General features: G+C 32.6%; 4 protein-coding genes and 1 pseudogene across 7 annotated transcripts; 1 reads left to right on the top strand and 4 right to left on the bottom strand.

Annotated features, from left to right (window-relative positions):
* Positions 1-19,275: 19,275 nt before the first annotated feature.
* On the bottom strand, positions 19,276-28,094 carry LOC123690891 (cytochrome P450 18a1-like). Its single transcript, XM_045635011.1, has 7 exons — positions 27,688-28,094; positions 22,632-22,859; positions 22,240-22,355; positions 21,779-22,003; positions 21,292-21,511; positions 20,836-21,100; positions 19,276-20,710 (listed from the first exon to the last, which is right to left on the bottom strand). The coding sequence occupies exons 1-7, from the start codon at positions 27,836-27,838 to the stop codon at positions 20,353-20,355; spliced, it is 1,563 nt and encodes a 520-aa protein (XP_045490967.1). The 5' UTR covers positions 27,839-28,094; the 3' UTR covers positions 19,276-20,352.
* A 16,150-nt stretch (positions 28,095-44,244) lies between these two features.
* Positions 44,245-54,532, bottom strand: LOC123690885 (serine/threonine-protein kinase fused). Of its 2 annotated transcripts, none has more exons than XM_045635003.1 (11): positions 54,214-54,532; positions 53,774-54,033; positions 50,542-50,710; positions 50,115-50,270; positions 49,715-49,902; positions 48,221-49,038; positions 47,933-48,039; positions 46,768-46,908; positions 46,220-46,314; positions 45,989-46,122; positions 44,245-45,385 (listed from the first exon to the last, which is right to left on the bottom strand). In XM_045635003.1, exons 1-11 carry the CDS (start codon positions 54,322-54,324, stop codon positions 45,021-45,023), a joined length of 2,544 nt encoding a protein of 847 aa, XP_045490959.1. In that variant the 5' UTR covers positions 54,325-54,532; the 3' UTR covers positions 44,245-45,020. The 2 variants fall into 2 exon arrangements, with proteins under 2 accessions (XP_045490959.1, XP_045490960.1); XM_045635004.1 differs by having other exon boundaries at positions 44,245-45,373.
* A 9,855-nt stretch (positions 54,533-64,387) lies between these two features.
* On the top strand, positions 64,388-72,778 carry LOC123690897 (troponin C-like). Of its 2 annotated transcripts, XM_045635017.1 has the most exons (6): positions 64,388-64,518; positions 66,793-66,823; positions 71,794-71,937; positions 72,062-72,181; positions 72,255-72,386; positions 72,485-72,778. In XM_045635017.1, the coding sequence occupies exons 1-6, from the start codon at positions 64,495-64,497 to the stop codon at positions 72,511-72,513; spliced, it is 480 nt and encodes a 159-aa protein (XP_045490973.1). In that variant the 5' UTR covers positions 64,388-64,494; the 3' UTR covers positions 72,514-72,778. The 2 variants fall into 2 exon arrangements, with proteins under 2 accessions (XP_045490973.1, XP_045490974.1); XM_045635018.1 differs by lacking the exons at positions 64,388-64,518; positions 66,793-66,823 and adding an exon at positions 71,581-71,715.
* Positions 72,779-73,188: 410 nt separating this feature from the next.
* On the bottom strand, positions 73,189-115,873 carry LOC123690887 (BMP-binding endothelial regulator protein-like). 2 transcript variants are annotated; one of them, XM_045635006.1, is made up of 8 exons: positions 115,458-115,873; positions 96,587-96,758; positions 92,993-93,093; positions 83,058-83,328; positions 78,039-78,248; positions 76,890-77,134; positions 75,578-76,722; positions 73,189-75,305 (listed from the first exon to the last, which is right to left on the bottom strand). In XM_045635006.1, exons 2-7 carry the CDS (start codon positions 96,675-96,677, stop codon positions 75,631-75,633), a joined length of 2,010 nt encoding a protein of 669 aa, XP_045490962.1. In that variant the 5' UTR covers positions 96,678-96,758; positions 115,458-115,873; the 3' UTR covers positions 73,189-75,305; positions 75,578-75,630. The 2 variants fall into 2 exon arrangements, with proteins under 2 accessions (XP_045490962.1, XP_045490961.1); XM_045635005.1 differs by having other exon boundaries at positions 73,189-75,315; positions 115,458-115,872.
* Positions 97,337-97,478, bottom strand: LOC123691523 (annotated as a pseudogene).
* Positions 115,874-119,186: the final 3,313 nt, after the last annotated feature.

The following is a 119,186-nucleotide window of genomic DNA, read 5'->3' as shown; positions in this document are numbered from 1 at the left end:
TAATGAATTATGACTAATTGCATTGTTGAGGCATTTTAATCTGTTGTACTTTTTAGTTTTTATATTTCATTTATATTGTACATTTTATTATAAAATACTATTCAAAAACTATTACCGACGAATAATTTTAAATGGACATTAACATTTAATATTATGCAATAAATATTGTTTTTGTTGCCATAACTAATCTTATCTATTACTTACATTACGTAAATATTTATAAATAGCGTGTATAATAAATATTTAAATTAACATGTACTATGTAACATTACAAACTATGTTACAAAACTGTTAATAGCTTTTAAGATTTTATTCTTTTAATATGTTTTGAATTTCACTGCCAAAAATGCTGCAGTCAGATTTTAGCACCTAAGATTAGCAATGTAATCACTCAAATTGCCGTTTTATAGGGAAAAAATGAGTATTATACCATACAACAACTGTTTAATTTTGCAAATATATTTTTGCCAATATAAATAAAACTTAATAGTAAAATTATCACTTATAGGTACCTACTTCCATACACCAAATCAAACACAGATAGTTAATGTATAAACAATACCTATCTTTAATTAAGCCAGATATGAATGTTTTGTAGTATTTTCATTTAATACAATTTATACTATAAGATAATGGCACTGTTAATGTTATGTTTCATAAGAGTAAATTACTAAAGTGCAGATAAAAATGTGACCACTAAACTTTTTGTTTAATTTTTTTATTTATGTCGCGGCGATATCAACTTGTCCGTGACACACGTATCAAATAGTTCATTTTGATTCTTATAAAATGATTTGTAAAAGTATCGGTATCTGCGACCTTCAAAGTGTAAAAAGTAGGTGACACATTTTTCCATCCTACCAACCAGTGTGTTCAGATAACTTCGTATTGATAACCGAAGCCCTATAAATAATTCTTTTGCGTAAATGTATGTATCCAATACTCATTAAATTGTAGCCCTAATATACAGTACCGATCTCTTTCATATTAATTTATTATAAAATATTTGCTTGTTCGCTAGATAACTCGATAATCCCCTATTAATATAAAAGAAAACAACATTATGTAAATTAGATAAATAACAGTAAACAAAATGTATAAAAATGTGGTTAAATAAATTTAATAAATATATCGTAATTGTATTACTAAATAAAATTTGTTATAGTAAGACATGATAGATTCAGAGGCGGTGATAACAACGTCCATGCAAGTAATATTGGTGTAAATCTGTTTGTTACGAACACTCGACTAAAACGCTGTACCGCCTTAATTGTCATAGAGATAGTTGCATAAGTGGTCAAATATGGGCAAATGTTCAAATATTAAAAGGCAGTCAATTGTATCGCTATAACTTTCGCGTCATAATAATATGTAGGTAATATCCCAGCGAACCCGCGGGCATAAAGTTAGCGCTAGCCATTTCAATAATCGTAGAGCGAAGAGACTTACCAGAAGCCGCGCATAATACAGCAGGCGATTTCTTCGAAGTGGCATTTATTTACTACATCTGTCTTTCGTTTTATATTACGAGTGGCTTGTTGAGTTTCAGTTGTCACAGCTTCGAATGACCGTACGAAGAATTGCAAAGTTCGATCAGGGTGTCGAAACTTTATTGTTTTCCCGGGAATGCGATAATAACGAAACCCGAAACAATGATCACATTACATAAGATGTGCATTATACGAATGTAAAGGTTAATGACAAAGTATTGGCTATATCCATTGATTTTATGTTGCGATATATTTATTTTGCAAAAAAAATACGAACGTTTATATTTTTATTTTAACGCGACATTGTTGTATTGCAATTACAAATAATAATAAACTTAATATAACTCAATAACCTCTTATTTAATAGACCTTAGAAATAAGTATATTAATAAGAGAATAAAAACGCTCTTTGATAAGTATTTAGGTTGACCATTTTGGTATTATTGAAATATCGGAATTTTATCTTCAGTGTTGTGTACGTTTAATGAAATACAATAAATTATTAACTGATCATATAACCGAAATATAAATGTTTCAAAGATACATTAAGAAATAAACTTACATAAATACCTACATATACATATAGAGCTTAAATGTAGAACTTGATTCAAAATCAAACTCACGGGTCGATGTAGTCACAAGTCACAACTACGTCAAAGATATTAATCGTTGAATAAACAACTAATATTGACGCACAACGTCTTAATTGATAAACATCAAACTTTTGGATGCAGCCTTTAATGGGCCCTCTACACAATGAGCAGCGCTGGCCCAACAAATGATCGTCGATGTTTACCGCCATTACGGATTATGAATAAAAAACAAAGACGGCCGACATTGAGGCCCTCTACATTATCGTAATTGCCTCTACTCGCCCAACGCTGCCTATTGTGAAGAGGGCCCATTATGTATTTAGGAAACTTATAATGAAATCTATACCAATTTATGCAATGTCAGCCGACTGCCGACTTATTATATCTTGTAGCTTAAAGGTAGATTTACTTTTTTCTTAAAAAATAATGTGTAAGTACGGGAAAATAAAATTATGATTCTAAATATATCCATGATAGATAATATGCAATATAATATTAATAAAACTACGACCCGTGACGCCATTGACGAATCCGCCAACGTCACAGGTCAGAAGATAACCTACTTAAATTCTGAATTGCGTTATATTTTATTCGATTAATCAGATACACTTCTTATAGGTTCAAAAATATTATAATATCTTCAGCTACGGAGGTTGGATTTTAGAGGAGATTGGGAGATTGAAAAAGGCAGTGTCAAAGTATATATGTAGTAGGTATTTTTTGCAAAATATAGATTACAAATATTAAATATTATCGATAGGTAAGTCAAGCACGCACACGCATTATATCAAATTACATAATAAATCACACAGACGGACAAAAATCCAGCTTTAAATATGTACGTATGAGATAAAAATATTTAAATGCAAGTGTGAAGTGAAGTTTCTAAAGTTCTTATTTCTTTAATATACAAATACAAAATACCTACATATTTTTAATTAAAAAAAAAGTTAAGATCTATTCTTCGACTACTATGTGCATTATAAATAAATATTAAATCCTCTTTCCATTCATAAATTTTTAAGATAAGTTCCTCTGGAAAGAATTATTATTTTATCAAAATGTGAAATGATCTTTACTTTTTGATAAAATTAATTCAAGCGTTATCTTCAGCTTTATTAATGATTATTTTTATATCTATCGATATACTAAACTAGGTAATACCCATGACGTGGTCCGTGGTTACACTTTACATAATAACTTTAACGTCCTCTTTTGATAGCTTATAGTTCATTGGTATTTCGGGGGGAAAAAGGTCGTTAAGCTGAAACAAAAACTTTTGAATAAATTAATAAAGTTTAACAACATGTTGACTACAAAAGCACGATGAATTCAACCACACACATTTAAATACAACACTACATTTATCGACCTTGTTTATATTATTTAAGTAGAAAAAATTCCACGTCTTTAAAAAAAAAACAAAAACAAATATATGAAACAACACATGAGTAAGTAGGACGCAGCAAAAAAAAATTCTAATATTACGTTCGAATGGTCCGGGGTAATAAGAAGCTATGAGAGTATTTTTTTATAAATTCATAAATATATGACTAAATTATATTTCATAACTTTTATATTATCTAATTTTTATGCTAGGGTGACGTAGATGTTTGTAGATATAAAATATCAAAAGAAAAAGCGCTGCGAAATTGTAAACATATCAAATAACAACGCAATATGTCTTTATTTAAATGGTTTCGGATTCTTCAAATTATCTACATGAATCGAATTATTTCAATAAATTATTATCTATACTATAGAGTAAAAATGATCAGTGTGAGTGGAAGGTTATCTAAAAGAACGCACGAACACGTGTCAGGTCGGTCAATAAATGGGGGGCACCTTATAGATAATTTCGGTTATTTTACATCAGGTCACCTTGTGGATATAGCTGATAAATTGATTGGATTCACTCAAACGGCACTTATGCAAATTATTTTAAATGTCATTCCAATATTAATTATGACATATTCGGTTTCATTTTATTATGCGTCAATGCATTTATATGCAGGTGGATAATCCATCTTCATTTTTCTATTTTTATTCGGCTCTAGTTCTAAAGTTAATTACTTAAAAAAATACCGTGAAAATGAGGAAAATAAATAAATAAACTTCTTAGTCACAGCAACAATTATAACATGGTGAGTTAAGCAGTATGCTGTATATTTAGAGACTCCCAACTGCCAAGGGAAACTCATTCGTTATATGTAGGTATTCGGAAACTCCTAATGTGCCGGATTTTTCCTGCACAAAATATTTTTAACATATTTGTGATATTAATATCAACCTAAAATGCAAATGTATTAAACCGACTTTATCTACACAGGTTTGCATTGATGTTATCTTAAGTGCTATCAATAAATATCTTTATTATTATAAAACAAACATTGTAGAAATGATATGTAGTAATTTCTCATTTACATTATTAAATTACACACTAATGTAGGTACGGAATTTAAACTGTGGAAATTTTAGAAACACTCTAAAAGCCAGCCATCATCCAAAGCGCTGCATTAATAGTCTATACAAAGTTCATATACATTTTATTATGAAATTTACAATAATTCAAGTTATATAATAGTAGCCAGTTTTATTCAACATAATATAATTCACGCTTTAATACTATACTGTATACATATAGGAACGGTGGCAATTAAACTAAGATAGATAGAGAGATAATTATTTTGTGCATACAACTTGTTCGTTATTATGAAGGAAGCTGTGAAGCGCGCAAAAGCTATTTTTTTCCAGGATTTTATTATTATTACTGTTAACTGTTTAACCATACAAATAAAATATCAAAAGAATTTGTAATTTTTTCTAAAATTTGTACTGATTCGCTCACCGCTCACTTGTTCTCGAACAACAATTATTATCAACTTGAAGTCTGAGTTGCTCACCACTGAACCATCACTGCGCCATAAGCTACTTAGTGTTCTGTATAGAGCTGCTGATTATTGATTTTATACGATTATCAAAACAACATTAAAACGTAGTGAACTAAAGTTTTCCAAGACATTGAAGGTCTTGATACCTAACATAATTTGTTGACGCACAAAGCTATTTATAAATTACTAGGTTTCCGCCCGAGCCCCGAGGCTTCGCCCGCGCAGTCAAAGAAAAACCCGCATATTTCCCTTTCCTGTGGGATTTCTGGGATTGCGTCATTTTTCCGGGATAAAAAATAGCCTATGTCCTTTCTCGGCTATCAAAATATCCCCATACCAAATTTCATGAAAATTGGTTCAGTAGTTTAGGCGTGATTGAGTAACAGACAGACAGACAGAGTTATTTCGCATTTATAATATTAGTATGGATTTAGTAAATTTATATTCGTTCCATTCGCAAGCTATACCTACTTTGAACTTTTTACCTAAGTTCACGATATGACCCGAAACGTTTATATTAGGTACCTAATATTATAATATTGTAATTTCAGAGAATTCGACTCATAAATTAAAATGAAATCATCGATTGTCGGATACCAATCCAGATTTTTATGTGCGTATTTTTTTTCGGACGGACTCAGAACTGTCAACATAATTTATATATTTTCCTCTACTTTTAAGTTGTAAGCTTCTTTCTTACATATTGAGATTCAAGTTTATAGCTATTTTTTTGAGAAATGATCTCATTAGTTTTGTTGTTTAATTAAAAATTTATAGTTTTTACAAAACATGTGAATGTAACTAGATACTACTGGATTGGAACTTTGTTTTTATCGATTCGAAAAGATAAATCAAGTCAATTTTTACGTTTTCTGTTGTTAATTCTCTGAGGCTACACCTCAGAGAATTCGCATACAATACAAGGCGTTTCGCATACAATCATAAAGCTAAGCTAACATTGGCTAGAGCGTTGGTTCTAGACACTTTTTATCGATTTCCACCCTTATATTGCCGGCACTGCGGCGCCAAATGATTGCTTTCAGGAAATACCTGAACTTCTATTGATCTCAATAACGTTTGTGTTTGGGACGAAGACTACCTAATTAGCTGGATGAAATGTTGTATAGAATAAGCAATAATACTTAATAATAAGATCCATTGTCGTACTGAAAATGGATCTTCTAGAACTTTTTACGCTATAGTAAGCTTTTTACACATGCATTTGAGTTTAATACACTTTAGTAAGATAGATTGTAACGCCAAGAAAATAACTGAATCGCTCAACGAGATAATTGGACAATCGATAGCAATTAAAGCGTATCAATTAGTGACTTTAAAACAAATTTATTAAAAGGATCTGAAATAATAAAGTAAACTGAGCTGATGAAACAATAACGAAAAATGAAGCATCTGTCGGACCACAAAACAGGTAATTTTTTCCTGCTTAGGTAGTGTAAATATAATGCATACATGGGCGTAGCTAGCCATGGGCTCAAGGTGGGGCAACAATAAAAAAATAATATCGGCACGGCCGGCGGCTGTGCCGCCGGCATTTGCGAAGGCATTTGCGAAGGCATTTGCGAAGGCATTTGCGAAGGCATTTGCGAAGGCATTTGCGAAGGCATTTGCGAAGGCATTTGCGAAGGCATTTGCGAAGGCATTTGTGAAGGCATTTGCGAAGGCATTTGCGAAGGCATTTGCGAGGGCATTTGCGAGGGCATTTGCGAGGACATTTGCGAAGGCATTTGCGAAGGCATTTGCGAACGCGCTTGCGAACGTGCTTGCGAACGTGCTTGCGAACGCGCTTGCGAACGCATTTGCGATGGCATCTTCTTTACCTTGAAAACTTGTTTATAACACTCACTTTTTTCTGTGTAATATTTTCTGAAAGTTTTTTTTTCTAAGGCCCATATTTTTTTGAGTTGTATCCCACGTGACACGTTCTTTAGAACGTGAAACGTAAAACAAAAGTGAAATTGGATAAAATAGTGGGGTAACTAACTGTACTACACTCATTTTCTTACAGTTTATGTAACATAGAAGCCTCAGCTATTTTCTTTTTTCGTGTGTAATTCGTTATTCGAATTATTCTTATTCAAAACACCTTATTGTTCACCTACCACATCACGAAATAGATCCAAAATGTGTCTCTATCTTCAGCCGTTTGGTCGCTGGGCGTATGACAATTATTTGTTAATCAGTCATTGTAGAGGTAAATAATACTAATGTTTTGGTCTCATTTTCTGTGTCGACTGTCGACTTTCGAGAATCGAGTGTGAATTTTCTTACGGATTAGTAGTTAGTACCTGGATAATTCAATTTTTAGATTTGGTTGGGTACCTTCCAGGTCAAAGCCTGGGTGGAGCAAGCGCCCCACCCTGCCCCACCGTGGCTACGCCCATGTAACTCTATCGTATGAAGTTATTCTTTACATTTAAATGAATTATAAATACACTCAATTGAAACAAATTAAGGCCGTAATTAGCTGTTCTGCATTTCTTAACATTTTTCATCGTTTAATTTGATCTGATGGATAAGAAGTTTTTGGCAACATATAATTATTAATTAGTAAGATTGTATCGACCATCCGAATAAAGAAAAAATTAAACCATATTTTCTTCTATTTTTTCCACAGGATGTGATTCAATAATGGCCGTTTCGTTTTACGCAACCAATGGGTTTTACGCAAACAAAAGTGATTCATGGAATCATCGGCCATAATACAAAAAATGAATCAAGACACAATACGATCAAAGTTTATTGACATAAAAGGGTGTCTGGTTACATAACGTCATCGCTATTTACGATACGATAAATTCCTGTGAATGAATTATAGTTCGACAACCTTTAATTACATAATTTTTTACAAGTCTGCAAACTATTGAATTTCATTCATCGTAGTAAATAACCCTTATATTGTTGCGTGTAAATGGACGTAAAATGATATTCTAATGTACTACTCCAACTTTTTAAATTATATTGTTTTTATCCTTGATTAAGACAAGTAGGTATTTCTATAAAGATATATAATAAGCGAATCGAAATCTCTTCTCTCTCGAATCCTTACATTGGTTCCCTTTGTCTCAACGTATTTAAGCAGCACTTCATTCCAGACATACCTACATAAAATACATCCTTTGTTCAGTTCATGGAACAAAACTAACGACAATGTTTTGTTATTCGCAATACATAATATTAAGTTTGTTATGAGATTTGCTTGTGAGCTACACAATATTTTAGAACTTATGAAACACATACACAAAAATAGCTTTTATGATGTAAGTGTTCAAAAATAAAAATCATAAGACATGAACTTACGCATTATCAAATCAAATTTAACAAAAATCATTTGTTCTGTTTAATTTCATTCCTAAAGTACATATCGCGCACAAAGACTAAACTATTTACAAATACATGATACACGTTGATTTTATCAATTGTCTATTTGTGAAAACAAATAACAAATAGGAAATGCATACAACAAAGTTGGCTTATTGATATGAAATCTATAACTAGTCGTAGTCACGTTGATTAGTAATTTATTACAATGAACGCCAGTTACCGAGTTCATGGTCAAGAAATCAATAGAATTCTTATTATAATTATCGCAACATTTAAAATTTATTTAAACATTTCCAAGATTTTTCTCGTGTTAACGTTATGGTAATTTATATTTTTGAAGGAACACTTTTCATGGCCGCGTCACTAACGACCATTATTAATTATTATTGAATGTTTTAAATGTGTATTTATTCACGTTATTATTGCGTGATATATCAGCTTCCTCCCAATTCTCAGGAAGTTTTGTTTAATAGGTTTTATTAAAGTAGATATTATATAGATCGGAATATATGTACATAACTGTTACGTAATAATCGTAACTTTCTTATTGACAATAAAAATATAGTAATATTTTATTTCGTATTTAACTACGCTGGCTAGGTCAAGGGTTACAAAGATTAAAAGTAATAATTAACAATTATAACGGCGACATCGTAAATACAATGATGTTCGACGTGCATTATCATATTATTTTTATTTTTATTATAGGCTATAGCGTGTTTTGTATTAAATGAGTAAAAAAGTCTATGCACGTAAATAAGAAAAAAGACATTTATTTTTTCTTATATATTTTATTAAATTGTTTGAAATGTAGTTCGAGAAAATAAAACAATATTAACTATTCTAATGTTTAAATGACTACAATGTCTGCTTAATCATTATCATTTAAAATATTTAATGCGTAGGTGTTAGCTAATAGATGTTCTAAACATTCACACGGTTATTCTGTTGCACTGTCCTCAGCAAGTCTTGCCAGTTATTAAATATGTACTACCAAACGATTGATGGTTTCTAAGAACCTCATATTATTCTCGTTAATAAATAATTATTGTTATTCGTTTTCCAACGTCGGACTCTTTTTTTAATATTTTGTGTAGCAGAAAAAATATCAGAATTATGTATTATTTGTATACGTAGTATATTATTATTAGTCTGTGGTATTATGCTTATCCAACTAATATTATAAAGCTGTGAGTAAGTTTGTTTGAACGAGCTAATATCAAAAATGATTAGTTTAAATTGAGAACTTTTCTTAAGTCCACGAGAATCCACGTAACAAAGCTCTATAGGTATGTGTTATGTACATATTATGTACCTACTATGCATTACGCTACGAGTTACGGAATACGGAAATATAAGAGCGTTTTTATGAAAATGTTAAAGAGAAAACTTTTTGTAAACGGACCTAATTGCTTCAGTCACTATCATACAACAAAAAGTCATCTTAATTTTTAATACGTGCTATTTAACGTTAATTTTAAAAGGAAGAAAACTGAAAAGGATACTCAAATAATAGTAAGTCTCCATGTTCATGTTACTTATCGAAACGTCATTTCTTGTTCTTATCGAAGTCAATCAGTTCAGGTAAGCACTTTAAATAAGTGATGTACGTATATATAAATTATATTTGTAATACAAGGGCAAATTGTAGAATGATTATCGAGTAGCATACACATGTTTTTAACGTTCATGGTCGGTGTTTGAACCCGGTATTGTAAACAAATAAAAAATGCGGAAGAAGATACTGTTACGCAACTGTTTACATTTGGCCAATTTCAAATAGAATTGTATTGTATTATATCTACTGCCCTGTTCTAAAAATAACCTCGGGTATTAAACATAATAAAAAATAATCTGCTCTACAATTGTTGCCTGAATGAATTTTATGATAAAATTTTAACCTGCTGAAATTGCTTATAAGCCTCTTTTTATGGCCTTTTACCAAGTTACTTTTTTACAGGTATCGGATCGATAAATATTTTTTTAAATTTAATTGAACTAGGTGAATTGGACAATTCTATCAACTGTTATCTGTTTTCGAACTATTGTACCTACCTTCTCCTATTTTTTGGTCTCATTCGACCCTATATGAAAACTGAATTAATTTTCCGATTTGTGTTTTTGAAACACAACCGAAGAATTATTACGAATTATCTTTGCCTCGTATATTTTATCATAGGTATTTAATCATTCAATATTCATTGAGCGTTTCCTATCGAGATAAATAGATAAAAAGTTTTAGACGTCGTTATTTTAAAGGATATTTACAAAAAATATTTTTTACTTAAATGGCAGAAAAGGTAACTTTGAACAAAATAAACAGTAATTCGACACGTAGAAATATATTTATTTTGGCAAGGATTCGGCACGAGTTTGCGGACCTTGGCAAACTGCACACCTTCAGAGTTCGGGAGCCACATTGCGCAACACCAGGTCAAGGGTGGGAAGGTGCCCTCAATTTTGGCAATAACAATTTTATCAGCACATATTCAATGCAAATTTTATTCAACTTGAACGTGATTTGAATTCGTCTATGAAGAATTTTCTAGCGTGTCACATGGATGGATGGCTGGAAGGATGACTACTGAAAATAAATATTAAAATTTTTTCTTTGTTTGTATATCCCTAAATATTCACCAATATCTAACATATTTCAAGAATTATCATTAGGTATGGACTTTATTATATGACTAGAATATAAACAAAAAGCAAAAATTTTGTTAGTTGGTCGGATACAATACTATAGGTAAAGACTGACGTCACACGAATCGCGTTTACGTTACAAAATTATGTAAAACTTCGGCTACTAAAACGATTAAATCTTCCTAGAACTTCTGAAGTCTGGCGTCCATGTGTATATGAAGGCGTTGTACCGAAAATCGATTTATTAATATAATTAAATTAATGTCTCTAATATACTTAAATTAATGTATGCAGACAATTTATTGATATCGGCTGACAGTGAGAATGTGCTCGGGGCGCCAAACCGCTTTTTGTGGCGACTCATACGCCGACCTTGACCTGCCTGATCACTGCCAAACTTGTTACAGGCTAAAAGAAAAAAAAAACTTTCGCCATTCATTTTTATCGTTATCATAGTTATTCGAAGCTTTTACAATACTAGTACATAGTGGTACCTATATATTCGAAACGGGATTCACATTTCGAGCCAAGGGATTTTAGGTTGCTCGTATTGAAACATTTTTTAGAAGCTTCCGAACAAATTTTGATAGTTTTTCGGATGCATCTAAAGTTTGTGTAATATTTTGAACATTTTTTTTTAAAAATGACATAGGTAGGTACATACAAAAAATATATCAACATAAATTGATATCAATTTCATAACATTAGTCGCCATGACTTTTAATCCATTTCATTAAGAATACTTACATGATAATAAATTGGTAAGACCAAACCAGTGTAGATAATATTATAATATTTTGAAATATAATCTGAACCTAGTAAGTTTTAAATAATATTAAATTGTTTACGATATACCTAACATTTTTTTTTATTATTGTGTAATGAGGTCGGTAATAAAACTCTATTACAATTTATAATAATCATATAAATCATATTGGCGTTATAGCAATTAATTTAATTACTTATGTAGTAAAATTAAAAGTAATATACCTTTTGCCACCAAAAGACCACGATAATATTATGATGATATAATATTATGTACTGCTAATACTATAAGATAAATATTAAATACATGTGTACATCAGCTTCAGTATGTGACTACAAGTCTAAGCAAGTTTCGATATACATTGGGTAAGCTCGCACCGGGGAAGTACCCACACCACAAGATCGGTGTGATATAGTAGATAGCGTGCGTAAACTATAACTTTGCTATAACTGTGTTACGAAACACACTGAAAACATGAGTGGGGGAGCCGGAGTCCCGTAGCCTGTTCCTTACCTTACCCAGTACTTTCCTTTATACCCCTCAATAATCTTTTCTTTATCCCATATTTTTAAAGTCGTATATTCATTTGCAGAGGCGTACAAATAGTTTTACGACTCTCCAAATGTACATGTGCTGTAGCGTTTATCATCAGGTGACGAACCAGCTTCTTTGCCCACGAAGATAAAAAAAAAATGTTATTAATATAATTTTTTTAAACTAAAATTGTATTTGGAAACTAGATATTTTTGGCATTGAAACTCAACTGCAATTTATAGTTGTCACCATTAATAAAAGATACATGAGCTAGACGCTTCCTTGTTGAGATGCAAGGCCATCCTCATCACTTTTATGAGACTACATTGTGTTAAATAAAGTGCAAATAGATTCTTACATAAATATGTATCTATTCTTTTCAATTTAGCATCGAATTCACAAACACTTGCAATAAGCTAAAACATAATTGAAACTCTATGCAGCTAAAAATTCAGGGTTAACGACATCACAACTTACGAATGCACTTATTACAGTAGTCAGTATGTTTATTTCTTCCCGTGATTCATCATACATTATTATTTGTCTTTCACGTAGGTAGTGTTCTACTCTGTTGGGAATTCCAAACATTGTATTACTTACCACTTAAATAAAGATCTCAGATTCATATGGGGAATGCAATACGAAAGCAGCTGCAGTTGCAATATATATTACTTCCAATACAGTAATGCATAAAAATATTCCATGAAAACGATAACAAAATGGTTTACACGTGGATCTCATATGTCTCTATGTAGGTACATCTTTTTCGAAGAAATGTTATCTCTCGATTATCTTTGCCTTCAGAAAGATAACATTTTATTGAGACCGGCTTACATTTATATATAATATTGTTAATAATTCCCAATTTCCTCTGAATGTTATATTTACGTTAATAAAACAAAAAAAAACTTCATATTCGAAAAAAACTAAGAATGTTATGGAATAACTTTTTTCAAATTACAAAATAATTTCAAAGACGTTTCCCCTTTCCATGAATCCTTACACACAAAAATCGACAGCATAAAGAAACCTTATTGTCTCGACGATATTTTCACATAAAGCATAATATTTTGTTTACGGAAGTAATGATAATATTATAAAACTTAAGGAAATATAATGCGATTATGTGCTTAGTTTTATCTTATAAAAATATGTAATTATAATCTTTTGTATACACGTACAGTAGTATATTTACATCAACATACCTACCTAGAATTTAATCTCGTATAACAGTTGTGTTATTGTTTACAAAACATTGTCTGTACAAATTCTGTGGAAAAAATATAACAGGAACGATTGTTTTCAATGCCAAAAGATTCTAAAATCTAAGCTAATGCATAACAATAACTGAAGATAATCCCATTAATTAGCTTTACGAAAAATATAAACATGATCGATTAGGAAAGAATCAAATAAATTGTTTTTATCTTTACACCTTCTCGGTGTAACGGTCATTTGCATCCAACGCATTTTACATACAAATACGACGAAAATAAATAACTAGCATATGGCAATGAAAATCTAATGCTACAATGCTATCGCAATATTCCTTGATGTAGCCTCATTTGTGTCAAGATATCAATTACTCAATCGCAAGGTTAGAAAACGTGTTGTGCAGGTAAAGCATTTCCTGTGAGAGCATATGATTAGCGAATGTGTTACATAAGCGTGCGCGAGACGTCGAGCGGCGCCGACATTACCCTAAGGTCAAGGCAAGAACTATTATCCTTGTAACGTCATGCAGTTGCATAAGCCAGTGCATGTAGCGTTTTATACTCGGCTTTAATTCTAGTTTTGTGTTAAATCGCTATCTTTTTTGCTGTAAATTGTAGACAGAAAGTTTTACAATTCTACAATTCCCTCGGTTTATTCGAGCACGCGAACGTTCCTTCATTGTTTCTATGAAACAATGAAACAGGGCATTGGCAATTTTCAAAAAGAAACGGGCAATTTATGTCAAGATAAAAAGTCAGTCTTTATGGAAAAGATCGCGAAAGGGCGTTTACAAATTATAGCTTGTATAAATACAAAAAACGTCTAGACTCTATACTTTTCTCCATCAGTCAAATGTCATTGTATCTTAAATTGTAGGTACGACTGCAGATAAACAATGAAAATAATTTAAAAATAACTTTTTGAAAGTTCAAAGGCACATGAATATGAATATATGATATATTTTATAGCACTATTGAACTCATATAAAGTTATTTTGGTGTATTTAATTAAAGTGACTTTAATGAACAATGTAGTCTGGTGCTTTTTTAATTAAAGATAGATTAAAAATATTAGATATGCTTTATTAGATCTAAATTTAAGCTTTTTCTTTATAAGTCTAAAATGTAATAATTAATTAAGTTATATTTTCATAAAACTGCTGTCCTGTCTGTTTTATGTGTTTAAGAATGAAAAATTAAAAAAGAATTCTGGAGACCCTTTGGACCTATAAATATTGAACGTGCAAATGAGAACAATATTTGTTTTTTACCTGGTTCTTAACAATGATTAGATAATTAATTTGTGATCTAATTATAAGCTTATTCTTGCTCTCTGTTGTAAACAGTCGTTACACGTGGCATAATTACATAATTATTATCTATTCCAACCACGATTCCAACGCTACTAATAAAAAAAAACTATTTATAATTCGCCCATTTGCTTCATTATTCTTGTTCTTGCTAATGGCCATATTTTAAAAAAAATTTATGATAAAATATTTCAAGAATGAGTATTAAACTAAGTTTATGTCCGTCATTTTCTGTATTCTATAAATATTAACAAAGTGGTAATCGTAAAATAAAATTTTCAAATTGAAATTTTGAAAAATTTTAAACATTACATTTGTTTTTTAATTCAACACGGATAATGCAACCAAAATATTATTGATAAATAATATTTTATTTATAATACTTCCGCCTAATTAACGTTCCAATATATGTGCCATCACGCTGCCTAATCGTGTAGAAGTAGGACAATCGCATCGCCAGCATATATTCTGGGTCAAATGTAATGCTGACAAGAGGCGGTGCATTTTATGCGATATCACATGGACTGTCACGTGCGTTAGATTAGTACATGGTTAGTGCAAAGATGAGACCTTGAAATTGGCCAGAGAGCATCTGCGACATGATAATACGCGATATTGACCCGATTGTGAGCTGGGTACGTAAACAATGGTGTTATTAGTTTCCCAGTTTTATTTATAGTTAAATCAGTATAGAAAGCGTATTAAGATGTGTTTTTAGATGAGGATAATTTTTTTTTGCAATAAAGTTGCATAAATATAGAGTTTTCCTTGTTTTTTTTTCGGCTTTTGGTAGATAAAGTAAGGCAAGCGTAGCCTATAAATCAATATTTCGAAATGAACCAGTATAAACTGTAAATAATATTTTAATTCGATTTAGTTTTAATGTTTTAGTTTAAATAATTTCTGACAATTATAGAGATTTGATAATATTTAGATACTAGGTTTCCGCCCGCGGCTTCGCCCGCGCAGCCAAAGAAAAACCCGCATAGTTCCCGTTCCCTTGGGATTTCCGGAATTGCGTCGTTTTACCGGGTTAAAAAGTAGCCTATGTCCTTTCTCGGGTATCAAAATATCTCCATACAAAATTTCATGAAAATTGGTTCAGTAGTTTAGGCGTGATTAAGTAACAGACAGACAGACAGAGTTACTTTCGCATTTATAATATTATATTAGATATTAGATATTTAGATAGGGAAAACATTTATTTGAAGTTCAAAGAAGGTGTGATGGATCGATACAAATGACGACAACTGCTTCATTTTCTCGAACAAATCAGAAAATCTATCCACTTAAATTATAAATGGAGATATAATTCAATTGCCTTTTAAGTTCAATTGTATTATTATGTAACATTGTATTCATCGTTGTTTGTATAGAAATATCTGGTTATCCTTATACATGTATCAATGCCGAGGCTGGTCTATAAAAAGATCTATTAAAATAACTTTGTAGGTAACAGAATCGTTTTTAAATATTGTTTAGGAATAAAATAATATAATAAAACGGTAATTATACATATATGTATTGATTGAAGATTAATTCAAACAGGGACGTTTACTTATCTCTAAAAGCAATATCTATTTTATAGATTTATAAAAGATCACACATGGAGACGATTAACAATTACGTATTGATTAACATATCAATGTGACTTTAGTAAACATTCATATTCATTATAGATAGAATATCATAAATACTAATTAAATGAATCTATTTAGCGTGGTAGTAGACTCGTATCATATCGATCATAGGAATCTAAATAATAAGATAAATGTCTTGTTATTTCGATTTCTATGGTTTCGATACTGTGGGAATCAATATTATTGTATTGTGCAAAATTAATAAAAGTTTTTATTACTATATCTATACAATAAAGCTGATGATGAAAAAGCCTGAAACTTAGTTTGTGAGCTGCGCCATATGTTAGAAAACTTTATCTGGATAGATCGAGAAATTTAAGGAAAGATACCTTAACTTGGGCGATTTATCTTGCCAGTAAGTTGTATACCTAAAAGTAAAATAAAATGAAGTTATAAGAAATCATTTGCACTCAGAAATTGCTAATAATTTCAACGATTCTAATATTTAGCAATGTGTATACAATTTTAATATCAGTGACCGTGACTTTAATACTAAGAGAGGACGATCAGTTTGGCAACGTTTGGAATTACGCCATGTCGGATAGCAACACGCATACGTTATGCGGCGGGCCCTAAGCGCTAGTCTCCAAAAACGAAACAAAAAATTACGAAGGGTCCCATACATTACCACACAAACACCGACTGAATGCGAATGCCCGAATTTAAACTGCCGAAATACAATAGACTAAGAACGTTGTCCGTTGTGTAATACCGAGCTTGGCCCTTGCGAAACTGTCTGTGCGTAAGGTCACTAACGTCATTTAATTTTGCACGCTTTCATAACATTTGACTTAAACGACCTCTGAAGATATTAATACGAGTTCGCTAATAATATGTTAAATAGGGATAAACTTAGACCGGCACCTATTGACGACATTAGAAATCAATAAATTACCATAATATTTAAATTCTGCAATCTTCCGCACATGTAAGAACACCGCTTTTTTAAATTATACTCTACCAAATAGACAAATACTAACTAGGTCTGGCCAATGAATTGTAGGCTTTATATTAAAACACTAGGCGCGCCCCGCGGTATCACCCGCGTGGCTCCGTTCCTGTTGGTGTTAGCGTGATGATATATAGCCTTAGCCTTCCTCGATAAATGAGCTATCTATCACCGAAAGAATTTTTCAAATCGGACCAGTTTTTTAATCTCAGTAAATTGAGATTAGCGCGTTCAAACAAACAAACAAACATACAAACAAACAAACTCTTCAGCTTTATAATACTAGTATAGATGTGTGTTAGATATTTTTTGTTATTGTACCTATCATATAAGTTATTTGTATAATATTATAAGCAAGCTATAGGAAAATACATTACATGTGTTTCAGATTATTATGATAGTTGTACGTTTTACGAGTTTCTTAAGATTTTATGTTGTCTAGACTCAGCGCCTAAGTTTATTTTTAGAATCCTACGTTACGTGTCTGTTATTTTTCTAGAAGATTCTTAAGATTTATTTTTTTACAAAAACATTCAGATTTATCGCCTTGATGTTAAAATTACATGTGACAATGCCTCTTGTAAGGCTTGCTCTCCAAAGAAATAATTCTTAAATTATGACGTTTTTGAATTTATTCAAAAATTTATACAACATTCATAAATTAATACGGCATTGACCCAGCAAGTTTTATTTATTTTGATATAGGTAATAATAGTAATACATATACAAACCAGAAGCACATAATATTTTCCCGCAAGGCATAAACAGTAAATTTGTCAGTAATGAATTTCAGTAAATATCCGTACTAAATGACCTTCCTACACTTCTACTACACAAACTTATTTATAAATCCTTATTTTCCTTGCAATTGCGTAATCCGACATCATATAGAAATAGGTATTATGTAATTTGAATAACAATCTTGTCAATGACATTGTAACGATTCTAAATGAAAACCTTGTTAATGGTTGAATGGATAATTTAATCAAAAGAAAAATGCGGAGGTCATTGTGACGTCATGCGCAGGCGCAGGGCCAGGGATACAATTCATCCCTTACGACCTTGGCGTTCAGTTCGACGCTGATTTACACGTGGCAACTTAAAGGGCGGCTCGTTTTAATATTTATGGCTTATATTATACGTATGGGAATGTGTAAATGGTTTGCTTTATTAACTACGGCATGTTAGAAACCTTGTATGACTCATTAGCAACAGCAAGGATGTAGACCAAACACAGAATCTGTTATTCCAAGCATAGATACAATTCTCCATAAATTGACTTATCCATAAATAGTTAAAATATTACTGGATCAGAGGGACACTAGGAATAGCACGTTAAAATTTACAGGCAATGCTCACTAGTTACATTTTGACAAATAAATTGTTATAACTAGGTAGTTATATATTATGTAATCGTAAGACATCATTAAATAATATGTATGTGCGAATTGATCTTGAAAATCATTTCCATATAAGAAAATTCTAAAAGCTTTTGCACAAATTTAGAAAAAAAAATCTTATTTAAATATATTTTCTAATCAACTCAACTGCCCCTTAAATCCTTGAACTTGTCATAAAAGGTCAGATCGATTAAATAACGTTGAATGCCTCCCTTCTGCCCTTTGAATTCCAAATCTCAAGGTCAACAGCATTAATTCATTCTCGGGCTTATATAACATCAATGCCTTTATACTATTTATTAATAAAAAAAAAACCGGTGTATCAGTTCAATACACCCTTTATGTGGCCGAAGTTTTTTAACGGCATACAAAAGTATAATAATAATTTAAGGGGAAGATTAACAATAACGACTGAAATGTATTTATTAAAAAATTTATTGAAAAATTACATATTAGGACACGAATTACAATTTTTTCGTTAGAGAAAAATGGAATTGAAACATTATATAATAATGATTACAATTAATAAGTAGAATAATTGGAATAATATCAAAACATTATTTCATTTTAATGTCACATTACTTAAACTAAAATATAATCAAGAATAATCAAAATAAGTCATGAAATGATCCGATCAACGTAGACCAAAACAGCTGTGGTTGCATAAATTCCTTAGAGATAGTCTTTATGTCCCAAGTTCGAATGGTTCTTTTCACATCACGTTTATAAACTGAAGGTGTTCCCAGATTACATAAAAATTTCCAGCTCTATGGGAATTTACGCAACGATGAAAGTTTACATTGACCGGAATTAAAATAAAAGAAAATCTTAATATCTAAGAGTGCGCCTTGCATGCAACGGACGGCATTACGATATTCGGCAAAAATTCATCATCTTGTAAACAATCGAGTATATAAAAAGTAAATTTAATAAGGTTCTATAAAGCATTTTATTGAATATTTATTACATATCATAACACTGAAAATTATTGAAAAAATTCATGACAAGTCATTAATGCACGCACTCACCATCTTTATTTTGAGACGGTCATACTTATTCTAAATTAAACGAAAATAAAAAGACACAATCAAAAATTATTGAAATTTTGTGCACAGTGCACTAACTTATTAAGTGAAATAAAAAAATGTCACGTTCTTTAAAACTATCCTTAATCTAATACATCAAAATAAGAAAAAAAAATGTCATAAAATTGGTAAAAAAGTTGCCTCGTTGGCACATAAAACTAATTCTAATAATAAAATGAAATAGAAAAATGGAAGATTTCACATTGCTGCTTAATGCATTTGTCAACACACATATCACTGGGACACTCAATAAAACAGTAGATATTTTATTAAAATTATTGGTCACTGGGAACTTATTATATGTAACTTATTCACTGAGTATTTGAAAACTGCAAACGTATTTTGTGCACGAAAATACATTTCCGTTTGTATGGTTATATAATCCGATGCTAAAACTAAACCAACAGGGAATTTGCTACATACAATGGAAAATACCATATTGAGTACAGATTAAGTACAATTGCCTGAGACTAATGCATTAAGCACCACCATGGTTTAAGTAACCAACTTCTTAAACACAAGCTTGTACGGTAGCGGGGCATGGGTAGTGCCGAACGTTCCCTCAAGATCAGGAATAGCTTCCCCTTCCGGCATCGCAATCTCGTAATGGTTCATCAAATTAGCGAAGAACAAAAACAGTTCCATTCTAGCAAGTTGCTCTCCAAGACAAACTCGACGACCAACTCCAAAAGGCATAAAGTAATCCGGAATAAAAACCTTTCCATTCTTGAGGAATCGCTCCGGTATAAATTTTTCCGGTTCAGGAAACAGCTCCGGGTCCATGTTCATTTTATTAATCAGAGGTACGATGATGGTGCCAGCTGGAATCGTGTAACCGTTGATATCCCATTTCCTATGAAAATACAAAATACTTGTCAATTTAAATTATTTTGAAATATTTTTTGTACCTTCCAAAATCTCTTTTTGTATGAAATAGCAATGACAACCCAATGAATTTGATTAAAGCTTGCAAATTACCTGAGGTTCACGTGAGATGTTCCGAGGGGTACAACAGACACTCTACGAAGCGTTTCAAAAATGACAGCTTCCACGTACGGCAACGCCAAACGATCTTCCAAGGTCACCAGATTCCCAACTCCCACAACCTCTGCTAGATCAGACCGCACTTTCGCTGCAACTTCGGGTTCCTTCAGCATGATAATGAGGATCCACACGATAGCAGTTCTCGATGTCTCCATTCCCGCGGAAAAAAGGTCGTTCATTACTTGCACCACTTGCTGCACTGGTGGAACATAAATATTCAAATAAAATTTCGTCCTGACTCGTATATTATTAATATTAATTTTATTTTAATTTTGAGCCTTTTATTATTAACCAAATGATGATTTAAGAGAAGATAATCCTTTTTTTAAGCATTTTTATCGATGGACCATGAGCTTTGTGAAGTCTATCCTTGCAGTATTTAAGACTTACCTTTGCAATTATCCTTGAAGATTGACGGCAGTAAATCATTGTCCTTCTCTTTTTGGATTTGAACAACGTAATAGTCCAAAAGATCTTCGGGTTCATAATGTCCGATTCTTTTATTCAAGTATTTCTCTTCTCTTTTCTTAAGGTGATGCTCGTGAAAATTGCAGATATCGTTCAAGTTTGCTTGTATTTCTTTTAAAACAGCCATTTTCCCCGGCAATTTCTGTAATTGAAACAATTAGGAACTTAGATTGAATGCGTAACTAAAAACTTATATTATTTTATTAATTTTATTCGAAGAATTTTTTCTGTGTTTATTTGTTAGTAAAATAATATTTTTTTAATCCTCATTCCAAAAAAATAATAATTTTAACATGTTGCCCATAAAGTAAAACATAGAAGACACAAAAAGTGATTTGAGAACGTGTAATTAATTATCACATAAAATTTTCAGTTTTAAAATTTCAGTTCGTTTTTTGACAAAACTTACCATATAATGAGACAAATGCTCTCCAATATGCACTGATCCATACAGCTTCATTCCTCTCGAAATACGCTCATTAAATAACTCGAAGTTAGGGTCATTTTCCTCAAAGCGGAAGCTCATCATCAATTGACAAATAATATTGTGCATGTGTCTACCGAAAACAAGAACGGGGTCTAATGCTTGGCCTTTTCGGTTTTCCAGTTGAGTCAAAAATTCTTCTATTTCAGCCTGAAATTAAAAAAGCAACGTATCATACATATTTTAAAATATACATTACTTGAATATTTATGCAATGGCGTGAGCTGAAAAGTAATAAAATGTGCTAAGTGTTCCTTATCACAAATAACTGTAACTATAGATTCCATAGTAATACTTTTGTAGTTTATCGTTCAAATATCCTGAATATTATTATTACATTATTTACAGGTAATTGTGGTTGAATATATTTGTAAAAAATTACTAACAATTATAAACTTTTCGAAGCGCTGGTTTGTCCACAATTTGACTCCGAGGGCTCGGAATTTTTCATGAAGAAATTGACGTTGACGCTTCCAAAGTTCACCCTCGCTAAGAATAATTCCTGCAATTGTTTAAGTATCTTAATGAACCAATTTGCTAAATATTATTTTAAAAATTAAATCGTCGATTAATGAAATTCCATTTGTTTCAAAAGGAATATATTTTTTGTGTTAGCAATTTGTTTTCTTAGCTGAAGGGTAAAATTATTACAATTACAAAATGGATCGAAGCAAGTAAGTCTTATATTCTACATAATAATACATATTTATATTTCGAAAATGTGATCCGAAATATATATCTACTATCAAAATATGTATGTTCTAATATATCTACGTACCAAAACCTCCGAGCAAATTGTTAAGCGGGGTGTGGGGACGGCCAGTTGAGTCAAGTCTATTAAAAACATCCCGTAATATCTTCGGCGACCCGATGCAAACTACCAGATTAGAGCCAAGTTTCAAGGAGAATAGATCACCATAACGAGCCGCAAGAGAGAGATACCAGGAATGTGGAGCGCCTTGGCTCATCCAGGGGAGACAACCCAATATAGGCAATCCCCATGGTCCTGAAATTTATTGAAAGCGTTTGTTTATTTTCTGAATATTTATTGATTATGGTATTATTTTATGCAAAACATATTATGTATATATTTAGTAAAGCCTTCAGTAGAAATATTTCGAATATTCAGGTTCATGGTTCATATTTCATGTGAAGTATTTTGACTATTTTGATAAACTGCGGTTAAATATAGACGTTTTATTATTCTTGAAAAACATAAGCATGACCATAAGATCGTGTAAACAAGAATATTAGAAAACTAGCTTCCGCCCGCGACTCCGTCCGCGCGGATGTCGGTCTTCGCGTGGATGGTTATTTCTCCATTTTGAGTACCTCTGTCAATAACATCTTATAAATATCTATTGGACCCAATTCCCAAATACGGCTAGGCCTATAATAATACGCAACGTGTGTTCGCGGTTCTACGGAACAACGTCTATGGATAAAACTGAAAAATTAAGATTAATTTTTTTCTACGTATTTTTTCAGGATAAAAAGTATCCTATTTTACGCCCAGGATAATAAAGTATAATTATACCAAGTTTCATCGAAATCGAACCGCTAGTTTTCACGTGATGCCTTCACATACAGACAGACAGACAGACAGACAGACAGACAGACAGACAAAAAATTTTTTAATCACATATTTGGGTTTGGTATCGATCCAGTAACAACAGTACAGAATTGACCCTTCTACAGATTTATTATATGTATAGATTATAAATATATATTTAGATTTTAATTATTTAACAGACTTATTCGTTATAAGAAGAGGCTATCTTTTTAAGTAAATGGAAGAAAGTATTATATGTAAATGCACTAATTTGGATTTTTAAATCAAATTAATAAAACTCAAACTCAAACTCAAACTCAAACATTTATTTATTCAATTAGACTACTATTTAGTAGCACTTTCGAATCGTCATTACATAAGTATTTTTAACATTTACCACCGATTCGGAAAGCAGTATCTATGGAGAAGAATCGGCAAGAAACTCCATAGTTGCTCTTTTAAAATCATGTCAATATTACATAATATGTAACTTATATCTAACTTATACATAATATATCATAATATGCCAAAGAACTGTCCTGTGGTTTTTACGCGACAACCCTCCATGGGTCTTTATCGTCCATATATTCCTGAATACTGTAGTACGCTCTCTGAACTAGTACATTTTTTATATAAGTTTTAAATTTAGAATTACTAAACTCTTTAATATTGAGAGGAATTCTATTGTATAAGCGTATACCTTGACCCATAAATGAATTTTTAACTTTAGCTAATCGGAAAAATGGCATTTCAATTCTATTCCTGTTCCTTGTGCCATAATCGTGTCTATCTCCTACTCTTGTGTGTAAGTCGGCGTTTTTGTGAACATGCAAAATATTATTAAATATATACTGTGATGGTACAGTAAGGATACCAGTATTCTTAAAATGATCTCTTAGTGAGTCCCGAGCACGTAAATTATATATAGAGCGAATGGCTCTTTTCTGTAAGATAAATATAGTTTCTATATCTGCAGCCTTGCCCCACAGTAGAATTCCATAGGACATAATGCTATGAAAGTAGCTGAAATAAACCAATCTAGCCGTATCTTCATCGGTGAGATGCCTTATTTTTCGGACTGCATATGCAGCTGAACTGAGCTTACCTGCAGCGGTGTTGACATGGGCTCCCCACTGTAGTTTCTCATCCAATGTTAACCCTAGAAATACAGTAGACTCAGTAGGATGCAATACCTCCCCGTTCAAGGTAATATCTCTGTTCAACTTTTTTACATTAGGAAGTAAAAATTCAACACAAGTGGTTTTTTTGGCATTTAATAATAAATTATTGGCAGTAAACCATTCAGATATGTGTAAAAGAGCACTGTTCACTTCGTCAACATTTGGGTCATGCCTATCCACATTAAAAATTAATGAGGTATCATCTGCAAACAGAACTATTTCACACCTATCCTGCAAATAATAGGGAAGATCATTGATATATACCAAGAACAAGAAGGGACCTAAAATGGACCCCTGTGGAACACCAATGTTAATTGACGCACCGCTAGAACGTTCTCCATTAACAACTACAGTCTGTATCCTATCATGCAGGTATGACGCTATGAGGTTCTGGGCTTTTCCTGTAATTCCATAGTGATTAAGTTTACGTAACAAAGTACAATGTTCAACGCAGTCAAATGCCTTGGAGAGGTCACAAAATATCCCCAGAGCATTTTTTGAGTTTTCCCATGCTTTATAAATATGTGTTAGAAGTGCAACTCCAGCATCTGTGGTTGAGCGCCCCTTTGTGAAACCAAACTGTTTGGTGTGCAGTAAATCATTAGATGCAAAATGACTACTCAATTGGTTTAATATCAACCTCTCGAATACCTTACTTAATGTTGGTAAAATAGAGATAGGTCTATAATTGTTACAGTCTTCTTGATCGCCCTTCTTAAATAGAGGTATAACTTTACTAAGCTTTAGTAAATTAGGAAATGTACCATAGTCACAACACTTATTAAATATGAAAGCTAAATTTTTCGCAATATTTTCTATTATATTATTAACTAAATTTACGGACATTCCCCAAAGATCACAAGTATTTTTTAGATTAAGCGTCTTAAAGGCAGTAACAATATCACTAGCAGTTACGTGTCGTAATTCAAATAATGTACTGCACCCCGCAACATGGTCCCTCAAAAAGGTTTCTGCAAGTGCTGAAGACGAATTTAAACTATTAGTAATAGTAGCAGGGACACTACTGAAGAATTCTTCAAAAGCAAGCGCAACATCAGCACTTTTGTCAATAACCCTGTCATTATATACAAGTTTTATGGTATTACTTGATTTGCTTTTACCCATTTCACCATTAATAATAGACCAGACTGTTTTAACTTTATTATCAGAGTCGCGTATTTTTTCTTTGATATACAAACGCTTTGCAGTAAAACAAACTTTTTTAAAAATTTTTGAGTAATTTCTAACATAACTAAGAAAAGATGGGTCTTTATTATATTGCTTCATACCATATAACTCATAAAGAACGATCCTACACCTATGTATGCTAGGTGTCGCCCATTTACTAAATGGTAAATCCTTGGTAATATTTAAAGATTTAACTTTAAATATTTTTTCAAATTCATTGTGAACTAAATTGAAAAGATTTTTAAACATTTCACAAGGATTATTATTACAGGATTGATCATTCAGTACGGGCAGGTTTTTATTAATATTATCTCTAAATTTATTAATGCCTTTTTTACTTATAGGCCTAACATTAATCCTTTTAAATGTAGGTATGCAATCCCATTCAAAAACTACTTTCTGGCCACAGTGATCCGAAGTCAATGTATTGAGAATATTTTTCTCTAAACAGATGCAGTCACAGTATATATTATCAATACAGGTTGCAGAAGTAGGTGTAATTCGTGTGGGTTCGTTAAAAAGTTTATATAGATTAAATGACTGAAATAAATTAACAATTCGTGTAGCCGTTTGTGTTTGTAAAAGTAAATCAATATTAAAATCACCACATACTATAACTTTTTTTTTACTCCTGCTTAGACGCTTTAATATTTCTTCCATGACTTTCTCAAACATATTATAGTCACTGGAAGGGGGTCTATAAACGCAAACAATAATATATCGCTCCAGCTCCACACAGGACAGTTCAATGGTCCGTTCTACAGAAAGACCAACAATGTCAGTTCGTTCTTTACATTTTACACTATCATGTACAAAAATAACAGAACCTCCGTGAATAGCCTGCGTCCTAAGGTATATACTTTTTAATTTGTAATTTTCAATATTTACTAACGACTGACATTGTTTAAGCCAATGTTCTGTTACACAAAATATTTTAATATTGTTATCATTCAGAAACAATTCTATTTCTAACAATTTGCTAGCCAAGCCTTGAATATTTTGATGCACAATGGAAAAAGACTGCTTAGCTGTTGTCTTATATACTAGTTTAAATCTAGCTTAGGGCTAGATTGTCTGTCAACACTTAACCTAGGTTGATGTATAATATAATTACTACTACATAAAATTATAGTAGATTGATGGTCTGATACCGAACATGTACCAGACTGGTTAATATTATATGCTATTAACATAGCAAGTTCACGCTTATATCTAGATGGCAGATACACTGTATTCCTTGTCAGAGTAAAAGATTTAATACATAAGTTAATGTCAAAGTAAATAAATGCATCACAATGATGATTTGTTAGGTTATACAATTTTAAATTCATATTATGAATTAATCTATTTTGTTCCTGTGTTAAACCAGGTAGGTATGGCAATGTACACAACATAAATTTACATTTAGTCTTACTACTAATATCTAACATTTTTTTAAATCCTACATCAATATCCTTATTATTTATATTTAAACTGTCCCCATATAATATAATTACAATATTATTCTTATTAAAGCTGAAATGATCCAGTGATTTGATTATATATTTAAATGAACTGTTAGGCGTACAAACATTAGTAACTTTAAGCCCTAAATTGTTAAGCATAGCGCCAAATCCCTGACCAATATTATCCGACAACACAATAATTTCCTGCTTTGAAAGGTATTTAGTATTACTGGTTTGAATTGTGGTAGTGGGTTTAACACTATGTATGTCTGTGTAGTCAGACTTATGGGGCGACGGTTGCTCATTGTTACTGTTTGAAAAGGGATATAGTTTCAATGTGCTGTTTAAATAGATAGTTAGATATTATGTGGTAAACAATGTTAGACAAGACATCACTTGTGTAATAGAAAAATCACGACTATCGAACATATTTTTACATGTTAAAAAAAATAAAAGAAATAAACTTACCAGGAGGGAGCTTTTTCAAATACTTGACTTTCTGTATTACATGACAGGAAATTAAAGCCGTAACGAGCACCACCAATGTACAACGTATTATAGTTTGCAAACTTATACTAGAAATATACGCCCACGTATATTCTAGTATGAATAAAATCATTTTGAATTAAAAATCGTCAATTTAAGGAAGGATTAAAATGGATACATTTTATTAAATTATTTTCGCGACCGTAATGGCCGCAGTCAATTATGTAAAAACAATCAGAACACCCGCAATTAGCTCAAATATTTATGATAAGTTAATTCAAGATACCCTCTTTTAATTCATAAATCTGCACGATAAGTAATTACTGTACTACTAAAGTAGTTTATGCGTAATAGATGAATATGAAGGTTTGTATGCGATTTATGTTCTACGATGACAATGAAACGTGCCTAACAATGAATTTATATAAAACCGCGGAAGGCGTGTCATCTTATCGATCTCTGCATATAATGTTGATCACTGATAAACTTCCTTGAACCAATCGCGAATAGGATATTCTCATTAATTACAATTTACAATGTTTTCTAAGTAAATAGGACTATGTACAACACGTAATTATAAGTAGATACCTACCAGTTTTCTAAGTAAATAGGACTATGTACAACACGTAATAATAAGTACCTACCACAGCATCACTCAGCGGCGTTGATATCTCACTAATAGGACATTCACATCTGTTTTTATTGATTTAGCACCTACTGTAAGTACTTTGAAAATACTATAGCTTTTCATTTCATCTTATTGTTTACATCATCATCATCATCATCATCATCATCATCATCAATCATCATCATCAATCAATCAATCATCATCATCAATCAATCAATCATCAATCATCATCATCATCATCATCATCATCAATCAATACATATAATAAAATTCTAGAAAAGTCGTGTCTGTACAATCAAAATATATAAAAAAAAATTAGCAGGTGCTATTATTAAATCGATCCCAATCCCAAAACTGTAGTTAAAAAAATTTTTGTCTGTTTGTCTGTTTGTCGGTTTGTCTGTTTGTCTGTTTGTCTGTATGTTCGTGCACGCTAATCTCAGAAACGGCTTATCCGATTAAGATGCGGTTTTCACTAATATATTGTGGTAATCTTAATTTAACATTTAGTGTTTATTTCATGTCAATCGGTTCGTAAATAAAAATGTTATGACCATTTAAGTATTCACGGCGAACATTTGCTAAGGCATTCTATACACTGTACGATAAAACGTAAGTTATCTGTTACAATCTCATTGCTCTTAGGTTACAATTATTATTCCTGTAAATGTCCAAGTGATCATATCGAAAGTGCCCAAGGGGGGGGGGGGGGTTGGTCAAATTAGAATTATACTTACTTCTAGGTAAGTTTTATACATAAAATGTCCTTTAAATTATGTCGTATTATATTTTTAACCCCCGACGCAAAAAGATGGGTGATAAGTGTTTGACCGCTATGTGTGTCTGTGTGTGTGTGTCTGTTTGTGCCACCGTAGCTCGCTAACAGGTAATCCGAATTAGATGCGGTTTTTTTAGTTAGGCAGCATATTTTCCGACGCTGGTTCTTAGATAAAGTGTATCAAAATCGGTTCATCCATTTATTATACCTAGGTATATTATATTATATAGGGGTAAATGTGGGAATGAAAAAAACGAAAGTTGTCAAATATAAGTAACTAAGTGATATATTAAATGAAAGTGAACGACCTATCAGTAACAAATCGGTTCATCCATTTATTTGATATAGGTATAAAAGTGGTAATAAAAAAATGAATTTGTCAAATATACTCAAGTGACAAATCAAATGAAAGGGCATGACGTGTAAAGTATAATTAGACATACTTTATCAAAATCGGTTCATCCAATTATTATACCTTTATATGGGTAAAAGTGGGAATGAAAAAAAACGAATGTTGTCAAATATACCCAAGTGACATATCAAATAAAAGTGCATAACGGGTGAAGTACACTTAGTTATATTTTTATCCAATTCGGTTTATCCATTTATTAGATTACAGCGGTAAAAGTGGGAATGAATAATGTGGTCAAATAATATACTCAAGCGGCATATCAAAATATGAAAGGGCAACGTGTGAATTACAATTAGTCATATTTTATCGAAATCGGTTCATCCGTTTATTACATTTAGGCCTTTTTGGGGGTGACAGTGGGGATAAATAAACCAAATGGAGCATCAAACTACAGGATATGACGTGTACATATAGGTACAATATTAGATATGGTTTACATCAAAATCGGTTCTGCCATTTACTAGGGATGGAAAGGGAAGGGTTAAAAGTCTGTGAAAGAAGAGGGGATACGGGAACGAGAGGATAGCCACACCCTGGAAATTTTGAACTCTACTCAAAGCTACATAGGCCTGGCCCTTGGCAATATTTTTTCCTAAGTATACCACTTCTTTTGCCACTGTGGTCCATTACAATTTGTGCACGGTTACGGCCCAATTTAAAAGATGTCAAGGAGCAACAAACTTATAGCTATCAATATGATGTAGGAATGTAATATGGAGGTAGAGGTAGGTCTCGCTCACTTGAAAATATTACATGAAAATAAGAAACCGAAAGGAATAAATAATTATTTTACAAACTTCCCGACGATCTTTAAAATTAAGTACCATATATTTTGATAATGAGGTATATTATGATGACGTTGGCATGGCAGCCCCGACGACTTTGTTTTTTTTTTATAAATATTTAAAATGGTATTTATTTTTAAAAATCTTCGGGAAGTTTGTGAAATTATTTATTCCTTTTTCTATGCACTTTTCTTCGTAGCGCTGTTTTTTTTTAATTTAATTTTTATTGCACGGTCTAAACGGTTTAGTTACTACATGTGTGAGACAGGATTCAGGAAAGATCTGATTTGGATTTTGTGCTGGATTTGATAAAAACTGAGTATCGATTAAGCTGATCAGTTGCTGCACGATACATAGTTAAAAACATCCATACAAGGAAGGAAGGAAAAGAAATTTGCTCCCCTCCCCCCTGGTGCCTAAAAATAATATGACATAATTTAAAAGAAATTTTACCTAGAAAATTAATAAGGCATTTTTTTTGTATTGTTTAGCTCAGTTTAGTAATTAATTTTACTTACAGTTCTTTTAATTATTACTCAATAATTTAAGATAAGAAGTAACTACTATGCAGTTACTATTCCACGCGGACGAAGTCGCGGGCACAGCTAGTTTATAAATAAAATTGTTGGTATTGGCAAACCAAGATGGATTGTTGATGTTATTCTAAGATGAAATATTTCGTTAGACAAATATAAACATTCCATTACATCAACTTAAATCTTAAAAAATAAACAAACATGGTATTTCGCCGAGATCGCTTCTCCGAATACAACTCGCTGCATTTTAAGATACGAGAAGAATCCATGTAACAATTTATAAATAGACAATAGTTATACAATTAATCATTGTGCAAAATATTACAACATACTAAATATTGTATTGTTATTTGTACCTTTTATAGCTAAGGATATTTCTATTCCGTTAGCTAAGGAAAAGTTCGAATGGTGCTTATTTTTACGATTTTCTGTTACAAATTGTTCGGACATACATGATATTTTCCGGTCGACTAATGGCGGCACGCCCTGAAAGTAATAATGCGATATATTATGTATTTCGGGAATGTGAGTGTACTGTGTAAGGGAAAGCTACGCCATATTATTATATGATTTATTATAACCAAAATATTGCACATTACATTGCAATATAGTCTGTACAGTTAACTTAACGAAAAGCTCCTTATTACATGCAATACGACACTCAAAGCAGCAATGTAATACAAATTAAATTTAAATAATTAGTAGCAATAAATTGTTACAAAATTTATATTAAATAGGTTATACAGTTCAATATTGATATTATATGAGCGGGTGGCACTATCTCAGACCCCTACCGACATTACTATGCTGTCTGCGCTTCTAATATCAGATCTAACCAGAATAAACTAACTCTACTAAGGCCAATTTGTATTGGAAGAAAATTCCATTAAAGTATATTAATTTGATTTGTTATTTAGTTAGTTCGATTTGTCTATCTTATAACAGAATAATTTATTGTGTATGATAATTTATTTCAGGTTGTGTTATGGACAGTCATGATAAAAGGATTCTACTGTATATTATTTTGATATATATTACAGTTCAGTCATATTCAAAAAATGTAACCATACATTACAGATTGTTCAATCAATAAAACAAATGAATAAAACAATGTGAGTAAAGTTTGATTGAAACAATTACTGAGTGAGTAAGTTTCAGTGTACGGATTCAGTAGAAAATATTTTTCACCTTAACTAAAAACGTTTGTGAAAAAAAAATGGAGTGAGAGTTGTTTATTTGTTTGCTTGTTTAAATTTTTCACAAATGGTATCTACGTTGCAATTTTTTTAATTATTTCAAAAGAATGAGTAATATCTTTAACACTTACTTACGAGTTAGTTTATTAATTAAGTTGCACGTGTGTGTTAAATAAGTACCTACTCCTAGTAAGTTTTTCAGATAAATGTATTTATTTCAATGAATGATTAAAATAGGAATTATTATCTACCATAATCAATATTGATATGCATAGGTAGCCTTTCGGGGAATTTTGTTAAACTAGAATGAACGTAAACATGTCGTAAATTGTTTATAAAATAGATTTCAAACGCACGTAAAGGCATTGACATTTAAAGTTACATAATATTCGCGCCGCTCTGATCACACACCTGTAAATAGATGTGATGTTAATTAGCAGTGTACCCAAGTTGTCACATAAAATTAAAATTATTATGGGTTCATTGCATTTCAACAATGTTCATATCTATTGATGTCAATAGATGCACAACTACGTCATTAACTCCATTTTAATAGGGCATTGACCGCGAAGGTCAAATCATTATCGAGTAGGTATCAGAGGCTTACATAAGCAGCAATCGTGATTGGATAATATCTCGTACTATTATCGCCAAGATAGTTATGTATTCCGGGGTTATTGCTCTCGCAAGGACGTGTAGGGTAAGAGACGGTGAACTATTTATTCTAATGGATTTATTTTCAAGCTTCCGAAGCACAATACCTTAAGACCTACTTCCTGTACTACTTAAATTATGTGGATTCATCAATGGTGTTTACCTAGATTAATTTATTCAACAACTATATTTTATTCATAAAAATCCCATAAGTACGTATGTTTTTTGATTTCCACACACTATTTCAGGAATGTATCTACAGTTTGCAGCCGAGATTTTTATAAGAGTAATTGTTTCATTTTGAAGCTAATTAGTGAAAAAGTGGTCGTAATTATTAAGTTAAAAATTTTAACCACAAAAGAAAAAACATTACATTTAACGTAAAACTTGCTAAATTGTAATATAAGTAATCAAAATGTGACATAATATTATAACAATAATTGAAGTACGTACATTATACGTCGATAATAACCTTCTATTCAAACGTACTATTGATTGATTTAAAATTAAAATGTATACAAGCTTTAATATCAAATAGCGTTTCGCCTGCGGATCAATGCGATTAGTCAAAGGAAATTCCCTCGGAAATAAGATTTTACCGCGGTAATATGCACACAAAAATCACATCTTATGTTCGTTGCAATTCGAAAGCCCAAAGAACACACATTCACATTTTTTTTAACAATAGTATGTAGTGATAAGGTTAAGGGATAATAAGGAAATGAACTTAAATTTTCTGAGTAATAGCATGTAATAGTAATATTCACTAAGTTATTTTTACACGACATCGAATTTCGCGGATTTTAATTACATATTTTTACAACGAATGAAGAAAATAAGAGTACAACATTATATGTACTTATTTATTTATTTATCTTAGTATGGGTACTTTCAACTTATTTGTAAGTCTCATAAATTTTTCCTATTTCTATGTATATAAACACTAAAATATATTACCACGGATAATATAATACTTACTATACATATTAATTACGTTCAAATCTCACTCGCAAAATAGCACTGGCTCTTGGACTTATTGTAACGTATTTACTGGAAATAGTAATTTGTTTTGATCAGCAAAATAAGCACGTGACTTATTATTTTATAAATTTGTTCCACTATGAGCCCCATGGCCTTGACATATGACGTATAATCCCATATACACGTTTTACAAGAATCACTGGAAGTAGTAAATATGTAGTAGTAGAGTTCAATGTCCTCGCACCTGTGATAAATAGAACTATTTATTTAAAATAATAAACACCTGACGTCAAGTTCATTAAAATATTATTATTTATTAGGTACCTTTAACACTTGATATTATTCATAACATTTTAATTTCTGAGTGCATCTAATAATGATGTATGAAGGAAGGATTTTAAATATCTATTAGAAAAAAAATCTATTATTTGTTGAAATAATAACTTATCCATGTCAATGTAGTAATTTCTACGATCAACGATGTTTCTTTGACCCATTTTAAGTAGGAGTAATATTTTCAACTTTTCCATGTATCGGTGATAAGTACCTAAATAAATATCTTCAGCTAAGCAAAGTTGTTTTAAAAATATAAAACAAGACATATTATAGTCTATTTGCATACCTCAGCCAAATCCGTACATCAGGTTTTTGTTTTTTCAGGTTGAAAATGTTCATGTAACTATCAATGCAAATTAAAGACTAAAATGCTAGGAGTATTTACTGAAAAATAATAAATTTACGTCTATATTTTTGGATCGTATGTTAACTTAACCTTTTGGTAGATAATATTGATTTCCTATTGGTACAGTAATAAAAATACCAAATAAAATAATTTTGATAATAATCTTTGAAATGAGCACAAAATGTCACGCTTGTTTTAACATATTTTTATTGATAATAATAAATGGTTATCAAGCGAGTTGTTATACATACATGTACATGTACATGTAGTTGTTTCGTTTCCTAATAATTACAAGCAGTTACATAAGTACAACAATTGTAATGGAAAATATCATGTATAAGACAGTAAGGAATAAACATTTTGCCACATACGTAAAATAATAGAATAGAAGTTGTTTTCTTTTTATTAACCGACTTCAAAAAAAGGAGGAGGTTATCAATTATTCGGCCGGTATATATTTTTTTTATGTATACCGATTACTCCGAGGTTTCAGAACCGATTTACGTGATTCTTTTTTTGTTCGATGCGGGATGGTCCCATAATTTTTTTATGCTATGATGCTACATTATACATAATATGCTACGGATAGGCCCAGTAGTTTTTATTTTATGAGCATTTTTGTCTGTACTCGATGACTAAATTGAAATGTAGCAAGTAACTTTGATTCACTTCCCGGTAACCGATTGAGCTGAAATTTTGTATACTTACGTATGTAAATTGGATAGCGATGAAACATGATCATGACATAGAGCTGATTTGATGATGGAATCTCCCACAAATATAAATAGAAATATATAAATAATATTATGTTTGATTTAATAACATCAAATCTTTTTTATTTTTTAGTTTTTACTTTTCCATTTTTGAAGTCGGTTGTTTTGAACGCAGTTATTTTTTTTCTCTGTTTTAAATTGCATGCACATTCCAAATGGCAAAAAGGTTCCTACTTTTTGCACAGCTCTTTGAAGGTGCATACATTTTACTTCATTTTTATAGGCCTATTGGTTACATAGGTTGTCTGGAAGAGATCGCTGTCTTAGATATAAGAACGCCTGTTGTGCTCAGCTTTTGTTTTATTTTTATTTATTTTTTTCATTTTACTTTTAAGTTTAACAGTTTTTGTTTGTTTGTTTGCCTAATAGAAATAAATAAATAGAACAAAGCAAGTAGGCACTAGGCAACATAGATTAGGTCGAATAAACCTACAGTAGGTAGATAGTTAGTCTACCAACGGAACGAACAAGTAGCAGGAAGAAAAGCGGTCACTTTAATTTAAAAATTTGTTACACAAATCTAATCACGTTATTTGGGTTACGAACTATTTGATGCCAATATGATATGCAATCTGTGTAGAATATTGAGCGGTCGTTGACCCGCAAACAAATCGGTTCAATGACACGTCAGTATTCGCTACATTAAAATATTTTTAAAAACTTATTGTGGTAGGACAGGCACGTAAATGCGGTATTTACCTCCATTATCTCTTCCTTATCGGAATATAAAAATGGACGACCGTTGTACATTTAAATACTGACATAGGTATGTAAAGAAGGAATGAATATGATGCTTATAGTTGACAAAGTTTTAGGTATTAGGAAATCTATTTTAGCAATAGACTACAAATGACAAATCTATATTGCTACCCTTACGAAAGAGAGTTGCATTCATTAATATTGCAAAGTAAACTTATCCCAAAGATAAATTTTGAATCGGGAAATTTAGCAGTCCGCTAGCACGCAACCTACCGACCACACCCACCAACAAATTCAACAAACTTATAGGTATATGTCGTTACGGTTATCGGTTGCCATATACATTTCGAATTTCACTTTCGTTAAGGTGGTGTAAGACCAGAGACCAGTAAACGGTCCTGGTGTCGTCGACCCCGCGTCCTCGCGGCCGCGTGCCGATTAGATAATTTCCGCGCTGCGTTGTCAAAATACTCATGACCCAATGGTACAGTGAATGCGGTGGGTCAATGAACTGACTTCGGTCGTATATATACACATACAGCGTATATTCCAATTGCGATATAAAATTTGTTATCGATAAAAAAACGTAGTGGAAGGATTACGATCCGAGCCTGATGATAAACGGAATCTTACAAGGACACGGTATTTCAGCGCGCAGCGATTATAACGCTTATCGTTTCGATAATGTTCGTGCATTTTCAGATTACTCGGGGTCATTTACCTTTTCAAGGAAAAGTCACTTTATGTAAATCCTATATGTACTTACTGCGACTTTAAAATAAATTCCAATATCTTTATGTACTAGTTTGCACTTTAAGTGGGCTTGTTAAGAGTTAATAATTGTAGATAAATAAATATAATTACATATTTTAGTGCTTGTGTTAATATTAATACTTACGGTGAAGTACCTTGTATAATATTTACTAAGCTATTTAAAATTAATTAGAATGAATCTGTATTATGAAACTTAATCAGATCTTCTCATAATTATAATAATATTCACAAATAATTTAACAAAACCTGAGCGTGATATTATCACATATAGTGGGCAGGGCAGGTGTAGGTAGGTATTCTTCTTGGCATGTGTTTCACCTACATAGTCATGTTTATTTACTTCCGGTAAGTACATGCCTAGTTTTACTTCCGCTAAGTACCTACTCCGGAACATTTTAGGTAGGTAGTTAGATAAATATTGTATCTATAATCTGTACATATATAAAATTGTGTTCAATTTATTACAAACTTGAAAAGTTGTAAGTTTTTTTAATATTTTGTGGAGTTTGCTGTGAAATAAAATATTAACGATTTGATATTATCTGTATCACGTAACAATAAATAATAAAATATCGGTTAGGTTTTTCTAACAATCAATTCCTGTCTTTACCGATACTTGAGTGTATAAGTATAAAGTACTATGCGTAGGTACTCCTTAATTAATAAATATATATACTCCGTATATCCAGGAAACTATTTTCAAAACCTACATAGTCATTCTGGATAATTGTAAACTGGGAAAACTTTATTGGGAGTTGCATTCAATCACCCCTTTCCCAATTACCCTCATTGACCCTACTTAACATTCTTTACGTGCAATGACTTCAGTATGACTTCAGCATTAACTAGCTAAAGTATTAGATCATAGAACAGGGTTCAACAACACCATACCGCGATTCAAATGCACTTTATCTGCATAAATATCACTTCATTATCGACACTCAATGGTTTAGTTACCTTTAGAATTATAATAATTTATATACAAGTACCTACTTGTGTACTTAAGTGCGTCATCAATACAAATTTTCCTACATTAACCTAAATATTTTATAATCAATAACACTGCGTGCCGATAAGAAAATATAGCTGGTGATGACAGTAATCTTAAGAAGCTAATTATGTTTCAAGGAATGATAATTAAACATAATACAAATAGAATAATAATCGTAAGACAGTTCACAGTGTGCAGTAGTTTGCAAGTTGCAAGTCATTCAATTGTCAATCTATTCAAACCTATGGATACAATTTTCGTAAAAATATATCTATTAGGTTCGCATTTGTTACAATACATTTCAGATTAGTATGCGGATTTGCCATTTCACCTACATTGCAACCGTGCCTTATTAAGGCGTGGCGATACGAAACGCATATGAGAATTTGAATATGCATATTCTAATAGGCGGTGAATGCACGCGGCGACCGGCGCGAGGCCGGCCGCTCACCTTCCTTATGTAACCGAGGTACGAACCAACCACGAAGTACACCGCCCACATTTGAAGAAATGATATATGAGCCAAAGAGGGAGGTACCTGTATATATGAAATTTTAGATCTACTGTAAAGCACCGCGAACACAATAATTCAGCGATCAGCTATGAATGTAGTGTACTTATGTGTATGTTTTGAAAACACGTTTGAGAAAAGCACCAATTTCTCATCGTATCTTCAGTTCAGTTGAATGCCAATAGTTTTATTGTAAAATATGATGATCTTCATTTCCAACATTGAAATTACCTATAAATTTATAAAGAATAGAAAAAATTCGATCACGAGGCGGGACTTGAACCCGCATCCTTCGCGCCATTCCGGGGCGGATGCCTAACCAACTCAGCCACTCGTGACCCGCCTGAGCAATCGAATTTATTCTATCCTTTCAGTTTTATGTATCTTAAGGGACACACCGCGCGCCATCTATTGAGATGATTTAACAACCATTTCAACCAATATGAAGCACTTTTCAGTGAATACAATATTGTAACGATGGAACACGACCTTTTCTTGAATTTATATTTTTTGGTTTTTATGGCATTCAAATGCTTTATAAATATAAATTTATAAAGAATAGAAAAAATTCGATCACGAGGCGGGACTTGAACCCGCATCCTTCGCGCCATTCCGGGGCGGATGCCTAACCAACTCAGCCACTCGTGACCCGCCTGAGCAATCGAATTTATTCTATCCTTTCAGTTTTATGTATCTTAAGGGACACACCGCGCGCCATCTATTGAGATGATTTAACAACCATTTCAACCAATATGAAGCACTTTTCAGTGAATACAATATTGTAACGATGGAACACGACCTTTTCTTGAATTTATATTTTTTGGTTTTTATGGCATTCAAATGCTTTATAAATATAAATTTATAAAGAATAGAAAAAATTCGATCACGAGGCGGGACTTGAACCCGCATCCTTCGCGCCATTCCGGGGCGGATGCCTAACCAACTCAGCCACTCGTGACCCGCCTGAGCAATCGAATTTATTCTATCCTTTCAGTTTTATGTATCTTAAGGGACACACCGCGCGCCATCTATTGAGATGATTTAACAACCATTTCAACCAATATGAAGCACTTTTCAGTGAATACAATATTGTAACGATGGAACACGACCTTTTCTTGAATTTATATTTTTTGGTTTTTATGGCATTCAAATGCTTTATAAATATAAATTTATAAAGAATAGAAAAAATTCGATCACGAGGCGGGACTTGAACCCGCATCCTTCGCGCCATTCCGGGGCGGATGCCTAACCAACGATTGCTCAGGCGGGTCACGAGTGGCTGAGTTGGTTAGGCATCCGCCCCGGAATGGCGCGAAGGATGCGGGTTCAAGTCCCGCCTCGTGATCGAATTTTTTCTATTCTTTATAAATTTATATTTATAAAGCATTTGAATGCCATAAAAACCAAAAAATATAAATTCAAGAAAAGGTCGTGTTCCATCGTTACAATATTGTATTCACTGAAAAGTGCTTCATATTGGTTGAAATGGTTGTTAAATCATCTCAATAGATGGCGCGCGGTGTGTCCCTTAAGATACATAAAACTGAAAGGATAGAATAAATTCGATTGCTCAGGCGGGTCACGAGTGGCTGAGTTGGTTAGGCATCCGCCCCGGAATGGCGCGAAGGATGCGGGTTCAAGTCCCGCCTCGTGATCGAATTTTTTCTATTCTTTATAAATTTATATTTATAAAGCATTTGAATGCCATAAAAACCAAAAAATATAAATTCAAGAAAAGGTCGTGTTCCATCGTTACAATATTGTATTCACTGAAAAGTGCTTCATATTGGTTGAAATGGTTGTTAAATCATCTCAATAGATGGCGCGCGGTGTGTCCCTTAAGATACATAAAACTGAAAGGATAGAATAAATTCGATTGCTCAGGCGGGTCACGAGTGGCTGAGTTGGTTAGGCATCCGCCCCGGAATGGCGCGAAGGATGCGGGTTCAAGTCCCGCCTCGTGATCGAATTTTTTCTATTCTTTATAAATTTATATTTATAAAGCATTTGAATGCCATAAAAACCAAAAAATATAAATTCAAGAAAAGGTCGTGTTCCATCGTTACAATATTGTATTCACTGAAAAGTGCTTCATATTGGTTGAAATGGTTGTTAAATCATCTCAATAGATGGCGCGCGGTGTGTCCCTTAAGATACATAAAACTGAAAGGATAGAATAAATTCGATTGCTCAGGCGGGTCACGAGTGGCTGAGTTGGTTAGGCATCCGCCCCGGAATGGCGCGAAGGATGCGGGTTCAAGTCCCGCCTCGTGATCGAATTTTTTCTATTCTTTATAAATTTATATTTATAAAGCATTTGAATGCCATAAAAACCAAAAAATATAAATTCAAGAAAAGGTCGTGTTCCATCGTTACAATATTGTATTCACTGAAAAGTGCTTCATATTGGTTGAAATGGTTGTTAAATCATCTCAATAGATGGCGCGCGGTGTGTCCCTTAAGATACATAAAACTGAAAGGATAGAATAAATTCGATTGCTCAGGCGGGTCACGAGTGGCTGAGTTGGTTAGGCATCCGCCCCGGAATGGCGCGAAGGATGCGGGTTCAAGTCCCGCCTCGTGATCGAATTTTTTCTATTCTTTATAAATTTATATTTATAAAGCATTTGAATGCCATAAAAACCAAAAAATATAAATTCATTGAAATTACCTCTTAATTGACTGATTAACAAATTGTCATACTTAGGTACGCCCAGCGACCAAACCGCTGAAGATAGGGACACATTTTTGGATCTTTTTCGTGGTGTGGTAGGTGAAGAACAAGGTGTTTTCAATAAGAATAATTTGAACAACGAATATAGCTGTGGCATTATAATATGTAATATGTTACATGAACTGTAAGAAAAAGGAATGTAATACAGTCACCCCTCTTAATGAAAATTAAATTGAAAAATCTGATGCAATTTCACTAGTTAGATATTATTTTACATTACCTACACGTTCTACAACTCAAAAAAATAATATGGGCAGTAAAAAAAATAGACAGAATAAAGTGATATCAAAGCAATGATTAATCGATGCGATTAATAGATTAATCCAATATTTATGTAAGTGTTATTAGCCAAAAATGATAATCTGTATCAATAAATAGTAAACTAAGATGCGCAATTTTACTTTCTAAAAAAATCGCATTAACTTTTGCCCAAAAGCGGATTGTTTCCTAAATAATGCCATTGCAAATGCCATTACGAATGCCATCGCGAATGCCATCGCAAATGCAATCGCAAATATCATCGCGAATGCCATCGCAATTGCCATCACGAATGTCATCACGAATGCCATCGCGCATGCCAACGCTAATGCCATCGCGAATGCAATCGCGAATGCAATCGCGAATGCCATAAAAGAAGATGCGAAATTTTACTTTCTAAAAAAATCGCATTAACTTTTGCCCTAAAGCGGATAGTTTCCTAAATAATGCCATTGCAAATGACTTATTTAGTTTTGATTTAATCCTCACTGACACTTGGATTGCACAAAACGCATAAAAACCCTAGTAGTTTAATTTTATCACTGCTTCAAGGGACCACAGTCGATACGAATGAAATTAAGCGTGATAGTTACCAGCTTACAAGCTAACAGCACGTATACCATAAAGGGTCTTGACAGACGGACAACAAGTTGATCCGAATGAAATTCGCGATGCCATTCGCGATGAACTTCGCGATGCCATCGCAAATGCCATCGCGCATGCCATTGCGAATGCCATCACGAATGCTATCGCGAATGCCATCGTTGCAAGTTTCACTTCAAAAAAACTGTGTACACTTTTGTTTTTATATGTTTTATCAATGATAATAATATGCAGTTACGCATCGTAGTCTAGTAAATTCAAGTAGGTAGCAATATGAATCTCATCATGGGTAAACAAATGTATTGACTTATGTTATAACAGACAATATAAATATTATGCCGCGCGTGTTTACGACCCATTGAGGAAAATCACACGCTCGTGTCAAAGAAAATTATATTGGCACTTGCGGCGGGCCACAGTTCAATTACGCCGTACTAAGACAATGCAGTTGTTAGCAGATAATAATCATAAGGAATGTGTCATCATAAAAATACTTATAAACCTATAGGCATATTCATAATCTTCCGTGTGAAGGTTTAATTTCATACGTAGATTAAATGTTAAGAAATACAAATGGGTCCTTAAAAGAAGAAATAAAACCACAACAATCTTTTGTATATTTTTTTTATTTCATAACAATATGGCACTAAATAAGGTTATAAAAGTACAAAATTAAATTCAATTATTGCTTCTTTATCAATTATTACAATTCGCGACACTTGATAAATTCGAATAACTGAAAATTTTAATATCGCTTTGACACCTCTAATCTCGTTTAAAATATTTATACGCTATCGATTCGTTGTTCTTCTATAAACAATTAAAATATTTTATTATAAACGGTGTTTCATTTTGTTAAATTGGCGCATAGTTAAACCACGTTTAACTAGACGCAGAGAATATTAAACAAAACTCATTTGTTCGACGTCAAGCGGATATTTGAAATACATTTAAGGCGATGATTGAAAGGTGCCATTTAAGATGCCAAGATCTTAAAAGGCAACATTTCTGAATGGACGATTAAACTGAATAGCTAAACGCACCATATGCATAGCAAGTTTTATTTTATAAGTACATAATATAAGTATGAAACTACTTATAAAAAGTATAGGAGCAAAGTCTATCATTAATCTTATTGTTATTGCTAAATTATTGCTTTAAGTCAGTGAAACGTTTTTCGTCTTATAAAGATCTTTCGAGAATACATCATTTGCAGAACGCGAATACATGAAACACAATTTCATTCATACAGAAATTATTCTTAAATCGCCTGCTCATCAGGAATAGCAATTTATCCAATGGATAATTTCCAAAACGAAATCTACAGGCGTGTCAGATTTATACGCATTAATCACATACACGTAAATACATAATATACGAGAATGCCTCACACACATAGAGACGAGATATTATTTAAATGAATAACTAACACTCTTAGATTACAAAATAAAAGACAGATGGAGCGTTGCCGAACTAAACCGAATAATTATTTATCGTCATTTCCATAAAGCTATGTGTGCTGTCATTTCGCCGCTGCACTGTACGTACACGGTGCTTCTGTGTGCGTGTAATGTTACCAGATATTGAAAAATTTCCCAAATTTTTCCCCGACTACGGAAAAAAGAGGGTTATGTTTTTCGAGTTTATGTATGTATTTTCAGGGCGTGTAAAAGAAATATTATACATACGTATGTATGTATAATATTTCTTTTACACGCCCTGCAGTATAAACCGTTGGACCGATTCTGATTTGTGAGGTTTCATTACAATCATCTGAATTATGATGTTAGTGGCGGTAGTGACGTAGGCTATATACCTACATAAATTTGCAGTCAAGTTTTAATTTTTATTTTAATATAATTTCGGGTTTATGATATTTTTTTTTATAATATTGTAAAAATTATTTTATTACATAAAGTACCTGTCTAATAAAGTTATATATGGACAAAATAATTGTATTCCATTTTTAATTAAATAAATTACATAAAAAAAGTTTCAATATTAACTATAATAATTATATTATTCTTTTCAACTTTTCAAAATATATGACTGCGAATAGCGGTAGTTTTTAGTCGAGAATACGGGACATTTTATTTTCATCATAATATCCATCATGGAGTTCACATAAATTAAATCGCTAGTGAAAACGACTGACGTTTTTAAGCTTTATAAAAGTAACAAAATAATCTATTAAGCTTATTAAAATAATCTAATAATGACCATGAACCTTTAGTGCAATATACAAATAATCACATTCACGATCGAAAAATCCAACAGCATTACCCTGAAGATCTTTTAATCATTTTACCGTTTTACTAATAAAAATGGCAAATTCATTTTCAAAATACTGGCAACATACGTTGAAGTTTTGTATTCCTTCATATCTGTAAAATTATTATTCGTATAAAGAAATAAATCAGCCAAATAATCTACAGAAAACCTGTGAAACGATGTTTTATCTTTTTTTTTGTTTTCGGGTACAAATTTTTTAACTAAAATTGCAAACCCTTTTTGACGTATTGCATGACACTACATGCGCTATAGCACTGATGCAGCGACGTATTTGCTTTTGATTTCGTATTTTTTCTTTGACAAGGGCGACGGGCGGTTGTCATTTTATTTTGTTAACTAAGCTAGCACTATAATCAAAGACAATAATCAACAGAGAATTGCCAAGATTTAAAAACTGGTGCCAAAAATAAAACATTAAAGTTTTTCACCTTTGAGTTGTGAAAACTAATCCTAATCATAAACACAAATATATCAGTGTTTTGAAAAATTGCTTAACACTAAAAGGCGGAAGACAAAAATTCGCAATAACTATATGCATTACGATCTAAATCATTGTTTTTTATCATTAATTCTCTAATTGGATTGGAATCTGTGATCTTAGAAGTAAGTATCTATTCTATTTCATATTTTTGTGTGATTTTAAAAGTTAGCATGTCACATTCTGATATCACAGATCATTTCTATTTTATATGGCTTAAGTATTGTTTTCTTTTTGTAACACGCACTAGGCACATTGTCAAGTAAGTATCAAGATTACATTATAAAACCTATCGATTTCTAAACGAGCTTTATGAGAAAAATCACTATTTATTACTAGCTTACTAGGATTGGTCGTTGTTCGAAACTCGACATTCTCACTCAAACGACTCTCACCCCTATTCCTAAATTTATATCGGGATGAAACAAATAAAAAAATCTGCATTGTATTACTATGAAAAAAATCATGGTGATCATAATCACCCTAAAAACTTAGAGTGGAAGACCCACTGGCCACCATTGATTAATACTTATATCAAATTATATTATATTTAATTGACATAAAACGGCATGCTACCAAGCTCCTTACTGGCCAACCTAGCTGCCCTATTCAAGGTGACATTACAATGCGTATGCAACGCTTCCAACATATCACTGTCCTTCTTACTCCATACATTTTCCATGGCCGCCGAGAAAGCAGTACAAGAGTACGTGCAAAGCAAACTTATTAGAATACACACTCTCATTCTAAGAGCGTCGCTCGGTTGTTCTAGAAGTTTCAGGAACCGAAACGATTTGTCGTCGAACAAAATGCGTTCAATGACGTCAGCGTGCTCGGGCAGGTCCTGGAGTATGGTTATTAGAAGACCGACGATGTTGAGCACTATTCGCGGCGTTTTTGTATCTGCAACAATAGCTAAATTTATAATCTTGCAAAGAAGCTTAAAAGTCAAATAAAAATAAAAACCTCAGCTATTAAGGGTATTCAAATAATTTCGACAGCTTTCTAGCGAGAATGGAAGGAGAATGGAATGCTTTAACACGATAAAGTTATACACACGAAAGCTCGCGTGTCGTCACTTGATAGCAAGTTTTACATAATATTATTTTTTTTTTAATTCGCGAGCAAAGGCGTGAGCGAAAAGTTATTCTTTCAATAAAAAACAGTAATTTATCATAGATAAATTATTATTTTTTTTTTTTATTGTGTGATAGGGAAGCGCTTGACCACGATCTCGCCTGATGGTAAGCTGAGATGTGGCCTATGATGGAGCACGCTTCCCTAGAAGGTACCCGTTCACTCGCTCACTTCGCTTGAAGACCCCCATATTGTACTCGTCGGGGAACAAATACTCAGGAAGCATGTTCCAGTCCCTCGCGGTTCGGATGAAGAATGTCGATCCGAACCGCTTTGTCCGGGTACATGGAACGTCCACCATATGGCGATGCCTGCACCATATGGCGATGCCATAGCCAGGCGATGATTAAAAAAACAACTATAAATTATAATGCTACTCACACATATTCAGCAGCCTTGTGAACACAGTATGCGCATTATGCGTCGCCAGCGACGTAGCGAGCTGTCGCACGGCTCGGCACGAGCGGGCACAGAGCCACGCACATACTTCTAGCATGCGACTTACACCACGCAATCTTATAAAAAAACAATCATTTTTATTAGTTAAATTGTTACAAACAAACAGACTATTAAGTTATTATCGTTATAATATAAATTTAGAATATAGTATACCTTTCCTCAGCACCGTCATCCGTGTCCTTTGTATCCTTCATGAGAGTATTTATAGCCGCAATAAAGTTGTATACGACTTTTGCTTCTAGGTAAACCTGGTAACAATTACGTAATATTTTAATGTAAATCGTTTGCATTTGAACAAATTGAAAAACATTAACAATTATTGTTCAACTTTTGAGTTCGAGTTAGCATCAAAATTACTTTGGGCTAAAAAACTAAACTACCTCTAGTCTACTTCCTTCGTATTTCTACTTTTAACAGGAATATTTATCATTTTATAAAATACTAGCTTTCCACCCGCGGCATCGCCCGCGCAGTCAAAGAAAAACCCGCTTAGTTCCCGTTCCCGTGGGATTTCCGGGATAAATCCTATCCTATGTCAAGGGGTTAAAAGTAGCCTTTCCTTTCTCGGGTATCAAAATATCTCTATACCAAATTTCATGCAAATTGATTCAGTAGTTAAGGCGTGATTGAGTAACAGATAGACAGACAGAGTTACTTTCGCATTTATAATATTAGTATGGATTATGTCAAAAAACACTCACATCCTGTATATTAAGCAGCGTATGTCTCGGTAGTGAGTGAGACAGCGAAGGCAGAGCTAACAGCGCTGCGACGGCGCCGCACACACGCGCACCCTTCGCCCCGCGAGCCGCACTACCCACTACACCTACCACCATACTCACCTGATACCAAAATAATACTTATATTACTTTAATTTTACATTTAGGTATCTATGTTACAGTCAAAACCCTGAACCAGTCAATAACTCATCATTTTGTCATTTAATATTGACCGGTAAAATCAGTTAATAAGGTTATTGACTAAGGGCGTCGGTTAATATCGTTATTAACTGATTTTATCTGATAAAATCGGTTAACGATATCGGTTTAAAGTCGAGACATCTAGTCAATATAGATTTTAACCGACGTGCCCAGTCAAAACTCATAAAAATTTAAGGACGTTAGTGAAATTATACTAGAAAATAATTTAAAAAGTGCAATATATTTTAGTTTTATGTTTTATTAATTAATTCGGGGTATTGTTTGTTAACTGCAACCGCGAATACGAAACAGTATGAGTCTTTTATTTATAATGGGAATAACATATTTATTACAAGGGGTGTATACTCAGAATGGTCACGAAATAATTATCTTTGTAATTCTATTAGCTTTCCCGCTGCGGCTTCGCCTGCTTTGTCTAAAACCTAATGGATTATGATATTTACGAAAACTAAAACCTTTGGAAAGCGACTTAATACTATGTAGTGATAGTGATTCTATAAAGTATTAAAACAATAAACTAAAAAATAAATGTCCAGGAAAAATCATCAAAATTACTGCACGAAACTGCAAAATTCTCATTTTGAATGTACATGAAAATAACACAAGTGTGTCAAGAACATTTTTTACTATATTTCAAATTTAACGCCTGAATACACAACCTAATCTTTAACCAAACTTTGGCCATTGTCAAATATAATTTGGCTGAGTACATTATGCAATTAGTGACAAGCCTATTTGGTCAATATTGTTTCGTAAACTCGTTGAAACATAATATTATCTTAACAAAGTGAAGAAATAAAACAATTATTGCTTCTGTAAATGTTTTAGGTGATGATGTAATGATTCTATTATAAACGAATTTACTCTGGATTAATATTAAGCTGAAATTAATCGTAATTTTACTTTTAATATGATTTGGGCTTACCATGTTTAATTGCGTCAGAGATTCCACATCACCCTCCATGACTTCTGTTATATTGGAATTCAAGAATGCTTCCCATTCCTCCAATTCTATAGATGACGGTTCTTTTACTGAAATAAAATAAGCATTCTTGTAAATCCGATTTTCTGCAATGCTATCTTTGCTTATTTACTATTGAAAATCAAGTTTACATTTTTGCTTCATTTAAGAAGCACCAAAATCTGAGTAATATTTTTAAGCAAATACTTCCTTGATATATAGATCAAATATATATTTTTATAGATCAAATACCTTCTTCTTTTTCCTCTACCAAACAAATATCATTATTAGCAATTTCCTTCTCATCAACAGTTTCTTCAATAACTTCAATCTTTTCCGTATCTTCATCTTTATCTTCCTTCCCATATTTCATATTGTCTGTTTCTTCTTTACTTATTGTTTCAATGGCCGGTTCACTTGTACGTCTTTGCGCCTCAGTTTTATTTTTATCAATACTTCTACTGAAGTGAAATGATCTTTTGATACTTCTAGTCAATCTATTACCACCACTACCAAATCTTAGTTTATCTTTAGAGAATTGTAATAACTTCTGTTTATATGACGGAGGTACACTTTTACTTAGTCCAGCACTAACTTCGTCATTACATTTGACCGCACTTTTAGGATTCTCCAAGCTTTGTGAAGCCGTACTACCAGCTTTCTTTTGTTTAACATCTTCAACATCTTGTTTATCCACTTCCAATATTTTTTCTTCTGTTTCTTTAACAATTTCCTTGTCATGTTTTTCTTCGTCAATCTTTTGCATTTTCAACTCTTGTTTGTTAGCTGCCATTAATTGGGCCATGTTCTTTTCGAGGTTACATACAACTAGATTAGAGTTATTCATTACATTGAATTCGTGTCTAAGTAATTTCGCGTTTGCAGCCGTTATGGGTTGTGACTGGTCTTCATCGTCTGTTTTAAGGCTATCTCTAACACTGAAGGCACTAGTCGCTCGAACACTGTCATCATCGGACATAGGTACACACTCCATTGCTTGCATAACACCATGAACGTTTCTCAAATCATGTTCACGACCTTGGGGTTTCGTATTAGTCTCCATTTTGGCCCTTGTAAATAAAAATATATTAGTAAGTACCTTTATAGCTAGGATATTACTTAATTATTTAAAAAAAGACGGGTTGCACTCCGGGAGTGCCGGCAGAAGTGAAAACTTGATTATTAACGTTCAGCATGTTTGATATTTTGGAATGGTATCCGTCTTACGCATGGAATATATGGGCTAAAAAAAAAACATCCGTCTTACGCTTTTTCGATCAGTCCACGTGTCCTGACGCGAGTTTAAGATTTTATACCCAACGCCGCTAAAGAAGTTTTCACTTCAAAATATAAGCATTTAACAAAGTTTCAATATAACAATCTGACAAGTGATAACTGCGTTAAAAACAACCGACTTCAAACTTGCACTTGCAACATTTACAAATACAGACAAAAATGCTCATAAAATAAAAAGTACTGGGTCTATCCGAATAAAATTTTTATGGGACCAATTCGACACCATCCCGCATCGAACAAAAAAAGAATCAAGTAAATCGGTTCAGAAACCTCGGAGTAATCGGTGTACATACATAAAAAAAAAACATACCGGCCGAATTGATAACCTCCTCCTTTTTTTTGAAGTCGGTTAAAAAGTAAAATAATCAGATTCTAATAATTTAATTATTAGACGAAATTTACAAAAAAAATTGCAATATTACAGTTGAAATTAGGTCATAATACACATACTTGGAATTTTTACTCATTTTTTCAGTCTGTAAGAACTTAGCTTCTTGTTGGCTATATGATAATGGTTTCGTGAAAGGTGAATCGCTCTGGACATCCTCAGGCAGAATAAGAATATGGCCGCAGACAAATGGGTGTTCTAATATTTCTGGCCAGCTCATTCTTTTCACTGGATCCTTGTGCAATAAACCCTGAAAATATATTTCAAAAATTGTGGTACATTTAGTATCTCTTTATAAATCTTAATTTTATGTTAGGTCTTACATAGCACTACTACTACTATTTTCAACCAAAAGCCACATGAGTACAATTTCTTTAAGTCTAATTACATTAAAATAACAATTAATTTCATCTTTAATGTTTTATTTTCATGATAATAGCGTAGTTAAACGAAAAATTTTACCTGAAGGAACGACCGAGCCTCTGCACTTATAAAACTAGGCCACTGTACAGGTTTATGTCTAATCATTCTGACTAACTGCCATATGGACATTGTACAAAATGGAGGTTGCCCCGCCATCAACTCATACACTATACAGCCCAGAGACCAGAGATCAGCCTGAAATTATATGAAAAATATCATAAATAATACTGTTAAGAGATGATACCGTATAATTAATTGATTAGGTACTTTCTGCCACCAATCAAATATAAAAATAATAATACATATATATATACATTAAAAAAAAATGTATATTTAAAAAAAAGGGATGTGTTTGCAATTCAATCAATAGTGAATGAAAGGAAATATATTTTAGACACGATACTGCTTAAGTATCAACTATTTTGTTTTTCAATGATTAGAATATTACTGAATCTTATCTAAATACCTGATGGTCATACGGCTTCTCATCAATCAACTCGGGAGCCATATACAGTGGAGTTCCCTTGATTGATGTTAGTATATGAGTTGCATTTGTCATTATTCGAGCTAAACCAAAGTCACACAGCTTTGCCCGTCCTGTGCTGTCTAATAGCACATTTTGTGGCTTGAGATCTCTGAAAAGATAATATATACAGCAAAAACCATTTGAGTTATGGTTTATTTGTAGTGTTGTCACAGTAAAGTATTGAATTTATATTTTTTGGTTTTTATGGCATTCAAATGCTCTATAAATATAAATTTATAAAGAATAGAAAAAATTCGATCACGAGGCGGGACTCGAACCCGCATCCTTCGCGCCATTCCGGGGCGGATGCCTCACCAACTCAGCCACTCGTGACCCGCCCGAGTAATCGAATTTATTCTATCCTTTCAGTTTTTATGTGTCTGAAGGGACACACCGCGCGCCATCTATTGAGATGATTTAACAACCATCTCAACCAATATGAAGCACTTTTCAGTGAATACAATATTGTAACGATGGAACACGACCTTTTCTTGAATTTATATTTTTTGGTTTTTATGGCATTCAAATGCTCTATAAATATAAATTTATAAAGAATAGAAAAAATTCGATCACGAGGCGGGACTCGAACCCGCATCCTTCGCGCCATTCCGGGGCGGATGCCTCACCAACTCAGCCACTCGTGACCCGCCCGAGTAATCGAATTTATTCTATCCTTTCAGTTTTTATGTGTCTGAAGGGACACACCGCGCGCCATCTATTGAGATGATTTAACAACCATCTCAACCAATATGAAGCACTTTTCAGTGAATACAATATTGTAACGATGGAACACGACCTTTTCTTGAATTTATATTTTTTGGTTTTTATGGCATTCAAATGCTCTATAAATATAAATTTATAAAGAATAGAAAAAATTCGATCACGAGGCGGGACTCGAACCCGCATCCTTCGCGCCATTCCGGGGCGGATGCCTCACCAACTCAGCCACTCGTGACCCGCCCGAGTAATCGAATTTATTCTATCCTTTCAGTTTTTATGTGTCTGAAGGGACACACCGCGCGCCATCTATTGAGATGATTTAACAACCATCTCAACCAATATGAAGCACTTTTCAGTGAATACAATATTGTAACGATGGAACACGACCTTTTCTTGAATTTATATTTTTTGGTTTTTATGGCATTCAAATGCTCTATAAATATAAATTTATAAAGAATAGAAAAAATTCGATCACGAGGCGGGACTCGAACCCGCATCCTTCGCGCCATTCCGGGGCGGATGCCTCACCAACTCAGCCACTCGTGACCCGCCCGAGTAATCGAATTTATTCTATCCTTTCAGTTTTTATGTGTCTGAAGGGACACACCGCGCGCCATCTATTGAGATGATTTAACAACCATCTCAACCAATATGAAGCACTTTTCAGTGAATACAATATTGTAACGATGGAACACGACCTTTTCTTGAATTTATATTTTTTGGTTTTTATGGCATTCAAATGCTCTATAAATATAAATTTATAAAGAATAGAAAAAATTCGATCACGAGGCGGGACTCGAACCCGCATCCTTCGCGCCATTCCATTTTTTATGTGTCCCTTCAGACACATAAAAACTGAAAGGATAGAATAAATTCGATTACTCGGGCGGGTCACGAGTGGCTGAGTTGGTGAGGCATCCGCCCCGGAACGGCGCGAAGGATGCGGGTTCGAGTCCCGCCTCGTGATCGAATTTTTTCTATTCTTTATAAATTTATATTTATAGAGCATTTGAATGCCATAAAAACCAAAAAATATAAATTCAAGAAAAGGTCGTGTTCCATCGTTACAATATTGTATTCACTGAAAAGTGCTTCATATTGGTTGAGATGGTTGTTAAATCATCTCAATAGATGGCGCGCGGTGTGTCCCTTCAGACACATAAAAACTGAAAGGATAGAATAAATTCGATTACTCGGGCGGGTCACGAGTGGCTGAGTTGGTGAGGCATCCGCCCCGGAATGGCGCGAAGGATGCGGGTTCGAGTCCCGCCTCGTGATCGAATTTTTTCTATTCTTTATAAATTTATATTTATAGAGCATTTGAATGCCATAAAAACCAAAAAATATAAATTCAAGAAAAGGTCGTGTTCCATCGTTACAATATTGTATTCACTGAAAAGTGCTTCATATTGGTTGAGATGGTTGTTAAATCATCTCAATAGATGGCGCGCGGTGTGTCCCTTCAGACACATAAAAACTGAAAGGATAGAATAAATTCGATTACTCGGGCGGGTCACGAGTGGCTGAGTTGGTGAGGCATCCGCCCCGGAATGGCGCGAAGGATGCGGGTTCGAGTCCCGCCTCGTGATCGAATTTTTTCTATTCTTTATAAATTTATATTTATAGAGCATTTGAATGCCATAAAAACCAAAAAATATAAATTCAAGAAAAGGTCGTGTTCCATCGTTACAATATTGTATTCACTGAAAAGTGCTTCATATTGGTTGAGATGGTTGTTAAATCATCTCAATAGATGGCGCGCGGTGTGTCCCTTCAGACACATAAAAACTGAAAGGATAGAATAAATTCGATTACTCGGGCGGGTCACGAGTGGCTGAGTTGGTGAGGCATCCGCCCCGGAATGGCGCGAAGGATGCGGGTTCGAGTCCCGCCTCGTGATCGAATTTTTTCTATTCTTTATAAATTTATATTTATAGAGCATTTGAATGCCATAAAAACCAAAAAATATAAATTCAAGAAAAGGTCGTGTTCCATCGTTACAATATTGTATTCACTGAAAAGTGCTTCATATTGGTTGAGATGGTTGTTAAATCATCTCAATAGATGGCGCGCGGTGTGTCCCTTCAGACACATAAAAACTGAAAGGATAGAATAAATTCGATTACTCGGGCGGGTCACGAGTGGCTGAGTTGGTGAGGCATCCGCCCCGGAATGGCGCGAAGGATGCGGGTTCGAGTCCCGCCTCGTGATCGAATTTTTTCTATTCTTTATAAATTTATATACAGTAAAGTATTGTTTTTTGAATTTGAATTGATGATACATTAAGTAAAATTTGTAAAAATAAAATACTATTATTAATTAGTGTACATGGGAAACTAGGTATAATTTCTTTGAAAAACTTAGAATTCATGTCAAGTTAACTTTAGTTAACTTAACAAATTAAATTTAGTTCTTTATTTCCTAAAATAAGATAATAGGTTATTCAAATTACCTGTGAAGAACTCTGTGAGAATGTAAATAGTACAATGCTGAAACTAAATCCCATGTTATCTTCTTGACCTGCTCTTCATTCAAGCAGCCCTCCTTTGCAAGAATACTATGTAATTCTTTCTCAGCATATTCAGTGACAACAACTAACTCTGATTCTGTATCAAAACTATCAATCATCCGAATTATATTTGGGTGGTTCAGCTGCCGTTGGATGTCACATTCTTGTCTCAAGTTTTTTAGGTCTTTGGACGATCTCCCTTTCTGAAAGTGATATGAATATACATATTATTGTTAAGTATAATGCTCAATAGCATTACAATAATATAATTAATAAAGCAATGCAATATTCTATTTATATTAGATATAAATAGAATACATTACAGTATTAGATACATTCTAATAAAAAAGTTTTAACTCAACTAAATATGATCATATACAAACCTTTCTTATAACTTTTAAAGCTAATACAACATCAGTTTCTTTGTGCTTTGCTTTAAATACTCTTCCAAAAGAACCTTCGCCAACGAATGAAATAACGATGTAGTTTTCCATTTGTATTTATACATACATTTACCAAATTAATAATTCTAAACCAAGTTTTTACTGAAATAGAGCCGAAGTAAGAATATTGTTTAATTTTAACTTATATTTTATACATTAATAACAACAGAACAACGTGCAAAGTAAGGCGATGTAAATCACATAATTATGCTAAGCTTTATCGTTTATCGTTGATTGAAATTTGAAAACTTTACAACAAAATAAAAACATTAAAATAATTTGTAAACACTCAACACAAATGTCAGCGAATTTGACATTGACATTGTCTGTCAGTATTGACGTCAGGGATGTCCAATTTTACGATTACGATTAATTTTTTAAATACGATTTTCTCTGTGGAAACCGATTTATGAGGAGGAACTAATTTTTATTTCAATGCCAAATACACAAACTTATAGCAATACCATGGAAAATAATATTCTTATTATTATGTTTTTGTTGTGATATGATAATGGATTTGTTATACTTACCTATTCTTATAAAAAATACAATAATCTTTCTCATCAAAGTACTATAAATTACCCTTCCTCTTATTATGTCTGTGTAATTACGTACACTAGGGCTAGGTAATAATAATTAAAAGTCTTGTGGAAAAATCGGAGAAACCGTTTTCGCCATAGGTTGAAAATGAAAAGTAAGGTAGTCTTATTACTTACAAACATTTTTTTTTTTCAAATTTTCTTTAGCATACTTAGTTAGTATTAGGTAGATATTTAGATATTTTAATATTATTATATTGTATTACAATGTATTTTACAATGTATTGAAAGTATAAAATAAAAAGGGAAAATCTTTATTAATTCTATTTAAACTAGTTAAGTATGGTGTCTTAAAAGAGTTTGTAGAATTTTTCAAGAGTTTTTATTGATTGTAAAGATAGATTTTTTTTGTATGTACCTTCTAGAATCTAGAGGGAAGCACTTAATTACGATCTCGCCTATTGGTAAGCAAAGAAGGATGGAGACGTGTCCTCCCCACAGTCCTCCCTATAAAGTTATACGCTTCAAGCTACGTTTGTAGACTTACACGTCGCGTCGGGAAATAAGATTTAGAAAGCACGTTCTAATTATTCTTTTCGGTTTGAATTTAAAAATTAATGGATGTATGTGTGTTTGTTATGCTTTCACCACCACCGAAAATCACTGAACGGATATTGGCACTGGTGTAACTTTAGTGCCAGAGTAACAGCTGATAACAAAAGTAGATAATAGTCTATTATTAGAAATATTTGACTTTTTCTCAGGAGGCACAGCTAGTATTAAATAAACCTAATTACAAGATATACCTAATACCTACCTCCATAATTATTAGAGTATGGCCGCCAAAAATTGTACATTCAAGAAAAAAAAAATGTCCTTGTCATTTTATATAGCACCAGATTTTTTTATATAGTAATTATGGTAGTTTTTAAATAGTTTCAGCTTCACTATGTTATATTTATCATTATATTAATAATTTAAATTAATTTTGAGTGCCTTTAACAAGCTCAATATTTTTTTTTTTTGAAATGCTTATTTTCCTTTCCATACTAAAATCATGTGTCCCACTTAGTCATCTCACACTTTGAAGTCACAAAATTATGCAAAAATCTATTGATACCTGTAAAATTTTGGTATTTCTAAATTATTCTGTAAACTTGTGGATAGTTTTAACAAGTTCTAATAAAAATAACATAAAAGAAATTAATATAAAACTCACTTAAAACTATGTCTCACTTTTTTTCACGAATGATACTTCACGCACGGTTACCATAAAATAACACCCTAAATAACTAGATATCCGATAGATGAGTCGTCGTTCGTTAGTGAATCAGAATAGACGTGTATTACTTTTTACTATAAAGTGCTTTGCGATTTTAATAATTATTTACATGATAATAAGAATTCAAGTTGCATAATTAGTGTTTGGTATAAATTATATCATTTCAATTTACGTTCGAAACACAGCGAGCGTTTCAAGCGGGAGCAAGACAATTGCAATTTTTTGTCCTGCACGCACCGTAGAACGACTCATATTCGTGCACAAATTATCCATTGCGGAGTAAATATGAGTGTACGCAGATCGCCAACACGTTTAACCAGCAGTGGTGCAGTGGGTACTGCCGGTGGATCGCATCCCGATCTATCGAAGCTAAGTTCGTTTTCAACGAGTTCTACGCCAACTGATACTCAAATCACTTACAGAAAACGGAAACAACCGCTAGAACAAGATTGCAGATGTAGTGATGATATGAAGGATATTCGCTCGGAGTTGAGCCGTATTAGTACATTACTTGAAAAATATGTTTGCTCAAACGAACAAATAATAAACAAAATTCATGAAAACATTTCTGAGGTAAAAACACAAATTACCGAAATTAAATCGTCCAACGAACAATCCTTGAATTTAATTCGCCAAAATACGAATCAAATCAATGAAATTAAGTCATCAGCATGTATGATAATTACTGAACAAAACATATTGAAGAGTACTATTTCTCAATTAGAATCCCAGATCAACCAGGGTGAGAGTAAAATAAAATCACTGGAGTTAAATCTTCAATCAATAAATCAGTCATCCAATCCATCGGGTTTTACGTCTAAAAATCAACTACATATAAATGAACACTTAATCAAGGAACTACGAGACAGAAAAAGCCGCGAAAAAAATGTAATTTTTGCTGGTTTCCCAGAATCGACATCTCATCATAACTCAGAGGAGAGGATATCTAAAGACAACTACGAAATTTTAAAAATTACCTCGCTAATAAGTTCAGACCTACCGAAGCCAGTAAAGATATATAGAATTGGCAAGTATTCACCGGGGAAAAATCGTAGAATAAAGGTTTGCTATGACACAATTGAATCTGCTAAAATAATCCTACGTAACAAAAATAAACTACCCAACAATATTAAAGCTTTTAGTGATCAAACGCCAGCTCAGGAAAAATATCTTAAAAGTTTACAGGATGAACTAAACCGTCGCATTGGTGAAGGAGAAACAGATCTCACAATAAAATACGTTAACGGAATGCCTACTATAAAGAAAATTATGTCAAAAAACTAGAAATAAATTTAAAGACAAACAACCAAAATATCAACTCCTACGAAATACTAGACAGCTATGAAAATTTGCAACTCTCCCGATCCAGGCTTAGATTTATATACTTCAATGCGCGAAGCATAAGAAAAAAAGGTAAACTAGATGAAGTAAAATGTATCCTGAGCTCATTAATAAAACCTATCCACGTAATTCTAATTACTGAAACTTGGATAAATTCTGATGCGCAAGCTTCAGAATTAAATATTGATAATTACACACATTATTTTAACTACCGGACTGACGCAAGAGGAGGTGGAGTCTCAGCATACATCCACAACGATTTAAAACACAATCTTATTGAATCACGATACGAGGAAGGGAACAATTACTTATGGATAAGTTTAGAACGATGTAAAATTGATGTAGGCGTTATCTATAAACCGGGCTATACTAACTGTCAAAAATTCCTTGAAATGTATGAATCGCAATTACAACAAAGGCACAGAGCTATTATTTTTGGAGATTTTAATATCGACTTGTTAACAAAAAATAAAAATACCAAACTATACAAATATACTCTTAAGTGTAATGGACATATATTACTCAATAAACTAACTAAAAAATACAGCACAAGAGACTCCTCAAAAAAATCTATCATTGACCATGTAAGTACGAACCTTCAAAATGATAATTTTCATTTCGCAATAATAAACTCATGTATTTCCGACCATAAGCACATATACGTAGAATTAAAAAAATATTTACCCCCAAAAAGTGTTAAAACTCAATATAAAGCAATTAATTACGAAAGATTATCATCCCTGTCTGACTCCATAGTTGATACTGAAATAAACAAAGATTATACAATATTAGAAAATAAAATTAAATCTATTATAGATAAAAGTAAGATTACTAAAACTAAATTTCTAAATCTGCCCCGAAAAGACTGGATAAACAAAGCAATTTTAACAGAAATTAACGAAAGAAATTTATTATGGTCTCAACTAAAAAACAACCCTAAAAATAAAAACCTTCAAATAAAATTTAACACTCAAAAAATAAAGGTAAAAAAATTTATTCAAGACACAAAAGATTCTTACTATTACCAAGAATTTACAAGGAATATAAAAAAACCCAAGAAATTATGGACTTTAGTAAATAAATTAGCTAATAACAAAACTGTAAAATGTACTTTACCTACTAAATTACTTATAAATTCTGAATATATTACCGAGCCAAATGAAATATGCCAGATATTTAATCAATATTTTTCTACAATAGGATCTCGTCTAGCAAATTTAATACCCCTACAATATCAAACCAACTCTTCCTCAACCTTACCTAAATCACCATCAAAAAAGTACGAATTATCCACTTTTGATCCCTGTACACCTAATGAAATTTTAAAAATTATAAATAACCTTAATTCAAACTGTAGTACAGGTCTTGATGGTATTACCACAAAAGCAATTAAATGCATTAAAGAAAAATTAAATCATACCTTAAGCGATTGTTTCAACCAAGCTATAAGTCAAGGACGTTTTCCGGATTCGTTGAAAATAGCGAAGGTAACTCCTATCTATAAGAGTGGTTCAAAATTTGAACCTGGTAACTATAGGCCAATTTCGGTGTTGCCAGTGTTGTCAAAAATATTAGAGAAAATTTTACACACGAGATTAGAAAAATATTTAGACTCATTCAATTTTATTTCAGTGCGTCAATACGGTTTTAAGCCAAAAAGTAACACTCTGTCAGCGACTATAGACCTGACTACTAAAATAAAACAGAACATTGACGCAAAAAATTTAGTTTTGGGAGTATTTATTGACCTACAAAAGGCCTTCGATACCGTTTCTCACGAACTTTTAATAAAGAAATTAGCATCCATTAACATTACTGGTAAAGCACTAGACATGCTGAAATCATATTTAAAAAATCGATCACAAATCGTTAAAATAGATAACTACAATAGCATTCCCTTACCAATTACGTGTGGCATACCACAAGGTTCGATTTTAGGCCCATTGCTTTTTTTAATTTATATTAATAATTTACAAGATTTAAAACTAAATGGTCATCTAACACTTTATGCGGATGACACCTGTCTGCTTTATTTTGGTCCCTCTATACATGACATGATAAAGCAAGCACAAAATGATTTAAATAAATTAAATAAATGGTTTCAATACAATCTACTAACAATAAATATATCTAAAACGTGTTATATTAAATTCAAAGCTCAGAACAAAATTATTCCACCACACGCTCCACTTAAAATTAATGGTGTTGTATTAGAACATAAAACCCACGAGAAATACCTAGGTTTGCGAATCGACAGCTCTCTAAAATGGAATTATCACATCGACCACCTAAAAAATAAATTATCAGCACTTCTTAGATCTCTGCGTAATATCACTTCTTGCATTCCTCATAAATTACGCCACACCATCTACAACACGTTAGTCAAACCTCACCTAATGTATTTAATAGAAGTATGGGGTAGCGCTTACAAAAATAAATTAGCGCCACTACAAATTTTACAAAATAAAATTATTAAAACCATTTTTAAATATCCTTTTTTAACTTCTACAAATAAAATCTACGACGATACTAAAATAATGAATTTAAAACAATTATACTTTTATAATACGTGTATGTTCATCCACAAAGCGCTACATAAAAACATAAATACAAATATAATATTCTCAACATCAAATCGCCACTATCCTAATAGACGAGCTAGCTATCTTGCCCTCCCGAAGATCCGAACGAATTATGGAAGGCGAACGGCAACATACGAAGGAGCACGTTTCTATAACGGATTGCCAAGCAAATTAAAAAGTGTAAACTCATTCATTGTATTCAAAAAACAATTAGCGAAACACATCCTGGAAGACCACACGCTCAAACTTTGAATGCAATGAATGAGTACCTAACCTAAACTTATGTTTATAGTATGTAACTTACTCTAAATTTTTATCTAACGAATGATATTTTTTATAAATACCTATGTTTAAAATTTAAGTTTCTCATGTAAGTGACTTTATGTCTTAATGGGAATAAATGTCTTTAAACCTTTTTATATCCAAGCCACAAAAATATTTTTAAGTAGTGGCAACACCGATTTACATGTTGGCCAACCTTTAGAAAAAAAATCGCCATTTTGTTACTGTCAAAGTTAATCGAAAGGTAGTCGGCATTTTTGCTTCGCAACATTTTTATAATTTTGAGTGAGAATTATGCAAGGTAAGAATACAAATTTACTATATTATTTAAATTATGTGTGTAGCTTTAGTATTCTAGTAACAAATAAAACTATGCGGCGTCTTATTACTACAATACTTTGGCGAATAAAGGCTTTTTAGGTTATGTCCAACCATATTTTTATTCACGAATGATACCATGTGTTACTATTGTGTTACGTAACATCCGTGAGCGGCTCTTAGGGGTAGTACTCACTAGAGAATCTAAAGTTAAAAATTTACTTTTTTACATAAAGAGAACCCACTTCAAAAACTATATATGTTTCGGAAGTTAGTAACTTTTTTACTATAATAATTCGTATTCGTAATTAATATCATAAGTTGTGAATGATTCTTGCATTTGTAAGTCTTATAGAAATACAAAATTTGAGAAATAAAACTTTTTCTTTAATATTTAAATTTGTTTTATTGAGTTTTAAAGTAATTTAATCAAATAATTTAATTAACAATATAAAACAGAAATGTAAAAAAAATCTCCTGCATTATTAGTTGTAATGTACACTACGCTTAACAAAATCACGTATGTTACTATCAGTCACGTATGTTACGGTGTGTTACGATTTCACGACTGTTATTGTACAATATTTGGCGGCCATACTCATTATGGAATTGCATTACATGGGTGAGAATACAAGACTATAACCTCCCGTCATATATTTCTAATAAATATACTTCGACGACGATGTCTTTCTATTAGACTTTATTATGGACGACGACATTATTATAAATATTCAGATGACATTATATTTTCATAGATTTTGCTCGTTGATTGATTTAAATAATACAGCAATATTTACCCCCGTTCTTGTTTCAGTTACTCTGCAGTTATTCATAATATAAAGTGCAGTAGCGATGTTCAAAATGACAAATGTAGTATTTTTTTTGCATATAAATAATATTTTACCTACACACCTACGAGTGAAAAGACTTTGAAGTCTTTATTTTTCATTTTTTTTTTTCGCTTTCATTATGTGCTATTTTAAACGGCTTCCGGCTCAGTATACAGTGCTGATGTGATGTGCTAGGTATAAATGCGTTATGCGAACTATCTAATTACCCGCCCACGCGACAAATGACGCGTCTTTAAATTTTAAGATAATAACTTTAACGTTAGACTTTATGATCTGCTGAAAATTTAAAACATGAGTTAGCACTATGACCATTAAATATTGAATTTCCTGTTGAATATAAATCAAACCATAAATTATTATTTCAGATGAATGAGGACAGAACTTGAAAATAATTTGTGCTTGTACAGACTTTTCTTTGACTGTTTGTGAGCTTGTTTTGTTTCCATGTAGGTTCCTACGCACCTATTACACTTAAGTATGTACATACGTACTTATATTTGAGCAAAATATTTTTTATTTCTATTACCATTGATCTTATACTAATTAGGTATCTAAGTATGCTTATCTACCTAGGTATCTCCGTAGTCTTTGTTTTTCCTTAAAATTTAAATACTTTTGGATTGTTCATCCTTTTCGTTATATACGATCATTTTTTTAATAATAGATAGTTACGTAATTGTGCTTTTTATTTCCATTAGAATAAAAAATTGAAAATGTTTTATATTATGATATTTACAAGTGTATCATTTCCGAAATAGCCGCCAACAGCTGATGGAACAATATTTATAACATCGCTGTCATATTCGTAACATTTGAAAATATTAAACTTCGTGAATCGCTGTAGCTCATTAATGTCAACGTTACAACACATTCTTCCTTCCTATAAAAATAAATATCTGCCAATAGACATTCACAAATTGGCTTTTTTAAATAGCATCCCCGGGTTCAGTATAGGTCGTCTGACTTGTCATAATTTGTATTCTTCTACTTACTTTAACCGCATATAATAATCCAAGCAACCATAATTCATGATTAGTTAAACATAGAAAAGTCAAGACGTTACAGTTTAGACAAAACATACTGATTTGTGAATCATCATACGTGAAAATTTTAATTATGAGTATCTCAAATCTCAAAAATACTTTGATGTTATCTTTGCTATACATCTAACAAATCCTAAACGTGTTACAAAATAAATATAACGAAACCCATTTTCTCAGCGAATTATTTATGATTTCCAGCTGCTTGCAGTACCCTAAACGATGCGTAAGTACTCGGCTACTCGACCAGATGTTTTAATTTACGCGATAATATTATTGACTCGTGTATAAAACGCTCGTAAAGAAGACGGCTTAGTCGCAATATCGACACACAAAAATGCTCTGTGGCATCCAAGCGGGATTTGTTAATGCTTTGTTGTCTATCATCTATTTATACTTTTATTTTGCAAGCAGCTGTAAGATATAAAGCTCCGGATCGCGTACACAATAAATACCAACTGGGCCGTAGCATGGGCCGAAAGCATTTATTTCACGTTTAAACATATTTCGCAGCCGTGCACATTCTGTAAACAAACGAATCAACGTGGGTGTATGTGAGGACAATATGATTTCAATTCTCATTTCAGTGTAATTAAAAAAACAACCTTAGATATGCGTTTAATTAAAATTCCGTCTGACCAGCTGCTATTTTGCTGTGAGAATAGTTATCTTGTGAAAAGAATTAAGTATAATAATCCAAAGCATTGAGGCTATAGAGTCTATAGCCTCAATGCTTTGGATTATATGTCTATAGTATGATATGTCTATAGTATAGACATATCGACAATCCGTAATTTATCATTTTGTCAGAATTTTTCCCCAGACAGAATATTTTTTAGTTGCGGCCAAAAGCTTAGCCAGCATGCTTGTAAAGGATCGTCTTTTCTATCGTGGGTGTTGATTTCTGGTTCAATTGATTAATAAATAAAAATAAACATTGCAAGGTCTATAAAAATGGACTGTCTATAGATGTTGTTTTTTAAATAAAGCTCAAAAATGAGAAGTTTATCTATAGAGATTTGGAAATTTGTTATTGCACTCTACATCTCTGACAATATTAAGAACTTATTAATTTTATGTAGATGATTATGAACAACAAAATAGCTTCTCAAGGCTAAATTCAGTATTACTAAAAATAAATAAACTAATTAGAATATAATATGTAAAGCTTACGTACATACATCGTATAACCATTATTAAGATGTGTTACTTGCATTAATTTCTTGGAAATGATCGTATTTTTATTGGCAACTGCTGGGTGTTAATGGCTTGACTGAAATAAATTCACGCGATACAATAGGCAATCTAACTATTCATACATTGAAATAGCGAATTACTTACGTAAATAAAACTGTCAATTAAATACAAAGGAAAACTATACAAAATTTTCCTAGTTATCATAGAATTTGAAGGTTACCTTCTGAAAAAAGAATTATATAAATATGAACCTTCATTAATATTTTATCTATTTACAAAAATACATTATTCAAATCATCAACTCAAACAAAAAATACCGTCAAAAATTACACCAAAGGTGAAACGCCCAACATATAACATTTCCTTCAGAAGCGCAATTAACGTAAATAAACATTCACAATGTAAATAATAAACGGCTATACTGCAAACAGCTCGACGGGATATAGGTATAGCTATAACATTCAATGAGCGTGTGAGGATAAGACGGGCGCTTGCTTACACATCGGCACCACGATCACCGTGTTTACGTTTTTCCTGACCACGTTTTCGACTAAAAATATGTTAGCATCCTGCCGTTTGGGGGTAACGCTATTGGTCGGATCGCAGGAAGCCGTGGAGCCGCTGTGGGGCCACCGATCCCCCCCGCCCCCGCGCCGCCTCCCATTTTATGTGAAAGTATCTGAAAGGCCGTACTCGTAAAACAGCAGAAAATAACCCTGAACGCTGGAAGTAAAATATTTCAGGCCAGTCGTGTTGTGCGTCTCACAGTGCTAACTAGTGACATCAAACATGGTTCTGGACACAGAAGACTGGGTAGGTGGAGTTATTTAAATTTTTCCTGAAATTTGGAAACTCGATTTGCTGAAAATATTGGAAGCGCATCGTATGCGACGATCGACTACTGCGTTTCATTTAATTTTATGTGTAGTGCTTTTTTTTTTCATTCCCATGTTTTTTTAAATTCTTATTTCAAATGTAGAGCAAACATTTTTTTTCCTTAGTGTATTGATAAAAATATATGGTTGCTGGTGCTCTATGAAAATAAATCCATTACAAAAAATTGTCTTTACTTACAAAAACAAGCCTTTACAATCATTTTAATCAGTAAATATATATTTTTTTTACTATATATTAATTACAATAAAATAAATGAATGTTATATTTTATAGTTGTTTGTACGTTTAAATTCGGAATGAAGATTGTGATTACAACTTAAAAACTAAATGTAATCTTTTTTAATAACATGTCTTGAATTACTTTTAAGCTTATTTAAACATAAATGATACAGAAGCAATGGTTTCTGTAAAACTACTAAATTACACAAACAAATTACTAAACAGAATTGTTATAGTGGAAATAAATTAAATTAACTTAACTAAGGAGTTACTTCAATCAAACTTTTCATTCAAAATTGATTAGGAAAATTACGATCATAAATTCATATTACCTGAATGCTGAAATCGAGAGCACCCAAACCAATGATTCTATTTCAGTTTCAATTGCACGTAAAATAAATTTATTGCGTTCCACCGACGTGTGCGTCCATGGTTAATCCATAGCTATCATATTACGATATAGTCAGTTACATTAAACGAATGACCTGTTACAAATGAACCGAAATTTTGTGGGTCATTTGTAACAGGATGGCGGTTCTACAGGGGTCTTAGTACGCAATGACAAAAAGAAAAATGATGGTCAGAACGCTGATACCGGATACCTTAAGATACTATAACGTTTTATATTAGAGTATCTTAACATAAAATATATAGTAATATAATATAGTATCTTCACCATGTGTGACGCGCTTAAGAGTGGGTATAAAGCAAACATACCAATCTTCTTTTAGATGATACGTGTAAAATCATAAAAGGTAATAATTACCATGCCAGGTAATAATTACCTACCATGCCACGTAGAAATCACAAAAGTGTGAAAACTAGAGGTGACTTTGTGATTTTGTTTTTGATCAAACAGAATCCTCGAAATATCATCTAGTTTGATGTATATTTTATTTTTTAGATTTGGTCTTGAATATTACACGCATCATTTAATAGAAGATTGGTAATTTTGCTTTACTATTAATAAGGGCTTATATCCAAATGGATCAATTCCCAATAAATGCAAAATCAATAACTATCACTTAATCGAAAGAAATGAACGGTAACGTGTTTCGCGCGTTAATTAGCTCGTCTATTAACAACGTTGAAAATAATGACAAATTGTCGTCGCGACGTATTTGTCATGTATTAAACTATTACCATGATTTAGTATAAGACAGGTGGCCATACATTATGCATTCATCTGTTCACACCGAAAATGAATTCGTACCAATGGAAATTAAATAGCATTTCAGAATGGTGTTTTCATTTTAAGAGGTTTTTTCTTTTAATTGAATTTATAAATACTTCTCGAATACCGTCACGATTTTCAATAAAATGTTAAAAGCATCGTTAGTGAATTCTTTACATAAAGATTGTATGAGCCAACTCTGCGACACTAGTTTAGAATTAAGACGTGAGGAACATAAAATAAGATCATAATATCGCAATCGTTTCCAATTTGATTTGAAGGCTTTCTCCTTAATAATTTTAAATAAGGATTTTAATTTATAACCAGAAAGTAAATCTTTATTCGTTTAAATCACTAAGTTAGAACCCTAAATATAGATTTCAGTAGTATTTCCGAGCTTTTTGCTTGATTATATGAGCTTTCATTTATTATGTATAGGTACCTTAAACACCTTAAACCTTTATTAGTCCTTTAGTTTAAGTTTTGTAGTACATATTTTGTAATGATTATCATGAAAATATTATATGATATCATTATATTCGTTGCTCTCAATGATCTATGTACCAGATAGTATTGTTTATTGTAAATTTTACTTAAATTTAATTGAATTTACCTTAGTATATCACAAATTAGTATCGAAACAATGGAATATTTAACATAGATACCTACATCGTTCATTTATTCGTTGGTTTATTAAACATATTATGAAAGATAAATTGCATTACAATGCATCGATTAATTTTTTTGTTATTTTAAATCTTTAGAGCCTCTATTCATTTTTGTTTATTATTTTTTCAGGCTGATGAGCTCCCCCCAGAACAAATTGCCGGTAAGTTTCGAAATATTTCTCGAAAGTTCTACACACTCAAAAACCATTTACATGCTCAATTAAAACTTTAAAGTTAATTTTTGGAAAACCGCCAGGAACACAATAGACTTAATAAATTTTACAGACAAACCTCGCACACTGAATTTATTTTTTCAATTCGAGTTTGCGTTTAATTAGCGGTCTTAAAATAGCTGAAAGCGGCTGGATCGGGCGTGGCGCCTAAACATTCACTACTTGCGTTTATTAGATCATCGGAGTTCGGACACACCCTCACAATATTATATATTCATATAACGTAGAACAATAAGTTACTTTCAAGTTATAGACAATAAAATAATAGTTTATTATAGCACAGATCTATAAATCTTTCTATCTCTATTGAATAATTCGAAGTTTGCTGATCTATCAATGATACCTACCTAGGTACGAGTATTTTTCAAGATGATTCTGTATATAATCATAGAAATATATACAAACAAATACAATTATTGGCATACGCCTTTAACACTTTCTTTATTTTGAATGAAATGAACCCACTTGAAATTTTTATTTAGTATTTATATTAATAAAGTTATCGATCGTTGATAATATTAAATAAGAAAGATACATATTTCTATATTGGTTTCGAATGTTTTAAATAATTAGTTTTTGGTGAATTTTCCCGCCCTACAAAAAATTGAAATTAATTCGCTGAAAATCCAAATATACCTTAACTACTGCATAATTATTTTTCCATGCTAAACGATTGACGTTCGATATTTGTTTACCTCGGCCCTCGAGAAAGTTAAAACAACAAAAATGAATGGTTGCAGCCAAAAGTTTTAAATGACGCTTTCCACAGCTGTCACGTTTCGGTGAGTGACGACTGTGACAGATATATGTTACCGTTTTTAAACTTACGTTTGTAATTGTCATTTTTATGAGGCTTATTTTAAGACTGTCATTTAAAATGTTGCTTAGTTTTGTTTTCAATAATACGCGGGTAGGGATAAAAAATACATACTTAACTGCTAGCGTCTCTTTTCTTATTGGATAAACACTGATAGGGATAAGTTTAATATCTATTGATATAGACTGTAGACATTAAACTTTTGAAAGTTCATAAATATATTATCTTGATTTTATCTAATGAATGAATAAAACCATTAAATTATATGAACATTACGTTGATAATACTTTATAAACTTACTTTCAATTATTCGCCTACGTCACATGCGTTTAGTCATTCTGTTTTAAAGATGATTTATAAATCATTTATAATATTGATGAAAGTAGGTAAACGTAGCCACAGCTCACACCTGTTTCATTGATAATTTATGAAAGATCTCTATTTCTTTTTCAAAAGAGTCTAATAATATTTTGCTTTCGAGAATAATTTGTTCATGCTCATTATAACACGTCAAAAGTTAAAGCGTGGTTTTAAATATCACGAATTTTGAGTATAAGCGAATATATTCGTTTTAAATTATTTTTTTGGTAATTTACCTATTTAATATCTTTTTTATCTGCTCCATAGTGAATTAAAGCTATCCAAGCTCAAACACATATGAAATATGAATTTAAAGAACATGAAAAGCTTCACATTTTTATAGTTTCATTTTAATTCATTCATTCATAGTGTATTTTATCAACTTGATATATTTTTTAAGATACCTACCTTATTTTAAAACTGCAATCAGCTCTTTTGAATTGTTAATCCAAAAGCTTCCTTGTTATTATATAGTATTTACAAACCGATGCAATAATAAGCTTAAAATGTAAGTACCTATAACTCAACCGAATGTTTATTTTCTTGTCTTTGCGCCGGTGATTGACGCATTGGCAGTTATCTAGGGATCGTTTAAACTGCTTCGTGTATTTACATTAATATAAAAATACTCAAACAGAAAAGATATAAGGGGAGTAATTTAAGAAAGCACAAGCTTTTAAGTTTGTTATTTGTAATAACATTAGTTTTGGTGTGAGACCGGTCGTGGCGTGGTAACACGGCTGGATGCTTGCCAACGTACCGCGAAAACTGGCAACATCAGTACACTATCGTCATTGTTTTACCAAAATCGCTTAGACGATAAACGATTTTTATTACAGCGAAGTAACATTAAACGATCTATGTTTACGTATAAAATACAGTATTGATCGACCGTCGATTAAATAGTCTGCGTTTCATTTTTATATTTTAGTAGCTTTTCGCTCGTGTAGTCAAGGGAAAACTGACATAATTCCCCTTCCATTGAGATTTCCGAGTTTCTGGGATAAAATACAATCTGTATCCTTAATCAGCATTATCTTAGAACCAAATTTTATCCTAATCAATTAAGTGGTTGGTGCGTGAAGAAGAGACCGACAAACAAACCTACTTTGGCATTTATACTTCACTTATTTAACTTATTGGATTGTATCAATAAACTAAAATGTAAAAGTCCCACTAAATATATAGAATTTTCATACATCTACCCTACACACAAAAATTGAAATAAATAATAAAATATGAAAGCTCTCCTTTTCCAAAAAGCCCCAAATTTTACAAAAAAAACACATCTTAAAAATACATATAAAATCGATTCATCTAGGTCCAATTAAATAAATAATTGTGTCATGTCACTTTGGTACGACACGTGCATAAATCTCATGCGGATAATCCCATATGTTTTACGTATTCAATTTAGCACATTATTTGCCAAGTGCAATTAACAACGTGTCTTCGAACTACATACAATGTTATATGGCCAAACGCATTAACTTTAAGTGCATGACACTTGACATAGATGTTCTTGAATTTATAAAATTATAGACACTTGACATAGATTTTCTTGAATTTATAAAATTAAAATTAATTATTATCCATAATCTCTAAGAAAATCAAAATAGAACGCAAAATACATAAACAAAGTACTTACCTAGCTGTATCTATATATTATTATGATAAAATACTACGTTCTTGAAGCTCAAACACATAATATGAAATATGAATTTAAAGAACATAAAAAGCTTCACATTTTTATAGTTTCATATGATATTCTCAAAATAACTTGCTTCTGGATAAATTTGGAAAAACAACTGGCACCGACGGCCTCATTTCGAAAGACCACGGGGAGATCGTGGGAAGATAATTAATAAACGGCTAAAATCTAGAAAAAAAACCGCAATAAACCTCATGGGTGTGTGTGACAACTGCCAAGATATCTCGTTGATAAAATTGTACACGACGCTTTGAAATGAAAAAAAAGTTTTACAGAATATTTCGATGCCAAAATATGATACAACAGCTGCTATGTTTTACTGACAGTTCCAGAACTTCCATTGATTAGGTACTCAAATATCATAAACGAGTGCATAAATTATAATGATTTACAAAAAATACACGCTATGAATAGAATATCTTTTTTGAAAAGCCGGTTGATAAACAACAATATTTTAAAGTAAAGTATTGTTAAACTTTAAAGATAGAGCATGTTAATATACGGAGAATAAGATATATTAATACTAAATGATATTGTGAATTTATTTATTCCTGAAACTTAACTTCTTTAAGCTCGAGAAAAATTAAAGGAAACAATTTTATAGATTATTGTCCAATTGCAACTTCATATTATAATCAAACATATCGAAGTACCATCATGTTTTACAAAAGTAAAAAAAAATCGATAAAAATACAGATACCTGTATGAACTTCTTCTACCCTTACTAGAAAAAGCTTGGCGAGCCATCGCAAAACTCCGCCTTGATCCGAAGGATAATATAAATAATACTAGCTTACCGCCCGCGGCTTTGTCTTAAACCTAATATATTATATACTAAAACCTTCCTCTTGAATCACTCTATCTATTAAAAAAAACGCATCAAAATCCGTTGCGTAGTTTTAAAGATTTAAGCATACAAAGGGACATAGGGACAGAGAAAGCGACTTTGTTTTATACTATGTAGTGATAGTCGTGCCTGACCTATACGATATACGTAATTGAAGTTTCCGTCAATTTTTTTTTTCTTTTTTGTGTAAACATTTCTTACAGCGATCTGATGATGATGGTTTTCGATAGTTTGAAATACTGTGAAATGTATATACGTAGATATAATAAGGTAATACTAGGCACTATCATTAACTGTGTGACTAAACTCACAAAATATTAAAAATGTTCCCAGCGATTTATCTTTCGTCTAAATCATTAAAACTGCGAAAGAGTTTATTTCTGTAAGTTTCAGTTGATATTAGCTTATATTTATATAAATAATGACGCACGTTCTGAAATACAACATTCGCAGGCAAATTACGATGAAATTTTATTACAACAAGCAGTTGCCAGCACATATTATAAGTTGTCTTGTAACCTTCATGACTTAAAGATAACTCATGTTTAATTTACTTCTTTTCATCTTTTATTGTTCTTTTAATCAGATGACCGAGTTAAATCAATTATGAACAGGGTCACAAACGTACAAAGCTTTGATCTTGAGTTCCTATTTTTGTTGACTTGTTTGAGTGAAAGCTGATTTGTTTATTCTTATTAAATCCCTTTTCTAATAGTTCTCATTCAAAGGAAGGTTAAGTGCAATAAGCGTCTAATAATAATGATGAAGTCGATACAAAATCGAATGCGTGTTAATATAGTCGTTTGTTATTTATCGTCGCCCTATATACGCCTCACGCACCGCGCGGGGAGCTGCAACCCAAACACCACGCCGATGCACCCAAAATAACTGTTGCACAACTAAACTTATTCGCACTGCATCCAGGAGCATTGAACTGCTGTCCTAATCTAACTGCAACTCGCCTAACGAGCAGTGCACCGCCATTGTAACTACCGGAACAATCTTAACTCCTCCGCTCTTAACGCAAAATTAAAATAAATAAATTAGATAGTGAAACTCAATAATGAGCGGATTAAACGTAGAAGGTACGCGAGAAACGCCCTAAATTAAGAGTATTGTGTTACAGAAATCAGTGTTAAAGTTATGTTTTGTGTTTTTTACAGTCCTCCGCAAGGCTTTTGACGGCTTCGACCACAACCGCTCAGGAAGTATCCCCTGTGACTTCGTTGCCGACATCCTGCGTATGATGGGTCAGCCCTTCAACAAGAAAATTCTGGAAGAACTCATCGAAGAAGTCGACGCTGACAGTGAGTATTAAAAAACTTACACACATCTGCAATGTGCTCGAAGGAAAAATAATATGTTTTACTGCATATGCGCTGCAATACTTTGGATTTTATTATGAGTTGTTATAATTTTATTATCTTTCAGAATCCGGCCGTCTTGAATTCGGTGAATTCGTAACGCTCGCTGCCAAGTTTATCGTAGAGGAAGACGCTGAGGCTATGCAGAAAGAGCTCAGAGAAGCATTTAGGTTATACGACAAGGAAGGCAAGTTTTATCTATTCTTTAAATTTAAATATTTTCATGTTGTTGGGTAGTTTTAACCTAAAATTTTGTGCAGGCAACGGTTACATTCCCACCTCGAGCTTGCGTGAAATCCTTCGTGAGTTAGATGAGCAGCTGACAGAAGAAGAGCTCGATGGCCTCATCCAAGAAATTGACACAGACGGCAGCGGAACAGTGGACTTCGATGGTAATTTATTTTGATTATTGTACTTTTTATATAAATTTTGACACAATTTCTTGCAATTTTTTAATTACATAATAAAATAAATGTTTATCTTTTTTCAGAATTCATGGAGATGATGACCGGAGAATAAACATAATTAATACAAAGCTTTTCTATTATTATTTAAAATACTTTAAGTGTACTATACTTTAATTTAATTCTCGGTACTTCAACCTTTCGAATCTAGGGAACATCGAACAGTAAAAAACTTCAATCCATCAATTAGAAGAAATTCATATAAGTAATATATATATGTAATGTACAAATCCATATTAATTTACTTTCGTTTAATTGATGTGTGTGGCTGCGTAATGTTTATATCTACTTTTTAATAAATCTTTTAATACATAACAAAATTGTGTTTCTTTCCATCATTGTGGAATCGACCAGATGTAAAACGAACCTAGTGTTCCAAAAATAACGATCAAAAGCTTTATCTAACAGATATTTCACGGAGATAAAAATAATGAATTCGCTGTTTTAAAACCGGACGCCAAATTGTCCTAGATTATTTGATGTCATAAAATATAGCAAGTTTGGCTTGTAGCCAGTGGCAAGTAATGGGTCTATTTAAACCCCACTCAGGAGTACGAGGCATAAACTTCTAGTGTCTCAGCATCGCATACTATTGAACTATCAGTATAATTTTGATTCGATACATAAGACATGAATAGTAAATTTTTAAAAGAAGAATACGAGTTACCTATCGACAACAATACCTAATAAACTAGATATGGATTATAGACATAAAAATAAAACATGATAAGAATACATTTTATTTAATTACACAAAACGTTTCGATGTCATTTCGCATAAGATAGGTATGTTTAACTTAATAGTTAAATAGTATAACATACACAATTAGCAGTGTTTCATATAATTCTGTGGTTTTATAAAATACGTATCTAATATGGATATTATAGAAGTCAATACAATCACACGAAAATAATTTAATCGTCCAAATACACGATTCAGTTATATACAAACAAAAACAATTGCTAAATAAATAAAACCTTTATTTATTTAAAAGAAACATCGATTGAGGTTAAATATAAAGAATAAATTAATTTTTGTTTGTGCATCATTTATTTTGCGTTACTATTAAAAAAATGATATTTAGTCATACAATAAAATTAATAACTTATAAGCCTACCTAAAACGTAAGCTGTACTAAATAAAATTCATGATACAATGCTGCATATAGAAGATATTTACATAGTTTAAAAAAAATACAAGAATAAAAGTATCTGCCACATGCAACATCATAAAATCTCCATGCAAGGCGCATTAGAGCATTATCATACATAGAGCATGGTCAAAATTATATAAAAATCATATTAACTTCAACTTCAGCACAAAGCAATATGTATTAAGATTTTAAACCTATTTCAGATAACCTCGTCTCATACTAAAACAATGGCCGAGGATAACATAACTCTTATAAATAGAGCTTTAAGCTCTATTTTACTTTGGAATTTGTTTACGAAAGTTATACTCGATAAATACTTGAATTTTTTTTGCTCTAATCTGATTTTACACTAATGCAGTACATTCTTAACTAATAAGTAGTTATTTTACAGGAATGAAATATAACTAAAATCGAAAAGCGCCATAATACATGAACGCCTTTTACAAAATAAATTCAACTAATTTGTTTTCGTACTTCGTATGTGTGGCCTATACAATATATGAATCTAGTTTATTTAATATATTAAATACATAGTTACATAAATTATAATTTCATGTTGTAATGCTGATCTCGAGTTTTCATCCTAAATTGTATATTTCTCAATTTTTGAATATTTAAACGAAGGGAGAGAACTAACTAAACGATTGTAGCATATTTTGGAGTATATTATGTATATTGTATAATACAAGCAATATCACGGAAATACTATTCATATCCATGTGATATTTGGTTAAATTATTAATTTTAACAAACTTTTGATGGCACGCTACGTATTTATTTCAATAAATACGTCTATATTAAAGTAAATTAAAAATATTCTAAAAATATAACATTATAAAATATTTGTCGTAGAAGAATCATTCAAAATCAATATAAAATTCATTGGTAACGCATTTATAACTAAATTTTTAGTCTTCAAAATGTTACATACACGTATTTTTGGTATATATACAATTTTACAAGTCTAATGGAAAAAATACATTGATTTACTTCAAGAGAATGCTGATTATTTTTTACTTATAATAATACATATACAGTAAATATTATTTGCTATGAAATTAAAAGTTAAAAGTATGTCATCTAAGCATAAAATATTGTAGTTTTACTTGTCATTTGTTCTTTTCATTACGAATTAAATAGCTTCTTTACTTCGGCTACTATAATATTCTATGTATCTATATTTCGAAAACTACCTAGGAATGAGATCTCAATTTGAACTATGTATTTAAATCGTCTATTTGAAGTCGTAATCAAAAACTTAATATCACATAATTTGATAATAATTCAATATAAACACACTTTCATCTTATGTTAATTTATACCTATGTGCCGTTTTCAATTGTATATAAATTCCCCTAAATATAACAACCAGCAAGAAGCAATAAATATTTTTGATACAATTTGTTTATATCCAACGATAAAATTAATTTTAACATTATGTATATACGTTTTTTCAAGACAAAGTATTTCTTACGTTACATATTTATACGCTTATATTAATAGAAGCTGGTCGTTAGCGAGGTAATATTGAGCTATAGGTGGTGTTATTATTACTATGCATTTGATTATTACCTAACTATAAGTAGTTCTACGAATACTGTTTAAGTAAAAAGATCTTCATTCCATAATCAAACCCGTTGCAACTTTCAGCCGCAACTGGAAGGCAGTGCGTCGTCGTTTTCCCTTTGAGAATCCTGTAACAAGCTGTAATGATAAAAATTTAATAATCCCTTTTCAATAATCAAATATTATAATTGCAATTTCATTTCACCAATATGCTCACATTTCATGAATATCATCAAGCAAACGAAGAAAAAGTAAAATTTCTGTTAAAAATGAAGGTAGAGCTTTTATGTTGAATTAATTTTACTAGGATCATAATTATAGTATTATACAATACATATAAATTTAGTATAAATTATCATTGTTCAAATATTAAGTACTAATAAACAATAAATAATCTTACCTAACAGTACCACACTGGCAGTTTTGACTAGTAATATTGTCGCCCTTGGTAAGCTAATGCAATATTGGCGGAGGTGGTCGGACACGACTATTATTACGAATCTGTATCGTGCTCAACTCTGGAAAGCTTTGCTCCTTTGACTTTGCTCCACGATTTCGACCTTTCCTTCCGCGAAGTAGCCAAGCTGGAGCTGGACCCTCACACCACACAGCCTTCATCCAATTCATAGGTTCTGCACTCACTCGAGTACACTCCCTTGCATACGCTCTATACGCAGCACAGTGGCAACGTACGCCTGAACAACTACAAGCATCTAATAGGCATGCTTCTTTATAGTTATACGGGTTCACTTTTGCGCCACACTCAGAAAAAGCCTCGTGATTTTCAAACGCCTTACACAAACGACGCGCTTTAGTCAGTTTGGACGCTCTGCAACGTGTATTCATTCCCGGCCGTTCTTGGCGTCTGGTGCAAGCGCGATGTCCTCCTACTCGCCAAGAAGTACCAAATCTCCATGTATCACTGATAAGTCTACCGTCTCTAGTCCTCATGTCGTCTCTAGCAATCGAATTGAAATTTCCACACAAACCACATAATTTTCCTTTGTATGAGCTAGATACCGTAACTTCTAAGAATCCGTCTCCGTCCCATAACAATTGCAACCCTATGTTAGCTTTTAAAATAACAGATCCGTTGCTTCGGCTTACATCAGCTATTCCTTTAATGTTGTGAGGCAATGTTATTCTATGTCCGTTCACTTTAATCCGCATTTTTCTACCCATGTTTATTTTGGTAGATCCAATGCGAAGCGTTGCAGTCCGAGTCCAAGAGGAATGTGAAGTATTTCGAGCGTCGTTCGATATTCTTATAGAGAATGTGTGATTCTTGCAATCAGACACTAATTGGTACTTGCAGGATCCCTGGAAACTATAAAACTTTCCATCGAAAGTCTTATAGTGTGGATCGCCGAATACGGTGCAAATACCATCAATGTCTACACATTTCTGGCAACACTGTCCAGGTAATTGTCTAAGTGTTTGATCCGGGGGGCACGTTAGTGACGGGCATCTCTCCATCGCACATCTGGGTTCCCCGGCATGGCATTCACAAGACTTACACGCATCTAATTGCCACGTTTCTCCATCCTGAAAGGAGTTATTGAAATATTATAATAGGTCAAAACAATCAACGCAGTTTGTAAAATTTTCTATATAAAATATAAAAAGGAATGTTTTGAGAATCATTTCATAATAGCGTGATACTTACATGTAAATTTAATATACGTAAATAGTTAAGAATTATAAATATTCACCTGGTATGTTTTCCCGCCGACTATACAAGCGGCCTTAGCCTCCTCAATGTTGGGGCACTCCGGGCAGCACTTCCCAGGTGGGGCGGGCAGCGCGCGTGTCCCGCATGTTAACACCGGACAGGTGTGTCGTGAGCACACCGCTGTCCCGTTCATGCACGTGCAGTCCGTGCAGGGGTCTACTTGGAACTTGCTCAGGTGCGCGTGATACTCCTTACCAATTATGCACGGCTTTGGCAGAAAACTCGCTGGAATTAAAACAAGGTATGTCATTAGCGTTTTGATGTATTTTTTTTTGACACGTCATTCATTTCTCGTTATTTTTATTGTCTTGAAGAAGCATAAAAATAAATAAATAATTCATTTATTTGCTTTCACAACTTAAAACTATTACAAACGAACTAAATAATATGTAAGTTTTCATTTTCGTTGGGAAGGACTAGTGTCTGAAATAGGTATCTGTATAAAATCTATTTGAGTGCCTAAACTAAACAAAATCTCTAAAATAGATTCAAAATTATGACTTATTTAATCCTAACCATCACATTTACATAAGGTTATCCCCTAATATAATAATAATAATAATTTATTTATTAATAGAACAACATAGGTCCACTTGTTAGTAATTTCTTAATTACTATGTTAGTACATTACATTAATTATTTAAATATTATCATTTTACAATTTACAATTTACCATCTATATGTCATTTTATTTTTATTGATATAGGATGTGTGTACTTGCTCGCAATGGTGCAAGTACACACAATCAAATCTGTCTGCGATCATTTTAAGAGCACGATGTGCTCACTAGTTTAGGAATTGCACCGCAAATGTTTGTTTTGGTAAATAGTTTTTAAGGCTGTTTAAGTGTCAATTTCAATTTGTGAACCAAATAAAAAAAAAAAAAAAAAAAAAAATTAAAAAGAGCGCTATTGGTACTGCCCCGCACCCGGCGCACCAGAGATGTGCATCTCTTCCGTATTAAACTATAAAAGCAATCTACTCGAGCTTCAGCAAACATCCCTGATGCGCTACAGTGGCGAGGCAGTCCCATCAGCGCTCTGAATGCGTTGTTATATTGAATACGTAGAGCATTGTATGCCCGACGACCATAGTTATACCATAGTTATACCTAATGAACTACACTCACTTGGTAATATTTTATCCGACGTAGGATGCGAACACCTTGGACAGCATTCACCAGCTGGTGTGAACTGCTGCGACCGCACGCACGGCAGCACGGGACAGGCCCGCTTGGTGCAAGACAGCGCTCCACGGACACATCGACATGATAAGCAAGGTTCTTCTGGAATCCGAACATCACGCCCTTCCCACACTCGTTGACCGTTAATCACGCATTCTGAAATTCCAAGAAAAAATTTTGATTAAGCTCGAAAGAAAATAAAATAGTTGCGCAACCGCATGCAAATCTTTAAAGTAATAAGATCTTGTAAACGTACAGTTACTTACATATTTTGTAAAATTAAATTGTAATACTGAAATGATTTAAAAGAGCAACTATGGAGTTTCTTGCCGATTCTTCTCCATAGATACTGCTTTCCGAATCGGTGGTAAATGTTAAAAATATGTATTGACGTTTCAAAAGTGCTTCTCGAAGAAGTCTAATTGAATAAATAAATGTTTGAGTTTGAGTAATAAGTGAAAATAAGCGGTACGTACTATCGTAGGTTACCGCACTAAAGACGCCAATAAATATATGAGGAAACCAAACGAAAACGTTGCTTATATACAAAATTGAAAATAATATTATATCGTTGGTACGAAAGCCAATCTGAGCTTTACACGATTATGTATAAAACCACCCAAAAATAGCATAACAAAATTTGTTTTGTATGTTTACGTTGTATCAATGGAAAAGTATCTAAATCTAAAAAAAACTCAGAAATGCAACGAATTAATTATCCAGACACTTATTCATAAAATATAAAAAATAATGAATTAAAAAAGTAAATAAAACGACATATTATAAACATATCTAAGAATACTAAAAAAAGGCCGTTGCGTCAATAAAATGGTGCGAGAGAACGATGAATCAATCAAGGAGCTAATGAATAAGGAATACGCGGCCGCACACGGCGATCACCGCTCGACCGCCTGTAGACAACCTTTATCTTCACAGGTATACTAATTATATGGGCTTTAGGAATTGAAACAATAAAAATACCATTCATTTTGTGGCTATCATTGCAAGTTCAGAATATGTAAACGGATTTTCAAAGACAAGACAATGTGGATTGCTTTATCGATATTTTGTACATACAAGCGTCGCTGCGGACAAGACACAACCACAATAATTTTAAGTTAATTAATGCGTGTTTGAAATATTAAATATTATAGTTATGCAACATCGAGATACTAGTTTGAATATAATAGGACACTTAATAGCTATGTTCATAAACGTGTGTTGATACAATGAACACATACAAGAACGTTCAAGATGTTCGGTATGTCAAACCACCACGCGTCGACGCATAATTAAATCGTGACAAAGAAGACAGGCAAGAGTCTATCGTAAAATAGAAACGACAAAGCGAAGTACTCTGTCCTTTTAAAGATAAACAATTAAGCATTCATCGTTGGCCAGAAGTCTGAGAACACGTCCAAGACTCTCGAGTGGAACTTCACAGTTATTCAATATTATTATGTTCCATATATACCGCATATACCAGATAAAGTGCGGACATACACTTCTTATTATCGAGCGAAAATATCAGACATTCAATAAATGCATCAAATTGTTTTGTACAACATTATATGAGACAACAATTTAAAAGACGCTGTTGTTAATTAGGGACAGCGACCAATCATACATTAAACAACAATTGGTTACGCAACGCATATTTTTATTGCAATGTCATTTATTGTATGTGAAAAATCACAATAACCGCAACGTCGGCCTCTTTCTCATTAAGTACCATAGTTATGTAATTGTGTTTATGTATTCGTTCCACGTAGCTAGCGTATAATATTACAAGATAATTATTTTAATTTCTCGGGTCGTTGTCGCGGGCTTGTTCAATAATAACGATCACAGATTGAACGATTTATGAATGTTAATCGACTATCTTTTATTTATGTTACCTGTGGTCCTATGCTAATACTAATTATTGTACCGTACTTTTAATTGAAATATGTTTTTTTTTTAAATAATAATGGAAGATATTTGCACAGAAATATTTCAAGTACCTAACTTGTAGTAGTGATACGCATAGAATCGACTCATGAAATAAATATGTAGATTAGATTGTATTATATTAATTGATAATTTACGCAATAAAGATATAGAGGCTACCCAACAATAAATGTATTGTCACAATCATGAAGCATGTCGCTTAAACGAAATCAAACCCACTTCAATTGTTATCGTCATTTCTTTGTATTGTTGAAAGTATTTATTGAAGAGATATCTTGCAACATACACATATTCATTCTTCTTTTAATAAAACGATACTTGTAAAATGAAATATTGATGCAGTTCATACAAGATTATATTTCTGTACTTTTTTATAAAAACAAAAAGGCAATACACGACCGAGCCATCTCTGCTGATCGTGAGTTTTTGTTGGGCAACAAAATAAAAAGGCATTCCCATGCTGATAAGGCTGTAATAAGATGTAAGAGAAACAAAAATCTTAATGCACCGTGGGGATCGTAAAACAAACAGAGGGCAAACCTCAGCGCTCTCGCAGCCAAAGAGACGTCGGTCGCTTTGAGACTCGAACAAAAACCCACCCGACTCAACCTTTTAAGTAGGTTGTTAACTTTTTGATTTATGGTCAATAATAGAGACACAACGCCGTGGGAGACTTTCAGAACGCCACTAATGTATATAATTTTAATGGACCCCTGTGAATATAACAAGATCTTATTTAGTTTTTGGATGGGCAGGAGTAGTCCTTGAAATGAGTCAGTTTCTTATAAGTCCACTGATAGAGTTGGTAGGATGGGTGGTCTTTACCAATACATTTAAAAATATGCGTTTGCCTTATTTAAAAATTGAAACGTTTTTGTCTTATTTTATTATGATAATTAATTTGTCATAGCCTGGCATCTTTATCAAAATACCACGAATGCTTGAATTACCAATATAATATATATGACCATTTAATCATAGGTACCTAAGAGACGCATAACAAATGCATTATATCGAGTATTAGAAGCCATCATTTGAAATAGGAGACCTTCTCGTTTTAGTAGTAATAATAAATAATAAAATAAAAAAAGTTAAATCAATAAATTACTATTGTCCGATAGCAATATGCATAGAGGTGCAGGACAAATTATTATAGTTAAGTGGTCCATTGTCTGAAGGTCTACTGCGCAACATCTTAAATGTTATATATGCTATTGTCAACCCACCGTGGGCGACCTACAGCCAAGCTTTAACTAAATACCTACCTTCCTGTATTATCCATACTAATATTAATAATGCGAAAGCAACTCTGTCTGTTACTCAATCACGCCTTAACTACTGAACCAATTTGCATGAAATTTGGTATAGAGATATTTTGATACCCGAGAAAGGACATAGGCTACTTTTTACCCCGGGAAATAGGATAGGTTTTATCCCGGAAATCCCACGGGAACGGGAACTATGCGGGTTTTTCTTTGACTGCGCGGGTGAAGCTGCGGGTGGAAAGCTAGTACTTTATATAGTACTTAATTATAATAATAAAAAATATTTATTGTTTTGACCGTCACCTTGGTTGATCCCGTACAAATGAGATGCAGAAACCGATTACAAATGAAACTAACTTGAATTTACGTCTGTTACACGTCTAGAGGAAAACACGGGCCTTATTTTTACTATTTATATTTTTTTCTTAATTGAATATATCCCAACGATTCTTAAAATTAAACGTTGGTAAATTATAGAAGCACGTTGTGCCTACCTAATGACTTTGTACATACAAATTTGAATGTCTGATATATATTTTAAAGTATGTCCACTACGGCGGCAAACGCATAAACTTACTTCTTTCTTGTTTCAACTGACTACGTGTAATGAATAAAGTATACAAGCAATAAAACGATAGGTTGGAATGTGTCGGCCATTTTCAAAAGCAATTCTGTGCCGTCATCTCGAAAATTACTATTATTTGATTTTGAATTACTAATCTTGTTAAAGTTTGGGAGCCGACGTAAATTGCTTAGCCTTTTGGTTTTATTAAGTTCGCATGTCGGCGTGTTTGTTTTTGAATGGGATTATAGGGCTTTTTTAGCCGCTCGATCGTCTGGGTGGGCGCCCTGTGAGACAAGCCTGCGCCAGCCCGCAGTCGCTCAACAGTTTCATTATAACTGTTTGAATGTGTGCGTACATTCTTGTGTAGGAAAACGCAGCATGTAATAGGGACCGCGCGCTTTGCAGTTATTACGTTATTTGTTTTCTTATTCTTCGAATAAAGTTTCTCCGTACGCGGGCAAGAAATCAATTACGTTTTAATAACTTATACGGTCATTTGAAAACAATTTATGTTATTGCTTTTGCACATATTATTTCTTTGAAAATCTGCTTCAAAAGCACATATAATTACGTTCATTATTTTCATATTTGCAATGTATTTATTTAGTGACTAATGAATCCACGTTTTGACCAAAAGGGAAACATATACCTACGTGACATTATCCTTAAAAGCTCGTTCAACATGTATAAAATATATAGGAATAAAAGAGGAAAAAACCTATCTGTAGGGTCACGTTCCTTATATGCAGCTAATGATTTGCATATATTTACGTAATCCATACTAATATTATAAATGCGAAAGTAACTCTGTCTGTCTGTCTGTTACTCAATCACGCCTAAACTACTAAACCAATTTTCATGAAATTTGGTATGGAGATATTTTGATACCCGAGAAAGGACATAGGCTACTTTTTATCCCGGGAAGATGACGCAATCCTGGAAATCCCACGGGAACGGGAACTATGCGGGTTTTTCTTTGACTGCGCGGGCGAAGCCGCCGGCGGAAACCTAGTAACAAATATTTCAAACTAGCTTGAGCCTACGACTTTGCTAGTGTGCGTGCGTAGGTATATAAAGCTACCAAGCTGTTAAATTCTAGGTCTATTTCATTTATCCAATTTATTAGCCGAACATGAAACTTTTGTATTTATATATTTTTAATACTTGTAAAAGAATGATAATTACCGTCACAAACAGGACAATTCGAGTGTGTATGTCGTTGGTGCTTAGGGTTGTCGCACGGTGCATAGCACTGTGGTCGGGAAATAGTGACGACGCCAGCTTCACATCTGTAAATCTTGCCATCTTGTCCCCACTCAGTGTGCGACGCGTAGTCTGTGCCATTGTACCAGCAACCCTTGCATCGGGCACAGCAACCTTCTCTAGGCATTACCACCGCGCAATCTTCCATTGGGCCACACTCTTCCATCCCTTTGCGGCACTCCACGAAACCGTTCTGTAATGTCAAAGTGGACAGTAACAATTTTTGGTGATTTTCTGACGATCATAACGTTAGGTTAAGTAAGTATTAACGTTATTTACGCTAATGTTCTTTTAAAACATTTTTTTATGTTTGTAAATAATTTGATTATTTTTAAAGGTTAATTCATAATTGTTAAATTGATTGTTAATTATTCACGATTTTCCAAGGTTTCGTAAGGTAAAAGAATGCTTAATGACAGGATATGTTACTTAGTTGTTTGCGATGCATCGGGTTGAGTTTATTGACTATAATTATCATAAACGCGACTGTACTTGAAAGTTGAAGCGAATACATTAATACTTATGTGAGAACTAAATAGAGAGAAGTAGGCGTTTAGCCAATTGGCTGCGTTAATGACTAATATGAGACAGCATTGCTTCTTAACTGCTTAATTACTGCCCAGACAACATGACATTTGATAACTTGTAAACTTTTGCATGATCTTTTAATAAGTTCAACCACAGTTCAACGTATGTCGTTGTATGTGAAACTAGTTATTACCACGACGAAGAGTGACGTATAGTTTTGAAAGTAGAGTCTTCTCAATTTTCCCTAAAACCCCTGAACAGTAAAACCATATTTCGCAATTTTTATTAAACTTTTGTCTTAAGAAAATATACATTCTAGAGAAGTAAAAATACAGTACCTCTAATTTTTGCCACAATATACTTTATACTCTACTCTACAGTAGGTATAACTCTACCTATGTTACAACAATTGATTTTTCAAAGGAATTTTTTGGTAAATATTAAAATTTTGGTAACCTTGCAAAATTCAGACCGTACAAAATATGTAAAAACTAAAAACAATTATTTCGAATAAAAAATCCAATTTACGTTACCGGTACATAACATACTAAATTTTTTTAGAGATCCTGAGAAAAATATGTTAGCCAAAAGTTGCAATAACTATTTCATGGTTGTAGCCTTCACTTTTATTACAAATATGTTGGTATAGCAATTATGGTTAACATAAACCGCAGTGTGGTTATGGAGATATGAAAATACATTATAATATTCTCATATATTATTTTTCCAAGATTTCTCCGAAGTTGTAAGTTTAAAATCTTGTCTAATGTTGCTCACTCCTCTATACTACAAAAGTATGCAGTATTTAAAGGAAAAATGCAGCATACGTTAAATTTTTGCAATAGCTCTGATTCATTAAAAATTGAATGGGCATTGATTACCCGACGCGTACACTATTGTATTCAAAATAAGGAATTTGATTATCTATATGATTATAAGGTAATTTAATTCCACGTGTGTTACAAAAGCCGCATTCCCATGGCATTAATTGTTCCAGTTTATATAGCATTTTCATCCTATTTGTATTTCACCGAAATTGACTCTTATAATGACTCGTCGACATTCGAATAATATATACATTATACACTGTATAATTAATTATATAGGGTATGACTTCAATTATTTATTTTACGTATTTGTATTTCTGAGGGTACTTTTCTACTAAAAATATGCGAGCGAAGTGTGACGTGTGACGATGTCTAGCTGTGCTGTGATGTGTGGGGGTTTCCACCAAAGCTGTGCGAGGAAAATGTGTGGTTCGAAGATGCGTTGAGAAGATGGGAAACGTCTTTAATTGCTCAAAATTATAGAGCTAATAAACATACCTCGCACGCATTCCTCTTCTATAGTGATAGATGTATGATAGACATCATCTAAGTAGCTTTTATGATGCGTCCATACCTTATCGACTGATCGAATTTTATATTCAATAAAACTTTGTCTTATAAAGAGGTGGAATAGTATTACGCTAATAAAAAAAGTAACGATAAAATATTATAATATTAGGTACATCATTTTGTTGGGTTTCATACATAATATTTTATGTAATATGAAATTGTTCCTAAAATTAACTCGACGTCTAATAATATCACGTTTTGTATAATTGTAAATTTTACAAAATAAATAGATTTAGTAACTCATTTTAAAACATTGACTGTGTAGTGTTCAGGTTTTCGACGATTCGCTATTTCGACCATTGTACAAACATGCTCATGCTGTCACGAATATATTATTTAATATTTAAACAAGCAAGGAATTCAAGATATCAATAGTATCGCAGACAATCAATATTAGAAGTTAATATTTGCTCAAATCTGTACACTATCAGACGTTTTAACACCAAATAGTGCGGCGTCCTAATTTGTGTTTGGCCGTGACCACGGGATGGCTCGGCCTTCGCTTGCGGTCGTAAAGGCTAGGTATGCGCGTGACTCTAACAATATTACTATAATATAATAATGATGGTAGATAACCTAAGAATTCCGAACGCTAATAGCTTTTCACTATAGCAATTTTGAAGATTGCCGTTAATAGTTTCGACGATATCGGATTTTCACTACAGTATAAGATGATTGGAGCAAATGAGCAGATATTTCCTGAGGGATAGAAAGTCCAGGCATCCGCAATTACTTGTGAGGTGGTAAATGTATCAAGTAAAGGAAATAGTTGGAGAACACATTTATTCTAGTGACTTTCTTATATAAATAAGTAGTGTGCAGTACCCATCACATCGTTCAATAATAGGCACTATACTGAAGGCGCATTTTGATATATTATGTAGTAATATTTTCTATTTTATACTACAGGTATTAAATAACAGGCTTTGTTCAGAAAATATAATAAAGGTACCTTCATTTTATATTACACTTTGCATCGTAGCTGCTTTTCTCAAGTATATATTTAGTGAAAACACAACTCTGTCGCCTAGAAATAACTGATTATAACTTGAAACTATTAGTTCACTTAATTTAGCATTATTCTTTGTTAAGATCGACATGTATTTAATAACGAGTCTGATCGATATGGTGACGTCACAATTGCAATGAAAACGTTTAATCGATTGTTAATTATGTAAATAAGATAAGATAACCAGTACGGCTCTATTCGTTCTATTGAACTCATATCTAATAGAGGATCAGTGATTACCGTCTAGGCAAACGATTGACTCAGCCATGGATTTACTAGTCAAGCTTTCAAATAATTATGTGCAAGTATCTTATTCGATAGAGAAGAACTCTTCCTATCTACCTACTAATTACTAATACTATCAAATGAATAAATATACCTAATAAACAACAGACAGACAGGGGCCTGATTGTGATGCTAAATGCTCATGAATCATGATATTACGTGAGTAAGGCACAAAAATACACTAGCCCAATTTTAATGCAATATGTTATACATGTTACGTACTCGAGGTCACTTACTCACTCTTTTGTTTATTGTTTTTCAATATTTCAGCCGAATTTCAGGAGCAGCGCTTTGATGTAGCCCTCGAACGAAATATTTACGTTACATTTTACAAATAAAATGCGCCTAAATCAGTCTACTGCTCATTAATTTCCGATAATGTGCCGCGGGAAAAGATTATAATGTAAACTTGTTTAAAAGTCGATCGATTAGTATTATTCGATTATTTTTATACACTAACCATCGAAATATATTTTTAGGAGACAATAATCGATAATACATCATGATATATCTACTGATTTAGAAATGATATGTTAAATATAATAATATCTATTTGCATATTAGGATATTATTGTATTAATTAATATAAACTTTAATTTTATCTAATAAATGTATAATGAATACAGATAAAACACTTGTGCGAATATAATGGGCAATAATAAATAATACGTAAATGCATCGAAAACAAATAAGCATTAATAAAGTTTTATCTGTTTGTCGCGTTGTCTACGGAATTTGAGTTATCAATAGTTTAATAGCTTCAACGTGAGATCACGTTCTTCGATTTGTCATCGATGAGTGAACAGTACCTAGATAATTTTAAAGAGCAACTGAACATTACTTATAATATAATAAGTTCTTTATAAAAACACTGGCTTTAAATTTTAATTTAATTCAATTCTAAATATCACATTCAATTATTTTTATTTACATCAATTTGTGCACTTATCTTTTGAAGGGTTAATAAACTTTTAAGTTGACTTTTCTCCTCATTGAGCGATCTTTTGCGCTAAAAATATAAAGCCTATTTGCAATTAAAATTTCCATTGTTTACGTTGTACACGGTCATTTATCTTCTACTATAAATTAATTAAATTATATTAGTGCTTCAATGACAAGTTACTTTGATAATGTAATTAATACGTAGTAGGTAAATTGATAGCATTTATTACAGTTACTCGGTTTTAATTATAAAAATATTTTATCTCCCTTCATGCTTTATGCAGTTGATTGAAAAGAGGTTATAGATTAGAAAATGATGTTTTTAATTGGTTTATTTTTTCCTTTGATAATTGTTTTTTGATAATTGTTTTTTTACTAATGTACTTTTTGATGTTGTTATGTTTATCTATAGCATTTGATGTTAATAATAATTATTTACTTTTTAATGAAACTTTTTTTGACCTTAAAAAGCAGGCAATCGTCACAATTAATACAAATAATTGTGTAATGGTTTAAGCAAACTTTACCCAGTTTCCCGTTTAAATGATAACGCAGGACAAATATTATTTCCGGGACCTTTGCGCAATTTACGACTTCCTAATACGCATGTATTATGTATTTACAATTTAACTGTTCGTACTTGTGATTGTCCGTCTAATTTATTAATTTTCCTCAAATTAAATTCATATTAATTTAAAGGAACGCCTAAAGGTTTAAACATGAAAAATAAATTTTATAATGACGTGATGATACCTATACATACATACGAGTTTGGTTTTTACACTTTTTTTTTAAACTAAACTTTTAAACTAAAAATTATTACTTAAACACAACTTTTAATTTACACAGTTTTTTTGAGTTCAGTTTTCAACACTATTTAACAAATTATCTGTATTAAATACAACATATTTAAGTAAAGCATTATACGACAATTATTAAAGCAAATAGGTATGCTTAAATAATTGTTTTATTACCCAACATGATATCATACACCTAAAATTTTCTCAAAAATGAAATACCAGTTTAAACATTTATAATTTACGTGCCTCCGTCAGGCATGCTTCGAAATGCCGTATTAATAGTAAATGTTAACATAATATTCATTTTAAAATGTACTTTATCTCTCAATTTACATAATGATTCGCGTACCACAGACTGCTCGGGGACACGGCGACGGACCAGTTCTGCAAAATCTACGATCTACTAATAATAATAATTGTGTCGATATCCTTCATTTCACTAATATTTCTATCCACAGCAAAAATACTCTAAACAAACACGCAACATTTCAATGAACTGTCCATTAATTTACTTTAGCTACAACGTGCAATACTAAATGTATTGGGAAAAGTACAACAAACTCGCCCCTTGAAAAACGAGATCTGACGATATCAATAATTACTGGTTTATTTATAGGATAATTTATTTTGATATCATCCAAATACCGGTACTTAAAAAATAATTTATAAAATAAAGACTCTATAATATAATTATGTTAATGCATCATTAATTACCTTAATGATACTGTTGCATCTAATTCAGCGATGATACTAGTTTCGACAATAAAATCAATAAACTTTGGGAATTGCTTTTATACCTCCTCTAAATTCTTACATAATAATATAATGTGAGCGTAGTTTTCATCGCTCAAAGTGGAACTTGGAAAAATATGGTTACATTACAATATATTTCTATTTAAGTAGCCTTGGGGGATCGCTGCATCCGGCTAATGATAATTGTGAATTTATTATAATATAACAAAGAGTACAAAGCAAAGATAAAAATTCAATTAAATAATATCGCAACATTATGAAAAATCGCCAACGTTTTCCGTTGTACAAACTATTTTAAAACTAAACGACCAAAGCAAAGTTGATAAAGAACTCTTAGTACATAGGGTCACGGTTACCTCGTTTAAAGAAGATAATTTTCATTGTTGAAGGAAAACTAATTGTCGTACCTACAATCTACATACTTTGTGACGCAACTGTTTCCATAAGTTCTGCATAGAGATTTTAACAAAAAGTTCATCAATGTCTTTTGGATTGGATTGGTTTTCGAAGTCAACCAAATTAACTAAAACACGGACCTACACTTAAAATTGTGTCAAATATGTTTTAATAGCAAATAGAAACGGTTTGCTAATTATATACGATTAAATGAAAATGTGCTAGCTGTAATTGTATCTAGGCAAGTAAATGATCCCGGTGCGACAGCAAGGCCGCCCGTGGGCCGCGCACGCAGCCTGCACGCGTGGCGCCTGTGTAAAAGCTAAATCTAATAGGACTCGAACTATTTTCATTCCAATGCGCTATTCATTGCTCTGTTTACTAGAAAGAAACGACTCACATACCTCCGTTTTAAAATTGAACACGTAATGTATATCGTTTAATTAAAGGCCGTCGTAAATACATAATGTATATAATATATGACGAAGGCACAACACAATTTTTTGCGCGCGACACGCGCTTATTTTCTCGGTAATCTCCTGTATCTATTGTAACGACGTTATAAACACTGAGAGTTTATAACGTTACTTTACGATATCCGCTTTCTATATTATATGTATATGAAAAAATACATATTATTAATTAGTTAATTTCTAATTAAGGAAGGCTGAAAAAAAATGTACAGAAACAATTACTTGAATTCGATAACGGTATGCGGCTTTTCGGCGATCTACTTCCTCATTTAAGAGGGCAAAACAATTTCGATGTGTCCTTCAACGCCACTTTAGCTAAGCTAGAATATTTTACGATGGCAACATCGGCCAGATGTTTTGCATAATAGTAAAACATATGAACAGTGTTTGATGTGTGGCGTGTAAAAAAATCAACTTTGCTAGAAGAACCGGTGCGACCACATACCACGCGCGCGCTCGCGGCAAGGCCTTGCCGGCACCTGTGCTGCTCGCTCTCCACTTACCCACTTTCACGTTTGGAGCCAGCCACGGCATCACTCAATCCACCCATTATATATTTTCAACTTTATCCTATGTCACGCCTTATATTCTACGAGTTTAAAGACGGCTCTACAATTCGCAAACTAAGAATTTTTTTGAATTATACATAATAACATAGGCTTGATTTATGAAATTGTACAGAACATATTAAAATAAGAATAAATGTTAAATGCCAATGCTAAAGAAGCATATGGATCAAGAAAAAAAAATGTATCTATGCTGATGGCGATGTTAAAAGGGCAATACGTTGCACACGATAAAACAGGTACTTGACCCAGCAATCTTCTCGTGACTATAAAGTACAATTTATGGAATATTAATAGAATTTACGGCCTACAATAATAATAGCGAATTGTGTAAAATATTTAATTATAATTCATCAACGCTTTATCTTTAACACTAGGAATTGCTTGCCGCGATTCAATTAAACTGTCATAAGGATCCCTAGATACGTTATTACTGTTCAACTGCTACACAGTACTTTGCTTGTTTTTATTTAATTACATGTTTCTTGGAACAACACTTCGATGCAATCGTATACTTTATCTCTACGTAATACCTACTAATATTGTGTTTTCTATACTCATACTCATACAGATTCAAAAAATTTATTCAACTACATATTATGGCTAAACATTACATCAATATCTATAGGTACATGCCAGTAAAAGTAATCAAATTATTCATCTAAGTATACACACAACATAAATCTAATAATTGAGAAACAACCACATAGGAAAGTTTCTATTACATCGTAAAACTCATTTACAAGCCTAGCAGCAATTTCGTTTCGAGACAGAGTTGTAATCGTTTCATCGATAAATGGCATGGCTCATTAAAATAAGCGGTGACCGGTAGCCGCGAGATACTATCGACGGTTACTTCACTGCATAAAAAGGCTAATGATACCTCGGGGTCAGCTCGATGCCACCACACTCCGCACGTGCTTCCGATCTTCTGTAACACGGCCTTCGTCTAACAGAACGATTTAAATACTCGATAACTAGTATGTTTTAACTTGTTAGACGATAGACCCTTTAACATACTACAAAACAATAAAATTTTACGATTTTGTACATTACATGTGCAATCAAAAACTAATACTTATTAATGGGCACCACAAAAAAATCTCATTAACTGCATAGTTATTTGAGCATCGTTATGTAGCACGCGACAAAAAAGTCCATTAGGTAAGAAAATATACATTTTAATACAGAATGAACGATAAATCTCGCGATGGGCTTTCGAATTCCGCGCAAGTCATCCGACGAGGTGAGATCGACTGGGAAATACCACACACACATACATATAACTATCTGCATGCATGTAAGTCCTGTCTGTGCCAACTTCCAACTGTCAACCACACGTGTCAATTACGAATACATACAAAAAATATGTAGGTATATATAGGTATGTCATACACGATGAAATTTCAGATTTTTTCCGTATCTTCCCAGTGAAATCAACTTATGTGTACCATTTTACGTTACGAAGTTCTACGGGTCTCTATGCTGTTCAATGTTTAATATATAAACATTACTTAGTATAATGAGTGTATAAATAAGTGATTTATCATTAAAAACGCAGCTCTATAAATAATGTATACCCGCAATAATTGAACAATTATAGCCGATGTTTTATTTCGCAAGTTCATATTTTCGATCCATACTTTCACATCCGCACTTGTGTCCCGTTAAATCCGTTCGGAGGATTGATTTCAATCTTAATGCGATTATGTAATTTTTATTATCAACGATGTAATTTAATATCATAAGGCATATTCATGTATGTTATTGATGGTTACATTTTATCACCGCCCAGTATTCGTGGCGTCATTCGCTTACATTCTTAATTAGCACTTTTATCCACTTCGTAGTTAGGTAGGTACATACTATGGTACACAATGAATCTTTAAAAGTAAAAAGGTGCTATGAATTATAATTCTCGCATAATTTGTCAGATATTTATTTTACGCTAAAGTGCAAAAGTGTTATGTAAACATAGTTATTCTCCGTTTTTGGGGATTTCCAGAAATTCCGAAGGTCAATTATCAAATTATTGTTCATTGTCAAGGTGCGAGTAGTCGCACGTGTGAGTTAGAATTATAATTCCCTACTTGGTGCGTGATAAATTTATATACTGACAGTGGTTACCGTGGATGCATACAAACGTTCTTTAAGTAGATCTTCAGAGACAATTATAGGCGTGAAGAGCCTACCGTATTATCGATCAACTTGTAGAGAAAACTACAATGCATATAAATATTTATATATCGCTTGTGACCTAAGCTAACTTGCAGAAACATATTCATGGAACATAGGTATAATAATGACAATGATATTACATCGTTTGTAATCATAATGTGTGTCAACAACAATAAAGACTTGTAAATTGTAGGTAGGACTTTTGTTTTCTTTTCTTTACGTTTAACGAATTAAAAAACGATTTATTTTTATTTTAGTTCCCTTTGAACACGACCACACTCAACGAAACATTTTAAATTTTTTTTTATTTCATTGTTGTTTTCTACTATGATAACATTCCTGAACGTGATTCCTGAGTGACAACACCCAACTTCAGTTACAGAAAGGACGGGTAGAGTTCTGCTGACGTCTTACAACAATACCGTGTACACTTTTTGTACTGTACAGTTTACTATAACCAATAATATCATGAGTGTTTCTTGTATTCCCATATATTGGCTGGTATTCTTACACAGTTGAAACTTACATACCTTACAGATGCAACGGAAGCAGCTGCTCCAGTCGTGCTCAAGACGCGCGTCTTGCAGGCGCACGGGGTCGCCCTCGTTGTTGCAAGCCGCCCGCTGGCCTTCTGCAATAAACATACATTGATTATTACTATAATATAAATGTATAATATTACTATAACATTACAGACATCAGCTTGAATTTAGACTAGTACTATCCCATTGTTATTACGGTGCATTTACATAAAACGAGCAATTATTAAATTCTTAAAACCCGCGTAGAACATATTTACTTCGTTGTTCTTAATAAGATGTTATAAGATTCTATCCAATGTTCTAATACTGAACAAATTTGCATACTAAGTAGTTTTCGTTTACACTTAAAGATCACGAAAGAATGCTCTTGCACTAGCTCTACGTTCGTTTGGTCTAAATGCACTATGAGACATCTCTAATTATAAGTGTTCTTAAAAATGTATTCGTGGAACAAAATTCTTTCCAAATTTAAATAGTTGATAGATCTAAATATACATGTATTTGCCACAGAAACTTGTTTATCGTATTAAACTATATTTTAATTAATGTTGAATTTAATTAATTATAAAGGAAATTTTATGTTTGTTTTCCATGTATTCTTTGGAACAGCTATTTAAATTTAAAATCATATGTAGGTATTAAAAAAAATAATAATTGTTAGTATGCTGTTAATAGGTGTTTTAGTATAGGTGTGACATTTTATTTTATGGTGATTTTTTAATGGAGCTCGTACAATAAATCTCCAAAAACGACTTTGAAATGAAAACCTAATGAACGGATTATAAGCGATCGATCCATAGTACTAATATACCACACATACAAACATTCCCTGGAAAACATATTAATAAAAAAAGAGAACCTATATTTAGAAGCTGGTTAAAATATATAATAAGAGACTTCGCGTCGCCTGCAGTTCTTACGTAGGAGTTAAAAGATATTCAGTGCCGAATAAAAACCTACTACGGATTTGCTTTTTGGACCCAGTGACGAATTCCATACTGCTTAATAACTGTGTCAACCGTCAACCAATCAAAGAGCAAAAACAACGATTACGTCTTTACGATAAGTGAATTTCTTTTCATAGAGATGATACAAGTTTATTTCCCTGCGCGGTCGGTCGATCATTTACCTTGATTAAGAGCCGCGGATCCGCATTCTTATTACGTACCCGCCCGATACGGGCGCCACCGGTTACTAACTCCTGCGTAAATATTTTGGTAATTAATGTGTGCTTCACTCAAACACTATGAACACATTCCGCAGATGTCAAATATCAGATACACACGGACGTTTATTAATGTAGCCGCGAGTTTGTGATCACTACGTGTGGCTAAAACTTAGAGGTTTTAAAACATAAAATAAACTATAAATCTAAATTGTCATTTACTTTATTTATATTTTAATGCGGCGGTTTCGATCTCGCGTAGCAACAAGATGGTCAAGGTTATTTTAGAGAATAGACCACTGAACTAGACGCAAACGGCGAATCAATAATATATTGTGTTATTTATTTATATTGTTGCACAAGCTTATCATTTTCTATTAGTATAAAACAAAACATCCGGAAGAATAATGTTTATTATATATTCGCTTTTAATAATAACAAGCAAGGAAGTTATTTTATAAACTGACAATTTAATAGCAATAATAACTATTAACTACGATATTTAACTTTATTTTCGGGTTATTTTACATATTACATAATAGATAACTCTTTTTAAATTAATGATGTATAGAAATTATGTAATGAGAAAATCCCAACATTAAAAACTTTAGGTAGAGCCCACAGACCAATAAAAAAGTATTATTAGTCCTGTGGTAGAGCCATAACTAGATAATCTTAAGTTATTTTAATTATTGTAAATGTAATCACAACATTTACAACGATTAAACGATGGCACTGGGCAATACATACGGAATAAGTCTTTTCCTCTAACTGTTTCCAGATTTAACTGGAAGAAGTATGCGAGCTCAAATCGTCTATTACGAAGACAGTTATGAACCCTCACAAAAAGCCAATTATATATTGAATACAAGGACAGGTGCGATGGAGCCTGATGTGATCTATGCATATGGGATTCCGTTCAATAGTTGCGCAAGCGCAGAATTGTCACGGTACACCTCGCTTGTGCAACCGTCGCCCGTCGAGACCCGGTATCTACACATTTTATGTAACCGGCTCTACTTGCCGACCGGCTGTTGGAACCAAAAAAGGCCTTTAAATATATTGTATACACCTTTAATATTCAAATTCAAATATTACTCAAGCTCACTCCTGAGTTAACTTAAGGTAGTATTTACATAATTCTGTCACCTTTCGACAAAGTGATATAGTGGCCAATGAGCGGTCATAAAACGTTAGATGTCAATCACTCTTCCTACTATTATATTGCTAATAAATTAGACCACGCCGTTGCTAAAGGGCTTAGGATTTACGAATATATTTTGTATTGTATAAGAAATAATGTACAGAGTATTTTAATAAATTAAGTAGGAAAACATGCCACCATCTTGATTGCGACGCGGGGGAATTTTCCTTACTAAAAGCTTTTCTACGTGATAAATAAACTTTCGTATTATAGTTTGGGGGTGATTTTAAAGTTCTTTAGAGCAAAAATAATTGGAAAGCGTATTTTCTTTTACAAATTCGGATTTTCTTCAAATACTTTCTGTGTAATAAATTGAAGTATGGACTCATCCTATAAGAAATAGAGATTACACAATGTTTTACAAGATACAATAAATTCTCGATATTAAAATAATGGGTAACCGTCTCGGAAATTTCAATTACAATTAGAAACCAGTCTCCGTATAAAAAGATGTTCGTCAGAATATGTAAACTAACCATTCATTGAAAGCGTGATGCTGGTACCAATGACCAATCAATATTTAAACATACATTATTCGACAAATTTTATGAGTACACAAATACTAGAAGTAAATTTTATGACTCTAGTTTGTACAATTATGCGTGTACTATTTATTATGAAGTTTGTAGTTAAAGCCCATACGTCGATATTAGCATTCGTCTACTAGAGATCAAAAACCTAAGCTTTTATTGAATAAACAAGTTAACGAAAATTTAAAACTAACTGATTATTGGCTGACGTAAAAATCGGAAGAAAATGTTTGTGATAAAGCACTCTTTCATGAATTTCACCTACAGATACGAATTTAGCTAACTAAATGAGTCTCAATCGATATGTAGCAGATAAAAAAATAAAATTAATAAATATTTAAGGTAAAGTAGAATAGAGCAGTTTTATATTTTAACCGATTTCAATAAAAAGGAGATTTTTCAATTCGTCCGCAGGTATGATGCCTATATGTTTTGTATAGGTATATTTTAATCCGTCCTAGGCATCGTGTTGAACTACAGCTTGGACTCTAATAGTAGGCCTGTGTCCATATAGTGGGAAAATATAAGCAGATGATGTTTTGTGTGTATAAACAAAATTAAGTCACTATTTCGAATTCGCTATATTCATCATCATCATCTACTCTCTCTGCCCTATTTTTTTAAATCATCTTAACAAATTTCCCTTACAAATACCCGATAATCTATATACATAATACACTTACTAATAACACTAGACGCAGCAGCAGTGTGGCTGGTGAGCGCAACAGCGACAGCTAGCAAGCAAGCGAGCGCATGAGCGGTGCGCGGGCGCATGGTCGCGGCTACCGGCGCCGGCGCGGGCCCCTCCGCGCCCCTCGCATCACACCCTCGCACCACGCAACTCGAGCGCAACACCTGGAAAAGAGACTAGAGTTTAGACCATACAGGAGTCAAGTTTTGGTATTTTATTTATTTATTTATCAAAAAAAAATACATGTAACAAATAAATTGACATGAAAAGTACAATTTAAAAGGCTATCATCATCATCATCATCATCATCAGCTCATATACTGCTGGGACACGGGCCTCCTATGAGGGTACAGGCCATAATCCACCACGCTGGCCAAGTGCGGGTTGGCGGATGACACATGTCGTCGAACTTTTTTAATTCTTCGACATGTCGGTTTCCTCACGATGTTTTCCTTCACCGTTCGAGCAGTGGTGATGTTACAACATGCGCAGATAAATTGAAAAATCAATTTATTTCCTGCGCGCTCGCCTGGTCTCGAACCACGGACTTATCGATTCGAAGTCCGAGTCTCAACACTGAGCCACCACTGCTCTAAAAGGCTATACAGTAGATATATTTTACTAGCAATGTGTAAAGGACAAACTGAAGTTTAAAGGCTAATAACAGTAAAAGATAGTATGTTTACGTATCCATATGACGTATTTATCCGACATTCCCAAAGCTAGTTTTTCGTATCAGTGTTATGGTTATTCGTATTTGTATATTATATGTGCCATTAACTATTGATATTGTATTGAAAGTACTGAAGAAATCGTAGGAGACTGAATAAGCTGAAAAGAACAGATACTACACTTTGATCTTAGCCAAAAGGCCGAGAAGCGAAGATTTCCCCACTATAAAAAAAGGAGACTGGATAAACCAACCCCAAAGACTTTTTCCATTTTTATTCATATTCGCTCTACCACGCTCTACATCGTCTTATCCGATTCCTATTTCACATTAGTGAGGTGTTTTTCAAAGGCCTATGTGTCATATTGTATATTATTTATCAAGCAATACTAGATGATTGATGTATTTCAAATATTAAGATAGTTGTGAGAGCGACTCTTTAAAGATAAATAAATAATAAATATTAATAGTGAATTAAAGAACCTTGCTTTGCAGTCAAATATAAAATCGAAATTTTTCCTGCTCGTAATTTCAAATCAGGAAGCGGATCAAGGTGAATAAATTCAGAATAATACTGCATAACGTTCACACTAAATGCTTTTAATGATATAATTAAGCTCATTATATGAATGCCTGAGCTTCTTCAGCGAGAGATTAAAGTATGCAGTGCATTGTTTTGAATGTTAATTTTATTTTTCTTATTTAAATAGAAAAATATGAAGATTATCTCATTACAGGGAAGTATTTAAAAGCTGTTGAGATGTCTCTTGTTATATTAAACTATATTTAGATTAACAATCTAACAGACTATTAATCTAAATATAACATAATTACTTATATTGTAGTCACGAGATTATAACAATTACCACAAGGAAAACATCGTATTAACATTTTTTCCTATAATTAGAGTTATCTTAAATAGCAATCAATGTACAATTCTAATATCGAATTTACCGATAATTTCAGGAATTTAATTCGTTGTTTTCGAGCGTGCATCATTACCGAGAAGTCATTGGACTCAAAATTTAACGAGTGATAAGCAATTTGGTGTGAGTTTTTGCACGCCGACCCAGATATGAGAGTCAGTGATTGATAGACCAGGATGCGAGCCACTGAGTTAGTGCATTCAGCCTCAATGCCGTTAAGTTGCACACCATATCGTTTGTATTTTAATCTTAGTATTGTAAAGCTTCTACCGTTTTCTGGTGGCTAGTTTTGGAATGATTCTCCCATCTGTTTATTAAATATTATTTGTAGCTAATATAATAATCTTATAACTTTGTTTTTACAAGTCGCCACTATAATAATCGCACAGATAATATTATTTTAATTATGTTTACAAGATAAATGTATTAAGTGAAGGCGAATTTAAGCATCTCCATATTAGTTAATTTCCTAAAAAAATCCCCAAAAATTATTTATTCATACCTATAATTAAGCATTAAATTGAAATTATTGTTTAATTGCTAGGTATAAATGATAATAATAGTACGACCTCTTTCTATGACGCAAATACAACGAGGTGAAATGAATAAAATGACGTCATAACACGATATTTCTCCATAATAACATTAATGTTTTGTGTGACAAAATAACATTCGTCAATCGTCATACAAGCTCATAAACCAATAAACAACGCAAAACACAAAGTGTTAGAGCTAGCGCGCACGAGCAACTTTGTCTCCGCAACTATTTTGTCTCCGCAACTATTTTGTCTCTCCCACCCATGGGCTAGTATGAAAGTGCGCGCACGTAGCGACGCAACTCCCCATACAATTGATGGAAGAGACAAAATAGTTGCGGAGACAAAGTTGCTCGTGCGCGCTGGCTCTTAAGTGACAGACGAAAATGGAAACATATTTCTTACATTATTCAATAAGTATGTACAATAACAAAATAACTATTTTTGTTACTTTCTAATCATCGCTATTCTTGCAATCATAATATATATTTTTTTAACAGTGAGCATTATTAATGTAACCCCTAAAACCACCGAAATACCAAATTTCACAATAAGAGCCAGCGCGCACGAGCAACTTTGTCTCCGCAACTATTTTGTCTCCGCAACTATTTTGTCTCTCCCACCCATGGGCTAGTATGAAAGTGCGCGCACGTAGCGACGCAACTCCCCATACAAATTGATGGGAGAGACAAAATAGTTGCGGAGACAAAGTTGCTCGTGCGCGCTGGCTCTTATTTATCAAAAATTATATAACTTTAAAACGTACCATTAAGAATAAGTTTTTCAATAGAATTTACATTTTCCTTGTATTGAATAAATTTAAATACCTACATCCTGATAAAACATTGATATAGAAGTAGGTAGGTAACCGGCAGAAAAATAAGTATGTAAAGAAAGAAACATATAAATAAAGCGCATCATTTTAATCTTAGATCATTACTTAATGATCTAAGTATTAAATGAGATATCATTGATATTAAATAATATAATATTATATAATTACCAATTAGATATTCCTATTCAATTTCCTATTGTCTATTGGGTATATTTTTGATGTTAAATTCTTCATTCATGTAAGACGAAATTTTAAATTCATAATGGTACATTTATCACTATAATAAATTGTTACCTAATGAAATAAACTAAAGATCAATATTTCAAATATATGCCTTACGACATAAATCAATTAATTATTCATAGTAATCACAGAATTAATGACCCTGAGCGTACTAAAACATTGATTCTGAATCCGATAGATGCCAAAGCGACGTCCTTAGCGCATTTTTTATAGCATTCCATAAGAATATTGACCTCGTGTACTCGGCCAAAGTATTTATTCATGTATAATAACAAAGCAAAAAGTGGTTCATATTAAATGCGTTTACAATTTACATAGAGACGTGTAGGCTTCGCTCAACGAGGCGCCACGTCTCGAATCTAAAACATTGTCAATTAAATTAGTTCCGGTTTCAGATCCTCCTCTGTAATGCGTTTTAGATTCGACAAAAAAAGCTAATGAATTCGCTCAACTTCATCTTTTTGCGAATCGCGAGTAGAGCGCTGCTATTTGTATTATTAATTATATTTGCTTATTAAGTGAGCTCCACAATACGCTTTAATTAAAACCCGCACAATATATGTTTTTATAAAACCTGCACGAACACGGATTTGAGATGCTAATTGTAAATAAAATTTAATTATAATGAACTTCCTACTTGGAAAATTTGTTCAATTTAATTGACCGTTAAATGTAATTAACTATCTACTTATAGTATAGAACATCATTATAATTTAATAGTAATTATTTAATAAGCACGTAATTACGGACATAAAACGATTTCCTGCATCATATTCTTCGTACATTTCTTATTGATAAAATCCAGTAGCTCCCACATCCGCCAACCAGTATTGTTTCATTTTTTGTGTCATCAATCTCAGTGCTAATAAACGAGAAATGTCGATCAGACAATGGAATGTATAAAAACTTGCACCGATATAAAAAGTGTAATAGTGGACTTATTATGTAATTGTTAAAACTCTTTGTTATTTTCCAATTGGTGACTATTAAATCATAACAAAAATAGTGTTACATTGATTACTTTCTCAGTAGCTTGTATATGCTATTGAAAGAACTTTAACTGAATTAATAGTTTTTAATCAAGCCAAAAGGAATGTCGCGTCACACTACACTCTTCCCGCGGATCGACTGACATCTGCCAGCATTAGGGAGGGGACGTGTCCGCGACTAGTGATGTACGTTCTTGATTTCATCTAACACTTGTTAAGAACTATTATTTTATTCCAATAAAGTCTGTAGGAATCCGTCAGTTTATTATAACTCTAATTAGATTAAACGATCAAAAAATTCAAAGAAAATTACTGCGGGATAGTTAGCACTACTATTATAGCTAATCATATTAATTATTACACGTAGTTCATTATAACTATTAGGTTTTTAGTATCGACGATGTGTCGTCTCTAAATAAAAAAAGCAATACCATAACGAAGCTCTCGCTCTCCGGTATACTGGTAAAATTCCGTATTTATCTTTTAAACAATTATTATTAAACAATACAAAACAAGAATTGAGGAAAAGGATCAAAAAGTCTTACTCGAATAAAGAACATACAAAATATACGTTGTAAATTACTAACTGTCACTTGTGAAGGCATCAGGCACAAAAGCACAATTAAGCACAGGTCAATCTCTCGCAGTACCAAAATAAAGACTAAAGGGAAGGTGGTCTGAAGCCAGCGCATGGGCCACCTCGCAGCCACTCCAGGAAACCACCGGTAAGCATTAGGTGAAATATATTTGCTGTGTGTTCGGAAACTTGTCACACAATACAACCTTTCTTCGAACGCATTAAGCAAGCTATTGATAAGTAATGACAACATTGTTGCATAATATTCATATTCTCAGCTTAAAGCTCGAGGTTGGATTGGAGATGAAAAAGTTCTGCGTGTATTCAATAAGGAAATACCATAGATTTTCATTTTCTTTCATGTAGTTTTTTTTATTTTATTTACATATTCTTCTCTATAAGTTTTCTTAATATTTTCCTATGCGGCTAAAGACTTATCATATATTATTATTTATATTAGGCCAAAACTGAGTAGATGCTAAAATTAATGTTCGTGATTCCAACATTAGTGGCGAAAATAGTTCTCACTAATGAAACCTTCGATGTAATTTAATTAGAATTGTATTAGAAGCAATCGAGACCTTATTTTTGGAATATTTACACGTATACTATAATTATTACTAACAATATACCGATAACAAATTTTGATTTGATTTTATTAAGGAGGGAATTATTATAGGGTTTGATTTTCATTAATAGGTACATAATCTTTTTATATAATTTATTATGTATGTTTAATTAAGAACATTCATCAGTTTTTTATTAATTTATTAGCAATACCTGTATAATGTATATAGTATATACTAACCCGTTTTTAAAAATTAGAATTTTTTGATAATCTGTTTTTAAGTATTAACCCTTAGCAGGTATCGTGGGTCAAATTTGACCCAGAAGCGAACTTTTTCGGTTATAATTCTTTAAATATTTATGCAACGACTGTGCGCTTCTAAGTATTCTCAGTGCGTCGCTAGCTGCAGCGGGGGTTGGATGTGCAGAACTGTGACTATCTTAGGAGCGGAGGTAAGTAGCTTTCTGGGTCAAGTTCGACCCACGACACCAAATAAGTAACTTTTTTCACTGAGTGTAATTACTTACTTTTTTGGTTTTATTGTTTATTTGTACTACATTGGAGGGCTTTTTGAACGACAGACAAATCGAGGAGTCGATGAACGACTTAAGTGATGATTTGGAATTGAAAAATGAAAGAATACCAAATGTAAACCAACTTTGTGACGACGAAATCATCAGCGATCGAGACAATCCCTAATCTGTTAGTTGCTTAGAAGACAGTGTATTTGGAGTAAATTCTGACGACAGTGAAAACGAAGAGGAGATACGAGAATAATAGAAAAAATACGAGGAACGAAAATACGAGAGATGAGAGTGAAGAAGATGAGGATGATAGTTGATGATAGAAGTCATTTTGGTTTTGGTTGTCATTTTTTTTATTTTATGCTGATTTCAGAAGCACTTTGTTTTTTTGTTATAATAAAGATATGAGAAGTGCCATAAATATATTTTAGTTAAAGTTTTTCTAACATTTCTATTTTTTTTTTTATGTTTTAAGTTCACATTAACCAAAAAGTGCCAACAAATAAGGTTATTTTACAAATGCGTATAAAAGATGATATTTTTTTGTATTCTAAAATTAAATAAAGTTAATTTTATAAAAAAATATATTTTATTTCTTATCTAACCATATTTTATACAAATAATAAAAAAATCTACGTTCTACAACAGATTGTTTGGTATGGGTAGAATTTGACCCACGATACCGGTAGTGTTGCCAAAAAAGGCGATACCAGCTAAGGGTTAACAACTCGTATGGCATCATCTATCATTACGGTGGGATAACCCATTATTTAAAAAAATGATTATTTGCAAAGATACACAATATGTAAATATATTCATTTCAATTTTATTTCGATATAATATATTTTTAGAACCATTGTACATTCAAATCGAGGCAAGATTTCAGCTTTAAAGAAATTTATCAGATACGATAATATTGTTATCTCCATTACCTCACAAAACTGTTGCATAGACCATGATAATTTCAAAAATCAAATACTTAATTTTTAAAGTACACCGGGTGTAATCGTTAAGTGTGCGCAGACGATTATTTCATAACTATTACAGATATCAAAAAACTTTAAACTGATATTGAAAGTACTTTATTGAATGAGTAAAATGACAATAATAACTTTTTTTTAATAAAACGTGGAATACTCAAAAATGTTACATGAAACGCACCTATACATTTTGTGTTCAAAGCAAATGTTTGAAATGACATCCTCGTTTTGAAATACCATTGTATTCCATATCGAGATCTATTTACAGTTTCTTAATAAACTTTCATTAAAATTTGCGAAGTAATGAAAGCACACAATCCAATAAAAAACTAAAATCTTTCATATTAAATGTTTGGAATAGTCATATTTCTTACTAAATGTATGGGAGCGTTTAATGAAAATTTTTTGGGTGTTTCTCGTTTTATTTTAAAAAAGTTATTATTATCATTTTACTCATTAGCTTAAATACTTCTAATATCTGTTTAAAGTTTTTTGATTGCTGCAATAGTTACGGAATAATCGCATGTGCACACTTAACGATTACACCCTGTATACCTATACTTACCTACATAAAGAGTAAATATAATCAAAAACTTATCTATCTTAAAATGTCACGGGTTTGAGTAAGTTTCTTATTTCCATTTTCAACGTTTAATATCGCTGGTATTTTATTGATATCATTACATTAAAAGATAAATCGGAATTCTTGAGCCAAGGCTGGGAAATACCCGTCTTTTGTTGTTACGCTCAATTTTTGTATACATTTAGCGATTTGTATAATATATCAATCATTCAACGTAAGAACAACTTTAACGGACTCGTATAATATTATGTATTATCTATTCTCTCGTTGGAACTTTGCACATTTTATTGAGATAATTTCTTGTTTTTATAAGTTCTTAAACGAAATAAGGTTCTTATTTTAATTATGAATTACATAGCAGCATTGATTCCAGAGTCATTATATATTTAATTAGCGTGTTTTATTAATAACTATAATAATGTCGTATATCCTGGCTGCAATTAAATTAATAATTAACATTTTATAACTAATCTATTGAACCTGATGGCGGTCTGAAATTAAATTATATCCCGTTGCAACCGTTTTCCCTATATGACTTATCTGTTTTAAATTTTAATTCAAACATAATGCTTTGCCTCTCAAACCTAAACTCTTTAGGTAAGACCCAACTCTTTAGGTATTTTATTTTCATTTATGTTTTTAAATATAAATTATACGCATACTTTTTCACGATATATGCACACGATGTATTCACATGTATTTTTACTATTATTTGTGATAAAATATAATAATACCCTCCTTAATTTTAATAGACCAATTGTATTAGGGATAATAAATACTTCACAACAGATATGTAAATCATATATTATCAACTTCACGAATTCCTTAAATTATCTTCATTCGGAAATTATAATAACATCGACTTATCTTTACTGATGATGACTCATTATAATTTTATTTAAGAGTGCGAAAACATGCGTATCTTCGACGTCATTTATTGCAAAATTATGAGATATAAAAACCAAATCAGTCACCGCGTAAATAGACTTTCAAACAAGTTTCAAACAAACATATTTTACTATTTGATTTTCAATGTTAAATAATTAAAACAAACATCTGAATTAACTCAGTACCTAGTTAAAGAAATATAAACATGAATTTCACAAGTTTTTGAAAATATTTTTTGAGGGTAGTCGGGTCTATTTTCTATTATCGAGCGCTATTTAAAAGAAAATGTTCAAGAGAATTCAAACTAATGAGCGTTCGCAGAAAATCATATCGTGGCCCAGTGATACGTGGTGATACTCTACTTTTTAACTCCATATGTGACAATACCATAATATGGCGAGTTTAAAATGCAGCCAGCTTGCCGCCCGCCCGAAAGTGTACTCGCAGCGCATTATGTTAATAACTACTTGTATATACCTATGTAATTAAAATATAAACGACGTGTGGCACTCGGGGACTGCCGCGGTAAAGCTATTGCATGCTGTGCCTTCAAGCCACACCTCCGCCCGTCGGAGTGGGGAGCGTGAGGTTTTTTCGTTACGGAATTTCTCGATTCGGTCCCCACGCTCAAGGCCCGCGATAGAAGCTATGCAATAGCTTAAAAAATATTTTATTTGACGAGAATTAATTGGATTTTATTTATTCCTAAAGTTTAAGCTAAGTAGATATTTAAAAAAATGTCCTATAGGCGAAATGTTTTATCCAAATTTCGCACCTTACGCTTCTCTATAGCCTTTCCTTATCATACAGAGGATAAATTACCGACGAACAACTAAATCCCAAAAAGCTTTAGTGTATATTTATTATTTACTATTCACGTTATATTAAAATATTCGTGGCAGATATTGACTTAATAGAATTCGTAGAAATACATTATAGCAAATATAGTATGCGTATACTTCTTCCAAATCCATTACAAATTCAAGGAAATTCGTTTGAAAATAAACCAGTAATGTACGATAAAATACTACGAAATCGCAACTAAGGAAATATGTGCATGATAACTACATCATAAATGTAAGGTAGGTATATAGTTTCAGTTTTTGAAGCAACTTTACAGTTTTGACTTCAACATTAAAAGCGAAAAACTATCTGAAACAATTATTTTTATTTACTACATACATGTTTCCATATGAAAATTACCAAACCAACTTTAAGTAATTTTAGATTATAAAGATAACCTCCAGCAGTAATTCATCTCGTATGTGTCATGTAAAGTTTTATTTTACAAGAAACAACCGAAGCCTCTACATTTGTGCATTTGTAGAGCCTACCGATGATAGAGCCTATACGTAAGAGCATTTCTAGAGCCTACCGATGATAGAGCCTATACGTAAGTGCATTTCTAGAGCCTACCGATGATAGAGCCTATACATAATATGTGCATTTGTAGAGTCTACCGATGATAGAGCCTATAAATGTGTGCATTTGTAGAGTCTACCGATGATAGAGCCTATACATGTGTGCATTTGTAGAGTCTACCGATGATAGAGCCTATACATGTGTGCATTTGTAGAGTCTACCGATGATAGAGCGGAGAGCCTATACATTGTAGAGGCTCTACCTATGCTAAATGCTAATATTCATGGGCAGTGGTGATATTTTACCGCAGGGCCAACTTGCTCTTTGTAAAATCAACTACATACCTATAATAGATTGGGAAAAGAGTCCTCCGTCTATTCACGGAACACAGAGACAGTAAAGACAAAATACAATTTGATACATTTGATAGTTTCGTTAGAAATAAGCTAATGTGTCTTAATTTTAGCAAAATCCACTAAAGACAAGTCAAATGATTATAATACTTGTTAATGATAAATCATAACATGTCAAATTTGTATTTATAATATTTTATTGATTAATTTAACATTTTGTTGTTATATGTTAATGGTTAACCTTTCAATATAACACATAAAATCCTATATTATGCACCCAAAAACGATGAATAAATTCAGGTTAAAATGTTGCCAATAACTTACGCATAAATTCGTTATTAATTAATTTTATGGGTGATCATTAATATAAACATTCAAGATTGAATTTAGAAAGCAAGCTCGAAAGAAAACGTAGGGCCCAAATGTGAAGCCGGTGTCGGACATCATCCGTGGCGACGTCACCTACTTTCACAGAAGCAGGCGAGCAGAGCCCAAACGCAAGGTCGCCGTAAGGCAAACCACTCATCGAATGAATTTCTTCGAGGCGGACGCAACGACGCACGCGCATACCAGTCCGGGAGCGGAACGCGGTCGCAATAAAAACTCTCGGATATATTTCACGCGTGCGCAACATTATCTCGACGCTCTCGGGTCCGATTACTTAATGCTCTACCTAACTGTACACGAACGGCGAAACGAGATCGGGTTTTTTTCTGAACGCAGTTCGACGATCTGCAAGGGCGGGACCACCTCGGGGTGCGGTTCCGCGGCGAACGCTTCCTTGTTTGTTGTTTTGTTTTATTACCTGGCCAGTGGGCTGACCACGATTCGGGTTGCCAATCAATAATTATACGGTTACCAGTAGACCGTTCTGTTGTTCTGTTCAATCGTCGTTCTACAAAATTGGATGATCACGAACACAAGGCACGCTATTTCTCTTCCGTACCTACTAGAAATGCTTGAGCTATGATTAAGTTTTCATTATTTTTCTTCTATAATATAATATTGAATGTGTTGATTGCGTAAATTTAATATTTATATCAATGATCAAATATTATGTAAAGAAACCGGAGATAGGCTTAGTCAATTATAATTCGATTTTAATTAAAGATAATTATGCATTGTTCAAAATAATGATCTCATTACGATAACGCTCATTATCGTCTGCCACTGGTAAGAGATAATCCTCGCAAATATTGGAAAAGAATCCATAATTATCTTTTGTTTGTGGTGGTTAATTTGGAACGAGCGAAATGTAATATACATTTATCTTAATGAGTTCATCATTTGTTCAATAATATGTTAACTTGATTTTATTTTGCACTAATTACATAATCCTAAAATATGTGTTGTACAAAAGCTATTTTCCAAAAAAGGGAATATAACTATAGTATACATTATACACTAATGATATTGTCAGAAAATAAGAAAATGAAGTTAATTTATTAATATGTATACCTACGGGGACCAAAAATAAAAAAATCTATTGACACTGACCACCGAATTCAATAGACAATTTGCAAGTAATTTATAATCAAAACTGTGTTTTTCTTCACATAAGCTGTATGTGGATTGTGGATATAGTATTAGAGGTTTCCACCTTAAACAATGAGCTGTTGAGTCGAGTGGTAACTTCAAGTGGCTAATTGAATTAACAGGCCTGAACACAACATATCCATTAAGCGATCTCTGCTAACATAAAGAAAGATGTTCAAATTCTTGGCTACATTCCGCCGGTCATATCCAAGCATTATCAACATTAAATATTACTCAGAATCTATTAATAAGTCTTTAAATCTTTGTTTGCAATAGAACCTGAATAAGGTATGACGCTACGTGATATTATCAATATACAAAGGGTACAAAAAAGTCTGTAGGTTCAGAGTGTTTCATAAATCTGTAGTCTTATACAGAGGTATAATAAATATAATCATCAGAGGACCAACTTCAACTCGTCTAGTTAGTAACAACACCTTTCGGTATCGCTAGCCAGGTAATTATTGGTGATCAAACCAAGAAATATATGTCCAGCACAAAATTATATGAAATATTCATGTATTTTGATTTTTCTCAAAGAAAAATAAAAATATCAATAAAGCTCACGGTATAAAACACGATAAAAAAACAAATAAACGTAACTACACGAACAAAAGAATCCATACTCATATTATAAATGCGAAAGTAACTCTGTCTGTCTGTCTGTCTGTTACTCAATCACGCCTTAACTACTGAACCAATTTGCATGAAATTTTGTATATAGATATTTTGATAGCCGAGAAAGGACATAGGATAGGTTTTATCCCGGAAATCCCACGGGAACGGGAACTATGCGAGTTTTTCTTTGACAGCGCGGGCGATGCCGCGGGTGGAAAGCTATAGTATACCATAATGATATTATGTGAAATTCATGTGTCATAAATTTTATCTCATATTGTATATCTATTGTATTGTATACTAAATAAATTAGATCCCATGACAGTATTAACGAGATATTTTTGTAAATTAATTCCTCGTGTTGCTATATAAGCACTTAGAACATTCTTCGATTAGCAGTGTCCATATACGTATCCATTCAATGATAATATAACTCATTCAAAAATAGTTTCTCTAAGTGCCTTTGCAGTAATCACTTCACTGAGGTCTTTATCAATATAACACGTTATTCTATATGTATATGCATGAGATGTATGCGTACTGTCAATTGTCATATTAAATAAATATAAAATAAAAGAGCATGTGAACGCAGATGCCTTGAACTGCAGTTCATTGTCCTGCACTTCTTTAAACACTGGCAGACGTTAAAAAGAACAAAGAAACGTAAAGCGCGACAGTGTATCCAAGGCGCAAGTTCTCAATGAAAAAATAATTTTGCAGAACAATAGGGATACGAGATGAATTATTAATAGAGTTAATGAGTTGCGGGCAGCGTCGCGATAGCGGGGTGAGCGGCGTGACCTCGCGGCAACTGATAGTGCCCACGCAGCCTGATTGTCGCCAACAAGCCGAAACTAGCACTTTTTACATTCCACATCACTCAACAGTAGCCCCTAATACGGATATGTAAGAACCATTATGGCAAAACATTTATCGTGTAATTGTTTCCAATTTAAAATAATATTGCACGTGCCCGTGAATCCTTAATAATCGAGGTGCATTTATAGCAAAGAAGCTTTTGTAAGTCCTTTTCTTTTTATGTGTATTAAAATGTTATGTATATACAACAGGTATGTATATCTTTTTAGTGATATAATATTATGTATGTTAGGTACAATAACTCTAACGAAATTTGACCAAATGATAACAGATACAAATATCAAATAATTCTAAGTTTACTGTAATAGTTTGCTTTGGTAAATGTTGCAAGCTCTGTGTAGCGTTGTTGCACAACTTGTGAACGCAGAGAGCGGCCACTCTGTAGTCTGTACTTCATGATAATACATCTAGTTCTCAACTACTGTTGAGTTAAAGGATTATGGAAATCTAGTGGTGCTTACATAATGATAACTATCAAAACTAGTTAGTTGGAGATTGTTTACTTTTCCAAATACGGATTGAATTTTAACTTTTGGCAATACTACGAGTGGAGTTTGCCAAATCGTTTCAATTTAATTTGTACTGTGTACAACAGGTTCTATTGTGTTGTAATACTCATTTTAAAATCATGCGAGATTTTGAGTAAAAAAACGAGGAATGTCATTAAATATTCTGTTCTTCACTACGTAAAAATATGTTTCGCATAATTTTTTTAAACTTGTTTTTCACAACCTTTTGTGAACAAAAAAATTTTTGGCTATCGTCGCAAAAAAATTCAAAAATTTTATAAATTTAGTTATATTACAAAATGTTTCACTTTATTATTAATAAGAATAATGGAATTTATTAGATAAAGAGGTAATTGAGATATCAAAGAAAACAATCGCTTCTTTATGTATGAATCTGATAAATCCGAATTCCTCAAATTATTGCCAATATAGATAAAAGATTATAACGTCACAATGATTGTCGTGCCTACTTATATTATCATGCGACAATAATTAATAGCATATATTAAAATTATTTCACAATAATAGTTATGATTTCGAATAAGCGTATAACAATTAGGAATGATATTTCATCATCATCATTCATCATCACATTTGTAATTGATAAATATAATACAATGAATACAATAAAATATGTACACAATTCTTATCACCCTGCATAGACGTATTTTTTGTTTGTTTCAGGGTTGATTAAGCCTACCAAATCGATAAATTCATAATGACAATATTGGTTTCAACGATATAATATGAACCTAATAAGAAAAAAGCTTAAGCTCATGTTCAGTAAATACAGTATTCATAATGCACGTCAGAAAACAACAAGTTACTTTATTGCAATGGTCCGTAATGGTGGTAAAAAATTACCTCCAGCCACCTGCCTACTGCGAACACCTGCAAGACCGCCATTGCAATGATAAAATCACTACTTTTCTCTGTAACTAAATATTTCAAAATTCGCCTATTCACTATTTAAATATAAAATTAGCGTATTATAAATTCAAAAGTTTGGATGTCCGTTGAACAGCTTTGGATAAATCAACTAATTTTGGATGATGTGGTGATGGACCTTCTATACCATATAAAGGTTAAGAGTTGAATTCCCATTATAGTAAGATATAAAAAACAAATTTCATATTTTACATGATCAGAAGAATCGAAGATTTTTTTGCCGTTAAAAAGAATATTATGAAAGTGGGTTAAACTCCAAACATTATTGTGATCATACTGTAACAAAAAAAGATATCCAGTTTATATAGGAAAACCTCGTAGATATAATAAAGCTGTTATACATAAATCCCAAACTTTTTGTGTCCGTTGGCATGTAATGTGCTGAAAATGTCCGATATCCGAAAGCCTTGGTGTGGGCGGATTGAAAAGTTCCGCCGGCACGCCCCCCGGACGGATTCAATACGATAAAGAGGAAAATTCAAATCTAATCCCCATTATTTATCTTTTTCTCGAATTCATTCATTACCCAGTTGCTAAACCATCAATTTATTGCCTTTTCTTAAGATTAAAAAAAAAAATCAATCCATACTAATATTATAAATGCGAAAGTAACTCTGTCTGTCTGTCTGTTACTCAATCACGCCTTAACTATTGAACCAATTTGCATGAAATTTGGTATAGAGATATTTTGATACCCGAGAAAGGAGATGGCTACTTTTTTATACCCGGGACATGGGATAGTTTTTATCCCGGAAATCCCACGAGAACGGGAACTATGCGGGTTTTTCTTTGACTGCGCGGGCGAAGCCGCGGGTGGAAAACTAGTACTTAATAAAGAGGAAAGTTTTGATTGTTTATTGGAAACGATTCAGGTCAAAAAATAATAATTCGATCTTCCTGTTCGAAGTTCTAAGTACCTACCTTAGGTTATTTTTTATTTTGTTTGTATTCCGGGTTACAAGTATATTCATAGCCTATACCTACTGATTTACCCATAAATACAACAACATTCAAAAGTTAATTGCTTCTAGGGAAAAGCAGTCATTTGTCTTAGTTCTATTAGCAATTTGAAATAAAATCGCAAACTTCAGTACAGTTGTTACTTTACTGAGACAAGTGGCATGTAAATCCATCAAAATATATTAATGGCTTTGTCCGACGGCCACAGTCTCCTGGTCAAGTCTAAGTTAACTTTAATTAGCTGTTATGTTCTGAGTACCAAGGGGTAATATAATTTGCAATATACGGAGAGACTAGAGGAAAATTACGAGCGAAGCTTTTTTACTAAATCCTTATTTACTACTCTTCTTTAAAAATAATTATACTTAGGCGAAGGACTAGAGACTATAAGCACTTTTAAAAATTTAGCTCGCTTTCTTATAGCCATAAATTAGGTAAATAATGAAGAATTATATGCAAACTCCTCTAATATCCTTATTTAATTTCTTAATGATGTAGTTAACGTTTCATAAATTATTAAAAAAAGAATGAATATATTTCAATTTTATTTTATAATAAATAATTATTAACGACAACACATTATTTTCGAGGTTTATTGGTAAAGCGACGCATTGGTGACCTATCTCTATGAATAATATTCGTGAGTCATCCACTTTTAAAATTTTGCAACAATCGTATCGGTCCATGTACAAGAAACAATTCTATTTATGGGTCCGGATGCGATTAAGAGTGTTATGTGTATTACTAATAATTTACATGCGTAAGGGTAACATCTGAAATGTCTGGTCTGAAATATGACTCATTACATTTCACTGAATTTGATGAACCATACTTTATCGTCATAGAACAACAAAAAACAACAAAGTAAACAGAATAGATAATCGTGGCTTATTTGAGCATTGCATTGAGATTGCCTTTAATATAGACAATTCTTATGCAAGATATAAAATGAAAAAACTTTACATTACTAGCTAGTAAAATCATGAAAGACTCTATAAGGAAATTTATTTTGCCAATTCCATGTAATCTATTTAAAATAATTGCATCGCTTTCAGTAGCTTGAATACTTTATATGGAGCCTATCAAGTAAACAAAGGGTCGTTAGCTATAACATGGGACATAATTTTAAGAAGTGGCTCCATGCCAAAGCTCCCTATCTTAATTGCGCGATTCAACCACATCTTTTGGAATTCAGCCAGACTCCTGCCCTATGGTTAAGTAACTTATTACAGATCTCGGATGAATAGGACGAAAATTGGCAATTCATTCTTAGGATTGATGATAAAATTAAATAAAGACTATAATAGAAAACAAGCAAGTAGAATCGAGGGAATTATAAGCTTAGTAAGGAAAAGGCTTCAGCCAAAGGTTGTGGTAATATTCGTTAGTTCAGGAGCAATCCGTGTAAACAAAAAATACAACATACACATTACACATACACATGTGTGGATATAAAGGCAAGCAAGCATGCAATGCAAACTGTCCGTTCTTAAATATAGGTACTAATTGATATTCCTACAGTAAGTTTTAAAAATCAAACTGAAACTTATTGAATCTAATGAAAATGATGGCTTTTTTCGTTGTTTATAATTTTATCTCTTAATTAGTCTTACAAACATAAAAATAGATTGAATACTTTCTTCATATATTATTTATCCTGAATGTTGCTGGTTTTCCCTGAAAATTTTATTTTGTTATAGGAACACATTGTCTGCCCGTAACTATGCTCTTTTTAAAGTATTCAAAATTTCGGAATAAATTAGGTACATATTATGTACTAAATAAATCGGTTTTTAAATCAGTAAAACTCTTCCTAAATGTATTATGTTATATATTATACATTTAGTTATAGCTTCTATGTATTTTCCTAAAAGCAAACACAAAGAAACTATGAATCACGTACAGACTAAAATATGTATTATACTGTAATAACGTACACCCTACAGGCCATTAAAAATTCAGCACGTGCGTACTTAAAAATCCGATGAAACTAGGGTAAATGTGGGAAATCCCCAACCGATAACAATCATACAGCGTCGTATTTTAATATAAATCAATTCACAAAACCTTTTAGAAATCACTTTCAAGACAAGTTAAAAAGCAGCTATTTAATATTGCAAGCAACGTACTTAACCATATTGCATTACTTCTATTTCCTTAAATGTTTCCCTGATTCATTGTGAAATATCCATTCAATTGTTACTAGTGAATTTTTCGTGGAAATTTGCATTTATACACATTGTAGGAATTACCTCGCCAATATAGGTGTATAATTGGCGTATTACCCGTGCTATGACCCACTGGTGGGTCTACGGGTATTATTTTTTCCCCGTGGAAAAATTCCCTGTTATATAATGGTATGACAGTGGGTCTACGGGCACTTGAATTATAAGTACTTTTTACCCGTGGTCCCCCGTTGCCATGTTTTAACCATCCACGGGGAAAAAACATTACCCGTAGACCCACCAGTGGGTCATAGCAGGGGGACCACGGGTAATAAGCCGTATAATTTAGAAGGAACAAAATGTTAAAAAAGTCATCTATTTAGTGAGATTACGTTTCAGTGTAAATCAATTTAATTTCCCTGCTTATGAAACAATAGATCGAAACGTAGGTCATTTGGTTGATTTTTGGCCAATTTGCTCCTGAAGTAATATTTAAAGTTTGTAGTTTTTATCTGGTTGTTTCATGCTTTTATGAATGTTGATATAATCTTCATAATATGAAGAAAATTAACCTTACAGAAGTAATCTATTTTTTTCCGGGAGTCCCTTTATACATTCAGTGGGATTATAAAGCCAATAATATTCTATTCAATTAAATTATAATCACTCTAGGTACTTTACTAATCACTATGTATTTAATATGATAATTATCCAATAAAACATATGCGTATAATATAGTTGCAATAAATTAATGATTATTAAATACTTACCTTATTTTTTGCTCTATAGTAATTTAACAAAAATTCGTTACACAACTTAACTATGTTGAAAATTTTATTTATTGCCTATAATTTCGCGTATAGTGGAACGCAATTAATTCACTGTCCCAATGATAAATTAAAATAAACACAAAATTACTAAGCGATTAATTTAATTCGCTCTATCTCTAAGTCCCACCAAACAAGATGAGATTTAATTATACGAATCACACATGCCATTTACGCACATTAGAATAAAATATGCGAAATCAATTAGCAAGCTTTTGCCTAAAAATACTTTAGAATACTGAAAATTGGATTGAAGAATCCAGTGATAGCGACTCTTGGGTAAAACTCCCAAATATTATTTACCACTTAAACTAGGAATTAAGATTTTATGACACACAACCAATTTATTCAACTTAACTTAATGTAAAGTAATAAATAAACATTTACCTTTAAAACTGATATTAGAAATCCCGCCAACTTATACCATTCAGAAACATTAACTTCACTCCCGACACTTGAAGAGCCCGTTAAGTTTTACGAAAAAGCACCGTGCAAACGTAAATATAGTGCAATACAATGAAACTCGCGAGCGAAAAATATTCGAATGATCATTTATTTAAAAATTTGGAAGCGAATGTATCGAGTGGGAATCGTCGAAGTTTGAGTACGGGGTCTCAATGGCCACGCAAGTTGGCGGCGGCGAGGCAGATCGAGTACTGAGTGGTGAGCCGTGGCCGGTCGGTTGTCGTTGCCGGCCGCGGCGCGACTCTGCCCCGCGCGTGCGTCGGACCTGTTCCTACAGCCTCCCGCGCTAATCTCGCGACTCCGGCCAGCCTGCAGCGCGCCAACAATGCACCACGTCCTCCACTATCGGACGCTGCAGACCACACAGCGATACAATGTCGTTTAGCTACCATTATCGACCACACATTTGACACTCGTAAATAAGTACGTCCCAGATAGTGGTGTTGATAAGATGCCGATGAAGGATACGTAATTATTGATGTAAGTCATTTACAGCTAAATGTTACTCTGTACTTACCTAATACATACAACAAAATTTATATTATAATAATATGTCCAATGTCCACATCACATTATATTTTGGGCACTTAAATTATGCATTAAATTCAAATGTTTTAATCTCTTCTGCTGTGGTAGTAAACTTATATCTATTGAAATCGACATTTTTCACAGCAGATAATATATTGACGATGTAAAGCAATCGAAACCAAAGAAGGAAGACCAAAGTTATATACATCAAGTTTTCTTCACCCTTCCCAGTTCATTCCTTTACACCCATCGTCAATTCGTTCCTTGTCCCTTGCTCCATAAAAGCGGGCAAAGTATCGGTAAAGTCTCAAACTATCAGTTGACATCGCAACTGCTGGTTCACCCGCCAGTGGGCTACAGCTGCTGCTTTTCTGCTCTTCATAAATCATTTGATAGTTAACTACCCGCCATATCATAAAAAGACCTGGTTGTGCATGTAACGCTCAAAGATCGATGGCGTTCATTGATGGGAAAAATGCTCAAAACATGGCTCTAATGAAAAGGTCACGACGCACTGTGGCGATTCACGAACCAAGCACAGCTAATTTTGAATTATAGAAAAGTTACCTGTCCTTCGTGATATGGTCAATCAATACTGGGACGCGTCATGGCTTCATTGCCAGATCGAGTCGAGGTCGAATAGTATGGCAGTCACATCTGAAATTTCGCTATATTATGGTCTCTCTGTGAATATCACAATGCGTCTTGAACATTCTCATGAGAGCCATAACATGATTTCGCTATGTGGATCTTTTACTGTGATCACAACGTATCTATTTTTCCACTCAAAAGAATTGTTCTACAAATCGCAGTTAAAAGCTTACACCAAGAAGATTGGTAGAGTCTTATATTTCACCAAGTACTAGTAACATACATGACTTTACAGTCAGGTATGTTTACTTTACAGTCATTTAAAAACAAAAGGGTTCTCAAACTAACTATTGTAAAAAATAAATAAATTTTATTGACTTCTTAAATCTAAAAGTGTCTACTTTTAGCAATAAATATCTAGAGAAGCAAGAGCCTAACTTCCAAATAATTGAAGGAAAAATATTTCGTGAAAATGAGAAGGCAGACTAATGAAGTTAATTATAGTATATTTTAAAATGCTTTTCCGAGGTGAAAAGAGATAACCTCCATTTGAGTATACTATGCTTCTTTAAAATTAGGAAATTAATCGTAATCATAATATCTTATCGCGATATATAATATACGGGCATTTCTCCGCAACTCGATGTCAAACGCCTATTTTTTTACCATATAGAACTTTTATTAAGGCTTCTCTACTAATAGTATTTTCTTTTCAACAGCTTAGGTACATCATTGGTATCCTGAAAGGTTGAATTTTTGAAACTTGGATTTTTTACATGCGTGTTTATGAACAACATAGGTAACATTAAACAAAAAAGAAACGACTTGTAATCGGAAGCTTGGCTTACTTTTATGAAAGCATAAGTCAATTGGAGTAATTGGACGTCTGAAAGGCTGAAAAATGTTTACGCTTAGTTATTAAGAGATTATATTTTATAACAGTTGCCCTTATGTTTACATATCAAAAGTATTAAAAATTCTTTCCTCTCCTTTCTAATCATTTGGGATCACGGCGTACATTAAATCAGTTCGGGATTAGCGCGTTCTAACCAACTTTTCAGCTTTATTTTCGACATAATGATATCGAAAGATGCAAGTTCTAACAAAGTAATACATTTGAAGAACAAAGGACGAACAAAGCTAATCCCAAGTAGAAAAACTAGCTATAAATACCTGCAGTTGCTATTGTAAAGGTGACTAACAACTAATAAGCTCTAGAAACGAGATAACTACGAAATACGGAAGTTATATTTATAATGTCCACAACGTATGAATGTACGTTATAATAACAAAACACTGAGCTAAATGCCTCCCATAGCTGTTAAAATAACAAGTCATTAATCAACTACCTAAACAAACAGCAATTTGACATCGATAAATTTATGCTGAGTTATTGTCATGTCATCGGATTTAAATTTTGTTGGTATCGGTGGTATCGATGTACTCACCGAATGAAAGATACTGATTATGAAATAGAACAAGTACGAAAGAAGATAAAGAAAATTTGTATCAGGGTATAGGAACATGATTCATTTCGTTTTAGTACCAAGAGATCTGTTAAAGGTTAATTCTCATTTTATTCCAAAAAAGATTTATTATCCCAATCCATTATTGAATTAGGTAAATAAATGTTAAGAAGTATTTAAGTGTACTGACTCTTAAAGAAAATAGAATAATATAAAAAATGTAAAAATTTTCAAAAGCTCCACTTGCAGCATAAAAGCTTTCGTTGTGTGTAGTGCTTAGTCTGTTACTATTTTGTTAGATTTCTTATCGTTTTTAATGATATTATATATTTTAGTAAAACAAACTCTGCATAAAACATATTATACCTTTCAAATAACATAACACTTTGATTTTACTTTATAAAAAGAACAAATAAATTTATGGTCTTTAGAAGACATAATTTACAATCGCAAGCGATGTTTTATAGCGTCTTTACTAACTTGTTACTTCAAGGTTATCATAGAAACAATCCGAACATGCAGCAGGTTAAAGGTTAGGTGAAAATAATACAAAGAAAGACAAAAAAATCTGCGATAAGAGTAAAGGATCAATTATACCTAATAACATGTAACTGTAGAAACGTGATCACGTGTTCAAAATAATAAAGGTTACTCTAGTTTACACTCCAATGCCTTGCGAGACGCAGATTACAATCTGACATTATCGATCGGCGTTATTAACTGTACTAAAGTGATAATGGCACTATAATAACCAGCGACGACAATATATTCAATAGTTTCAAGATTGGCGTTAACCATTCGCATGAATTATATGCTTGGAAACCAATTTGCGTATTATTGTGTTTATTCGACCAGTTCGAATATAACGCCTTCGTAATTTAATATTTATAGTCGATTGCCCTTTTCATAATACGAAACCGAATTGCCGTGGCTTATATTCGAAAGATTGTGATCTGTATCAGATTATCGAATCAATTAGTTCATGAACGGTCAATTCATCTATTAACGCTGTTAACAGGCTTTCGTCATTCTAATACCGACACTAACTAATGCAATGTTATTTATT

This window comes from Colias croceus, chromosome 4, assembly GCF_905220415.1.
Source record: "Colias croceus chromosome 4, ilColCroc2.1".
NCBI lineage: Eukaryota > Metazoa > Arthropoda > Insecta > Lepidoptera > Pieridae > Colias > Colias croceus.
Note: the sequence above shows the minus strand (reverse complement) of the source record. Positions and strands in the feature narration are given on the sequence as shown.

What these genes read in the sequence shown, in the direction of transcription:
- LOC123690891 (XM_045635011.1), bottom strand. Translation starts at nt 27,838, where the DNA reads ATGATTTTATTCATACTAGAATATACGTGGGCGTATATTTCTAGTATA. An exon ending in AGCATTTGTCTCATTATATG is followed by an intron (nt 21,512 to 21,778) that starts GTAAGTTTTGTC and finishes TTTCAATTACAG; the next exon opens with AAATTGCCGGGGAAAATGGC. An exon ending in ACATCTCACGTGAACCTCAG is followed by an intron (nt 20,711 to 20,835) that starts GTAATTTGCAAG and finishes GTATTTTCATAG; the next exon opens with GAAATGGGATATCAACGGTT.
- LOC123690885 (XM_045635003.1), bottom strand. Translation starts at nt 54,324, where the DNA reads ATGGAAAACTACATCGTTATTTCATTCGTTGGCGAAGGTTCTTTTGGA. An exon ending in CTTTAAAAGTTATAAGAAAG is followed by an intron (nt 54,034 to 54,213) that starts GTTTGTATATGA and finishes TATCACTTTCAG; the next exon opens with AAAGGGAGATCGTCCAAAGA. An exon ending in CACAAGGCTGCTGAATATGT is followed by an intron (nt 45,386 to 45,988) that starts GTGAGTAGCATT and finishes TTATAAATTTAG; the next exon opens with CTATTGTTGCAGATACAAAA.
- LOC123690897 (XM_045635017.1), top strand. Translation starts at nt 64,495, where the DNA reads ATGGTTCTGGACACAGAAGACTGG. An exon ending in CGAAGAAGTCGACGCTGACA is followed by an intron (nt 71,938 to 72,061) that starts GTGAGTATTAAA and finishes ATTATCTTTCAG; the next exon opens with AATCCGGCCGTCTTGAATTC. An exon ending in CGGAACAGTGGACTTCGATG is followed by an intron (nt 72,387 to 72,484) that starts GTAATTTATTTT and finishes ATCTTTTTTCAG; the next exon opens with AATTCATGGAGATGATGACC.
- LOC123690887 (XM_045635006.1), bottom strand. Translation starts at nt 96,677, where the DNA reads ATGCGCCCGCGCACCGCTCATGCGCTCGCTTGCTTGCTAGCTGTCGCT. An exon ending in GTCGGATAAAATATTACCAA is followed by an intron (nt 77,135 to 78,038) that starts GTGAGTGTAGTT and finishes TTTTAATTCCAG; the next exon opens with CGAGTTTTCTGCCAAAGCCG. An exon ending in TCGGCGGGAAAACATACCAG is followed by an intron (nt 76,723 to 76,889) that starts GTGAATATTTAT and finishes AACTCCTTTCAG; the next exon opens with GATGGAGAAACGTGGCAATT.